Source organism: Aquarana catesbeiana, linkage group LG10, assembly GCF_042186555.1.
Source record: "Aquarana catesbeiana isolate 2022-GZ linkage group LG10, ASM4218655v1, whole genome shotgun sequence".
NCBI classification, from domain to species: domain Eukaryota; kingdom Metazoa; phylum Chordata; class Amphibia; order Anura; family Ranidae; genus Aquarana; species Aquarana catesbeiana.
The window spans coordinates 154592611-154736789 of NC_133333.1; the positions used below are offsets into that span (position 1 = coordinate 154592611).

Genomic DNA, 144179 nt, shown 5'->3' on the forward strand with positions numbered 1-144179 from the left:
TGCGCTTCTGGAAGAATGGTCAAACATTCCTATAGACACACTCCTAAACTTTGTGGACAGCCTTCCCAGAAGAGTTGAAGCTGTTATAGCTGCAGAAGGTGGGCCAACTCAATATTGAACCCTATGAAATAAGAGTGGGATGCCAATGTTCATGTGCGTGTAAAGGCAGGCGTCACAATACTTTTGGTAATATAGTGTATATACAAAAGTCCTGTCACCCGTGCTATATTGTAATGGAAGCGAAATATATATATACATGTATGAAAACTGAAAACATTGGCACTGAGCATCTCTCAGCTGCATTAAGCTTCCTGAACTTGAATTCCTGAAAAACTACATTTCCTATCATGCCTTGCTTCTGGAGCATGCCCATTTCCTTCCTTGTTGGTTTCAGATCAGATGACAGTAACGTGATTGCTAGACTGCTGAAACAACACTTCTGTGTGTGCAGTGTATGTCAGGACAGGCACCATGGCTGATAGAGGAGCAGACCCCAGCCTCAGGTACCACAACAAGGTGGTCATAGTGACTGGAGGGACAAAAGGCATCGGGGAAGCGATTGTCAGGGCATTCGGTAAGAACTTGTTCCTAAGTTTTCATTAGATGTGCAAACATATTCCCACTTGTCTTCATGGCAAACATCATGTGTATATTTGATATATGAAAATATTCATTATAAGTCATAACATCTCTTATCATTGCAGTTCTTTTCTATATCATTTTCACAAAACTGTATAAGTGGGAAGAAGATATGTCTTTTGCACTGCAGAAACAGGTGTCAGGGGGCAAACTGTACCTAACTTTAGAGACAACCTTTAATTGCTTGGCAACTTTCCTCTACGATGGGGCATTTACAGTTGTGCTCATAAGTTTACATACCCTGGCAGAATTGGATTTTTTGGCCATTTTTCAGAGAATATGAATGATAACACAAAAACATTTATTTCACTAATGGTTAGTGTGTTTACTCTTTTTTAAATCATCACAACAGAAACTACCCAAATGACCCTGTTTAAAAGTTTACATACCCTGGTGATTTTGGCCTGATAGCATGCACACAAGTTGACACAAAGGGGTTTGAGTGGCTATTAAAGGTAACCATGCTCACCTGTGATCTGTTTGCTTGTAATAGTGTGTGTGTGTATAAAAGGTCAAGGAGTTTCTGGACTCCTGACAGATCCTTGCATCTTTCATCCAGTGCTGCACTGACGTTTCTGGATTTTGAACCATGGGGAAAGCAAAAGAATTGTCAAAGGATCTGCGGGAAAGGGTAGATGAACTGCATAAAACAGGAAAGCGATATAAAAAGATAACCAAGGAATTGAGAATGCCAATCAGCAGTGTTCAAATTCTAATCAAGAAGTGGAAAATGAGGGGTTCTGTTGAAACCAAACCATGGTCAGGTAGACCAACTAAAATTTCAGCCACAACTGCCAGGAAAATTGTTCGGGATGCAAAGAAAAACCCACAAATAACTTCAGGTGAAATACAGGACTCTCTGAAAACATGTGGTGTGGCTGTTTCAAGAGGCACAATAAGGAGGCACTTGAAGAAAGATGGGCTGCATGGTCAAGTCACCAGAAGAAAGCCATTACTACGCAAATGCTACAAAGTAACCCGCTTACAATACGCCAAACAGCACAGAGACAAGCCTCAAACCTTCTGGCACAAAGTCATTTGGAGTGATGAGACCAAAATTTAGCTTTTTGGCCACAACCATAAACGCTACATTTGGAGAGGAGTCAACAAGGCCTATGATGAAATGTACACCATTCCTACTGTGAAACACCGAGGTGGATCTCTGATGTTTTGGGGATGTGTGAGCTACAAAGGCACAGGAAATTTGGTCAAAATTGATGGCAAGATGAATGCAGTATGTTATCAAAAAATACTGGAGGAACATTTGCATTCATCAGCCAGGAAGCTGCGCATGGGACGTACTTGGACAATCCAACATGACAATGATCCAAAACACAAGGCCAAGTCAATCTGTCATTGACTACAGCAGAATAAAGTGAAGGTTCTGGAGTGGCCATCTCAGTCTTCTGACCTTAAAATCATTGAGCTACTCTGGGGAGATCTCAAACCTGCAGTTCATGCAAGACAACCCAAGAATTTACAGGAACTGGAGGCTTTTTGCCAAGAGGAATGGGCAGCTTTACCATCTGAGAAGATAAAAAGCCTCGTCCACAAATACCACAAAAGACTTCAATCTGTCATTGATGTTAAAGGGAGCAATACATAGTATGAAGAACTGGGGTGTGTAAACTTTTGATCAGGGTCATTTGGCTAGTGTCTTGTCATTATGATTTAAAAAGAGTAAACACAGTTGATTGATAATAAATGGCTTCAGCCAAACACTAACCATGAGTGAAAGAAATGTTTTTTTGTGTTATCATTCATATTCTGTGAAAAATGGCCAAGAAATCATAAATTCTGCCAGGGTATGTAAACTTATGAGCACAACTGTAATACCAGCTTCTCATTCTGATCTATTCAGTTAATTCTCATTAGAGGAAACCCCCTTGTTAGTTTTCTATTAGTGACATTTCTAGAAAACGATATGGTGCTTTTTAGATTTTCAACAGTAAAAAGTAGGGATGTGCCGATACCAAGCATTTGAGCGAGTATCAGTACTCGCCCAAATGCTCCTGATATTGAAACTGATATTTTGCAGTGCGATTTTCGTCAATACAAAATGAATGGGCGCAAATCACACTGCACAGAATCGCATGCAATTTGAACAGGAATGCGGTGCGATTTCTTCCACTGCACCTGTGTGTGTGTGTGTATAGAAAGGGATTAAAGCACCATCTAGTGGACAGTTTAAAACTCACAGTACATATCTGGCCACATGCAAAATAATCTACATAGGTGTCCTGGTCCCGCCAATAGTAGCAAATCGTGACCACTGGAGGAGATGTAGAGGCGGTCCACCCCCAAGCTGACATCACTTCCGCCCTATACCCACGGGGTCCCGGAACTTCTCCTCTAGCCCTGTGAGCACCTGCAGCAGCCCTGATTTGCTACCATCAGCGTGACCAGGACACCTATGTAGATTATTTTGCATGTGGCCATATATGTACTGTGAGTTCTAAAAATTTTTTAACTGCCCACTAGATGGAGCTTTAATCTCTTTATACACACACAGAGGAGCAGTGGGGGAAATCGCATGCAATTAGAAGAGAAATTGCACCGCATTCCTGAACAAATTGGATGCAATTCTTCGCAGTGCAGTTTGCGCCAATTTTTTTTACTATTGATGCAATCCACACCGCAAAGTATCAGTACTTGGTACCAACGAGTACTTGACCAAAAGTATCGGGACTCATACTCGCAGATAAAAAACAGTATCAGTGCAACCCTAGTAAAAAGTGAAGAATACTTCTGAACTAAGAAATCTGTAATGTTAGTAATAAATAATATAGTATATAATGAGACATCCAGAAAACTTTTGGTGGCAGGTTGTGTAAAATGTACACTTCAGTATATGCCATAGCACCAATTTCACTGAAAGTGGTTTATTTACAGATATAACCCTGTTTGAAAATGTATTTCTTTACCCACATTCCTAAGTATTCGTATACTAACCCTAAGGCACACCTGTGCAATAATCATGCTGTCTAATCAGCAGCTTGATATGCCAGACCTGTGAGGTGGATGGATTACCTTGGCAAAGGAGAAGTGCTCACTAACACAGATTTAGACAGATTTGTGAACAATATTTGAGATAAATAGACTTTTTGTGTACATAGAAAAAGTCGTATATCTTTGAGTTCAGCTCATGATAAATAGGGGCAAACACAAAAGTGTCACGTTTATAATTTTGCTCAGTGTATAAGCCAGCACATTTTTTTTAAAGTGCTCCAATTCTCACTGTTATATATAAATAAAAGGATCCTGTCCATTTTTTTGTGGCAGCCAGTTTTGTAAAATATCAACTCAGAATTCAGAGCATAGTGTTTTGGTTAATGTTTGACAGTTTTAGGCTTTTCTGGAGTTGACTGCATTTTGTATCTTTGTTCAGAATCTGAAACTTGTTCTGCAGTTTGTGGCACCATCATCTGCCCTTGTTGTTTTAACTTTGGATAGTAAAACATTTTTTTTCTGCCAGTAAATACCTTATACAGCCCACTTCCTGTTTCTTGTCTGGTTAAAAGTCTAGGCTTATGACATCATGCACAGCTCTCTCTCTCTCACTTTCATGAGAGTTTGCCAAGAAGGGTGGGGGGGGGGGAGTCATAAGAGGGCCAATGAGAGCTGGAGGCGACCCTCTGTGTGTCTGTGTAAATCCAGGAAGTGAACAGGCAGCAGCTTCAGCTGCCCACAGTTAAAATGGTTGCAGCCAGACTCAGTGGAGAGAGATTCCTGTAGCATATTTGGCAAGTACAGAATCACAGTTTATATAAAATAAGGAAAGTGGTTGGAGGGAAGCTTCAGAATGGCAAAGATGTTTTTTTTTTTTATACAAATTATGTTGGCAGACAGCAGTTCCTCTTAAAAGTGTTACTAAACTCACAACAGTAAAATCAGTCTGTATATGCAGCATAGTATGCTTGTTATACTCACTGTGGAACTTAAGGGGTTAATCCTCTGCATTGTGTAAAAAGGCTGTTTTATCCGTATGCATAGATCCTTCCATCCCTGCACTGTCTATCTGGGGAAGGCCAGCTAACACAGGCAGAGTAGCCGACCTGTACATGCTCAGTTGTGTCTTTTATGCCGGAGAGAACAATTACTTGTTCTCAGAGATAGCCAGGTCACATGATATTGACATCACAATATGTGTATACAGGCTGCAGTGGAAATCTCCTCCTTCCTGAACTCTCAGCACTGGAGAAACTGTACAGTTTATCATGTAACCGTGGTATACAGATCATCCAAAAAGGGATATAGTGGCAGTATTTTAATGTAAAAAGAAGATTGATAAGCAGTGGGCACTGTGGGGGGCGAATTAACTATTTTCATATTACTGGATTTAGTAACACTTTAACAGTTTTTATAGAAAAAGTATAACACTTACTATTAATTAAAAATAATAAATAGTTCTAGGAACTTTCTTGGCTCCGTACAAACCCTTATTGGGATATACTTGTAGAAAAAATAGTGGAGTGAATGGTTTATATGTGGTGGATTTTCTATCTCTTTATCTGTTGCATTTATCTTAATTAGTAATGTTCCTGTATTCTTGAAAGTATCCTGTGTAGCACCCTGGAGTTTAGGCAGGGTTGCTCCTCACAAATTTACTTGCCAGGAGTAGTTATCCTGGTTGATTGTTAGAGATCCATTGATTTCTCCCCAAGTTTGGCCTTGTTTCACTTTTCTCTTCTACCACTAGGTGGCCATTGTGGTACTAGATATGAGAAGGGCAACCCAAGGTCAGGTTATGGGTGTATGGGGTATATCAGCCAATGGGCAGGGGTTTTCTTTAATCCATTGGCCTGCTGGGAGCACCTATACATTTCGATGGAGTCAAGTGATCTATGTTATGTGGCACCTGGAAGGCTGTCTGGGTGGACATGTGTCGTGTGCCCTGGGCTGCTAGGCTGGAGATTGGGCCTATCCTGGGGGCGTCTGGCTGCTAGGCTGCCTGAGGGCCTATCCAAAAGCAAGAGAGCAATGCAGGGTTGGGATTGCGGCTTGCAGTCCAAGCAGAAGTGACAGTTCTGCCAGCCGGAGAACCTGTCGTGGTTGGAGGTAGAGGGGGAGCTGTCATCACAAAGGGACTATCCACCTTATTACCAGGGACCACAGTGAGTAACTGAAGCAAGTACCAGAATAGTATTCTCACCAAACGGGCACGGTGGAGAACCGGGAAACTTCAGACAGTGATCAAGTCAGGCCAGGGACCAAGCAGGCCAGCAGGGGTGAAGCTTGAGAAGTATCGGGAGTGCCAAGCTAGGGACCCAGCAGAGAGTGATGCTTGAGGAAGATAAAACCAGGAAGATTGCAGGAGCTCAAGGGATTCGGTGGCAGTGAATCAGAGGGTCTAGTGAGAGACCGGGAGCTCAGTGTGCTGAAGAACTACAAGGAGAAGTTGTAGTGAAGGTGAAAGAACTGTTACGCTTTGTGTTAGAAACTGTTAAAGACTGTTGCAATAGGAGACAGCATTCCTACACGTGCAGATGTGGCTTCTTGCTGAAGGCCTTTCCCTGCTCCGCTGTCCTCCTATTAAAGTCTCGGAGTTTGCTAACTGAACTTGCAACTATTCAAGGGTGTCCTGGCCCTAGCCCTCTTTCCTCCATAAAAGTTTGTAAGAGAAATAAACATCTCTTTTGCATTCAAGAAGTGTCTGGCACCCAATATGCACCCACTATGCCTCACAACCCACCACATACAGAAGGATGTCAGCTATCTCTGGCCCTGGAGGTTCACATCAGACTGAAGGAGGCCAGAGACCTTGCTACACCTGTATGCATACTTCCTGAAGAAGCCATGTGGGGAAACATGTAGAAGAAAATGCATAGAGCAGTGGTTCTCAACCTCAGTCCTCAAGGACCCCGGGTCCTTGAGGACTGAGGTTGAGAACCACTGGCATAGAGGACACTGTCAATACTATCACAATAATTACAGAGGATGTTGACAAAAACATTTTTTGTGAAACTCACTATGGATTTTAATACGGATTTGTAATAAATGTCATTGAATTTTAACTGTTATGTCTGGCTAATTGATGTAGCACCTTTAAAATCCCACTTCTATCCAATATCTAATATTGTACTGCTTAAAGTGGTTGTAAAAGCATAAGGATTTTTAGCCTAATGCATTCTATGCATTAAGTTAAAAAGTCTTCTGTGTGCAGCAGCCCCCCCAGATACCAGAGCCCCATCTCGACCCACGATATCCACGAGTGCCTCGGCCATCCAGGACTCTTCCTCCTGATTGGCTGAGACACAGCAGTGGCGCCACTAGCTCCCGCTGCTGTTAATCAAAGCCAGTTAGCCAATAAGGGGAGAGAGAGGACGGGGCCAAACCATGGCTCCCTGTCTGAATGGATACACAGAGCTACGGCTCGGCTCAGGTGCCCCCTTAGCTAGCTGCTTGCTGTGGGGGCACTCAATAGAAGGGAGGGGCCAGGAGCTCCAAAGAGGGACCCGAGAAGAGGAGGATCCGGGCTGCTCTGTGGAAAACCAACTGCAACAGAGCAGGTAAGTATAACATGTTTCTTATTGTTATAGAAAAAAAAAAAAAACGAGCCTTTACAATCAATTTAAGGAATGTGGTGCTGTTAAACCTTTTTCCTTTCACCTGCACATATATTTTCAACATTGTAGAAAAAATAACATACACTCAACAAAATCATCCCCTGTGCACTTTAAGTGACACTAAACTCTGTTTAAAAAAAAATCTGAGTATTAGGTAGGAACGTGGGCACCCTCTCTTGCTCGCTCCTGATATGGACTAGGGACTATGGACTATGTCTGCAACTAACATGCAATGCTCATTTCAAAACAAACAGAGGGGAGAAAAGGAGAGGTTCAGGAGGTCACAGGGGACATTACAATGAGGCAGAAAAACACAATAGGTAATGATTGGGAGTATCTCACAAAAAATGAAATCTTTGTTGCAGGGGATGCCTGATATCTTGCTTGTATCTTGGTGTAGACTTCTGGGAAAATCAGTGAGCCAATCACACAAGCAGGAAATGATGTTTCTGAGGGGCGTTCTGTACACTTTCTGTGTACAGAACGCCTCCAGGTAGCCATGTTGCATTGCATTTTACAGAAGATTACAGCGCTGCAGATTGAAAAGGAAAGGTAATTTTTAATAACATTCAATTACACTGTGACTTGAGTCGCAATTGTATATGCTGTATTATTTTCCTTTCCCACTAAATTGGGGTTACCCTTCAAGAGTACATACTTGAATAGAATTTCTTTTTAATTCAGAGTTCAGTGTCACTTTAACAACTGTGGCCTGATCTGGCTGATATGACAGATATTAGTAAAAAGTATCCTTTATGTTTTGTTAACCTGTTATTTTTCTCTCTTTCTGGTTTCTCTGGGATGGTACCACAGTGAAGAATGGAGCTTCAGTGGTGTTTTGTTCAAAAGGTATGATTGTAAGCTACCTTACCTACAAGATTGCTTTCCTAAATTCACCAAAATCCATCAGCCATGGTTCACCCATTCCTTCCTCCTGGCTTCTATTAGTCCTTGCTAGAACCTTGAGTACAGTATATCTTCTTAAAGTATTCTACCTGTCCTCCCTAATACACCAACTGGAACCCTCTCCATATCCCCTACCTCCATGTCCCCTACCTTCACTCTCCCTCTCCTTTCCCTACCCACTACTGATATTCCCCTTTTTACACGTCTCTGTAATGCTCCCCATATCCACCCTTGATCACATGCACATTTGTTATACTGTTGAACACTAACATAATGTATTACGACTCTACGTCAGCTATGTTCAGGGTTGTATTGTACTCTTTTATTATTTTGTAATCTTTATTAACCCAATTCTTCACAAACCAAAAATGTTTTCTTTATTTGCTTGTATCTCTAAACCTTTCCACTGCATCAGTTTGATTAAAAAATATTGAAGAAGAAAAGTCATCATTGTTACCACATATATACTCCCCTTGACCGGCAAATAGAATGTTTCAATTATAAGTCCTCATGCACACGGACGTTTTTAGTCCTCATGCACATGGACGTTTTTACAGCTGCTTTTTTGAGCTTTTTTTCAGCTTAAAAAGGCCTGTCTATGTTAGTCTATGGCTTCATGCCCACCTAGGCGTTTTTGAGCTGCAAGTGGCATAGGCGTTTTTAAGCTGTAAAAAAAACCCAGGACCAGTGGGTTCTGAGAGACGTTTTTCAGCTGTAAAAACGCTCTAACGCTGAAAAACGCTCAAAAACGCTCAAAAACGTCATTCACCAACGTTTTTTAGCGTTTTTGATCCATTGAAAAAAAAAAAAAATTTGAAAAAAAAAAAAACGCTCAAAAACGCTAACGCGGAAAAACGCTCAAAAACGCTCAAAAACTCTATTGCAAAAACGCTGAAGAAAGCTGAAAAAAATTTAAAAAAATCACTGCAAAGATACTGGCGTTTTCATAAGGTTTTTTTAACAGCCTGTGTGCATGAGGGCTAATGATCCCTGTCCATAGTGTAAAATTCTGAGATACATAATGGCTGTTTTAAATTGTACCTCCAAGAGTAGGGGGAAGCAACAGATCCCTTTCAAGTCAAATCTGTCCTGGGTCTACTGAGGAGACCACACAGATCCTCCAAATCTTCTGGTCAGGTCCTGTCCATGTATGCTGTGATCTCCATTCAGTCCTTTGGTCAGTTAGTACTTTGTACTCTCCATAGGACTGAATGGAGATGTGTGAGGTGAATCCGCTCAATGGGTATGGGTACTGCTGAGATATAGAGCTGCTGCCTCTACAGATACAGTTCCAGCTGGGTGGAGTGTATTAGAGTGTATATAGAAAACAGGTGTAGATATGGCGCTGTTCTAGTGGAGTAAAATTTTTTGGTGGTGAACCACCGTTTTGTGCTTTGTGTGGTCTCCTTACTTCTGTGTAAAGGCTAAGTAATGTGTTTAAATAGCGAAAACATGTGAACAAAAATCCCAGTGTTGTGCTGAAGATAAATAGTAACTTATTGACAAAATATGTTTCAAAGCCAAATACATGATTAACACGAAAATTGGGATGTGTAGCACCTAACTTTTGTTTTTTGGCTGCTGAAATCCAAATTTGTTTGATTTGTGTTACAGTCTCTGGTAGTTATTTACCAATAAAACATTTTTTTGTATATATGATCCTGTCTGTGCTCCTAGTTGAAAATATAAAGTGCTAGTCCTGTAAATAAAATGCCGCATTCCTATATTACATATCATTGTATAAGTAAGTAACAAAGTGCAAATAGTGCTTAAAACCAGGAAAGTGCTAGTATACTACAAAGTGACTTGTGCCTAAATGTAATAAATTGACTTGTGTGCTAAAAACCAGTGCTTATTGGAAAAGAAAATTCTGTTTCTTTCAAAAGTCTTTTTATATGGTTCAAAGGGATGACTCCTGTTTGGAAGACAATATTGTGTGAGAAACTTCTTATCCAGGTGCTGGCTTGGTGATGGTGCCTCTTAAACGTGCTCTCATTATGCTTGCACTCACCAGATAATCTTACCCCTGCAGGGGTGCGAGCAGTCACAGTATTTGCCACTGTGTAGCAGCTCTGGATGTCTCCGGTCTGTGCTTTAAATGTTGTTTCTCGATTTACATATGTTCATCATAAAAGAGAGGAGGAATGCCCATACTGTAAAACCGTATGGAGAAGCAGATATTACTGGATTTATTGCATATCTCTGGGTATGTTGTTATAGCCTTTACACAGAAGTAAGGAGACCACACAAAGCACAAAACGGTGGTTCATCACCAAAATATTTTACTCCACTAGAGCAGCGCCATATCTACACCTGAAAGGAGATGGTGACCAACATGAGCAGGACTCAGTGAAGAAGCTGTTCTGTGTTGAGGAGGAGGCACATCCAAGATTTCAGTACAATGGGGACAGATGAATGTATGACTTGGAGGGAGGTCATACCACAAGAAGTGTATGTGCATTTTTAACAAATACCTGTCACAAATCTGGGCCAATTCAGACTGGGAATATGATGAACATATACATGAGCAGGGGGTTATTTCAGTGAAAACTGTGTTTCAAAACCATCAGTAGACCAAGAGCTATAAACAGCTGAAAATACATGCAAATATGGACATTTCCTGTGAAAATAGAGCTTGTCTTTTTATTAATTTAATTGGTTAAAAAAAAAGGAAGAGTAGGAAATGGTATTACACATCATTGTGCATATAAAGACATATGGCATGAATTAGGCATACATACAGCACTGGCGTTTAGGGTGGCCACGGTCACCAACATCCGGGACAGGTCCACACATTAAAACTTGACAGGACCAATTTGGTTTGGTTGCAGACTATCTGGTGAGTGTGCTAGGAAATTTTCTGTTGTTTGTAATGTGTAAAGCTCCTTCCATGTGCCCTTTAAGCCTAGTACACATTATTAGGTTTTTATCATTCAACCCAGCAGGGCTGGATGAAAAAAACAGACATCTCAGGAGGAGTCACTGTACTAACTATCTGACGTTAGTACAGCAATCTGCCCTGCTGTGCTATTGTGTTCTGGCAGGGGGACGACCCCCCGCCAGAACACTCTGGACAGCACTCCTCAGCCATTGGCTGAGAGTGCTGATTGGGAGCCAATCGGCAGACCTTTTTCAGTCATGACCCCTTTCGGCAGCTTCTGTCAACTGCAGTACACACAGGCCGAATGTCGGCTGGTTTCTATTTAAGCAGCTGATGTCGCCGACATTCACCAGTGTGTACTAGGCTTTACTATAAAGACTAGTTAAAGATTGTGATGGTTGCCACTTATCTGTACAGCTTGTCGGCTGAATAAAGGACACATTGGATACCTTCAGCTGCCATTGTGCTCTTGCTGGATGTCCAATGTGTCCCTGTGTCTTTAAGGAGGAATGGGCTACCTCCAGGCAAACCTACCCGTAGCCTCCCTGACGGTATTCCCGAGTGTGGCTCGGGGTTAAATTTCAGTCCCATTAGCGGTAACCCCGAGCCACACTCGGAATTACATTGCAGGATCCTGGTGCAGAGTTACTTACCTTGTCCCCGGGATCCTGCGATGTCCCCCGCTGTGTCCGAGGGCTCTGACTCCTCCGAAGCCTCTCTGTGCCGGGCTCCGTTCCCTGCGAGCGTCACGACGCACAGGGGCGGAGCCTGGCTGCAAATTCAAAAAAATGTACAAACCATAACACATACAGTACTGTAATCTTACAGATTACAGTACTGTATGAAATTATTTCACATCCCTTTTGTCCCTAGTGCTTTGGCCCATGCCCTGCATGCAGTTTTATATTATATATACTGTTCTTTCTGCCTGGAAACTGGAGATTGTCCATAGCAACCAAAAAGTGTCCCTTTACGTCAAAAGTGGCTTTAGACCAGCTAGAAAACAGCAATAGTAAATTAGAACATTTGCAGAATTGAGCGATAGTGAATCGTGGGGAAATTTATTTTATTATTAATATATAATTTTTTTTTTAATTATTTATATTTATTTATTATATTATAATTTATGTTTTTGTGTTTCAAACTTCATCATACCCGGGATATCTACTAGACTCTTGTTTGGACAGATTTAAGTGTGTTATTGTTAAGAATTACAGGCCTACAATATATAACGCCAAATTTCCATACAAAATAATTGTACCGCTTTCAGCACCTAAAATCTGAAATAATCATACCGCCAGGGAGGTTAATTTATCCAATGCTTTGTGTGCTCCAAATTGGAGACTCTTAAAATTATAGAGTTAGTAGTAGCAGTCGCAGCAGCTTTCAGCCTCCCGTAGAGCTTTATAGGCAGCTGTCGGTGCACCTGTGCCTTCCACTAAACACCCGGCGTGCATAAGGCCTTAACAATGGTATATACATAACGAAATTCAGTCGGTTCACTGACTGAACCTCAATATGTGACTTCCCTTTTTAGGTGGAGTTCCACTTTCAGTTCTTCATTAATTGTGTGGAGCAAGAGGAAGGGTTTGAGGGTTTGATGAGGTCCAGTCACATGCCATGAACTTTATCACAAAAAAACATTGAATGTACTGTTCTCCTGGTGTATATTCATCCCCCCCCCCCCACCCCCACCCAATATATCAGGTCATTGGTGTATGATGTATTGCTTGATAATATTTGAATTATTTTTAGGGAGACCAGGGTCTGGCAAATTCTTCCAAAACCTTCCATACCCCAACATGGCAACGGTCATTTGGTAGATGTCGACTGACCTGTTGCCAAATCGATTCAAAACCTTCCCTTCTCAAATGGCCATAGCAACACAGTCAGTTTTTAGAATTTTCACATTAATGAAAATGGGTACAAACTTGCAACAAGCAATTTCAGTCCAGCAATCACTGGAGCAGCACTGAGCCTGGCAGAGAACAGTTTTCAGTCAGGGGTCCGTGTACAGCTCCAGCAATAGATACTCAGGAGGAGAATGTGAAAGTGAGCCACCCCCCACACACAGCATATCCCACCAGCATATTGCATTCTTTCCTGCCAATCTACCTGATACATTGCAGCTCGACCTGACTTGGTGGCCGCAGGAAGCTTCTGTGTGTGTGGCAGCTCTATGATGACCCACTCCCCCTTCTCCCAGCTTCCAGAAATCTTGCCTGCAAGTGGGGCTTCACTAGGTGTAGCAGGCCCAGGCAGGCATCAGTAACACATCCATATACACTAAGATCATCCACGACACTAAGATCAATGCAGTCCTTCCCTCCTGCCAGCACCCAGTACTAGTGAAGAGCCACGGGGTTCCCTCTAAATAACTCTTTGTGGGGAAGCAGTGGTCTCCCCGCAGAGGTCCAACATGCCCTCTGCTAAGTAAGATCTATAGCTCAGCAGTCAGCAAAGTTCTTGCTCCCCATTCATTGGAGAGCTCTGGCTTTGACTCAGCATGGGGAGTGTTGGACAAGGAGATTACTGCTGGATTTTTTCCGACGGATGTTGGCTCAAACTTGTCTTGCATACTCACGGTCACACAAAGTTGTCGGAAAATCCGATCGTTCTGAACGCGGTGACGTGAAACACGTACGTCGGGACTATAAACAGGGCAGTAGCCAATATCTTTCATTTCTTAATTTGTTCTGAGCATGCGTGGCACTTCCTGTGTCGGATTTGTGTACACACGATCGGAATTTCCGACAACGGATTTTGTTGTTGGAAAATTTTATAGCAAGCTCCTAAACTTTGTGTCGAAAATTCCGATGGAAAATGTGTGATGGAGCCCACACACGGTCGGAATTTCCGACAACAAGGCCCTATCACATATTTTCCGACCGTGTGTACAGGGCATAACAGTCTGCAGCAAGGGAAGTGCTGGAGGAGTGAAGGAAAAGAGGCCGTAAGCAAGTGTTTGTGCTGGAGAGAAGACTAGAGTGTATATTAGACATGTGCACACTGAAATATTTTGTTTCGGAATTTCGGTTTCGTCCGAAAAATAAATTTATTTAGTTGCTCCCGAAATTCATTTTTATTTATTTTGTTTCATCAATAAATTCATTTGTACGAAAATCAGAACTAATTAAGGTCGAATTTGTCAATTAAAGGCTTATGGTGTCTGTCGGATGTTCTAAGAAGATTCGACGAAGCGGCTAAACTGTACGACGCCGCAATCGTACATTTCCGGTCGAATGCTCCGCCCACAAGCTATAGTAGAATTCTAATGTTGTTTGACTAGTAATAATTATAATTATTAATTATCAGCCAATAACATTCATCATTATCAACATTTTACTTCCCCCACCCATTCCAGCAGCGACCAATAACAGCTGTTTTACTATTGTCTCTATAATGTTGAATCCTTTCTCTCTATGTCAAATAATCTTGGACTAATAGAGTTAGGTTAGGCACATTCGATCGCAGGTTCGATAGACGCAGATCGCTATTGTCACCGTCAATTGTCGAATTTTCTATCTATATCGAACTGTTGTCGCAACGATACGAAAATATAATGGATAGGAAAATAAAGCATTTTTTTATTTTCGGATCTTTCAGAAATCAGAATTTGTGCGTTTGTTATCGTTTTGTTAAAACGAACACAAAAATCCCAGCAATTCGGAAGAAAATGCATTTGGACGATAAGGAATGCACATGTCTAGTGTATATACAGTCAGGTCCATAAATATTGGGACATCGACACAATTCTAACCTTTTTGGCTCTATACACCACCACATTGGATTTGAAATGAAACAAACAAGATGTGCTTTAACTGCAGACTTTCAGCTTTAATTTAAGGGTATTTACATCCAAATCAGGTGAACGGTGTAGGAATTACAACAGTTTGTATATGTGCCTCCCACTTTTTAAGGGACCAAAAGTAATGGGACAATTGGCTGCTCAGCTGTTCCATGGCCAGGTGTGTGTTATTCCCTCAGTATCCCATTTACAAGGAGCAGATAAAAGGTCCAGAGTTAATTTCAAGTGTGCTATTTGCATTTGGAATCTGTTGCTGTCAACTCTCAATATGAGATCCAAAGAGCTGTCACTATCAGTGAAGCAAGCCATCATTAGGCTGAGAAAACAAAACAAACCCATCAGAGAGATAGCAAAAACATTAGGTGTGGCCAAATCAACTGTTTGGAACATCCTTAAAAAGAAAGAACGCACCGGTGAGCTCAGCAACACCAAAAGACCCGGAAGACCACGGAAAACAACTGTGGTGGATGACCAAAGAATTCTTTCCCTGGTGAAGAAAATACCCTTCACAACAGTTGGCCAGATCAAGAACACTCTCCAGGAGGTAGGTGTATGTGTGTCAAAGTCAACAATCAAGAGAAGACTTCACCAGAGTGAATACAGAGGATTCACCACAAGATGTAAACCATTGGTGAGCCTCAAAAACAGGAAGGCCAGATTAGAGTTTGCCAAACAACATCTAAAAAAGCCTTCACAGTTCTGGAACAACATCCTATGGACAGATGACACCAAGATCAACTTGTACCAGAGTGATGGGAAGAGAAGAGTATGGAGAAGGAAAGGAACTGCTCATGATCCAAAGCATACCACCTCATCAGTGAAGTATGGTGGTGGTAGTGTCATAGTGTGGGAATGTATGGCTGCCAATGGAACTGGTTCTCTTGTATTTATTGATGATGTGACTGCTGACAAAAGCAGCAGGGTGAATTCTGAAGTGTTTCGGGCAATATTATCTGCTCATATTCAGCAAAATGCTTCAGAACTCATTGGACGGCGCTTCACAGTGCATATGGACAATGACCCGAAGCATACTGCGAAAGCAACCAAAGAGTTTTTTAAGGGAAAGAAGTGGAATGTTATGCAATGGCCAAGTCAATCACCTGACCTGAATCCGATTGAGCATGCATTTCACTTGCTTGCCAAGAACAACACTTGCCAAGAACAAGCAGGAACTGAAGACAGTTGCAGTAGAGGCCTGGCAGAGCATCACCAGGGATGAAACCCAGCGTCTGGTCATGTCTATGCGTTCCAGACTTCAGGATGTAATTGACTGCAGAGGATTTGCAACCAAATATTAAAAAGTGAAAGTTTGATGGATGATTGTTAATCTGTCCCATTACTTTTGGTCCCTTAAAAAGTGGGAGGAACATATACAAACTGTTGTAATTCCTACACCGTTCACCTGATTTGGATCTAAATACCCTCAAATTAAAGCTGAAAGTCTGCAGTTAAAGCACATCTTGTTCGTTTCATTTCAAATCCATTGTGGTGGTGTATAGAGCCAAAAAGATTAGAATTGTGTTGATGTCTCAATATTTATGGACCTGACTGTACAGGAGTGTATATAGCAGTCCCAAGCAAGTTACACTGAATTTTCTGTTTTCCCATAATTTCTCTTTCCCATCCAAGTTTAATCCCCTCAAATAAAAACAACAAAACAAACTTGTGGACTGTTCTGTGTCTCTGAGTGTCTGAGAGATGGATGCTGGTCTAGGCAGCGTGACAGGTGAGCCACAACATTCAGCAACCCCTATGGGGGCATGGCTACACTTATAAAGAAACACTTATCTCCTAACAACTAGTGGCGGTACATTCTTAATTAAAATTAATTAGAAACACATGGGGATGATAAAGCCAGAGTAAAGAGGAGAATAGACACTGTGGAAGCTTGTATATGTACTGCGTATAAATAAATATGGTGTGTGTATCACCCCCTCTGATAGGTCTTTTTAATCTGTTCGAAGCCGAAGTTCGAAGATTTAATAATCTTTACAACTTGATTATAATGCATAGACTAGGTGGACACAAAGTGGTCTCGTCCCCATCTGTAACGGGACTGTTTTTTTACTTTTGAATCAAAGGAGTTGCCGATCAAAGCATCACAATTTTTTCCTCAGTCAAACTCCTGCCTCTATTTATAAGATGTTTGTTATAGCCCCCCTCACGTAACCTATCCGAGACAATGTTGCATTTTTGTTTAAAATCTTCTTGTGAGGAACAATTCCTCCTTGCTCTCCCACTGACAAAGCCCGGACTGTGTCTGTAGGGTGACAGCTCGAAGCCAGTAGGGGTAAGTTGTCAGGACATTGTTTCCTATATATTTTTGTAGACTGTTCCCTTTTCCACACATCCTGTCAGAATGACATCTGAGTAGTCAATCCTAACAGGGTGAAAATAATACGTGAACTCCAAGTTCAAATGATTGACATTGAGATGATATACACAAAGATCGAATGGACTGGACCACTCCACACGAAGATCAAATCGCCTATAAAACGACAATACCAATCAATTTGCATCCTATATGGATTGTCGTGGGAAAAGAGAAAAATCTCCTCCCACCAACTCATATATAAATTCGCCAGTGAGGTAGAAAATCTAGAGCCCTTGAGGCACCACGGCACTGTAAATCTTAGAATCAGACATGAAGTAGTTATGTTTTAACAAAAATTCGATAGCAAGGTACAAGAACTCACACACTTCCTGACTAAAGCTACTATACCGTGTGAGATGATGTTTAACTGCTTCAAGGGCTAAGACCCCTTTTACACTGAGGCGCTGGAAAAATGCCTAAAAAACGGCCAACGCCATTGTCACGTTTTTGCCGTGCTAGTGCTAATAATAGCGCACCGCCAAGGCATTTATTAGGTGTTTTTGAAGTGCTTTTCAAGCATTGGCGTTATCTAACAACCCCCCCCCCCCCCCCACATCACATCCTATGCACTTCCTTGTAATTTGTGTAATGAGGCAGCACTCATACGTCTATTTCCCAAAGACAACCTCTGGATATGACGCTGAGCATGTGAAATCAACTTCTTTGGTCGACCATGGCGAGGCCTGTTCTGAGTGGAACCCGTCCTGTTAAACTGCTGTATGGTGTTGGCCACCGTGCTGCAGCTCAGTTTCAGGGTCTTGGCAATGTTCTTATAGCCTAGGCCATCTTTATGTAGAGCAACAATTCTTTTTTTTTAAATCCTCAGAGTTCTTTGCTATGAGGTGCCATGTTGGATACCAAAAAAGCAAGGGGAAAGGGCCTGAAATATTGTGTATATATACATACACTAATGATTCTTCAAAACATTGCTACCCAGTGCGGGCAGTGTCACTCTGGTCTGGAATATAGCATGTATAACAAACAACCTGATGTGTTCTTGTCAAGGCTCACAAGAACCAGATGACCAAATGAGTGTCACAACATACAATGTGAAGATTATTGAACTTCCAGTGACCAGTATGACAGTATGACCAGTATCCCCATTCACACCTGAGACCTTGTAACACTAACGAGTCACATGACATTGGGGAGGAAAAATGGCTAATTGGGCCCAATTTGGACATTTTCACTTAGGGGTATACTCACTTTTGTTGCCAGCGGTTTGGACCCTAATGGCTGTGTGTTGAGTTATTTTGAGGGGACAGCAAATTTACACTATTATAAAAGCTGTACACTCACTACTTTACATTGTAGCAAAGTGTAATGTCTTCAGTGTTGTCACATGAAAAGATATATAAAATATTTACAAAAATGTGAGGGGTGTACTCACTTTTGTAAGATACTGTATGTCTGTAGTCCCGTATAGTCCCACCAGAGTCTCATTTCCCTTCGCATCCGTGTCTTTAATCTCTCAAAAACAGATTTACATGAGGCCTCAGGTGTTAGAACATTCTCATCTCTTGTAAAAACTTGAGATGACTTCACACACCGATCCGGAATGGTAAGGATCATGTTTATGGTCTCTGGCCGATCATCCCCTTCGATGTTGGCATCATGCTCATGTTATGGAAGATAGTAGTATGAAGCTACACTCAAGCCCAAAACTTTATTTCCAAAATTTCTTTGTCGGGAGCGGGTGTGGGGACAAAGTCAATTGAAGTGCACAAAAACTCACCCAAGCTCTACCACAATATGAGAAGGTAATGGGCTGAGTGTCGGTGCTCAGGCTGCCACATCCAATACATATCCATAAGATCAAAAATTTGGGCAACACAAATGCTTCTTCTTTACAAAACATTATTCCAGCACTTTACAGCCATGAGAACATCTTGAAATGCTAACGCGTTTTAGCTGTAGCCTTCCTCATAGCATACAAAATTAAAATAGCTTATATAGAATCACTCATCTAACAACTAGGGGCAGTACATTCATAATTAAAATCAATTGAGAACATAGGGGGTTGATAAAGCCAGAGTAAAGAGGACTATACACACCATGGAAGGTCATGAACATTTAACCATATACTGTATGTACTGAGTATAAATAAATAATTTCAGTTACTCTCCTGATCCCAGAGTCATTAGTACTCATTCAAGGGGCTCAGACTTGCCTATTAGTCTTTAAACATCCATCTCATGACTCTCCTTTAGTCGTTAGAGACAGGATTGCTGCACCTGCTCCTACTGAATTCTGTACTTCTGCCTTGAGCAGGGCCTTGGCTGTGCGATACTTGCCTCCCATGTCCCATCTGCCTAAAGCCCTTCCCCACCTGGCTTATTTATGGGCTCTAACTCACCCACTACAACACTACATCATTAAAAGGGGAGCTATCAATTGCCTATTACTTTTCCTTTTACCATACTATTTTAGAACAGAGCCACCTAGTGGCAGACAAACCAACTGCACCTGCCTATATACTTACCCTAGAGAAGATAGACTCTGCTGTTCCCACCCTTCTAGGTCTGTTTCTGCTGAATGATGTTGGGGGCTTCAGATGTGGGTTGCTAGGCTCAGGACTTTATGCAGTAGTCTTTTGGCTTATGTCCCAGGTGCCAGGGTCTATTGATACCCATGCCTTTCAGAAAGATAACCTAGAAAACATCATGAGGAAGTTATATTATCCTGGCAAAGGAGATTGATGTCTTCTCATGTTCACATATAAATATGTGTTTGCAGTTCTTCCTTGGGTGTGAAAGTGTCAAGCTTGTTTTAACCCTCCTATCTCCCTATTTAGGTTGCCCTCACATATGAGCGTTGCGTTCTTGTGCATTTTCCTGTGCAGGTTGTCATGCAATTTTATGCACGCTTTTGCATGTGCTGTTACAGCGTTTGAGCCTCAGCTGTTTTTATTTTAGCCTATAGAGAACAGTATCTTCTGGGACTTCACCTGTTGCTCTGTGGACATATCGGCTTAAAAAGGTGCAATAAAATGCACTTATTGCACTTTTTTGTGTGCACCAATGCAATTCTATGGGACTCAAAACACACCAATCTGCCTGAATCGCGTCACAACAGTAGCTCACAAACTTTTTTGAGCTTTAGGAGTTTGGCCTCAGTCATTCTGGAGTGAAGATGTGAACCACCACCACAGAGATGCCTTGATTTTTTTTCTCCCTGATCGTTTTGGAGCTTTAAGCTCCGTGCTACAAAATGCTCAGGTGTGAATTGGGTCTTAGTGAAAATACCTATCACATCAAAGGGGCTTAGGTTGCAGTTTAGACAGGGCCAAGTTTGACTTTTATCTCTGGCTCTAATGACAGTTTTAGTATTGGTCTTTACTAAAAGTAACCTAAGTCATCATTTATTGCTCATCGTATTCTTAGTTTGAATTGCCCAGGTTTGTTGCCCTATCCTATAGATACAGTGTCAGGTGGTGTTCATCTATACTGTCAATACTGTCTATACCAATATATAATATGTCAATGACTGTCAATACTATACTGTCAATACTGTCTTACAAAATATCTTTGTTATAATTTGCAGAAGAAACAGCAAGTGACCTTGAGAATGAGCTTTCTGAATGTGGACCAGGGTCTGCACTCTATGTGTCTTGTGATGTAACAATAGAGGATGATATCAAGGTACCCACTTTCTGTTTCTCTTTTATTAAATAGAGTGTTGTCTTTGCAGAAAAACTTTGCAGTGCATCCTTGAAATGCCTTGTAAACTCTTCTCATGCCTCGGAAACTGTAGGGAAATAATAGTTTCCATTATCCAGTTTGTACTGTTGCTGTAACAGTCATAAAGCGTGGTGCTGGTAGTTTTCACCACAAGGGTCAGGGTGTGGAGAAGAACCAGTGTAAATAATGTACCTAAGCAAAATGTTCGAAAATAAAAAATGTATAAACTATATTTAAGCACTGCCCTAACACTTAAGGTTCGATTTATAATAGATACTGTATGCAAATCACATGGCGAATATTTGCAAGACATTCATCTGTTGGTGTTTTACAGCATTTGACTATCATTTCCAAAGAGGATTTGACGTATGTGTAATGTGGTGGCTGATGGTGAATCTTGGTAAATTTTAACTTTGAATCTGTGTATGCTGATGGGCAAATCCTCTTTGAAAATTATTTGTGCCTAGGGTAGGATAGGTAAATAAGGCAACAGAAAATGAGAGGTGAATAAAGTGAATCATATGAAAATAATACGTGAATAGGACGAATCCTATGGAAATTATAGGTGAATAGGGTGAATCCTCTTTGAAAATGATAGGTGAATAAGGTGAATCCTATTAAAGTGATAGGTGAATAGGGTGAATCCTCTTTGAAATCGATAGGTGAATAAGCTGAAACCTATAAAAATGGTAGGTGTATAGGGCAAATCCTATGAACATAATAGGTGAATAATGTGAGGAGAAGTGGGGAGCGGGTACCTGTCCAAACTAGGTACCCACTTTCCCTCCATTCCAAATACCAAATATGAATGGGGGGGGGGGGGAGCAGAATTTCCTCTTTTAGATGAAGTTCCACTTTAAGCTCCGACCAGGTAGGCTGTGCTACCTATATGCATCCCAAGGTCTAATTGTTTAATTTGGTAATGATGACTGGAGTGTTCCTTTAATACAGTTATATATTTATATTCTCTACTTTTTTGCATGGCATTTTTGAGTCTGGCAGTATTACTGAAAACAGGAATTATCTACATTAAACATAGCAGAACATTTTTTTTTTTAATTGGGCACCAAAAATGTGTTAATTTCAATAGTGAATAGCAAATTTCACAGATCATAACTGGTGCACATGATGGAAACACCTTGCAACCAGATACTTGCATACACAAGATGTTAGCCGCTTCTCGTAATCATGTTAACACTTTGCTAACTTTTTTTTAACTCATCTGCTTGAGTAAAGAAATATTGATGTAAAGGATAAAAAAAACAATAATAATAAATAAAATTAACCACCAGATTCCATTTAACACAGAGGCTGATTGAAGTAGCTGTAAAAACGTTTGGACAAATAGACTGTCTGGTCAACAACGCTGGATGGCGTAAGTACTAAATTAATGTATAACCCAACAGCCAGATGTGTTTGCTAAATTAAAGAACACCTTCTTCCAAAAAAGATTTTTAGTCTTCTTTAGCTAATTTCAAATTGAATCACATGCTAGTTTCTTATATTTCTCAGGCACTGCGACCCGTTCTGATCAGTACTTGCTTTTAAGGCCATATGTAAAGCTACCCACATGCATGAGCCCTAAAAAGGCTTTACCCCCCATTCATGATTCCCTCTGTTACTGCATATTTCATAACACTAATGCCGCGTACACACGATCGCACATTCCGACAACAAAATCCATGTTTTTTTTCCGACGGATGTTGGCTCAAACTTGTCTTGCATACACACGGTCACATAAATCTTGTCGGAAATGCCGAAGTTCAAGAACGCGATGACGTACAACACATAGGACGAGCCGAGGCATTTTGCCACGGAGCAAATCCCAGCAGGAATATGCTCATTTCTGCTGCTGGGTTTGACAGCTGCATGTGGATAGTAACGCTGCAAAACCTGTACACTGTAATGACAGGCAGCCATAGCTATTTATGTTTGCAGTGATCGTGGCTGGACACTCAAACTGTCAAATTCAGCAGCAGGAATCAGTAGATTCCTGTTGCTGGGATTCACACTATGGATAAACACCCATGTAAATGCAGCCTAATGCCCTATACAAATGGTCGGATTTTCCGACGGAAAATGTGTGATAGGACCTTGTTGTCGGAAATTCCGACTGTGTGTAGGCTCCATCACACATTTTCCATCGGAATTTCTGACACACAAAGTTTGAGAGCAGGATATAAAATTTTCCGACAACAAAATCCGTTGTCGGAAATTCCGATCGTGTGTACACAAATCCCACGCATGCTCAGAATAAATAAGGAGACGAAAGCTATTGGCTACTGCCCCGTTTATAGTCCCGACGTACGTGTTTTATGTCACCGCGTTCAGAACGATTGGATTTTCCGACAACTTTGTGTGACCGTGTGTATGCAAGACAAGTTTGAGCCAACATCCACCGGAAAAAATCCATGGATTTTGTTGTCGGAATTTCCGATCGATGTCCGACCGTGTGTACAGGGCATTAGTGCTTTCAGGTTTCTAACCAAAATGTAACATTAGATTAAAGTAGATGTAAATCTACTGTCACGTACACAGAAATGAAGAGAGAGCTCTCCTTGTGACTATGCGCTCCACACCCCTGAGGATGGTAACAGGGGATGCTGAGCCCAAAGAAGCAGGGATTGTTAGCTGTACTGAAGACAAGTAGTGCTGTAGAGGTGGGACCTCTGCAGATGGAAACTAGATATTGAGGGCAGCTGATCCTTCAGGTGAATACAGGATCATGCAGTCAGGACCAGTAAAGGGCGGATTACAGCAAGCAGGTCACAGCTGGCAGGGCAAGGCAGGAAACAAAGTCAAGTACAAGTGTCAAGGTCAGAACACCGTAGTCAGCAAAAGAGAGACCAGGAGCATAGTCAGGGGCTAGCACTGGTCATACACAAGAAGCATTCAGGGGCAGATCCATGAAGCCAGAAGAGAGCACGGGTAATCCAGGAGCTAACCGAGTCGGTAGCAGGAAGTCAGAAGTATAAGCACACAGCAAACAAGGGTAACCAGGAGCTAAAGACCAGTCAGCAAAGTCTATGGGCATCTGTCCTCCTTATAAAAGCCAGAGGGCACCAAGATCTATTGCATGTGGTGTGCATCAGTGCGCCGTGAACAAATGTTCGCTCGTCGGGCCCGACCATGCTGCATATTGGTAACTGTGCCAGATCTCTGAGCCGATCTTCTCTGGCTTATCCCCTGACACCTACTAAATCTTTAATAAGCTTTAACTTACTAAAGTAGATTCAAAAGTAATTTGCAGCTTTCCTTAAAATAATACATGGTGATCCCATCAAATAAGGTCTTGTGCACATCATTTATAAGGTGTTACACTGCCACATCCTCTTCCAATGGAGACAAGCAACCAGACTGACATACATTATACGGGCATGGGCCACTGTTGCCGCCATCAGGAAACCCACCCTGAGAAGAGATGTGCAGCAGTTGCTAGAATGTATTAGACAGGAAGGTGCTACAGGAGCTCAGCAGTTCTGATATGCAACAAAGAACACAATATTTTAAAGAAAAAAGCAGATTGTTTTAGCAGACGTAATGGAACTTTTTTTTGTTGACATTTTTATATTTTACAATACTAAAGTAAAAAGAAGGGAAATAGAAAATGACTTTCACTGGATAGCATGCAAGCTTTCCAATACAAAACTGAGAGAGAAGTCAAATAGTCAAATCAACACACACAAGGCTGAGGTGTGGCCCAAACGATGGTCACAAAGTACTGTGTTAGAGAGAAAACAGGAACCACAGTCAATAACATACTAATAATGAACTGATATCTTGTATTAGTGAACCAGTGAATTTGAACAAAAAAAAGGGGGGAAAAAGTTAGTATAGCGAGAAACAAAAACAAAAGAAAAAATTGAAGATTGGTCAATGAGGCTCATCACTCCTGGGTCAGAGGGCTTCACCCTTCGGGCAGAAAAAAGCCTAAGCCTGGTTTCACACATGTGCGGTGCGAATTGAAGCTCAGGTTTCACTGGGGAGATAACAATCTCCTGTTCAACGGATTCATTGCGTTTTTGCTCAGGATTAGAGAGCAGGGAGAGGGGGAGGGAGGGGGGGGGAGAGGGGGAGGTGTAGTGAGGAGAAAGAGAAAATCCTTGTTCAGAACGCAATGCATCTGCGAATCAGATGCGTTCCCATAGGAGATAATAGGCTTGTAGTTCGCACCGCAATGCCCAAAAAAACGCACACGTTTTTTGTGCAATGCGCAGTGCGAATGCAACGCACATATGTGAACCAGATGCATTCATATGAATGTATTTTAAAATGTCCTGCGAATTAGATGTGGTGTAAGCCGCATCTAATTCGCATAGGTGTGAACCCGGGCTTAAGTAAGGGCATAGTGCCTAATTTGAAGGTAGCCATAAAAGGCACTACGAGGTAAGTCATGTTTTTACCTGAGATATGCGAAAGGTAGTAATACACTCATTTCCGGGTTCACTATGTGGAAGAGGTTCCTCTGACCAAGAAGAAATCATCTGACGAATAAGGCTATCCGGAAGTTTAGGATTATAAAGGAAAGCTGTCAGTAGAGAGGCTTCAGATTGAAGAGATTGAGTACGTTTTAGCTGTCGCCAGATATTGCAGGCCAGTTTCATGGTGTGTAACAAAGAGGTAGAGGGGACGTCTGCATCAGTGTTCCATAATAAATTGTTCGGGTGGAGCGGAGCTATCTATAATTTATCAATTTGGGTCCAGCGAATTATATGCCGGAAGGATAACCCATGACGCTATGGCCCGCAATTGGGTAGCATAGTAGTAGCCGAATAAATGCAGAAAAGCCAGACCCCCTCATTACGAAAAGCATAAATTGTTGAACGGGCTATTCTATGTTGCTTATAGTTCCATGTGAAGGTTAAGAGGTCCGCTTGAAGATTTCCTAATCTGTATAGAGGGCATGGGCACTGGCAAGGTCAGAAAACAGTACAGGATCTTGGGAAAAATCGTCATTTTGACTGATGATATACGTCCCAACCATGAAATTGGATAGTGTCTCCATTTAGCCAGGAGGGATCTGATAGACGCAAAGAGAGGTTTAAAGTTTGTGTCATATAAGGACTCATATCGGGGGGTGAGGAGGTATACCTCTAAATATTTAATGGCATAAGTTTTCCATGCATAAGGGAAATTTTCCAAGACGTATTGGATCTCTGGGTAAGGTATATTGAGTAGGAGGGCTCCTTTTTTTTTTCATATGACTTAGTATCAGCCTTTATTGTGGAGAAACTTTAGTGCACTCTGCAGAACTGATCACATCCAGAAACATTAGTAGGGTTTAAGTCATGGACGGACATGTTTAAAGTGTTTGTTAACCTAAAAAAAAAAAATATTGATCCTGTTCCTTTAACCTCCTATGATTATTTCAGATTTTTGCGTCTCAAAGCGGTACAATTATTTTGCATAGAAATTTGGCGTTTTATATTGTAGGCCTGTAATTCTTAGCAATAACACACTTAGATCTGTCCACCAAGAGTCTAGTAGATATCCCGGTATGATGAAGTTTGAAACACAAAATCATAAATTATAATATAATAAATAAATATAAATAATTAAAAAAATAATAATATAATAATAATAAAATAAATTTCCCCACGATTCACTATTGCTCAATTCTGCAAGTGTTCTAATTTACAATCGCTGTTTTCTAGCTGGTCTAAAGCCACTTTTGACGTAAAGGGACACTTTTTGGTTGCTATGGACAATCTCAAGTTTCCAGGCAGAACGAACAGTATATATGATATAAAACTGCATGCAGGGCATGGGACAAAGCATTGGGGACAAAAGGGATGCAAAATGATTTCATACAGTACTGTAATATGTAATATTACAGTACTGTATGTGTTATGATTTTTACAATTTTTTGAATTTGCCGCCAGGCTCCGCCCCTGTGCGTCACGACGCTCGCAGGGAACGGAGCCTGGCACAGAGAGGCTTCGGGCAGAGGACGGAGCCCGCAGACACCGCGGGGGGACATCGCAGGATCCTGGGGACAAGGAAAGTAACCTGCACCAGGATCCTGAGATGTAATCCCGAGGCTCGGGGTTACCGTTAATGGTGCTGAAATTTAACCCCGAGTCACACTCGGGAATACCATCAGGGAGGCTACAGCATGTTTATACAGCACAGTGCTTGTGCTGTGTAATTTGGCCCCCTGTAACACCTGAAACACCTGGCTGATCCTGCCTGGTTCTGCCCTCCCCTCTGTAAACTGACCATGATATATCATGGCTGCTGAGCCCTGACATTGTGGTCAGTTTACGGTCCTCTGTCATCCGCAGCCTTCTCCTGTCTCTCCTGTGCTCTCCTTTATCCTCTCCCCCCTCCCCTCCCTGCCTGTCTGCTCCTATGTCAGTGCTGCTCCCCTCTCCTCCTGTTGCTGAAGTTTCATTACATTTTTTATACCATCCTGTCTGTTTAATACTCCTATGTGCCTGTGTGTTTTATAATAATAAGCTGTTCTTTACCAGTTCTCAGAGCGCAGATCGCCACTTACGTGACCAGACAGCTCTCTCTTCATCTCTTCCTCCCCTCCGGATTGACGTCAGCGGGAAATCCTCGGCCCCTCCCGCTGTAGCTGTCAGATGGAGAGAGCCGGCGAGTCACGTGAACGGCGATCGGTGCACTGAGAACTGGTAAAGAACAGCTTATTTTTATAAAACAGACACAGGGGCACATAGGAGTATTAAACAGACAGGATGCTATAAAGTGGATAAAGTGGCTTAACAACCACTTTAATGTCCCTTTAAATAGTTAGTTTGGGCCAAGCTGGCCCAATAAAACGATTTACTGCACTAACAGGTGCCCTTGTATGCACAGTATCAACGGTATGTAGCTTCAGCTACATACACTATAGACCTCTGTGTTTCGGCATTAGGACGAAGACTTCCCGCCTCACTCCCGGAACAAAATATAGTCGAGCTAAGCGCCAATCACCCTTTCACAGGCAGCTTTGTATTTTATGAATGAATACTTGTACTTACTGGCTGAGGCGAATTGCGATGTCACCCGTCTTCTTTGCCTCAGCCAGTCGGAGGAAGTTTAGTATAAAATGTTTTAAAATCAAAATATTGTTAACAAGTTAAAACATACTAATGCCTCATGCACACAGGACATTTAAAAAAATGAGCTGCAAAGCCAGTACCGAAGTCAGGAAAAAGCGTCTGTAAAAATGCACTTTTAGAAGCATTTGCATTGGCGTTAATGCTCGTTTAGCCGCATTAGCATTTAGCAGCGTTTCTCTGCCCTCTTCTATTTTCCACCCTCAAATCCAATTATTACAGCTTTAAAATGCATGACGCGGCATATTTCTGTATACAGCATTTTTACAGCTGTAACGCTGCTGCTCCAGACCGGCCTGGCCCTGGGGGGTTTTTTTGCAGCTTGAAAATGCTAACGCCACGGGGCGCATGCGTGCGAGCGACGGAGATGGCTGCCTGATCCCTCCGCTCCACGCCGACGGAACCAAAGAACTGGCCTGATACTGCACAGAGCGAGCAGGGACACAGCTCTCATACCTCCCAGGCTCCGGACCACCTCTGGAAGCTATCGGTAATGTACCGCTCCGTTAAAACTAAGCCCAAGGACCGGCAGCCCCATAAACCCCTCTCAGGCCCTGGCAGAGGGAAAAGTAAGATAGCGCCTGAGCCTCCGGAGTCGGACGATGCCACTCAGCTCTCTGCTGAGGATCCAGCATCTCCTGAAGATGGCCTGAATCAATTTCCCACAGACCTGCTGAGTCCTCTCCTTGCGGACCCTGATAATTTGCTGGAGAAGTTCCACAGCATAGTGAGGAACGAGATTACCACAGCCTCCCGCAAGCTCTCCTCAGACCTGGTGCAAGGCCTTAAAGAGATAAGCCACTGCACCAATCAGCTGGAACAACGCATGGATCTGGCTACCACGGTGTTGGAGGGCCACGAGGAGGAGGTGGATAAAATGTCAGCCGAGATTGAGGCCCTAAAAGATAAATTGGAGGACGCTGAAAATAGGGCCCACAGGGACAACCTGCACATACGCGGAATCCCAGAGGTTATTACTGACCTACAAGGTACAGCCACTGCTTTCTTCCAGGAACTGGCCCCCGAGATCCCAGTGGAGAGGCTCGAGTTCGACCGTATTCACAGGTCTCTGGCACCCAAACCCTCAGATGGTCCCCCGAGGGATGTTATTATTAAATTTCATTATTACCATACCAAAGAGAAACTTTTGCAAGAGGCAAGAGATCAACAAAGCCTCTCTTTTCAAGGAAACTCCCTCCAGTTGTTTGCTGACCTATCTCCGGTCACCATAGCCAGGCGGTGAGGCCTCAAACCTTACCTTGAAGTTCTACAAACCCTAGGGATCAAATATAGATGGGGATTCCCCTTTAAACTGTCTTTTTCCCCCACTTGGGCTGCCAGTTTCAGGCTACCTCCCCATCTGATTTGAAACATCATTTCCAGGATCTGCAGTTGGACCTCCCTAGAAATTTTTTAGACTCTGTGCACAATATATTGTATCTGACATTACTGATATGCAATAGGCCAGTGGTTCCGATGGACCACTGCTCCCCCTCATGTGTTGGCACTTGGCTAAGACGATTCTCTTGGCCAACGTCTCACCCTACTGTGGGCCCTACAACCCAGAAAAAGTTGCATTCAAATTCTTAAGGTTAGCTCTACTTCGAGTTCTTCTCAACACATATCTTTTTTGTCTTGCTCTCCTTCTCCCTCCCTCTTCTTGTCTCTATTTCTCCATGTCCTTTATCCCTCCCTCCCAGTCCACGGAGTGTCTGGCTGGAATACTGTATAGGAGTTTCCCTCCGCTTCAATGACTCTTAACTGGTTGTCCTTGAATGTCCAGGGCATGAATTCCCCTCAGAAACGGGTCAAGGTTTTTAAATACCTCAAACAACAAAAAATAGACATTGCATGTCTCCAGGAAACCCATTTCTCTTCCTCCTTCTATCCTAAATATTTTGCGGCAGATTACCCCCATGTTTATTTGGCTAATGGTCCCACTAAACAGAGGGGTGTTCTGATAGCCTTACTCAAGTCGGTCCATTTATTTGCAGTAAACAAATAGCAGATCCAAATTGCAGGTACCTAATTTTGCAGGGTACTATTCAAGATACCGAGGTTACGATTATGACTTACTATGCCCCGAATAAAAATCTGGGGCCTTTCCTGACCCATGTCTGCACCCTGTTGAGGTCCCACCAGAGAGGTACTCTCCTTTTGGCAGGTGACTCTAACGTGACATTGAATCCCTCCCTAGACAACTACCCTTCGGATCACAAACTCCCTTCCCCGGCAGCTAAAACATTTTCACATTCACTGCAAAGTCACGATTTAATAGACATTTGGCGGGAATTTCATCCCCTGGGTAGGGATTACACCTACTATTCTCACCCTCACCATTCTCACTCCAGGATAGATCATATGTTCGTTCTTCGCAAACATCTCCCCTTAACAGAATCAATTTCTATCCTGGCGACCCCATGGTCGGACCATGACCCCATCCTGGCGGTTTGTAATTCCCTGCTTAGTAAACCACAATTCTCCCCCTGGGTGATGAATGACTCTCTTTTTTCCTACAAAGCGATTCTTAAGGACATCCATAAAGCTTCTCTGGAATACTTTAGCTTTAACTCAGGATCAGTTTCGTCTCCTGTCACATTGTGGGAGGCATACAAAGTAGTTCTACGAGGCCACGTTATCCGCCTAGCGTCTAAGTGCAAGAGGGGGAGGGCACAGGCACGCCACAATATGGAGTCAAAATTGGAGGCATTAGCAATGACCTTCAAGCAATCCCCCACCCCCGCTAACCGCAAACTCCTAGATAAGGCCCGCACAGAGCTAGATTTATGTTTGACGGATGAGGCAGAACACACCCTACGCTGGGCTCGGCAAAAATGGTACATCAAAGCCAACAAACCTAACGCAATGCTAGCCAACAGACTGCAAACCTTTGCCCCAAAATTTGCTCCCATTACACTGCGTACTCTCCACAATACTCTTACCGGCAATCCCCAGCCAGTTCTGGAAGAATTCCGGTATCGTCTTACTAAACCGTACTCTGTACCTGATCACTTCCACCCATAGCTTTGACGCCTTTTTGGCAAATCTATCTCTGCCTTCCCTATCCGAATCCCACGCATCCCTGATGGACCGAGACATACAAGTCTTGGAAGTCCTCCAGTGTATTAAAGAGTTGAAGGTGGGCAAACGACCCGGCCCAGATGGCTTTACGGCGCTTTACTATCGGAAATTAGTGGATGTTATTGCTCCTCACCTAACAAATATGTACAATTCAGTTAAGGAAGGTTGCCCCTTTACACCCAACCTGCTGACTGCCAACGTCGTTATGATCCCTAAACCTGACAGGGATCATTCCTCGTGGGCTAACTTCAGGCCAATCTCATTAATTAATATTGATATGAAAATCCTAACCAAAATCCTGGCCAACCGCATCAATTCCTTTCTACCACGCTTGATAAAAAAGGACCAGGTAGGCTTTGTCCCAAGAAGACAGGCTGGTGACGCTATCAGACGTCTCCTTCAAATACAGCACATAGTCCATAACAGGTCCCTAGAAACAATGTTTTTGTTACTAGACATCAACAAGGCTTTTGACACGTTGTCATGGCCCTATCTGACACAGGTACTTAAATGCTACGGATTTGGCACCTCCTTTACGCGTTGGGTTTCTGCTATCTACGATTCCCCCCAGGCCAAATTGAAATACTGCGGGTTCGAGTCACCTATCTTCCCTATTAAAAGGGGTATCCGCATTTCCCTTCCAATGGCTAGAATCATTACCCTATCTTGGGTTTCGGCTCACCCCAAAATACTCAGGCCTTTATCAAGCCAACTTTCCTTTATTGTTTTGAAAACTGAAGGCTATGCTCTCCTCCTGGTCCACCCTTCCATTGTCCTGGTTCAGAAGGATTGCAACCATCCGTATAACCTATCTCCCAAAGTTGTTATATTACTTTCGGGTCTTACCGGTCCAGGTCCCTTCTTATTTTCTACACATACACCAAGGCAAACTTATGCAATTTATATGGGGCTCTAAAAAACCTAGGATCAAACGGCAGGTGTACGCCCGAAGGATCAATGGTGAAATAGGCAGGGGTTGGTGCTAGGTTGGTCTAAGGGGTAGGTGAACCCACATCCCAAGTTAAACTAGCTTCATGGAAAATGATCCTCTAATGGGACTTTAAAAGGAAACACCTACTCACAGGTCATAAAGAGTATGGAGGATGTAAGAATTGTATGATAAAGTGTTTATTGGTAGTATAGATCTTTAAGTGGATCTGTGGTACATGGGGTAAATATGCAGCATGCGTGATACATACAAAATATAGCAATACAAACATGAAAAAAAAAAATTCACAATCCTAGAACTCCAATACACATGGAACACATATGCGGGGAGTACCCGACGCGTTTCGAGTTATACTCTTCCTCAGGGGTATCAGATTGGAATCAGCAAACAAAAGATGTGTCTATAAGTCAAAAAATAATAATAACAGTCATAAACCAATTGTACGGAAGTTGTAATCAATATACATAACCATAAATATATATAGAAAGATGATGGTTTAAGATGGGAGTATACAATATATATAAAAAGACACGGTAATTACTGACCATGTGGTATTGCTTGGAGGGCATGTGTCTAATGCTGCATCCATATAAAAAAGGAAAGGGGTTCAGGAGGGAAAGTAACACCACTGGACGTATGTCCCGCTCCCGGTCCACAACCCGCAAGGTCCGGGTGGTGTCATGAAGATCCTGCCAGTAATCGGCATTCCAGGCTCACTAGACCACGGCCGCGGGTGCTACCGCGCATGCGCGCGCGCACACAGGCGCTACCGCGCACGGGCGCGCTCGCGCGCACTCCCGTTGGTGCCAGGCGGGCTATTTAAACCTGCCTGTCACACTCAGTCCCCGCTGTCTGCTCTACAGCATTCCGTGTGCCAAAACCTGATCTGAACTGAAACCTTCTGTTATCTGACCTGGCTTCCTGTTTTGACTATCCAGCTATCCGCCTGCATCTGACCCTTTGGCTTGCTTTGATCATTCTCCTGTCTGATCCCTGGTACCTCTTCTATCCGCCTGATATCGACCACCGGCCTGTTTGACCATCCCTCTGCCTGATACCAAGTTACCAGTCTGTTACCTGCTGTTGTTCCTGGTTCCAGTTCAGCACTCCAGTATCCAGCCTGCTACCTGCTGTTGTTCCTGGTTCCAGTTCAGCACTCCAGTATCCAGCCTGCTACCTGCTGTTGTTCCTGGTTCCGGTCCAGCGTTTCAGTATCCAGTCTGCTACCTGCTGTTGTTCCTGGTTCCAGTTAAGCACTCCAGTATCCAGTCTGCTATCTACTGTTGTTCCTGGTTCTGATCCAGCGTTCCAGTATCCAGTCTACTACCTGCTGTTGTTCCTGGTTCCAGTTCAGCACTCCAATATCCTGTCTGCTATCTACTGTTGTTCCTGGTTCCGGTTCAGCATTCCAGTATCCAGTCTGCTACCTGCTGTTGTTCCTGGTTCCAGTCTAACGCTCCAGTTTCCTGCCTACTTACCTGCTGTGGTTCCTTGTTCAGTGTGTGTTCCAGTCTCCAGTCTTCTCTTCAGTTCCTGGTTCCGGAGGTTCCCACCACTCCAGGACTTCAGGGTGACTGTTGATCCTGCCAGGCACCCATACCACTCCTTTCTCCTGTGTCCTCTGTCTCCATTCCAGAGGGCTGAGAGTGGGAGCCGTAGGGGAGGTCTCTCTCTGCACTTCGGGTTCAAAACCTACCAGATACGTGACAGGTGGCCTCTCGGTTCCCAACCTACACGCTTACTTTACAGCAGCGGCTATTGCCCCACTATCTCACCTTCATGAGAAACAACAAATGCCGCTATGGGCCACTATTGATCTGATGGACTCGCACCCGATACCATTAGCCTCCCTTCCTTGGCTCCCTCGAGCCCATCGTCCAACCACTATTGGCCCATGCTTGGCCCACTCTCTCCGGTTATGGGACACGGTCAAATATTCGGCGGGCTTAATCTCTCCCCACCTCCCCTTACTTCACCTTCTCCAGTGTCCACTATTTCCACCTGGATGCAATAACCCACTACAATTTACGTGGTGGACCGAGAATGGCTTTATGGATGTCCACTCAATGTTTACCCCTACCAAGATCATCCCATTTGCAGTCTTACGTTCCTCCCATAACATCCCCCTTAGAAAGCACTACAGCTATATACAACTCCGACATTTCCTCCAAACCCTTATAAAATCTCAACCAACCCCCTTTACGTTAACCCCCTTCGAAAACCTTTGTCGATCACGACCCCAATCCTCGGGTTTGATCTCTTTAATATATACAGCTATAATAAGCTCCAAAAGACCACCCTTGAGATCATACCATCTCCAATGGGAGGCGGAACTAGGGAAGCGATTGGACCCAGAGGATTGGCAGGTCATGACTATTGCATTGTCCCGATGCTCCAAGAATGTTCTTTTCCTGGAAAATGCCTGTAAACGGCTTTATAGATGGTATTACACCCCGGCCAGATTAGCTAGTTTTATCCCAACATATTCCCCCCTGTGTTTTCGTGGGTGTTTTTGGGAGGGTACGATGGCACACATTTGGTGGCAGTGCCCCAGGGTATGCAGACTATGGGTTAGAGTCTATGCATTGCTTCATAGCCTCTTCAACACCAATATATGTTGATTCATATGTCCAATAAAAACCCTTTGTACAAGAAAATGCTAACGCCACATACAGCTCCTAAAAGCCTATGTGTGCATGGACACATAGAATAACATGGAGAGGCATTTTTAAGCTGTAAAAAAACGCCTGATGCCCCTAGGAGCAGCTGTAAAAATGCCCTGTGTGCATGAGGCCTAAAAGTTCATATAGTGTATATTATGTAGAATTCACATTTAGCCTTAATCTGTTTCAGTGTCCCCACCCAACATCTTATTCGCTATCTGCTCATTTAAAATACACTAAACAAGGCAGTGGGATCTCTCTCTCTCTCTCTCTCTCTCTCTCTCTCTCTCTCTCTCTCCTCTCTCCTCTCTCCTCTCTCCTCTCTCCTCTCTCCTCTCTCCTCTCTCCTCTCTCCTCTCTCTCTCTCATGTTTTTTTTTCAGTGGAGGCTTAAAACCCAAAGAGTTGTCTCCCTGTGATAGTAGTCATTAGAAATTGCACTATACAAGGTCCACTTACAGTTTACTGCCAAGCATATTTGTTGTTCCATGATTCACCCAGACATGGCAAGTTACAATAATCCAAGGTTGAGTAGCCCTAGGGACTTTCCACCTGCCTTAGTTTGACAGATATATTGTCATCTAGGGAAGCAATCCTGCCTGCACTACAACAGGAGCTGACTCTTTTGCTTTGCAGAGTCAGAACACCCAACTCACCAACCAACCCGCTCATACAGTTGCCTCCTGTCACTTCCAGAAACCATGCTAGCTAAAGGCCAGTCTTTGCCCCCAAGAACCTTCCACAAAAATCACTTTGAAAGCTGGATTATTACACATCTATAGAAGCCCTCTTTGTGTTGTATTGTCCCCTGTTGCAGTTTTTCTCTCACTCCCTGTCTGGTGAAACCGTTGTCAGTAGAACAGTAATGCCCTGTACACACGATAGGATTTTACGAAAACAAAACCGTGGATTTTTTTCCGAAGGATGTTGGCTCAAACTTGTCTTGCATACACACGGTCACACAAATCTTGTCAGAAATTCCGATCGTCAAGAACGTGGTGACGTACAACACATACGGCGAGCCGAGAAAAAAAGTTCAATAGCCAGTGCAGCTCTTCTGCTTGATTCCGTGCATGCGTGGACTTTTGTGCGTCGGACTTATGTACACACGCTCGTTTCCGACAACAAGTTTTGACTAAAGATTTTAGGGGTGGAGGTGTGGAGGCAGTTGCTGCCACTTGCCTAACCACAAGTGCACTCCTATAAGTTGGGAGTTGGGACTATCTCGGCACCCGTTAGTAACAAGCAATTCAGGGAAATTATATAAAAAACGTATAAACTTTAATAATTACAAAACATATTTGCAAAAAAGTACATACATGGAATGCTAGAACAAATTAATACACCACACTTAACACAAGCATAAACGGGTATAACCGTAAGATTTCTTGTGGAGAGGGGAATCTAAGATGGTTCCTCAACCGGTTTTCGCGGTTAATACCGCTTCTTCAGGAGGGATAGGTCTAAAACAATGAACTTTAATCTAGACAATTGAACAAAAACAGCAAGTAAAGATAATAAACACCATACAGAGTAGTAACAAAATAGAAGACTGGCTCACCAACTCAAACGGGTTGAAAGGGATAGTGGAACCCCACACAAATCCCCCCACGGCGGACACGGGGGATTATGGACAATTTCTGGTTGGGTAGAGAATATATGTAAGGGAGTTACAACTTATAAAGTAAAAAAGGGTTGGGGAAGTGCTCACCCAGGAAGAAAGAATGGATGTCAAGGCAGGGAAGGTGATGTGAAGGAGGGAAAAAGGGGGGGGGGAGAGGGGAAAGGGAGGAAGAGGGACGGAAGAAGGGGGATAATTGTGGGAGGGGAAGGCAGGAGGGAAAACAAGGGAGGGGAGGGAACGAGAGGGGAGGGAGGGGAAGAAAAGGGGGGGGTAGGACAGTGAGGTGGAAAAGGGGGGAGGACGGGGAAGAGGGATGGGAAGGGGATGGGAAGGAGGGAAAAAGGAGGGGGGGGGGAAGGCAGCCAATGCAGTATCATTAATTAGCCAACGTGTTGGTGAGTGCTCACTGGCTTATACAATTATTTTAATGTTGTACGTCCTCACTACCCGATGTCCAGGTTGGTTGGGATATTCCTTCCTCCCCCCCTCCCCCCCCTTTCACCCTCCCCTTCCTTCCCGCCTCCCTCGCCTTCCCCTTCCCCCCCCCCTTTCCCCCCTCTCTCCTCCCCTTCCCCCCCCCCCTCCTTTTTCCCTCCTTCCCATCCCTCTTCCCCTCCCCCCCCTTTCCCCTTTTCTACTCCCTGTCCTACCCCCCTTTCCCCCCCCCCCTTTTCTTCCCCTCCCATCCCCTCCCTCCCCTCTCATTCCCTCCCTCCCTCTCATTCCCTCCCCTCTCGTTCCCTCCCCTCCCTTGTTTTCCCTCCTGCCTTTTCCTCCAACAATTATACCTTCCCTCTTCATTCCTTCCCCCCCCCCCTTTTTCCCTCCTTCACATCACCTTCCCTGCCTTGACATCCATTCTTTCTTCCTGGGTGAGCACTTCCCCAACCCTTTTTTACTTTATAAGTTGTAACTCCCTTACATATATTCTCTACCCAACCAGAAATTGTCCATAATCCCCCATGTCCACCGTGGGGGGGATTTGTGTGGGGTTCCACTATCCCTTTCAACCCGTTTGAGTTGGTGAGCCAGTCTTCTATTTTGTTACTACTCTGTATGGTGTTTATTATCTTTACTTGCTGTTTTTGTTCAATTGTCTAAATTAAAGTTTATTGTTTTAGACCTATCCCTCCTGAAGAAGCGGTCTTAACCGCGAAACCGGTTGAGGAACCATCTTAGACACCCCTCTCCACAAGAAGTCTTACGGTTATACCCGTTTATGCTTGTGTTAAGTGTGGTGTATTAATTTGTTCTAGCATTCCATGTATGTACTTTTTTGCAAATGTGTTTTGTAATTATTAAAGTTTATACATTTTTATATAATTTCCCTGAATTGCTTGTTACTAACGAGTGCCGAGATAGTCCCAACTCCCAACTTATAGGAGTGCACTTGTGGTTAGGCAAGTGGCAGCAACTGCCTCCACACCTCCACCCCTAAAATCTTTAGTCGTTCCAACCGGGATGATGGCACTGATTACTAAATTTTATCATTATTGATTTAATTGAGGCTATACTCACTTTATATGGGACAACTAGTTTTGTTGTCGGAAAAATTGAGAACCTGCTCTCAAACATTTGTTAGTGGAAATTCCGACAACAAATGTTCTATGGAGCCTACACACGGTCTGACTTTCCGACAACAAGCTCACATCCAACATTTGTTGTCGGAAAATCCTATCGCGTGTACAGGGCATAAGGAGGCATCTCTAGCTTAATAGATAGCAGTAGAGACCTAAGAAGGTTTCTAATTCTGCCCTGCTTTATTAAAGCAGGAGACATTTATTAACAAAAGGCAAAAGAAACAAGATTTTGGATGGACACATTTTTTAATTAATTCCATATGTTGACATTTCTGTTTTACATTGAATATTAGCTACTGGTTAGACAATAATAGAAAATAGTACCAAAGGTAATCAAGAAGAGTAACATCCCTTTTTTCCATAACTTAGTAAGAAGCTGCTGGTTAATTTAGTTCATTAGTGCCAGACTAAAAGCTGTAATGTTAGTTTTGCATTGTGTTGACCTTTAAGTGATCCAAAATGCAATGCTTGACTACAGTAATAAAATTGTTGCTTGACTACAATAATACAATTGTTGCTTGACTATATTAATACACATGTGGAGTCACATTGCAGGATTCTATTAAGCTTGTGAATGTCTTTTTTACTAACATTTACCAACAATTAACAGTTTAACACCCATATATTGATTTTGCAGTGTTTTGTTCTTCCTTTCTTCCTCTTTGCTGATTACAATTTCTTCCCTTATACATCAGATGTGGTGACTTGCAAATATACCTGATTCACAATGGTACATGGCTGCATGTGACAAAGTTCTTTGTTCATCATTTCATTTTAGATCCTCCAGAGCAGATAATTGATGACACAAGTGCACAGGAGTTTCAAAACCTTTTAAGCTTGAATCTTATTGGCTACTTCCTGACTGCAAAGGTAAATATCACATGGACTAGTTGCAGTATATTAATGGCTATTTGAACACAATGATCAAGCTCTTGTTAAGCAATTGGTTGTTAGAAAATACCAGTACTTTCAACTTTTAGCCATAGGTTAATTACGCCTTGAGAACTCAAATATCAAGTTCTTGGGGACTGAAAATTCTTGACTATGCCATTTGAAAAAAAAAAAAAAAACTGTAAACTGTACATGGCGAAGACAAACACTTTGGTGCAGATTTATGGGCTCCTCCCACTATATGGGTCTCATATGTATGATTGGTAGTGTAGAGTTTAGGAAGATATGTAACACCATAATAGCATGGGGATTGTTAGCCACTTGACCCAGTCCCAGTCCAGTAAATGTAAAAAACATTTACTCCTGATCATCTCTCACTGCCTTTCCAGTTACAAAACCTCAAGCTTAGTCTGTGAAATGTTATGAAGTGTTCTAATAAAATGTCAAGTTAGTTTAATGAATGAATCTGGATTTAGGAAAACTCAGCCTCTTGTTCATTCTACTGAAGGCATCATTCAGGTATTATTATATTTTGATGCAGTACACAATTCTGAGCATCTTACCCATGCAACACTAACATATACCTTTTATTTAATTTATTAAAATTATGTTCCATATATACAGTATTTGAGCACACTTATATTAGTGTCTCCTTCAGAAATGTACAAATATATACACTCATCTATACTTTCGCCTATACCCAAAAACCTGTCTTTGACTCTAAACAAACTATTCGCCTTTATGGAACGTTATATTTTTCTACTTCTAATCCCTGAAGTTTTTGTTATTGCTCTCATTTTTTTCAGATCATTCTATTGGGCTTTCTCTTTTTTTTTTTTATAGCACTTTCTATCTTTATCTCTTTCTCCCTATTTTCGAAGACCTTGTGAATGCTCTGCTATCTCCCATCTCTTGTCTTTACTCAAACTCTTTTTTCTATCTCTCTACTCTTGTGCAAGGTGGTGCATCAGAATACCTTCTATTTAATAATAAAATGTAACTATAATTTGTAAAGGAAAAAGTTTATTTAACAAATCAAAGACAGATCTCTGAATGTAGATACAAATATACTGTAGATATGTGTATATACTTGTCAGTTTCTGAAGGAGACACTATGGGGTTGGTTTACTAAAAGTAGAGAGTGCAAAATGTGGTTCAGCTCTGCATAGAAACCAGTCGGCTTCTGTTTTTTTTTTTTTTTTTATTAAGGCTTAACTGAACAACCTGAAGTTAGATGGCTACCATGCACAGCTGCACCAGATTTTGCACTCTATAGTTTTAGTAAATCAACTCCTATTTTGGGTGTGTGTAAAAATACGTTGAATTATCTTAATAAATTAAATAAGATTTATATTTTAGCCAGAGATTGTATTTTGGTCATCATTCGAGCATCTCTTATTGGACACATTCTGTGTAAATTTAGTTTGATCTATAGAGTAGTATTAGTTGGATTCCACCAAAGTATAAAAGTTCATTTTTTTTTTTTAAATTGTCTTTAAATATTCAATCGTAATAAAACATTTTACTATAGTTTTTGTTTTCGTACATCTCTTTTTTAGTATGCTTTGCCCCACCTAAGAAAAACACAGGGAAACATCATCAATGTCTCAAGCTTAGTTGGAATCATTGGTCAGAAACATGCCATACCCTACGTTGCCACAAAGGTAATGTGTTATATATGCTCTGTATTTCCAAGTTACATAACAATTACTTTGGATATTAATGGGGAAATAATGCCAACCTGCCTGCAGTCTGTGAAAGCTGAGCACTTATCTAATATAAATGTATTATTTATCTGACCCACTCCCTTTGTCCTTTTTTGAGAAACTCATTCTTTTTGTGGTGGATGCCATCTTTTTAAAAAAACATTTATCTCAGCAGGGACCGGCTGAATTTCAATCCATGTATGGACACTGTGGTTATACAGAAGTCGGTCTGCCGATCAACCTTTGTACAACGGCCCATTGTAGTCTCCTTGCTGTCAGAATACAATAGCTCAGTGCAAAGGATTCCCCCCTCCAACTCGAATGTGTGGATACAGGGACATTTCATTTTTTTTGTTCAACCCACTGGTTGAACAAAAAAAAAACTTACTAATGTATGGGCTGCTTTAGTGACTGTAATGAAATGCACATTGTGCAAGAAAATTCTAAAACCTTTTTTATGGAATTCATTAATGCAAATCTGCTTCAGCAAACATATAAATATGTCAATTATACTTACAATAATAATTTGAGTTATATATTACAATAGGAACTCTCATATTTGTGTGTTCTGTATCAGTTTGGGAGTTATCCCTCTAGAACAAAAGCTGAGCAATTGAAGGATAAGCCATGCAGACATGATTTTCAATCAGCCTAAGCATACTAATAAATATGCATTCGGAGTATAGAAATAAAAAATAATCAATTTACAAATTACAAGAAGTAGAGCCCCCATATGTGGTACTTGTATGGGCTGTAATGTGTTTACAAATTATACATAAAAGCAAGTTTAAAAAGTAAAACTGTTTACATTTTCTTTTATTTTAAATGCGTATGTATGGCTAGTATTTTTATTTTTGAAATGTTTTTAATTTTGGGGGGTCAGTTATGCTATATATAGCACCAAGTGCATGAGGATTACTTGTAAATGCTATGGAAATAAGGCAGGCCAACTTCACCATCTAGGCATTTCTGTAATACTTTGGTATCAACCCTCTAAAATATGCAGTGGTCATCCCATATTTAAAAAGCCCACCAAGTTTAACAACCTAAGACTCATACTCTTGCTCCCTTTTACCTCCAAACTCCTTGAATCCCTAATCCACAGCCACCTTAGCTGCCGCAATTTTCAAGTCTTGCCACAGATTCTCAATTGGATTTAGGTCTGGACTTTGACTGAGCTATTCTAACACATAAATATGCTTTGACCTAAACCATTCCATTGTAGCTCTGGTAGCTCTGGCTGTATGTTTAAGGTCGTTGTCCTGCTGGAAGGTGAACCTCCGCCCTGGTCTGAAGTCTTTTGCTGACTCTAATGGGGCGTACACACGGTCGGACCTTTTGGCTACAAAAGTCCGACAGCCTGTCTGACAGACTTTCGACGGACTTTTGGCGGACTTTAAATGGACTTTCTAACGACCGGACTTGCCTACACACGATCACACCAAAGTCCGATGGATTCGTACGTGATGACGTACACCGGACTAAAATAAGGAAGTTGATAGCCAGTAACCAATAGCTGTCCTAGCGTCGGTTTTTGTCCGTCGGACTAGCATACAGACGAGCGAATTTCTGGTCCGGCGGAGTTACGACGTAAAGATTTGAAGCAAGTTCCAAATCTAAAGTCCATCAGATCTGCGACTGGAAAAGTCAGCTGAATGTCCGGGGAAGCCCACATACGATCGGATTGTCCGTCGGCATCCGTCGGACTTTTGTAGCCGAAAAGTCCGACCGTGTGTACGCCCCATACAGGTTTTCTTCTAAGATTACTCTGTATTTGGCTCCATCCATCTTCCCATCAACTCTGACCAGCTTCCCTGTCCCTGCTGAAGAAAAGCATCTCCACAAGATGATGCTGCCACCACCATGTTTCACGGTGGGGATGGAGTGTCCATGGTGATGTGTAGTTTTAGTTTTCCACCACACATAGCGTTTTGCTTTCAGGCCAAAAGGTTCCATTTTGGTCTCATCTGACCAGAGCACCTTCTTCCACATGTTTGCTGTGTCCCCCACATGGCTTCTTGCAAACTGCAAACGGAACTTCTTATGGCTTTCTTTTAAAAATGGCTTTCTTCTTGCCACTCTTCCATAAAGGCCAGATTTGTGAAGTGCACGGACAGATTCTCCCACCTGAGTTGTGGATTTCTGCAGCTCCTCCAGAGTTACCATGGGCCTTTTGGCTGCTTCTCTGATCAATGCTCTTCTTGCTGGGCCTGTCAGTTTAGGTGGACGGCAATGTCTTGGTAGATTTGCAGTTGAGCCATACTCTTTCCATTTTTGGATGATGGATTGAACAGTGCTCTGTGAGTTGTTCAAAGCTTGGGATATTTTTTTTTATAACCTAACCCTGCTTTAAACTTCTCCACAACTTTATCCCTGACCTGTCTGGTGTGTTCCTTGGCCTTCATGATGCTGTTTGTTCACTAAGGTTCTCTAACAAACCATTGAGGGCTTCACAGAACAGCTGTAATTATACTGGGATTAAATTACACACAGGTGGACTCTATTTACGAATTAGGTGACTTCCGAAGGCATTTGGTTCCACTAGATCTTAGTTAGGGGTATCAGAGTAAAGGAGGCTGAATACAAATGCACGCCACACTTTTCACATATTTATTTGTAAAAAAATGTTGAAAACCATTTATCATTTTCCTTCCACTTCACAATTATGTACCACTTTGTGTTGATCTATCACATTAAATCCCAATAAAATACATTTCCATTTTTGGTTCTAACATGACAAAATGTGGAAAATCTCAAGGAGTACACATACTTTTTCAAGGCACTCTATATACAGGTGTGAGGGGGGCTGACATATATACATGTGTGAGGAGGTGCTGACATATATACAGGTGTGAGGGGGGCTGATGTTTATACAGGTGTGAGAGGGGGCTGACATATATACAGGTGTGAGGGGGACTAACATATACAGATGTGAGGGGGGGCTAACATATGTACAGGTGTGAGGGGGGCTGACATATACAGGTGTGAGAGGGGCTGACATATACAGGTGTGAGAGGGGCTGAGTGCACACAGGTGGGGTGGCCGGAGTGCGAATTCAGTGGGATGGCCCGTGGGCAGGCCTCCGGAGGACTGATTGTGGTCAGGCTGGGGGGGCCCATGCCTAAAGCTGTGTAAAGGACCCAAAAAATTATGATGGCTGCCCTGATTGTCCTCTCTGCTGCCTTTTATACAGTTGGCCACTTCTTCATCCTCAAAAAAACTATTTTCCCTTGGTCTCCGTGACTGTGCTGTTCATTGGTTCTCATCTTTCCTATCTCACCACACCTTCAGTGTCACTTCCAACTCTACATCCTACTCTTCCCTTCCTTTTTCTGTTGGGGTCCCCTAAGGTTCTGTCCTTGGACCTTTCTTATTCTCGATCTACACCTCCTTCCTAGGTCAGCTGATAGCTTTCTATGGCTTCTATGCTGACAACACCCAAATCTATTTTGCTACCTCTCAGTTCACCCCATCAGTCTCCTCAGGCATCACTGATTTACTAACAGTTATATCAATATGGATGTCACACCACTTCCTCAAACTCAGTCTATCCAAAACTGAGTTCATAATATTTCCTCCCCATGTGCTTCTTACTTCTCCATCAAGATTGATGGCACAACTATCCGTTCATCCCCGCATGCCTGGGTGCTCGGGGTAATCCTGGACTCCGAACTCTCCTTTCAGCCCCACATCCAATCACTGTCTAAATTTTGCCACCTCAACCTGCACAACATCTCCAAAATACACCCCTTTGTTAACTGACACCACAAAGCTTCTGATTCACTCCCTGGTTATCTCACTCCTCAACTAATGCAACTCCCTCCTCATTGGCTTACCTTTACCTATGCTAACCCCCTTCAATCCATCATGCATGCCACTGCCAGATTCATCCATCTTATTAACCAGTCAATGTCTGCTATCTCTCTCTGCCGATCCCTCCATTGGCTTCCGTTCATCCAACAAATAAAATTCAAAATACAAACTACTTACAAAGCCATCCAAAACTCTGCCCTCCACCTACATCACTAACCTAGTCTCAAAATGCCAACCGAACCGTTCTCTTCAGTCCTCACAAGTTCTCCTACTCTATAGTTCCTTCATCTCCTCCTACTTTGCTCGCCTCCAGGACTTCTCCCGAGCCTCCCCCATCCTCTGGAAAACCTTACTCCAATCTGTCCGACTATCCCCATACTTTATCCACCTTCTAATACACTGTCTTTTTTTACCTTATCCATCAGCTCATCTCTCAGTTGTATTAACTTTTATATCACTTGACCCTCCCTCTTGGATTGTAAGCTCTAAGGAGCAGGGCCCTCTGATCCCTCTTGTATTGAATTGTATTGTAACAGTCATGTCTGCCTTCATTATGTAAGGTTTCTTTTTTGATCATATAAATTAAGAGATGGCATTCTGTATGAAATATATTTTGATAGGTTTTAAGAATGTCCTGGAATACTCTAGGGATGAAATGAATATACAGAAATAGAGTTCATGAACAGGAAACAGCACTGGGAGGCTTTATTTAAGGCAACACAATACAGCAGCAAAATCCTAATGCCGCGTACACACGACCGTACTTTCTGGCAGAAAAGGTCCGACGGAATCATTCCGTCAGACATTCCGATCATGTGGGCTTTTTCTTTCTAAAATTCTGACAGACCTAGAAATAGAACATGTTTCAAACCTTTCCGACGGACTCAATTCCTATCGGGAAAACCGTTTGTCTGTATGCTAGTCCGACGGACCAAGAACGACGCAAGGGCAGCTATTGGCTGCTGGCTATTGAACTTCCTTTTTCTAGTCCCGTCATACGTCATCACGTTCTAAACTAACAGACTTTGGTGTGATCGTGTGTAAGCAAGTCCGTTTCAGCGGAACTCTGTCGGTAAGACCGTCAGAGTCTACTCTGATGGAAAGTCCGGTCGTGTGTACGCGGCATAAGGCTTTTTGCAGCTACAGTGTGCTGATTGAATAAAGCCAACTGGTGCTTTAACCTGTTTGTGAACTCTATTTCAGTATTTGCATGGATACACAGTCTGACAAGCGGGAGGGCCGTGAGCAGGCGCCATTGTGATTGATGGCTAATTCCCTAGTAGCTGTGGCATCTGTTTGTGTTTTAGGATAATTATTTTTTAGTAAATCCTGCTCACCTTGAAGATGGCTGGCATATTCCACTCACATAGTAAAGGAGCATTGTTCTATAGGTACATCCATTGAGTTTGTGAGCATTATACCATGGTTATGTAAATGAATGTAGTTGAAAGCCAAAGCCCCAGGATGATACGGTTTGCCAAGGAGTAGGTGTACTGCAGTACAGGGCCTCATATTTGACTACATTTACGGTATGGTCTACATTTACATACATAAGCATAGCAGAGTTGTCTATTTTTATGTCCAGACTTGAAATTTGGGTAAAGGAGACCAATAGGTAAGGATGATTTGGCAAGGATATCTGAGAGGTTCACTGAGGTGATCATTATATAAGTAAATTGCTTTTATTTTGTATTTCCATTACTCAACTTTGATTTAGACATATCCATATGTTGCCTAATAAATATTGCTTAATGTGCGACTGCAAATGCAAGTGTCTCATTTATGGAAGGATAATTACAGCTTGGACAGGTGTCCAAAGACTTTTTAAAAATAATAAGCAGGTTTTCAGACGTTAGAGTTATCTGAGAGCATCTAAAAAGAGCTATCAGTTCCAAATTTATGTAAGGTGAGTGTAAGCTGGTTCAAATCATGCTAGTTAGATGCTGTCCCAGATGGGAGGGTAAGGGTTAATGCCTTTCCCGGTTCTTTGGTTTTGTTGGGTTATCTTTAGGTCCAACCCACTGGTCCTGTGTTATAAAAGAGGGACAGTGGTCTGGAACAGAGAGCCCCAAGCAGAGAGGTCCAGAGCCCATGAGAGAGCGCCGTAAGGGAGAAGATTGGGAAGTCGCACCTGGGAGAGGTAATAGAATGTCGCATGCTACTGCCGTAACGTAGAGGGTCCTCTGTACCCGGGGCTCGTCCCTGAAGATTCCAACAATGGGAAGTGTCACTAATGGATCCCCTCTTCATACATGGACTCTACCTTTGCAGGTATGCCGGGGCAGTAAATTAGAATTAGTGATGGAGGAGAAATACTGTCCTTGCATGTTGGACTTTGTGATGTTCTTGCACTTTTTCAAGTAAAGCTTTGAAACTTTGTTCCCACCTGGTCTGAAGTAACTCAAGGGGTGTAATGCAAGTAACTGGCACAAATAGTCTACGGCTTGGGTCATTAAGCACATTGGGGTATGAAGACAACTCCGTAAGAATTAACACAGTGTGGAGTACAAGCATGTGGTTACCTAGGGTAATGGAAGTTCACCAAGCAGCCTGTTAAGCGTGTACATGTGGCAGGTGAGATAGAGTCTGGCAGCGAGATGTTGTTGGCACTACTGTGACCGCGATTTCCCAAAGCAATAGGAGCATATCTGCACCTCCAGGACCCTCCTCTTGTACACCATTACGGAAGAGAAAGAGTGCATACATGGAGTCCGCACTAGGTGCACTGCTGGACCCCATACTGTTATTGGGAGTGAGGTAGGGGTGATACACTGGACAGGTGGAGAAGGCATTGGCTCTGCATGTCCGTCCTAAATGCACAAGTGACTGTGGCGATGCTTTCAATTTTAGGATAGTTTACTAGAGTTTGTTCATGTTTGTCATCTACCGAGTCGTGAGCGTGGCTAAAGTAAAGTTGCCCCATGTGTATGGCAGTGATCCTGTACAAAGTGCCTAGCGTAGCCCAGAAGAACCCACTCCAGGGTAGGCCTCTACATGGAAAGTGTGACGACCCCCCCATCACCCTGCCCTTGCACTAGAAATATATATATATAATGGCCTCGCTTTATGGAGGGTTGCGAGTTTAAAGTGTTATTGATTGCAAAATTATGTTTTAATTAAAGTAACAAACTTGTCATAATCACCTGCTCTGTGCAAAAAGTGCTCTGGTCAGGAAGGGGGTAAATTCTTCCGGGGCTGAAGTGGTTAAAAACCTTAAGCCACTTTTTTGTTAAATTCTTTTTATTTAGAAAATCGTATAAATTGAATCGGCTAAAATGTAAACGATAAGTTTACTTAAATAAATAAATGTACGTGTTTTTGTGGGTAGAAAAAATTTGCATTTATTATTTCTTTTCTTTGGAACCTCAGAGCATTGCACCGTGATCAGCAGATTGCAGGTGCTTTGTCAGGCTCTTGCAAACTCTCAGTACAGCTCTCTGCCCGTTACCAGTTACTGAAGAGCAGGAAGAATCAATGAATGAGGCTGCTCACCAGTGCCCTTGCAGTTTATTGAGAATTACAAGCCATCTACCACAGTTGGGAGTTGTAGTTCATTCATTCACAGAACTCTGGAGATGAATGACGCAGCTGTGTGGGTGAAGCCCTGCACAGCCGCACTGTTTTTAAATTGTGACAGCAGGTTCGGGGCTGTCACAATGGGTAATCAAAGGGGATCGGGGGTGCGGGGCTGCCGCATTAGGTCGGTTATAGACAGGGATCAGCTGAGATTGGAACCATGTATGGGCGGGCTGATTGTACCCAAGGTAATCAACTTGATCAACTTGGGTACCCAGCCTCTCAGATTTTTCATGCAATTATTGTCAGCAGCTATAGCCTCTAGCATTAATCACTGTGTGTTTTGCTGGCCTGGATGGTTCTCCCTGCCCCAAAAGCCAGGTGAACACAATAGCTCTGCGGGGGGGATTCCCCCATCAACACAACCAATTAAGCGATTTTCTTTCCTGCAACCCATGGTTGCAGAAAAAAAAATTGCTCTGTCTATGACCAGCTTAAGTACCATGTTGCATGTTACACTTTAAATACGGGTGTACAGTGCCTTAAAAAAGTATTCATACCCCTTGAAATTTTCCACATTTTGTCATGTTACAACCAAAAATGTAAATTTATATTATTGGGACACAAAGTGGCACATACTTATGAAGTGGGAGGAAAATGATAAATGGTTTTTAAATTTGTTTACAAATAAATATCTGAAAAGTGTGGTGTGCATTTGTTTTCAGCCCCCTTGAGTCAATACTTTGTGGAACCACCTTTCTCCTCTTTTTGGGGATGTCTCTACCAGCTTTGCACATCTAGAGAGTGACATTTTTGCCCATTCTTCTTTGCAAAATAGCTCAAGCTTTGTCAGGTTGGATGGAGAGCGTCTGTGAACAGCAATTTTCAAGTCTTGCCACAGATTCTCAATTGGATTTAGGTCTGAACTTTGACTGAGCCATTCTAACACATGAATATGCTTTGATCACCATTCCATTGTTGCTCTGGCTGTATGTTTAGGGTCGTTGTCCTGCTGGAAGGTGAACCTCCGCCTCAGTCTCAAGTTTTTTGCAGACTAACAGATTTTCTTCTAAGATTGTCCTGTATTTGGCTCCATCCATCTTCCCATCATCTCTGACCAGCTTTCCTGTCCCTGCTGAAGAAAAGTATCCCCATAACATGATGCTGCCACCACCATGGTGTATTTAGGGTGATGTGCAGTGTTAGTTTTCTGCCACACAGAGTTTTGCTTTTAGGCCAAAAAGTAAATTTTGGTCTCATCTGAACAGAGCACCTTCTTCCACATGTTTGCTATGTCCCCCACATGGCTTCTCGCAAACTGCAAACGATACTTCTTTTGGCTTTCTTTCAACAATGGCTTTCTTCTTGCCTCTCTTCCATAAAGACCAGATTTGTGGAGTGCACCACTAATAGTTGTCCTGTGGACAGATTCTCCACCTGATTTTCCACCTGAGCTGTGGATCTCTGCAGCTCCTTCAGAGTTACCATGGGCCTCTTGGCTGCTTCTCTGATTAATGCTCTCCTTGTCCGGCCTGTCAGTTTAGGTGGACGGCCATGTCTTGGTAGGTTTGCCGTTGTGCCATACGCTTTCCATTTTCAAATGATAGGTTGAACAGTTCTCCGTGAGATGTTCAAAGCTTGGAATATATTTTATAACCTAACCCTGCTTTAAACTTCTCCACAACTTTGTCCCTGACCTGTCTGGTGTGTTCCTTGGCCTTCATGATGTTGTTTGTTCTCTAACAAACCTCTGAGTGCTTCACAGAACAGCTGTATTTATACTGAGATTAAATTACACGCAGGTGGACTCTATTTACTAATTTGGTGACTTCTGAAGGCAGTTGGTTTCACTAGATTTTAGTTAGGGGTATCAGAGTAAAAGGGGCTGAATACAAATGCACGCCACACTTTTCAGATATTTATTTGTAAAACATTTTGAAAACCATTTATCATTTTCCTTCCACTTAACAATTATGTGCCACTTTTTGTTGGTCTATAACATAAAATCCCAATAAAATACATTTACGTTTTTGGTTGTAACATGACAAAATGTGGAGAATGGATGAGTGAGTTTGGGGTGGAGGATCTTGACTGGCCTGCACAGAGTCCTGACCTTAACCCAATAGAACACCTTTGGGATGAATTAGAGTGGAGACTGCGAGCCAGGCCTTCTCGTCTACATCAGTGCCTGACCTCACAAATGCCCTTCTGGAAGAATGGTCAAACATTCCCATAGACACACTCCTAAACCTTGTGGACAGCTTTCCCAGAAGAGTTGAAGCTGTTATAGCTGCAAAGGGTGTGCCAACTCAATATTGAACCCTACGAACTAAGACTGGGATGCCATTAAATTTTATGTGCGTGTAAAGGCAGGTGACCCAATACTTCTGGCAATATAGTGTATATTATGGTCTGCACAGAACTCTGCTGACCACGTGTTCAGCATGGTTCTGCATAACAACTTTACCTTGTTTCGTTACCATGGGAAGGCAGTTTGTGTAGTACAGTACCTGAAACATTCAAACATTTGAACAGAGGGGGCTTCTAATGCCTTGTGGGAACGTAACTTTTTCCCTGGAACAGATTTGCTCATCAATAAGATGAAGGTGGGATTGACAACACACACAAAAATAAAAATGTATGTGTATGAAAATTAAAGTTAAGGAGCATTGTAAAAGTAAGGTTGGAGAACAAATAGTTAAGCCTTTTCCCACTCCCATTCTAACTCCTAATTACCCTGTGAAAGAAAGATGTGTATACTAACCTATCCTTAGTGCTCTGCGGTCCGGTCACATGATCTCCCCAGTGGCTTACTTCAGGGGAGAGGAGAGATCACCAACAACAGCAAAAATGCCTTGGCGGTGACATCACACATAGACTAATATAGACTAACATAGACTAACTTTCTCTAGTGTCTCCTGGAATATGGTGAAAGATACTGCAAAAATAAATTACAGGAACACATATCGGAAACAGTTTGGTCGATTAAAATAACACCTTAACAATCTGCTTAAGAAAAAATATTAAAAAATCATTGACGTTTTATTTGGCAAACACAGCATGGACCTGCATACTACTGTACATCTTTGGAAACAAACCAACCAGCAGCCCTAAGCTTGTGGTCTCATAAAATAAAAAAATTGTTATAAGAGAAGACCTTATCCAGTCCCTCACTACCAATGTGACAAATTTCACCACATATGGTCCTACTGAATTGAATTCCAAAACTCCCAAAATACCGTTTTCTATTGACAAATCGAATAACCTGATTGTTATCTGTATCCCCATTAAGCACAACGATCTCAATACCTCTTGGGTATGTTCTAACTATAATTTACTGTATTTACCTTGTGCCTGATGGGTTGTTTATTTCTATTCCAGGGAGCAGTAACTGCAATGACCAAGGCAATGGCGATAGATGAAAGCCAGTACAGTGTGAGAGTGAACAGGTATGCTATTGAATTTAAGCTATTAAGTGGCTCAGCAATTATATTTGTATAATTTTAAAGATCTGGAAATCCATTAGGCCCCATTCACACTGGGTGATTTGGAATCAGTTGCAGAATCACTGTGCATAATGAGGATTTGCTCACAGCAAGAGATAATTAGCTAAAGTTTGCTTTTACAAACTTGTAAACTGAGATGTGACCAGGTAACTAGGCCAGATACAAATGTACTTATCACTATCTCAGAGCCCAGATCTAGGAAATGTATTAAACAGAGGTGGGGGACTCGAGTCACATGACTTGACTCGAGTCAGACTCGAGTCACCTGTTTGAGGACTTGCGACTTGCTTGACAAAATTAAATAAATGCCTCGACTTGACTTTGACTTGTCACTAATGATTTGCGACTTGACTTTGACTTGGGCTATTTTACTTGCAATGACTTGGCACCACCAGTGCTGTGTCTTGGCCTAGGCAAAAGCCGCCCCCCCCCCAAAAGAAAGCTCCCCCCGAGTCCCGGCTTTGGGGTAGATCAGTATTTTGACTTAATTTGTGACTTGACCAAAATAAATGACTTGACTTGACTTGCTTGACTTCTAGCAGGGACTCGACTTGACTTGCTTGCTTTTCGCCACAGTAACTTGGGACTTGCTTGTGACTTGAAGGTTAAGACTTGAGACTTGCTTGTGACTTGCAGATGTGTGACTTACTCCCATCACTGGTATTAAACTGAAACTTAGACTTCAACACTTTTTACGGCTTCAGAGTTAATTGGTCAAAGTCCCATATATTCCCTATGGACCCTTACTCTCCTCTGCAAATCACTGATCAATTTAAATATTTTGGTATTAACATACAACTCCCCAGTTGCTAAATATATTGTACAGAATTTCCGTCCCTGTATTGGGGCTCTCAAAACTAAAGTTATGCAATGGGCCTTATTTAAATGATTTTCCTACCTAAGCTGTTATATATTCTAACTTCCCAATATACACTGAGCAAAATTATAAACGCAACACTTTTGTGTTTGCCCCTATTTATCATGAGCTGAACACAAAGATCTACAACTTTTTCTATGTACACAAAAGGCCTATTTCTCTCAAATATTGTTCACAAATCTGTCTAAATCTGTGTTAGTGAGCACTTCTCCTTTGCCGAGATAATCCATCCACCTCACAGGTGTGGCATATCAAGATGCTGATTAGACAGCATGATTATTGCACAGGTGTGCCTTAGGCTGGCCACAATAAAAGGCCACTTTAAAATGTGCAGTTTTATCACACAGCACAATGCCACAGATGTCGCAAGTTTTGAGGGAGCGTGCAATTGGCATGCTGACTGCAGGAATGTCCACCAGAGCTGTTGCCCTTGAATTGAATGTTCATTTCTCTACCATGAGCCGTCTCCAAAGGCATTTCAGAGAATTTGGCAATCGATTTGCATAACCAAAGAATTTCTGCACAAACTGTCAGAAACCATCTCAAGTAAGCTCATCTGCATGCTCGCCGCCCTCATCGAGGTCTCGACCTGACTGCAGTTCATCGTCATAAACGACTTGAGCGGGCAAATGCTCACATTCTTTGGCATCTGGCACTTTGGAGAGGTGTTCTCTTCACAGATTAATCCCGGTTTTCACTGTACAGGGCAGATGGCAGACAGTGTGTATGGCGTCGTGTGGGTGAGTGGTTTGCTGATGTCAACGTTGTGGATCGAGCGGCACATGGTGACGGTGGGGTTATGGTATGGGCAGGCATATGCTATGTACAACGAACACAGGTGCATTTTATTGATGGTATTTTGAATACCATGACGAGATCCTGAGGTCCATTGTTGTGCCATTCATCCACGACCATCGCCTTATGTTCCAGCATGATCATGCCCCATGTTGCAAGAATCTGTACATATTCCTAGAAGCTGAAAACATCCCAGTTCTTGCATGGCCAGCATAATCACCGGACATGTCACCCATTGAGCATGTTTGGGATGTTCTGGATCGATGTATACGACAGCGTGTTCCAGTTCCTGACAATATCCAGCAACTTTGCACAGCCATTGAAGAGGAATGGACCAACATTCCACAGGCCACAATCAACAACCTGATAGACTCTATGCAAAGGAGATGTGCTGCACTGCGTGAGGCAAATGGTGTTCACACCGGATACTGACTGGTTTTTGGACCCCGACCCCCCCCCCCCCAATACAGTAAAACTGCACATTTTAGAGTGGCTTTTTATTGTGGCCAGCCTAAGGCACACCTGTGCAATAATCATACTGTCTAATCAGCATCTTGATATGCCACAGCTGTGAGGTGGATGGATTATCTCGGCAAAGGAGAAGTGCTCACTAACACAGATTTAGACAGATTTGTGAACAATATTTGAGAGAAATAGGCCTTTTGTGTACATAGAAAAAGTCATAGATCTTTGCGTTCTGCTCATGATAAATAGGGGCAAACACAAAAGTGTTGCATTTATAATTTCGCTCAGTGTATATATACAGTTGTAGCATTGCTCCCACAGGAACTGCTGGAATAATTGCACCCGGGCTTCCCACTGATTATGCTGCAGTCAGTTACACGTATTATCACATAGACAGGTGCACACACTCTTCCGCTCATTGTCTTCGATGACCAGGAGATTTTTCTTTTTATGTTTTATTTGGTGAACTGGGATAAGAGAAGGGAATTAGTAGGATACTCCAAATTAACTATTCACAGGTGAGGAAAACTCTTTATTATTATTATTATACAGGATTTATATAGCGCCGACAGTTTACGCAGCGCTTTACAACATTAGGGCAGACAGTACAAGTACAATACAATTCAATACAGGAATCAGAGGGCCCTGTTTGTTGGAGCTTACAATCTAGGAGGGAGGGTCAAGTTATACAAAAGGGTAATAGCTGTGGGTTTATAGGAGTTCAGATCAATAATTCTAAGTTAGAAGATCTTTTGCTTTGACCAATTCACTACCATATCATCTCTAGCTATTATAACACACTCTTAGAGACTGAATCCCTCATCATTACCAAGATTCAGGAGAAGTAGCACAGGGACCTCTGATATTTTGGAAAAGGAGTGGCAGAAACTCTTCAAAATTATATTTTGATACTTCCATCTCTGTCAGATAAATTACACTCAACTCTGATATTTTCATTGAATTTAATATACATAACTCCATCTGTTCCAAATGTATAAAAAGTTTACACCCCTTTACAATAAATGTCAAAAGTATCAGGGTGACCCTCTCCCTATGATCCAGACCTGTGACATCGTTACATAGTTAGGTTGAAGAAAGACACAAAGTCCATCTAGTTCAGCCAAAAAAAAAACATACAATTCCATATTCACAATCCTATACCCACAGTTGATCCAGAGGAAGGTGAAAAACCCCAGTAAAGCATGATCTAATTTGCTACAGCAGGGGAAATAATTCCTTCCTGATCCCCCGAGAGGCAATTTGATATTCCCTGGATCAACTTTACCTATAGATGTGAGTACCCGTTATATTATGTACACCTAGGAAAAAATCCAGGCCTTCCAGATGAGGTCTTAATGATATATCTCTCTCTATGGAGTCCATACCTTAATACAAGAAAGGACTTTGCTCGCTTTGGAAACCACAGCTTGGCATTGCATGCTATTATTAAGCTCATGATTTACCAAAATCCCCAGATCCTTCTCCACTGTGGATTAGACCATTCTTGTCCCAGATTCCTGCTTTTATTTCCTTTCATTTTGACATTCCCAGTATATCCAAAATTGTGTCTCTTGGGCATATTTGGAGATTGAGATATTCCTGCCCCTAAAAGAAACATTTTTATGCCTACTTTTGTTCTATGAAAAGAAAACTGTGGCCCTCCAATGGATTTATATCTACCTCTCCGACTCAATTTGTGTTACCAAATCCTCCCTTTATATAAGCTAACATACGAAGCAAGAGGATGTCCTCTTATAATTCAACATCATTTGGGGGAAATGGTTGAATTTTATTGAAACTTGTGACACTTTTACTTCATAGCCATAACTCCTATGTTCAGACACTTATTTAGACCTTTATTTAGTAAGAAAATAATTTTGTAATAAAACACATGACACCTGGTTTCCTTTTTTTAGACTTTATTTTTTATTTTATTTATAACTTTGGAAAGAGACTACACAGTGAATATTTTGGATCTGTTCATAAATGTACTAATTTGGTTTTCACTTATCATTGATAAGATACAAAAGTTTAAATTCCTTTATTAGAGGGATTTCTTGTCATCAATACCTTGTACTGTATTGACTTGAACTATTTGTTATCCATGTAAAGTATGCTTTATATGGTTGTTTCCTCCAAAAATCATTAAAAAATAAATAAAAAAACTGTAACATTGACGTACATGGTTATAAATAATTACCTCAAAAGCTTGGTTGTATGGAGGGATTCCAAAGAATGCAAAAAGGTTGTGTAAATCTTGGATTATGGGAGAGGTGTTAATGATTGGAGTCCCTTGGCTCTGATAGGGATTTTCATAGGCATGCTTAGAGTCTAGGAATTCATAACTGTGTGCTGATTTGTAACTCATAACCCTACACTGTTATGAGGGTTTAACGCTTTGGTTGAATCACAACTAGCCTGTAAAATTAGTTGAGGGTGCAATGTCTGACCTCTCTGGGTTATTTTGGGGTCCAGTTGTTGATATGGGTTTCATCCAGTCAAATCCTCCAGCCCGTTACAAAAAAAAATAATTTGGTAATTACTTTCTATTCCTGTAATTTTTTTAAATCGTGCCTTTGTTTCTATAGGCTGTTGTTTGAAATTCCCAGGATTGCAATTTACCCACTTACTGATATACACACGGCACAGCAGGGGACCCGATGCGCGTGGCTGGCGGGCGCGATCGTGGGCACGAGAGCCAGCTCGGGGATTTGTGTGTGTAAACAAATCCCTGTTCTGTCTGGAGAGTGGAGACATATCGGGTTTTCCTAAGTAGGAACAACAATATGTCTCCTCCTCCAGTCAGTCGTATCCCCAAACAGTTTGAAACACTAACTAGGAAACACATTTAACCCCTTGATCGCCCCCTAGTGTTAACCCCTTCCCTACCAGTGACATTTACACAGTAATCAGTGCATTTTTTTTTAGCACTGATCGCTGTATAAATGTCATTGGTCCCAAAAATTTGTCAAAAGTGTCCAAGCTGTCCGTCGCAATGTCGCAGTACCGCTAAAAATCGTAAGGTTGCTGCGATTACTAGTAAAAAAAAAAAAAATGCCATAAATCTTTCCCATAGTTTGCAGACGCTATAACTTTTGCGCAAAACCAATCAATATACGCTTATTGTGATTTTTTTTTTACCAAAAATATGTAGAAGAATATATATTGGCCTAAATTGATGAATAAATTTGTTTTTTAAAAACATTTTTGGGGATATTTATTATAGCAAAAAGTAAAATAAATTTTGCTCTTTTTTTGTTTTTAGAGCAAAAAATAAAAACCGCAGAGGTGATCAAATACCACCAAAAGAAAGCTCTATTTTGTTTGGTTACAACGTCGCACGACTACGCAATTGTCAGTTAAAGCGACGCAGTGCCAAATTGTAAAAAGTTCTTTGGTCAAGAAGGGGGTAAAATCTTCTGGGGCTACAGCGGTTAAAGTGGAACCCTAGTTTAAAGAAAAAAATACATAGCAAAAAAAAAGAAAAAGCAGCCTTGACTGCAGTGTGCACTTTCAATCCAGAGTTGTCACCCTTAGCAATTCCTTTTCATCATGTCACCAGTAACCTTGTTAAATCACCACCACCATCATTCAACACATGTCCTCTGACACCTCCCCCCGGGGGTCTGGCCTGGGCTCCTAGTACTAAATGGCACTCATATTTCTGAATGAAAAACAACTGGCCAGAAGAACCTTGAAAAAAAGTATCTGTAGTTTTTTTGTTCTTTCCGAGGGGCTGGAGGTTTATAAGAAACTGGAGTCCCATTTTAATATATGGGAGGCTAAGCATCACTTATTCCATATGCATTACAGCCAAATATGAGAGTAATGCCTACTATTTATGCAAAAAAGTGATATATGGTGCTATATAAGTGGCTGGGGTGCCAAATATGGACTCTAAAAATAAGCAACGGAAAAAATCGATACAATAAAGTCTATAAAAATTCTTAGAAGCATGGTCAGTTAAAATCCATAATGGTCACTAAGTTCACATGGAAACCTCACTTTGTGGTGGCTGCGACATCCTTGGAGAGTTATGGATATCACTCTATGATCTGCAATATAGAAAAAAACACAAGGACTGCCGCCAACTAAGTTTATAAAGGAAAGAATAGGATAAATAAAAAATGCACTCACATTTGTTGAACAAATGAAAGCATAGAAATCCACTATAGCAAAAAGCATAGCTTGGCAGGGTTGCGGCTGGGTCAACAGAGCTGAGCCTGGAAGCAGCTGGGTAGGGTGTGCAGAGCAGAATGTTGAAATTCTGCTGGGGCCTGGCAATTCATTTGTGGCACCCCCACCTTCAAGTGCTATCCATGTCCGAGATGGACCACGACATCGGTTCAAGCCAGGACCAGAGCGGAGATGCAGGAACAACAGGAGGATGACATGGAAGTAGTGGGGGTGTGGTTACGCGTTTCGAGGCAACAAAGATCGCCTCTTTGTAAACCATCGCCTACTATTTATATCTTTCTTGGTGTGTGTATGTGTATACCTGGATCATATTAGTTGCTGCAATATTGCAGCAACTGAAGATATTTAAAGCCAAACCTTTCAGATTAAATCGGCTATTTACATTGCACGTCCATAAAAATTGTGCAAAATCTTATAATTCTTTTCCATTAGAAATCAGCCAAAGCTTCAGTGGAAAAGCCTGTCCAATGTCAGCAGTTGCACGGAAGGACCCCTTCTCTCTGTATGGAGACACTCGTCACTCTGCAGAGGTCCAGCACACTCCCTTGATGAGCTAGACCTATAGTTCTGAAAAGCTGTGATCATAACTAAAAAAATATTTTATATATAAGTAAAGGGCTTTTTTTCAGTGGGAATGCAGTTCCACACCTCCAGCACTGAATGTATGTAATGGCAAGGAGTGCTAGGGTGTTGGAGGGTCTATCCATGCTGGCTGCTGGGGGATCTATTGTTGCTGGAGGGGATCTATTTTTGCGTGGTGGTCTATTGTTGCTGGTGGGGGATCTATTGTTTTTTGGGGGGGTCAATTGTTGCTGGAAGAGATCTACTGTTGAGGGAGGGGGTCTATTGTTGCTGGAAGAGATCTACTGTTGAGGGAGGGAGGGATTGTTGCTAGCTGCTGGAGAGTCTATTGATGCTGGCTGCTGGGAGATCTGTTGTTGCTGCTGGGGTGGTATTTAGTTGTCGGAGTCCATTGTTGCTGGGGGGGTTCTATTGATTTTAGATCAGTCTGTTGTTGCTGTTGAGGATCGGTTTTACTACTTTTCTCGTTATTAACAAATCCCATTCAAATTACTTAGCACCACAAAATGATACTTGGCTCTGTATTCTCTAAAAGAGGCGCTACTAGGAGGTGGGTAGGGGGTGGAAGCAAGTAACTGTGGGTAGGGGGCAGAGACAAGGGGTGGCTCAGAAGTGGGGAGTTCCTGCACTTATTCTCTGAGAAAAAAAAAGCCCTGTATATTTATATAAAGAAAATGTGTACAAAACTAGTATACATTTTGTAAAATGCCAAATCATCCTCTAGCTGTGCATGCTTACTACCAACATTGGGATCCTTTTTGTGTCAAGATCACACAGAACCTGTGCAGAGATCACACAGCACCAAGATCCCAATACCAAAACAAAGAGCCATGGAAAACTCTACAGTACAGAGAACTGATAGAAGAATTCTGAAGGTTTGGACAAGGGTGCGGCTGTGTACAATGGCAAAGAACAAATGGGTGTAACTGGGATGATGGGAATAACATTTACTGTTGTCCAGTGCCTAAGAATAGCGAACAATATTTAACAGTAAAATAGATGGTATATCTGCAATAACAACTAGTTATCCTCATTGTAAGAGAACTAATAGTTTAATTAAAAAAATACATGCACAAAAGTTACTGCATTTGTTTTTTTATTGTTATGTTCTTTTACAAAGTGCAGTAAATATCATAGTTTTACAAAGGTTTCCGCATACAGGATGTGTAGGTTGGATTTTTGGCATTGGATTTGTACTTATTTGCAAGTACAGCTTGTTGTTTCATGTTCTTGGCCATATTAGGCACTAAAGCTGGCCAAACACCAATTTCATTCGTACATGTGTATGGAAATACTTCAGCGATTACATCAGAGGATTTGATCTAGCATTCATTAGGTCAACTGATTTAATTCAAAAGCCCTTATTTGACCTGCTACTTGAATAGAATCCCAGACATATTAAAGCGGTATTAAAATAGAAGTTCACCCTGAAACTAAAATCTGTAAATCTATCCACAATCTAAGACCTAACCTATCTACCACTGTAAAGAAGAAATCGCTATACATACCTTTTTCTGAAGCCGGTCCGATCCCCGCACTGAGCTGTCAGCCGCGGCTTCGCTGTGTGCCCGGGTGCAGAGGACACATCCGACAACGGAAGCCCCATAGTAACTCTATGGGTGACGTCACTTCCCAGGCTTTTCACAGCCGGTGTCGGCTGCCTCCTGCACAAAGCTTCTGTTGATGGAGACCGGACTAAAGCTGATAATTTTACGCACCCCTGTCAGTTTTAAATGGTTTGTCTCAACTCCCTAACTGCTGCATCTGCAGGACAGCTTGTTCTTTTAACAAGACAACAGACTTAAGCCTTGTACACACGATCAGATTGGTGGCAGGGGATTGTCTGTTGACAGACTGTTGTCCTAAAATCTGACCGTTAGTATGCTCCTTCTGACAATTGTTGTCCAACTTTTGGGCAACAAATGTTGGATGACAGGCTAGTAAATATTCGGCGGACAACGGTCTGTTGTCTGATTTTCGTGTTGTCAGTACACAAATCCATCACACAAAAGTCGAAAGTACAAACACGCATGCTCGGAATCAGTGCTCATCAAACACGAAATTAGCAGAAGAGGCCCAAAGGGTGGCGCTCGAGAGCTAAAATTCCTCGTAGTACGTCACTATGTTCGTATTTGTTGACTGACAATTGTGTAAGGTTAGTATGCAAGACAAAATCCTGGCACACGCCCTTTGGACAAAAATCAGACGCTCGGTTGGCCAACAATCGTACCGTGTGTACGAGGCTTTACCGGCTAAATTACCAGGTGAAAATAAAGGAAAGAAAGCCTAAAAGAGAAAATGAATACAGCCTTCACATCTAAGAATTGGTGAGCTGCAATATAATAAATATTTGCCTTTGGGTTTCATACCACTTTACACAAGTTTCTTTTGTGCCTACAACATGCGAATAACATTATGCATAGTTTTATCTGAACGAAAACCACATTCACAGTTCAAATTTCGTTCGTTCAAGAAAAATCTTCCTTCCCGTTCCTTTGAATTTTTATCACTTTGGTTAAAAATGACTATCTTTCTGAGCCCACTAACCAGTACCAGGACAAAATCATCCAGCGCCCAGGGCAAAGATTCCATAATTACGCCCCTCCCCCCTTCATTATGTGCAAGCTTAGGGATCCTACCCCCAAGCAGTCATTCCCTTGTCAAAATCACTGCACAGCTCCAGATCTGTCAATCAGGTTTTGCATGGACCTGGAAGTGCGCAGTGAGGGGGTGGGAAATAAAGGTAAGCAGCTGCACCCTGACAGTGGAGACGCATATGCATAAAGATCCATGTTGAATGTAAATGATTATACAAACTTGTGAACTAACCTAATCCATACAATTGTTTGTGTGTTTTTTGATAGAAGGCACTGTACTCTGCATGTGACCAGCATCCACTGAGGAAGCCCGACACATGGGCGAAACATGTTGGGAAGTCCATCCTTTATTGCTGTGTTACTGTTACTGTAATCAATTAGTACTTGCCATTTTTGTATTTATCCCCCCTCCTGTTCTTTTAATGTGTGAATTCTTATTTTGTTCTTCAAAATAAAATAATTTTTTATATATTATATTTGATATTTCTCCAATTGATTTGCACCTAAAAAGTCCCAATCTTTCTGTTTGTCACTATCTAATTCTGGGATGTGGTGGCAGAAATGAACTGGGGTGTTCGTACTCATAAAAACTTTCCTAGTGAGGTGGTGGGACCTTCCTGCTGTGTTCTCCGAGTCTGCTGGTCGCCTTGTGCCAGAACCAAAAACAAAAAGCAGAGCTGGCTGGTTCACACCACAACATTGTGATGGTGTGTGCTGAAAAAAAGTACTACTTTTTTCAGTGCAGGGCAGTGTGAGGCAATCCACTGCCGTTTATTGCACTGCAGCCATGTCACTCCGTGACATTTCAATAGTTTATTAAAAAAAATAAAAATAAATGAACAGTGTGATGTGCTGTAATTGGCGCATTGGCACTGCTGTCATCCCACCACACGCCAGCCGGTGCGTTCTAATGCAGTCACTGGTGTGAATGTACCCTAAAGATTGTAAAAGTTATTTTTATATTTTTATGTTTTTATCATGCCTTTTTTTTTTACATTTATATATGGATTTGTGTTTGTTAGCAAATCTATTCATAATCAAGACCTCAGAAGAGAGTACAGTGGTCAGTCACCATTGTCCTCACTGCCAGATAATACAGCCAGGCAGATGACTCCACTTTCTTATTTACAGTCAGGGAACACAGTGGTGTCATCTATCCATCCCCGGCTTGCTGACTGCACAATGAAAGAGCAGCAGCAGACTGGTGAGGTCATCTCTGCTATCTCCTCCTCTCAGCATTTTCCTTGTCACTGTATTTGCATGCAGCAATATTTTGGCTGCTGCTTCCTCTCCCTCTTTGAGTGCTGTGCTAGAGGGGATTGCAAGAGGATCTTATTAATTAAGGTACTCATACTAGCAGCAGTTACATTTATAATTGCACATAAACCTTCATTAATATGGGACTTTTATATCTGCCTGATGTTTTGCTTTAAACCTTGGGATGTATACAGGGTGGACAGCTTACCTGGTCAGTTCCTACGTTCTCCATCAAGGTACTGCATGCCAGTCTACAAAACCCCCTGTGTCGGTAATCCAGTGATAGGATATCTCTTTCTTGTGATGTACGTGGGGGAGTGCACGTCAAACGGCTCTGTGAGCTGCTTCCTGGACTGTGGCTCCATTATATTACAAATAATTCACATTAAGGCAAACTGAATGAACATTTTGATTTTCACACAGCTGTAGTGTTTGCTGGATAGTACAGTATTAGTACTCGCTGATTACTTTCCCTTGTTGCCTGCAATTGCTCTTTACAGCTAATGAAGTTCCTGTATAGCTATATTTTTGTAGATATGGATTATAGAGATTGTAACAACATCAACAGCTGGCCAGAGAAAAGTGCCCCTTTTTAAATAGAGCGTTCATTTTCTGATTACTTATGTGACTATTACAATCCAGTAATAGAATTAGCTTTTATCAGGGAATTTATCAGATAATATGGTGCACACAATTAACTTTATGATATAAAATGTGCATATTTTTCAGCATATCTCCAGGAAACATATGGACACCACTGTGGAAGGAACTCTCCAGTCATGCTGCTAATCCTGATGTTATGATTCTAGGAGGAAAAGATGCCCAGGTGAGGGGGTAACCAATAAAAAATGTGCAGCCCCGCCAAATAGCATTGCTGATCAGAAGCTATGAAGACCAAAGTTTAAAAATAGTTATGTCCTCTACACTGGGAGGCATCTCACAATTATGGCCCCTATATTGGGGGCTTCTCATAGTTATGACCCCTGCATTGGGGGCTTCTGACAGTTATGTCTACTTCATTGGGGGGGCTTCTTACAGTTATGGCTCCTGCATTGGGGGGCTTCCAACAGTTATGGCCCCTGCATGGGGGGTCTTCTGACAGTTATTTCACCTTTTATTGTTAGGATTCTTACTGGTTTGGCCCCTGCATTGAGGGGATTTTACCAGTTATGGCTCCTTCTTTGGAGGGTATCTGACAATTATGGCCCTTACATTTGTGGCTTCTGTCAGTTATGGTTCCTTCACTGGCAGGTTCTGACAGTTATGGTCATTCCATTGGGGGCTTTTGAGGAGGAAAGCCACACACACTTAGCTGGTTAAAGTGGAAATAAAGTCCCCTAGTATACTCAACTCTACCTTCCAGTGATGCAGTGGTTACATCCCTCACTGTCATCTTCTTCCGAGTGCCGTTTTTTTGGCCTCTTGATTGACCAGAGAAGAAAGACATCATCCAGCACACATGCTGGAATCAGTCATTCTGGCATAGCCAAAGTGTGCCAGGAATGCAGACTTAGCTGCACGAATAGCTCATTGTACATTCAGTAGAAAACTGCGAGCAGGCAGGTAAGTTTGTATTATTACAAACAAATGGCAACCACCCCATCCTATAACTGGCCTTTGCAGCAAGGAGCACGTGGAAGGGTGATGAATGTCAAAAAATAACAAAGAGAAATTTCCAGCTCACTTACCAGCCAGCCTTCAACAAACCAAATTGTCCTGTCTAACCGTTGAGGTTAACACCAAGGGATTTTGTTTGCACATATTTGCATATGCATAAGCTGCAGGGCCACTTCTCGGCACCCCAGTGTACTGCAGTCCTAACTATAATTTTGAGAGTCTCCAAAGATGGAGCACATATATAATAAAGGATAGATTGACAGCAGGTATGCCTAGAGGGAACCCACCCCTCCTTAAAAGTGTAGGGATGCACTGGACACCCAGCAATAGCACAATGGCAGCAAAGGTATCCAGTGCATCCCCTCACCAATTCACCAAAAGTACAAACATATGGAAACCACCCCAACCTATAAGTGGCCTTTGCAGCAAGGAGAACATGGAAGGCCAACGCTTGTCAAAAAACAACAAAGTTTGTATTATTGCAGAAGAGACATAACATGTCTTTTCTGCAATAAAAAAATATCTTGCTTGCGGTTTTACAAAAGTTAGGTGTATCTCTGCCTTAAAATATATACTGAGGGTGAAAAAAAATAAAAAAGCTTTTTTTAGTACATTTGTGCAATACAGAGACGTTTCCCACATATTATCTATTTAAAAATGCTGCAAGGAACAGAAAAATACCCATTGATCTTACAAAAATGTTGTGTGCTCCTAATTTCCTGGGTGAGCTGACAACACCGTGCCTCTGCTGCACTGAAATCCTAAGCAGTGTTGTCAGCCCTATCCAGTTCTCTGCTGTGTACTACAGAAAACCTCTTCTCCTCATCTCCAAATTGGAGGAAGGAGGTGTTCTGTACCCCACAAAAAAGAACAGAGCAGGGCTGACAACTGTGCACAGGATATTAGGTACCCACTGGATGCAAAAAAAAAATCAAAGGAAGCAGAAGAACTCATGGATGAGATGTCAGTACTGGTGTCAGGAAAAGATAAACGCCAGTGAGTAATTCATACAGATGTTATCTACCCAAATGGTATTTCCCTTGATCTTCAGTGTCTGATAGGATTGATAAACTGTAGTGTATTTTTTTATTTCTGTATTGCATCATTATAGGTTCAAGATCATATAGTCCATGTAAACTCCATTGGTGTGCCGCTTTATACAAACATGGCTGTGGAATGCATTGTGTGATGACATCATGCTTTGAAAGCTAACCATTAACCATTGTCAGCTGAATTCCACAATTCACAGCTTTGATCATATTTTTATTAGAGTGCATACAAGCATGAATACAAGAATGATTGCTTTCAAGGCATAGAGGCATTGCTGCATTTTTGGAGTAAAGCCTAGATTTTATTGCATATTTGATTTAGCCTGTTGAGGATACCATTGGGGCAACCACTGCCACCCACTTAAAAAGACAACCTTGGTCTATTTCAATGTGTGTGTTTTTTCACATAACCCTCAATAGGATGATATGGCCAGAGCTGTCTTCTCTGTTTTATCTTGTGACTGTTGGGCAGCTGTGCTATACAACTGTGTGTACCTATTATAATAATGGTTTTATATATTTATATTATCTATATTAATCCCCTTTGCTCGTATCATTGCTTCATACAAAGCCATTGCAAATGAGAGTGTCTTAGAAGTAATTTACAATAGTAAGTAGTGCATGGGCCAAAACTACTAAATCAAGAACAGATACTCTTTCCCATCTCATGTGTTCACTATTGGTCTACAAATGCAGTAGGCAGCTTCAATGGTCAACATCAAGGCACAGGGGACAGAAGACTGAGGCCAAGTGCTGACTTCAAGGGATTGATATTTACGTTATAAGGCACAGGGTACTGAAATCTCCCCATGATCACTAATGAAACAGCAATATTACTAGCAGAGATATTAGGACAATTAAATATAACTTTCCAACCAACTGATCAGATTATCTGATGTCAATAGTCTCTACAGTTTCTGAGATCATTTGTGTATAATTATTGAACCAGTAATCATCCAAACCTTTGGCATTAATTAATTCTTGCCTAATGTATATACAACTTTGCACTTCTATCATCCCAACCCCAGCCCATTCCCCCAGGCTTAGTCACCGGTCACTGAGATATTATGCATTCGATTGCCCAGCCACTTGTCCAAAATCTTGGATGCACTCTACAATTCCATTGATCCTGGGCCTGGCTAGATAGATTTTGACAAGCAGCCGGGTGATCTAGCCATTGATATCTCTCTCTGGATTGGGAGAAGGTGATTACAGGAGTAGGAAGGGGGCTGGAGGTGCCCCTAGGGGCAAAGTATTTTTTATTAGAAAAATAATAATGTCTATTATGTAGCACACTATAAAAATATAAATAAAACTGTAAAAATTTTCCCTTACCCAAACTGGTGCCTTTTTTTGGTATTTTGGTGATATAGATTTTAGTTTTGCCAAAATAGCTTTCATACAATTGTTGCTTTTTTAATGGAAGGAAAACTATAGTCCTAAATTGCACATACAATGAAGTGCTAGATATCAGTGCCTGGAAAGGTTTAGTGAATAAAGTGCTTCCTTTTTTTTGAATAACCTATGAGGGTAGGGGATGTCCTGCTAAATTTAACACAATCTGGTGTGACTGGGGTTCTTGTCCCAATACTTGTGAACACCAGATCTCTATATGATGCTCTCCGCTACGTTGATCAGATCTCGATCTCTATGGCTGCAGTCATTCCATATGTGACATTACCACCCTGTCCCAAAAATGACTCTCACTCTGTATTGATATAAAACAAAAATCCTTTATTTGTAGTCAGTCTTCACTTGGGAATGTGATACCCTATCTACCAAGACCTGAGGTGTACCTTGGCCTAGCTTGTCAGTATGCCTAAAAGAGGGCATACCCTGAAGTATGAATATGAAAAATGTACGATGTGTATAAGTATATATGAAGGTTTGGGGGATATGGGTGGGAAACCTGAAGACGTGCCGACGCAGGATCAGACAGAAGAGGAGGGATATATACCCCCCCCAGACTCCTCCTACAAATACAGGCTAGCCTCCGGCCAGCCTTCTTACTTGTAATCATAGTCTTCTCTTGGAAATACGATACCCTAAATACCAAGACCTGAGGTGTGCCTTGGCCTAGCTGGTCAGTACGCCTAAAAGAGGGCAAAAGACACGAAAGTAGGTGTGATAAGAAAGCTTAATGAAGGGTAGGTAACATCTAGTAGAGTAGCAAACACCCGGATGGCTTCAGTATACGGATCCGGTATGTATCAACTATAATAGGAGGAATTCCAGCATCCCATGAATTGATGATAAGAAGGGACCCGCTGTTTGGAACATGCGAAACTGCCCAGCTCCCAAATAAATGTCCCATAAATGATTTGGATTAAGCCTAATTTTCGAGAAAACAGACATGAGAACGAACTGCTTGTGGTGGGAGGATACGTGGGAGAAAGGGAGCAAGGGCTTACCTGAGGAGCCCCTGCAAAATAATTGCAGAGAAGATCGAACACTTCAAAATGAACACCAGTTAAGTCCCTCTGTAAAATTCCCACAAACCCCTGGCCTGTCTCTTTTCTTGGTATAGGGAAGTTTTGAGAGGTTGAGCTGCAAAAATAGACGAACTGACAGGAGTTTGCAGGGGTCTGAAGTGCTGGACACCTGATAGATATGCTTGATAGTGTTGGTGGATACGGCCAATATGCTGTGGTAATATGCATCGAAAGTCAGAGTCAAGAACCTTAGAAATCTTCCAACCCCCTGATCCACCTTATTAAAATTAGGCTATGGCCAAACCATACGTAACACTGAACTCCTTGACCAACCTGTCCCCATGTGACTGTAACTGCCAGTATTGGGCAAATAATGAAACGAAATATGCGCACACTAGGGCAGATGAAAAACTTCCTGGGGGACAAAACCGCGTCAGAGGGTACTGAAACACTCTGAGAACCTGCTATAACAGGAGGCTGCGACAGAAACGCTATGACAAATCGCATGTATCGCAAGAAATGACTGTGACAGTGGAGCTGAGTCACCAACCATCCCAGTCCACCCCCCCCCCCCCCCCTTATTAGTTATCCTTCCAGCCTGAAAACATCTGGCAATCAGACCTCACAACTTGCAGAGATTACAAGGGACAGATGTAAATATATGCGCATACAGTATACCGAGCAGGATATAGCGTGTGTAGCTCAGTATAGGTGGGGAAATCGGTACATACGCGTATGTTGCACACAGTATACAGTGCAGTAACCTGTGGCCCCAAACAACCCCCCCCCCCCCGTGATCCATGCCGAAAGGAAAGCCCAAAACTGAACTGCAAAGATGAAAGCATAAATTCACCCACAACAAGGGCGCTAGAGAATCCCCATGCATATAAGCTCCCCTCTGAAATCTCAACCCCCCCCCCCCCCCCACACACACACACACATTAAAAAATTGAGAAATGGCATTATCGCATTACTGCAGTATTGTTTTAAAGCCAAATCAGAGAGCAGAGAAATTACAAGTGTAGTTGTGGTGGACACTGGGATCTTAGTGGTGGATCTCTCCACTTAGTGCCTAAAGGTTATAAAAAGCCCATGTTAGTCTAAAACAAAACCATAATTTTGGCTGTTCTTACACCTGAAACTATATTTTTTTTATCTGCTTTGTATCTGTAATTTCTCTGATTACAGAAGGACAATATATATATTTGACAGCATGCGTCTGCCCTCCCCCAGACCTCCAGCGACAGATTAGCTGGATACTCTGTCCCCCTCCCCTTTCTCCAATGCCCCAGGAATGGATGGTCTACTGTGACCCGCGCATGACTACGAGAGGCATCCTACATGGCCCTCCCCCCGCGCTGATGCCCTCCGCCCGCACCAACCGGAACCGTGAACACCAGAGAGGTGAACCGCCACAAGTCTCCTGTAGCCGACCATGCTGCCGCTCTGCAAACCGAAAACCGGAAGTGACGCGGACACCCTGTGAAACTGGAAATGACATCAGCTGTAACCCTGAAGACGAGCCAACGCAGGATCAGACAGAGGAGAAGGGATATATACCCCCCAGACACCTCCTACAAATACAGGCTAGTCTCTGGCCAGCCTTCCTACTTGTGAGCAGTCCCTAATATATGAACAAACCTTGTTGTTGCACAGAACTGTAGTTCACTGTTTACTGTCTGTGTTTCAGTTTTTCATATGTACCTTTCCACTAAAAAGAATAATCACCAGTATACTTTATGTAGAGATAATGCTGTTTGTGCCTATCAATCCTGGTCTTTTACAATATCAGATGATTTGTACAATAACTGCTTACCTTGATTTACCTTACACTCAGTGGCGTCACTAGGGTTGGTGTCACCCGGTGCCGAAAAAATTGGTGTCACCCCCTCCACCAACTACCTCAGTACAGACCCCCCTCCACTAACTACAGACTCCAGGCCATCAATATAGCCCCCCTCCCTCAGTACAGACCCCCTTCCATCAATATAGACCCCCCACTAAGTACAGACTCCCCTCCCTCAGTACAGACTCCCCTCCCTCAGTACAGACCCCCTCCATCAGTACAGACCCCCGCTCAGTGCAGACCCCCTTTCCTCAGTATAGACCCCCCCACTAAGTACTGACCCCCCCATCAGTACAGAAACCCTCCCTCAGTGCAGAGTCTGCAGACCCCCCTCCATCAGTATCAACCTCCCACCTCAGTGCAGACCGCCCCATCAGTACATACACCCCCCTCAGTGCTGACCCCCATCAGTATAGAATCCCCACTCAGTGCAGAGCCCCCATTAGTATAGAATCCCCTCAGTGCAGAGCCCCCATTAGTATAGAATCCCCCCAGTGCAGAGGCCCCATTAGTATAGAATCCCCCCAGTGCAGAGGCCCCATTAGTATAGAATCCCCCTCAGTGCAGAGCCTCCCATTAGTATAGAATCCCCCCAGTGCAGAGCCCCCCATTAGTATAGAATCCCCCTCAGTGCAGAGCCTCCCATTAGTATAGAATCCCCCCCAGTGCAGAGGCCCCATTAGTATAGAATCCCCCTCAGTGCAGAGCCTCCCATTAGTATAGAATCCCCCTCAGTGCAGAGGCCCCATTAGTATAGAATCCCCCTCAGTGCAGAGCCCCCATTAGTATAGAATCCCCCAGTGCAGAGCCCCCATTAGTATAGAATCCCCCTCAGTGCAAAGCCTCCCATTAGTATAGAATCCCCCCAGTGCAGAGCCCCCATTAGTATAGAATCCCCCAGTGCAGAGCCCCCATTAGTATAGAATCCCCCAGTGCAGAGCCCCCATTAGTATAGAATCCCCCCAGTGCAGAGCCCCCATTAGTATAGAATACCCCCAGTGCAGAGCCCCCACTAGTATAGAATCCCCCCAGTGCAGAGCCCCCATTAGTATAGAATCCCCCAGTGCAGAGCCCCCATTAGTATAGAATCCCCCCAGTGCAGAGGCCCCATTAGTATAGAATCCCCCCAGTGCAGAGCCCCCCATTAGTATAGACACCCCCCAGTGCAGAGCCCCCCATTAGTATAGAATCCCCCCAGTGCAGAGCCCCCCATTAGTATAGACACCCCCCAGTGCAGAGCCCCCATTAGTATAGAATCCCCCCAGTGCAGAGCCCCCATTAGTATAGAATCCCCCAGTGCAGAGCCCCCATTAGTATAGAATCCCCCCAGTGCAGAGGCCCCATTAGTATAGAATCCCCCCAGTGCAGAGCCCACCATTAGTATAGACACCCCCCAGTGCAGAGCCCCCATTAGTATAGAATCCCCCCAGTGCAGAGCCCCCCATTAGTATAGACACCCCCCCAGTGCAGAGCCCCCCATTAGTATAGAATCCCCCCAGTGCAGAGCCCCCATTAGTATAGAATCCCCCTCAGTGCAGAGCCCCCCATTAGTATAGAATCCCCCCTCAGTGCAGAGCCCCCCATTAGTATAGACACCCCCCAGTGCAGAGCCCCCATTAGTATAGAATCCCCCCTCAGTGCAGAGCCCCCCATTAGTATAGACACCCCCCAGTACAGAGCCCCCCATTAGTATAGAATCCCCAAAGTGCAGAGCCCCCCATTAGTATAGACACCCCCCAGTGCAGAGCCCCCATTAGTATAGAATCCCCCCAGTGCAGAGCCCCCCATTAGTATAGAATCCCCCCTCAGTGCAGAGCCCCCCATTAGTATAGACACCCCCAAGTGCAGAGCCCCCCATTAGTATAGAATCCCCCCAGTGCAGAGCCCCCCATTAGTATAGACACCCCCCAGTGCAGAGCCCCCATTAGTATAGAATCCCCCCAGTGCAGAGCCCCCCATTAGTATAGAATCCCCCTCAGTGCAGAGCCCCCCCATTAGTATAGACACCCCCCAGTGCAGAGCCCCCCATTAGTATAGAATCCCCCCAGTGCAGAGCCCCCCATTAGTATAGACACCCCCCAGTGCAGAGCCCCCATTAGTATAGAATCCCCCCAGTGCAGAGCCCCCCATTAGTATAGAATCCCCCCTCAGTGCAGAGCCCCCCATTAGTATAGACACCCCCTCAGTGCAGAGCCCCCATTAGTATAGAATCCCCCCAGTGCAGAGCCCCCATTAGTATAGAATCCCCCCCTCAGTGCAGAGCCCCCCATTAGTATAGACACCCCCTCAGTGCAGAGCCCCCATTAGTATAGAATCCCCCCTCAGTGCAGAGCCCCCCATTAGTATAGACACCCCCTCAGTGCAGAGCCCCCATTAGTATAGAATCCCCCCAGTGCAGAGCCCCCCATTAGTATAGAATCCCCCCAGTGCAGAGCCCCCCATTAGTATAGACACCCCCCAGTGCAGAGCCCCCATTAGTATAGAATCCCCCCAGTGCAGAGCCCCCCATTAGTATAGAATCCCCCCTCAGTGCAGAGCCCCCCATTAGTATAGACACCCCCTCAGCGCAGAGCCCCCATTAGTATAGAATCCCCCCAGTGCAGAGCCCCCCATTAGTATAGAATCCCCCCAGTGCAGAGGCCCCCATTAGTATAGAATCCCCCCAGTGCAGAGCCCCCCATTAGTATAGAATCCCCCTCAGTATAGAATCCCCCCTGCACATGTCCACCCACATACTATATTGTATACATGAAGTTTACAGACCTCAGAACAGCGCGGATGATACACACAGCAGTCACAGCCTTGTGTGTCCCTCGGGCTCCTCCTCCTCCGGTGTGAATGTAAACAGAGAGGAGGGGGAGGCGGCTTCAGTCCGCTGTGCTGAGGGACACAGCGCAAGTCCCGTGGAGCAGATCAGGGCAGCGGGCAGTGTTAGCGGTGCGTGCCGCTACCTACAGGTGTCACCCCTCTGGCGGGTGTCACCCGGGTGCGGACCGCACCCCCCGCACCCACCTAACAACGCCACTGCTTACACTAATCTGTGTTTGTAACCTAATATTTGTTTTCCTCTCCCAATTCTTGCGTTCCTTTGATCTTTTTTTTTTCTTTCAGTTACTTGGTCGTATGGGCACAGCGGAAGAGTGTGCCAAAGCTGTACTTTACCTGGCGGCAGAAGCCACATTCTGCACCGGCATTGATCTTCTCCTTACCGGTGGAGCTGAACTGAATTACGGCAATAAGAATCAACAGAAGACCCAAAACAGCATTTACAACTGACTGTCCATGGGACAACTGATGTATGAAAACTGAAGGCCAGGAAAATAGGGTGTGACCTCTAGCATCCAATCATATTCTCACTGTACATTTTTTTGAAAGTTTACAAAATGAAAGCAAACATGTAGGTGGTTGCACTGCAACTGTTATGCCCTGTACACACGATCGGACATTGATCGGACATTCCGACAACAAAATCCATCGGATTTTTTCTGACGGATGTTGGCTTAAACTTGTCTTGCATACACACGGTCACACAAAGTTGTTGGAAAATCAGATCGTTCTGAATGCGGTGACGTAAAATACGTACGTCGGGACTATAAACGGGGCAGTAGCCAATAGCTTTCGTCTCTTAATTTATTCTGAGCATGCGTGGCACTTTGTGCGTCGGATTTGTGTACACAAGATCGGAATTTAAACGATCGGATTTTGTTGTCGGAAAATGTTATATCCTGCTCTCAAACTTTGTGTGTCGGAAATTCCGACGGAAAAAGTCCGATGGAGCTCACACACGATCGGAATTTCCAACAACACAATCCGATTGCACTTTTTCTGTCGGAAAATCCGACTGTGTGTACAGGGCATTACAGTATTTCCAGTTTTGGGAGCGTTTTTTATGAATATATCACAAATTGCCATCCACTGGCATCTGTGTATGCCTCCTATCTAATGCTAGTTTGCATCAGAATGTAGACCATAGCAAGTATACATGGTATAATCAAATTTAATGGAAGTCTCTGTCAATATGATCACATCAAGATAAGACATTAGTGGCTCTATAGTGGTTCCAGGCTTTGACTGATTGAGTAGTGAAGGCAAAGGACAATCTTTGTGTTACGTTACTAATGAGGAAGCACAACCTCCATATATTGTGAGCCAATATAGCTAACCAATTTGCAGAATTATCCCCTTCCCGCTGAGGGTACGCAGATGTGCGTACTCGGCTTTCCGGGGTTATACCGGGATGATGCCCACAGCTGCAGGCATCATCCCAGTACCATTGTTTAGAGCCAGTGATCGGCTATCCGAGTATAACAAGCGATGCGGCTAAAAGCTAAAAGTAGTTCGGCTGTTATACCGAAGGAGCGGGAGGGGACGTCCCCCCCTCCCGCCGCCTCCCGCGGCTCTTACCGGGCCTCCCGTTCGATCGGGATGCCCGGTGACCAATCAGCTGCCTTCAGCGGCTGGGGGCGGGCTGGAACCAGCCTCCAGCCTCCTTATCGTAAACACGGAAGCGACGTCATGACGTCTCTTCCTGTTTACTCGGCTGCCAATGGCGCCGGTTTTAAAAAGATACACAGTATTCAGAATCGCCGTTTTCAGCGATCTGAATACTTTGAAGTGCAAAGGAGGGATCGGGGGTCTTTTAGACCCCCGATCCCTCCATAAAGAGTACCTGTCACCACCTATTACTGTCACAAGGGATGTTTACATTCCTTGTGACAGCAATAAAAGTAATCAAAAAATTTTTTTTTTAAACACAATTTTTTAAAACAAAAATAAATAAAATAAATAAGAAAAAAAATAATACATTTTTTAAAGCGCCCCCGTCCCCGCGAGCTCGCGCAGCAAAGAAAGCGCATACGGAAGTCACGCCCGCATATGTAAACGGTGTTCAAATCACACATGTGAGGTATAGCCGCGATCGTCAGAGCAAGAGCAATAATTCTAGCACTAGACCTCCTCTGTAACTCTAACCTGGTAACCGTAAAAAAAATGAAAGTGTCGCCTATGGAAATTCATAGGTACCGTAGTTTGTCGCCATTCCACGAGTGCGTGCAATTATAAAGTGTGACATGTTTGGTATCTATTTACTCGGCATAACATCATCTTTAACATTATACAAAAAAATTGGGGTAACTTTACTGTTTGGATTTTTTTAAATTCGTGAAAGTGTCCCTTTTCCCAAAAATTTGCGTTTAAAACACCGCTGCACAAATACCGTGTGATATAAAATATTGCAACAATCTCCATTTTATTCTCTAGATTCTCTGCTAAAAAATATATATAATGTTTGGGGGTTCTAAGTAATTTTCTAGCAAAAAATACGGATTTTACCTTGTAAACACCAAATTTCAAAAATAGGCTTAGTCATGAAAGGCTTAAACATGAAAACAAGTTTTATTAAACACTGGCACCACTTGATAATTGCTTGAAGCTTGTGGTATTAACACATTAAAAAAGGATACTGTTACTTTTTTTATTTTTGTTTAATAATTACAATTTCAACATGAAAAAAGCAATAAATATTTTATAAAATTTTAAATTGTTTTTTTTTTTCTTTTTACTTTAATAAAATACCATTGTATCCTTTGTGTATTCTCTGGTTCAGGTATATTCTTTCATGCCAGAACACAAGATCTCATTTAATCTGAATAAATTGCTTACTTCTTTTTAAGGGTGCATACTCCAAAACGCTGATACTGCAGCTTGACTTGCTGTACGTGCATTTTCAGGCTGGGTAGCTCAGCAATAGCTTCTCTCTAATGTGCTGAACCTTCCGCTCCGAAGCTTTTTCCAATTCATGGGGCACCCTCTTCTGTTGTGAGGCTTCAGATACTTACTGTTTTATACATTGCCTGAACTATCAACCTGGGCCTATACATACATATGGGTTCATCCATATATTTCTGTAAAGCAGGGGTCCCCAAACTTTTCAAACAACGGGCCAGTTTATTGTCCTTCAGACTTTAGGAGGGCCAGATTGTGGCCAGCGTGGGCAGAAAATGTCCCGGGCCCAGCATCAGTGAGAATAAATATGGCCTCAGGGTTCATGGTCAGTAGAAGGAGGAGTATTGCCCCTATTAGTGTTATGGAAATGATTAAGAGCTCCAATCGAGCTCAAGGTTATCTGCTTCTGTCTCTAATATGAAAAGTGTTGATATGCATGCATATAAAAGTAAACACACTGAGACACGCTCAGTTTCGTTACTGTTACACTTCTAATTTATTCAAGGCGGTGTTAATGTTTTATACACACAAATACGTCATTGCTATGTCAGTCTAATAGGTACATCTCATTGGTTAAGATAGAAAAGAAGATGGATAATTTTCATAACGAGGTTTGGCTCTCTCTGGTCTTATCTCCAGTTCCGCATTCTTTTGATGTGTGGGAGGTAGGGGGTAATCGCTATCTTGAGAAAATATAGGAACAGAGCAAATCTGTATACTTATATAATGAGTAAGGAGAAAAATATGTATGCACATAAGAAAATAGACATTTTCAGATTACTATTATTATTATCTACATCACATTCCTTCACAATCCCCCCTAAAATGACTATTTTCTCTTTTCTGTCCCTAATACTAAAGGTCCTACTTTTTTGCCTGGCCCTTCTCCTCAGCAACTCTTTTAGACTGTATATAGAATTGGGCAGTAACTGTTCACTTCCCTCCTCGATACAGCTGGAGAGGTGCAGTCAGGCGCTATCTATCCCTATAATCCTATAGGATTGTGAGATTATGGACAGGGAGTGACTGTAGGGGAGTGAAGGGTTTGTCATCTTCCATCATAAGGAGGTCCTCTTCTTCTTGGTGGAGAAATGTAGGTGTGCTATTGTCTACAGCCTTGCTCATTAACTTTTTTACAAAAGGTAGAATACAGCATATAATCAGGGCTAAAAGATCCAGGATTATTAATACCGTTACCCGTATCTGGGCGAGCACCTTCTGCCACCCACTCATCCAGCTAAAATATTGATCCCATGGGTCTGTGATACCTGAGTTCTTCTTCAACTCTAGTGACAGATCTTCTAATTTCTTTATAGCTAAAGTAACCTTACCATTTGGGCCAATATTATCAGGAATGTATGTACAACAGGTTCCCGTTTTTTCCTATGATTTTACAAAACACCTCCTTTCCCAGATAACACCATGTCTAAGGCCATCCGGTCCTGGAATGTCATGTAGGAAGTGGGGGCTAACTGATCAGAAATTCCCTGGAGGGCATCTTTAGAGTAATTTACAAATCTCTGTTGGTTATAATATGTATAGTGTCAGGTCACCTAGAGGCTGGGTGACAGATGCACACCGTTGGGATCAGGAGTGCACTGCAAGGTAGTGGACCCTACGGGTGACTGCTGCGGATTGTACCTTGGGAGGTTCAGGAAGCAGGTCTACTGGATCACTGACACAGATCCCACTGGGAGCTAGAGCATAGATTCCCCAGGGCGCGGAGTCTAAGAGCCAGCAGGTATTCACCAGAGCCTCTAGTGGTGAGGATGGACTGCGCTGCAGTCTGGCTCCAGGTCGCGGCCCCCAGGGTCTCACAGCTCACGCTCACGGTAGACTACAGGAGCAGAGGAAGGAGGGAGCTGGCTGGAACATCAGGGTCGCAGGCAGACAGGGATGGCCGGGAACAGGCCAAAGTCGGTAACAGAAATCAGATGTAGGAAACATAGCAAGTACACACATAGGCTAACACACAGTGGTTGATCAGCACTGCTGGCTTGCAGTGCACAGGTTAATATAGGGTTCCCTGATAGGGCCTGGGGTGGGGCTATGCTTAGAGGGGAGGTTACAAAAGCAGTCAGGTGAGGGTCAGTTGGTCTCTAGAGATGAACACATGGAGACAGGTATGCTGATCGACAAACTCTATTGCATAACCATGACATGTAGTTAATCCAATCTACATTCTTGCTGACAGTTGTTATGGGGATCAAAGACTCAAAACCAGCTTTTACCTGATCCCTGCCTTTAAACTCATCAGGGACCCCCCTTGTAACCCCTATGACATGTATGTATACATGAGAATCAAAGCTTCCGGAGAGAGCTGCTCGCTTCCTCCTCTGACTATGTGCTGGGTCAGTGTATGTATCAGGGGTATCTTTGGTTAGGATATGGGGGCTTTCTATTTTCATCTTTTTTGTCTAATGCACTCTGTGGTCGACCAGTCTGGCCCTGTGTTCCAACCCACTGGCCCCCACAGAAGCCACAACTCTGTCCCCAGTAACTGTCTGTGTGGCATACATATATGTCCTTACCGTCAGGGATATCACTGTACCAATGGCATCACCATGAAGGGTCAAACGGACAAGGTACTATGTCACAGTAATCTAAGGTAAAGGTGGTCACATGTGTACCTGAAGAGTTACACCAAAACGTAATTATGTTATCATTTTTGTGATGGCCACCTCCTGGGCCCCTCCCCCCTAGATCAAACAGAAAAAGGATATGCAGCACCCGAAAACACGCTCTCCTGCAGTGATAAGCGTGCATTCAGGTGTTCTTCCTGGCCAACTTGACTGAGGTGGCTGTGGTCAGCAAAACTTGGAATGGACCATCATAACTTGGCTCAAGGATCTCCAGACAGTAGTTGGTGTGTTCCTGTATCTAATTCAGGATCTGGAATGGAAGAAAACACCTGGACATGCATTCAGGTTAATTCTCGTGATAATGTGGTTACATAATTAGTCAACACATCAGACTGTAACTGTTGTGGAAAGTAACAACCAAGTCTGGGAGCTGAACCAAACAAAATTTCATAAGGGGATAGGGCATGTTTCCCCTGGGGGTGTGTCTGACACTGAACAGGGCAATGGGCTAACTGTCTGGCCAACTCATGTTAGTCTCTTGGGCCATCTTTAACATCCTGTTTTTAGTGTCCCATTCATCCTTTCTACCTTCCCGCTACTTTGAGGGTGGTATGGGATGTGTAGTGCCAACTGAACCCCCCAGTGCTGCCCAAATCTCTTTAGTAAGGGTTGTTGTTAGGGCTGGTCCCTGATCTCTCAATATCACCTCTGGGACCCCAAATCTACATACTATCTCACTCAGTAATTTCTTAGCTGTGGTCCTGGCAGTCATGACCACTTCCACTAGGGCGTATTCGAATCTGCCACTTCTTGGCACTTGAGAATGATCAATTTGCATCCTCTGGAATGGGGTATAGGGCTTTTGCCAGGTGCTTCTTCTGTGCATTCTGGGTTACATTTGGTGCAGATAATGCATGATCTGCAGAAGCTGTCGGTCAGTGGAGTAACTCTTGGTGCAACACTTGTTGATAAGAGAGTTCATAAAAGTCTTTGTCAAGTGGGCAGCTCCATGTGCCCATTGCACCACGGCTGGGTACATACTCCTGGGTAGACAAGGCTTCTTGTCCCTGGGTGGCTACGTCACTTTTCCATTGTATCTATGGAGGGAGCCAAGGTTGTCACCCTAGGCTGCTCTTCTGATATGGGCTACAAAAATGTCTGGATCTGCTCATCTGCATTACATGGTGGCAGGGCAATTGGTAGATTACAGAAGATACAAGGAAGGAAATTTTTATTTGGTGCAGAATACAGGAAGCGACAAGGACACGGTACTTTTGGCAAGATCAGCCGCTATTTTCTGAATTTGCTGAAAATGTTCTCAGCGTTCTTATCAGCAAATTCCTTCGGTGGGAGCTCATAAGACTAATGTACGGTTAATCTCAGAACAAGAACAAACACATTAGGGGTAGTGAGGAGCAACGGCCCGCGACCCAACAGATCTCCCGGGCAGCCCCCCTCCGACTTTAACCAGTCCCCACCCCCTCTCGTGTATATAGCAAACAATAAACCACAAATACAATCACGACAGGACATTACACCTGCCACTCTTCGAACCGTAAAGCCTCAGCAGGCTAAGATAATCGCAAGGGCAGACCACCCTGCAAAAAAAATAAACCCGTTTATAGACGTTTTTCTACAGCTCTACACCAAGAGGCCGACAACTCTTCTTGGGGTGAGTCCTCTGTAACGCTTTCAGACTGCAAAGCCCGCAGCTGAGATAACCCTCAAAGGTTCCTTGAACCTAGAGTACACCCGTCTATAAACGACTGCTACAAGGAAACTATCTCATCCCAGAGGCCGACAGCTCGTCTGGAGATGAGAACATACATTCACGCATGTAGCACTTTTAGACTGCTGAGTTTCGTAGCCCAAAGAATGGCAGACAGTGAACAAATACAGTCAGCAGAAACCCATCAGCAGGTTCGTTAAACAACCTCAGGCGAGGAAATACCTGCCTCTAAGACAGTCTCAGCATACCGACAGAATCCAGCCGTCAACCGAAAGATAAGAGAGTCGTACAGTGGTAAGAATATCAATCAACTCACCGGTACTGTTAGGGCTGCGCAAGACCCCCTCTGTTATCTTTCAATTAACGCCCGAATGCTTGTCGCGGTATAACTTCGACCGTAGCCTGAGGTCCCGGGTTTCGGCACCATCTGTTATGGAAATGATTAAGAGCTCCAATCGAGCTCAAGGTTATCTGCTGCTGTCTCTAATTTGAAAAGTGTTGATATGCATGCATATAAAAGTAAACACACTGAGACACGCTCAGTTTCGTTACTGTTACACTTCTAATTTATTCAAGGCGGTGTTAATGTTTTATACACACAAATACGTCATTGCTATGTCAGTCTAATAGGTACATCTCATTGGTTAAGATAGAAAAGAAGATGGATAATTTTCATAACGAGGTTTGGCTCTCTCTGGTCTTATCTCCAGTTCCGCATTCTTTTGATGTGTGGGAGGTAGGGGGTAATCGCCATCTTGAGAAAATATAGGAACAGAGCAAATCTGTATACTTATATAATGAGTAAGGAGAAAAATATGTATGCACATAAGAAAATAGACATTTTCAGATTACTATTATTATTATCTACATCACATTCCTTCACATTAGTATGATGAATAGTATCCCATTATTGGTATCAGTGGAAGAAATAGTGCCTCCTTGTTGGTGTCAGTGAGAGGAATAGTGCATCATATCAGTGGGAAGAATAGTACCCCAAGGGCCGGATAAAGGCTAGCAAAGGACCACATCTGGCCCCCGAGCGCAGTTTGGAGACCACTGCTGTAAAGGATACTGATTGTTCCTCTTTTACTTGCAATTTACTATCGGATGGTTTGTTTCGTTTACTGAAGCACATCAGTTACTTATCTTTTTCCCCATTTCAGATGTTTTACTGTTTTTTTTCAGTGCTGTTGCACTGAACTGCTGTATACTTTTATAAAAATTCAATAAAAATTTACCTTGTGAAAGGTGCAAGGTCCAGGGCTGTCATTCTAAATCTGTATACTCTACCTAATTAATTACTGGTGTGGAATAAGTATGTTTACTGGCAGATAAGACCTTTAGTGGCTGTAGACTTATTCCAGGTCACTGGCTTAGCTTTGACAGATTAAGTAGTGAAGGAAGGATCAAAATGACAGCCATGAAACCTGAATAGGTTAAAAAAAAGTCAGCATTGCAGCTTCAGTGTTTTAGCTCTAACAGGTTCTATTTAAGAAAGCAATGCAAAGCAGGCAGCATATGTTTTGTTTTACAGCAGCCCTAGACTGAAACTGTTCCAGGGGAACAAATCGGTAAAACTTAGAGTGCAATACTATGTGCTAAAACAGGTTTACCTATTTAATAGCTTAAAGTGATACTAAAGGATCGTTTTTTTTTTTTAAATAACAAACATATCATACTTACCTCCACTGTGCAGCTCATTTTGCACAGAGTGGCCCTGAACATCCATAATGACAACGTGAAAGGAGTTTGTTTGAAATGCTTGCAAAGATTTTTTTTTTTTAAATGAAAAAAGTACATAAGTATTCTCAGCCTTTGCCATGACACTCAAAATTGAGCTCAGGTGCATCCTGTTTCTACTGATCATCCTTGAGATATTTCTGCAACTTGATTGGAGTCCACCTGTGGTAAATTCATTTGATTGGACATGATTTGGAAAGGCACACACCTATCTATATAAGGTCCCACAGTTAACAGTGCATGTCAGAGCACAAACCAAGCCATGCAGTCCAAGGAATTGTCTGTAGACCTTAGAGACAGGATTGTATCGAGGCACAGATCTGGGGAAGGGTACAAAAAAATGTCTGCAGTATTAAACATCCCAATGAGCACATTGGCTTCCATCAAAAATAAATGGAAGAAGTTTGGAATTACCCAGACTCTTCCTAGAGAGGGCCACCCGGCCAAACTCAGTGATGGGGGGGAGAAGGGCCTTAGTCAGGGAGGTGACCAAGAACCTCATGGTTATTCTGACAGAGCTCCAGCGTTTCTTTGTGGAGAGAGGAGAACCTTCCAGAAGAACAACCATCTCTGCAGCACTCCACCAATTAGGCATGTATGGTAGATTGGCCAGATGGAAGCCACTCCTCAGTAAAAAACATATGACAGCCCACCTGGAGTTTTCCAAAAGGCACCTGAAAAACTCTGACCATGAGAAACAAAATTCTATAGTCTGAATGAAACAAAGATTGAACTCTTTGGCCTGAATGGCAAGCATGATGTCTGGAGGAAACCAGCTCATCACCTGGCCAATACCATCCCTACAGTGAAGCATGGTGTGGGGGTGGTTTTCAGCGGCAGGAACTGGTAGACTAGTCAGGCTCGAGGGAAAGATGAATGCAGCAATGTACAGAGACATCCTTGATGAAGACCTGCTCCAGAACGCTCTGGACCACAGACTGGGGTGAAAGTTCTTCAACAGGACAACGACCCTAAGCACACAGTCAAGATAACAAAGGAGTTACTACAGGACAACTCTGTAAATGTTGAGTGGCCCAGCCAGAGCCCAGACTTGAACCTGATAGAACATCTCTGGAGAGATTTGAAAATGGCTGTGCACGGATGCTTCCCATCCAACCTGATGGAGCTTGAGAGGCCCTGCAAAGAAAAATGGGAGAAACAGCCCAAAAATAGGTGTGCCAAGCTTGTAGTATCATACTCAAAAAGACTTGAGGCTGTAATTGGTGCCAAAGGTGCTTCAACAAAGTACTGAGCAAAGGCTGTGAATACTTATGTACACATTTTTTTTTTATAAATTTGAAAACATTTAAAACAAACTTCTTTTGCATTGTCATTATGGGGTATTGTTTGTAGAATTTTGAGGAAAATAATGAATTTAATTCATTTTGGAAGATGGCTGTAACATAACAAAATGTGGAAAAAGTGAAACACTGTGAATACTTTCCGGATGCACTGTATATACTGTATATTTTTTAGTTTTAGATAGAGTGGAGAGGGATTAGAACGCCTCTCAGTTTGAATTGTTGTCTGTGCCTCAGTTGGGAGATATACCATCTCTATTTGTCTTGTTTACCATTATCATTGAAAGTAAAAGAAAATCCCAAATTTCGGGCTGTCCTCGAAAAAGTAATCGAGGGGAAATCTTCGAATGGGGATACTAGTTCTGGTAACCTGGTGGTCCCCAAGAAATTCCCATAATTTTCAGGGATTTCCTCTCACTTCCTGTTTGGCTATGGGACAGGAAGTGAAGGAAAATCTCCCCAATGGGACACATATGGCAAAAATAATCCTTACAAGAGTTATAACTCTCCCTTACTCTAGCCAAAATGAAAAAAAAAGGTTGCCTATAGTTCTATTTTGAGGATTTAAAAAATGACAAACATCTGGTTTAGATAGATTAACTCCCATGAAACATTAGTGGACATATCAGAAGAGGACAGTGTAATTACTTAACCCCCCTGGCGGTATTCCCGAGTCTGGCTCGGGGTGGATTTTCAGTACCAAAAGCGGTAACCCCGAGATGCGGGATCGCATCGCAGGATCCATGTAGAGGTTACTTACCTTGTCCCCTGGATCCTGCGATGTCTCCCCACTGTCATCTGCAAGCCGCCGTGTCTCGCTCGATTCACAGTGCCGAGCTCCATTCCCTGCGAGCGTTGCGGAGTTCGGTGCCAAATTGAAAAAGTAAAACACACAGTATAGATACAGTACACTGTAATCTTACAGATTACAGTACTGTATGAAATAATTACACATCCCTTTGTCCCTAGTGGTTTGTCCAGTGTCCTGCATGCAGTTTTATATTATAAAAACTTATATATAAAAAATTGATGCGCTCTAATGGATGATCAATCAATGTGTACAAACACTGTGTTAACAAATGTGAAAATAAACCATTATAAAGATGACTCAAAATGAATAAATAAGTAAATGAATAAATATCATGAAGTAAAAATCCTTAGTTATTATTATAAAAACTGTTCTTTCTGCCTGGAAACTTGAGATTGTCCATAGCAACCAAAACCGTTCCTTTACATCAAAAGTGGTTTTAGACCAGCTAGAAAACAGTGATAATAAATTAGAATCACTTGCAGAATTGAGTGATAGTGATTTGTGGGGAGATCCGTCATCAAACACTGAAAATTAATGACAGTGACAATTCTGCAACTGAGCAAATTTCAGTGTTTTTGATTTGATTACATTATTGAATAATATTTTTTATTATTATATTATTATTTGGTATAATTATTTATAGTTATCTATTATATTATAATTTATGATTTTGTTTTTCAAACTTTATCATACCCAGGATGTCTACTAGACTCTGGTTTGGACAGATTTAAGTGAATTATTTCTAAGAATTACAGGCCTACAATATAGAACGCCAAATTTCCATGCAAAATAATTGTACCACTTTTAGCACCTAGAATCTGAAATAATCATACCGCCAGGGAAGTTAAAGTGTTACTAAACACAGGATCCTGCATTTACTATATCTGGTCTCCCACCTTACACATAACATGGAAATGCAATTATTTTAGTAAATATAAATTGCTAAATACCTTTTCTCCTCAGCAGTTAGAGCAGTCTTGTGACTGTTATATCAGTGTCTGGTTAAAGCTTGTAGGAGGAGTTTTTATTCTCCCCTGATTGTCCTATGAAGCTGTAGGACCCCTGACCCTCTGTCTGGAGAGTGCTGATTGGCTCTGTGCCGATCACATGCACTCTTCCAAGAAAAAAAAAAACTCTCTAGCAATACACACCAAACTGAGCATATGTAGCTTGTCCCTAAAGCTCTGTTCTATCAGCAGATAGATTAGGGACTGTGGAAGAAGGGGAGGATCAGAGAAGACAGGATTATACACCCTTTTTACACAATGCGGAGGATTAACCCCTTAGGTTCCACAGAGAGTGTAACAAGCATGCTTTACTGCATATACAGACTGATTTTACTGTTGTGGGTTTAGTAACACTTTAAAATCAAAGATCCAGTGAATCTTTTGATGGTCACAGTGATGAAAAGTTTGACAATTTAGGCGGGCATATTGATAACACATAAATGAGAATTGGGAGCGGGGGACATTGAATATTGATGAAGCTTAGATGCAAAGCACTCCAAGATGTTACTTTTAGGGGGGGGTAGGGATTATTTTAGTTTGTTAAATTTACTTGTAATGGTAAAAAAACATTGCTATATGATTATAAGAAGGCAATGAGTATACTATGGAATAATTGTCAACGTAAACCCATTGTTTTATGGATGCTTGTTAACATAATTTTTTTGTACTAGCTTAAACCTTATTAGGGTACTTATGTGCCTTTGTATTATACACTATTATATTGACAGTTACTTTTGTATAAATATGTACAGCGAAAAAAAAAAAAAAATTTTAAAGTTCATACATTTATTTAAACTTTTCGAAAATTGTCTCTGAAAATATGGTTGATTCCTTTTAAAAGATGCACATTGTCCCGCAGTTTTTTTATTGCTGTGACTGCAGACCAATGGGTAATAATGTATAACATCTTGTTTCCTATAATCTTTATTTAAAACGTAACTCCACTTTTGTTGAGAAAAAAACATTCCCCTCTGTGTGATCTATATAAATTGCAAGTATTATAACAAACGTTGTTGCAGATTTCTACCTTTTTGTTATTCTGAAGACATCCGTGTGCATTTGTCTGTCTAAGTGGGTCTAATGGGAGTGGTTTCATAATTAACTGTCAGGTGTGCAGCTGCAGGGCACTAATGAGGAAATCTGCTGGGCCTGCATCCCTTTAGACGGGTTCCTATTGAAAGTATCTCTCCAAAAATTAACATTTTTGTTGCAGGGGATGCCAGAAATCTGACTTGTATCTTAGGCAGACTTCTGGGAAAATTGGTGAGCCAATCACAATAGCAGGAAATTATGTTTCTGGGGAGTGGTCAGTACACACTCTGTGTACAGAACAACTCCAGGTAGCCATATTACATTGCATTCTCAGAAAATTACAGTGGCTGCAGGTGGAAAAGGAAAGGACATTTTTAATAACATTCAATTACAATATGATTAGTGTCGCAATTATATGTGCTATATTATTTTTCCTTTATTTGCTATTTTTTTGTTCCCCGCGACAGTGGAGTTACCCTTTAAGTAAAGAGCTCAGGTTTTAACAATAAAATACATATAAGACTGTAATGTACACAGTATCAGTAAATGGAATACATATCCAAATAATGAACAATATAGTTCAAATGTCACAAAAAAATAAAAAATAAATAAATAACAATAAATAGCATATAAAATTAGTAGCAAGTTTGAGGACATAGAAAATAAAAACCAAATTCATTGTACACTTAAATAATGTAACTTAACTGCTGCAGACACCGGTTACTAAATCTGTGACTAAAAAGGTGCAATGAATAAAAGAGTGATGATGTTGCGCTGTCAAGTATCAATATATCAAGATAGGTGAATAAAGTAAATTTGTATAAAAAAAATCCAATAGCATATAATATAATTATGCATAGAATTGAATAGGTGCAAAGATAAATAGCAACAATGTGCAAAGTGACCACACTCGTGCCAACCAAATAAATGTGAAGTAGTTAATATATAACACTATATAGTCCAAGTGCAGACACAGCAGTGTCAAATGAGGTGAAGGGATAGGTAAACCATCTCTTCCAACCAATACAGTAAATAAGGTGACTGGTGTCTATTCCTTATAGTTGTTGTAACACCTCAGTGCTCTCTAGCAGCTCACGTTACTGCTGTAAGGTAACAGCATTAGGCTCCTTTCACACTGGGGCGGTGGGTCCATCAGCGGTAAAGCGCCGCTATTTTTAGCGGCGCTTTACCGTCAATTTCACGGCACTATTCGGCCGCTAGCGGGGCGCTTTTACCCCCGCTAGCGGCTGAGAAAGGGTTAAAACCACCGCAAAGCGCTGCTGCAGCAGCGCTATGCCGGCAGTATAGCCGTGCTGCCCCATTGATTTCAATGAGCAGGAGCGGTGAAGGAGCGGTGTATACACCGCTCCTTCACTGCTCCGAAGATGCTGCTTGCAGGAGTTTTTTTAGACCCCTTTCATACTGAGGCTCTTTACAGGCGCTACAGCACTAAAAATAGCACCTGTGTAGCGCCTGTAAAGCGCCACTCCTGTCTCTCCAGTGTGAAAGCCTGACTGCTTTCACACTGGAGCAGTGCGCTTACAGGATGTTAAAAAGAACTCCTGCAAGCAGCATCTTTGGAACGGTGTATACACCGATCCTTCACCGCTCCTGCCCATTGAAATGAATGGGCAGCGCAGCTATATCGCTGGCATAGCGCTGCTTTCAACCCTTTCTTGCCACTAGCGGGGGGTAAAAGCGCCCCGCTAGCGGCCGAAAAGCACAGTGAAATTGACGATAAAGTGCCGCTAAAAATAGCGGCGCTTTACCGCCGATGCACCCACTGCCCCAGTGTGAAAGGGGCCTAAAATAAATGGGTCTTTCTCTTATGCCTGTCGCCCAATACCTGGGATTGGGAACTGGGGATTGGGACAGGAAGTTACGCAGGAGGACGAGCTCGGTGCTCGTGGAGTTTATGTTTGTTTTCACTGATCAAATGTGAGTAATAAATTAGCCGTTTCTTATTAAATCTTTTTAAAAAAAACGTACTACACTATTGGAGATTTCTTCCTTATATATTAATACCGAGGAGATATCAAGGAGATTATCAGCTAGGACTCCCAGGATTTCTATAGAGGAAGTTTTCCTGATCCCAGAGATCCAGAGGCTGTGTGTACGACACCTCTAGAGGCGGGCGGAGATACCAGGACCCTTAGAGAAAGACCCATTTATCTAATGCTGTTACCTTACAGCAGTAAGGCGAGCTGCTAGAGAGCACTGAGGTGTCAAAACAACTATAAGGAATAGACACCAGTCACCTTATTTATTGGTTGGAAGAGATGGTTTACCTATCTCTTCACCTCATTTGACACTGCTGTGTCTGCACTTGGACTATATTGTGTTATATATTAACTACTTCACATTTTTTTAGTTGGCACAACTGTGGTCACTTTGCACTTTGTTGCTATTTATCTTTGCACCTATTCAATTCTATGTGTATTTATATTATATGCCATTGGATGTTTATTTATACATATTTACTTTATTCACTTTTCTTTATATATTGATACTTGACAGCGCAACATCTGCACTCTGTTATTCAAAAACCAAATTCACTTCCTTCATATTTATTCTTAAAATGTGTAAATAAAGAAAAGAAATAGGGGATGTGGGGTAGGGAATAAGGGGTAAGGGGCCAGAAATTAGTGAGCAACCAGAATGTCATAAATGAACTGCTAACTGAAGTCTCCCTGCTGTCAAAATACAAAGACACAGCAGGGAGGATTCCCCCATCCATCTTGAATCTGTATGTGTGTGGGGGAGGGGGGGGGGGGACATTGGGTCCATATTTATTTCAACCCGCTAGTTGAATGAAAAAAAAAATGACTCATTTATGGCCAGCTAAAGCTACAGATTGTAGCAAAACAAGTTTGGTAAGGGAGATAGGAATAAATAAAGAGTGGAAATATTTCTGTAGATCTATATTAATAACGATTTTATTAATTGAATGTTATAGAACATTCAACCAGTGGTGTTTTAAAGCCATGCCAGCATGGTCAGCTCCATTATATCTGGGTTCTCAGATTCCCTTTAAAGATTTACAGATGCTCACCTACCATGATCCCAGACTTCATGTGGCTTCTAAAATGGAGGTACTAATGGACGGTCACATGCCTACAGAGTTATCAACAGGTTCACAGCAGTCATGTGACCTCCGTGCTAATCTCACTTCCACTTTTGCAACTACAACTGGATCGGCCTGAAACAGTGGTAGTTAGATATGTATCAATAGCATGGTACATACAGTATTATCCACTTGAGTATCAGCCTTTACATACCCCTTCATCTTTAAGCCACTGTTCAGTTTTTTGTGCTTTGGTAATTTGATTGACAATTACTCGGCCGTGCAACACCCCCCAAATTAATTCTAGATCTTTGTTTTGAGAAGTGGAGTTTTCTTTTGGTGGTATTTAGCCGATATAGCCAATAGACAGCCACAGCGCAGGTCTCCAGTTCTGTGCCCATCATTGCAGTGTGACCTGTGCCCATCATTGCAGCATGATAAGTGCCCATCATTGCAGTGTGACCAGTGTCCATCATTGCAGCCTCACCTGTGGCCATCATTGCAGCGTGACCTGTGCAGAGGAAGAGAGAAGGCGGCCAGGATCTTCACAGGGAAAGAGAGCGTGGAGGAAGAGGAGAGCTGGCCGGATCACAGAGCAGGGATTGCCCGCTGTAACAACTTACATTTAAATTGCCTCTGCTCGCGGTCACATACAGTCCTGCCTCCTGACCCGGCACCTGTGACAGACAAAACACGTCCACATCTGCATTGGACCGGCGTTCTGTCTGTCACAGGTGCCAGGTCAGGAGGCGGGACTGTGTGTGACCGCGAGCGGAGGCAATTCAATTGTAAGCTGTTACAGCAGGCAATTCCTGCTCTGTGATCCGGCCAGCTCTCCTCTTCCTCCACGCTCTCTTCCCCTGTGATGATCTGGCCACCCTCTCTCTTCCTCCATGCTCTCTTCCCCTGGGTGAACGGCTCCCATTCAACCTCGCCTGGTGATGGTGCTCCCCCCCACCCCCAGGTAACCTATGCTTGCCAACCATCATTTACCACTGAGGGCTGATCTATTTTTTGTTTTTACTAGTAATGGCGGTGATCAGCAACCTATAGTGGGACTGTGATAGTATGGCGGGCAATCTGGCTCTAACTGGGAGGTACACTAACTGACATTAACATAAATAACACTAACTAATACAGTGATTAGTGATAATACTATACACGGTCACTGTACTAATGACACTGGCTGGGAAGTGGTTAACATATAGGGACAAGCAAGGGGTTATATATGTGCCTAACAATGTGTAATGTGTGTGTTATGTGTGCTTTTACTACTAGATCTTGCTGTTTTTTTCCCCTGCTTAGCAGGGAATAAAAAAAACCCAGCAAGATCCCCTGTAATTATTCGGAGCTCTGTGTTGTTTACATCATAGAGCCCCCTTCTCTGAAAGACAGAGCTAATCAGCGGGTGCCGGCGGTCAGTCATTGGCCAGCACCCACTGATCAGCTCGTGCTGTGACTAATCACGGGCACACGCCCTCTACCCGGAAGTACTGGATCACATATCGGATCCATGATCCAGCGCAGCAATGCCGCTTTGCCGCTGTACTTCTAAGTGAGAAGGTCGGCAAGCAGGTAAAGTGACTTGTTCTGGGCTGTCATCCTGATCTTGGCTCCACTATCTGTAAACATGGAGGGTCCAAGTTTACAGAGTATGGTAATGTGGTGATTATACTTTTGTGGCATATGCATTTTCCAATGAGTTATGCCAGTCCAAATGGCATTTTAGGGCATGGCAGCCCACTGAACGGCATTTTCCTACATTTTCATAGTGGCAGGGCCTTTGAAGGGTCTTAGTTATAAGCAAAGACCCTGGCTTCAGATAAGTCTTAAGCTGGCCATACACTTGTATAATTTTGTTCAATATTTTTAATTTTAGGACATTGATTTGATTTTCTAATCATTAGTGGGGTCTAATAAATGTTTGCAGTGATGAGAAAATTCGAAAGAGTGGGATGAAAATGTTTTCTCAAAAAAATTTCTGTGTATGTGGTTTTCGTTTGGGAAAGTACATTTATGCCAAAATTGAATAGTAAAACCAAACAAAATGTTGAAGTACTTTCAAATGACATTTGTCAAGTCATTCATTGTACTGAAAATTTTTGTACAAATGTTCACATGAATGTTCGTACAAACGATTGTTCGAAAATGTACTAGTGTATGGCCAGCTTTAGATACTGCAACTAGAGAACTCCCTGCCGTTATTCCCAACTTGGTTCCTGTCCACCTGGATGTTTGGAGTGTTACAGCCCTGTTACATCTTATTGAGTTCCAGCTACTCCCGTTGCATTCTCCAAAACAAATAGAAAATCAAACAGAAAGAGTGGGAGACTCTGATAATGACCATGGCAGTTGTGCAGACACAGAAACCCAGAGCAGATATCTCACCAATAGAACGTCTATGAGGTATAAGGAATTGTCAGCATCCACCAAAAACTGAAATATGACTTTTGGATGATCTTTTTAAAAGGCACATGCTAGTTCCAGGTCAGTGACTCAATACATACTGAGTCAAGGATGAAGCTGACACGCCCAGAGCTATCATATTAAAAAACTAAAATATATATCTCCTCCGGCAACCTTTTTTTAGAATTTTGCACCTTAGAGCAGGTTATGGGTGTAAAAAAAAGTGAAGTGTACTGAGATCCTAGGTCAGTTTTAAAGCAGCACCACACTTGCAAATGAGGATGTTTACCTGTGGGACTAAGCACTGATCCATGCGTAGCGCTACCCCCCATAGGAGCCCCTGGATTTTTGGGTTTCCCTTTACATGCACAGCCAGGCAACAGAACTTTTCAGCATGCACTCAGTAGACAGAAACCAGTTCAAGGGCTTTGTTTTGTTTTACGTTTATTGGTGGAATAATCTTGGATGGGGATGGGATGACATGGGATGCCCAGAACTGTATTTGAACTTGACTTGAGGACTTGAAAACAAACTGTCTCTGGCTTCTACTATAAAGATCACAAGGCTGTGTTCCTGTGGGACAAAATGAACAGCCCAACTGGTAAAAGGCAATTCCAACTTCTGAATGCAGGCAATCTATCTCCGTAGAATAATGCATGCGCCTGGCTTCTCTTTAGGATTCCCAAGCAAGAGGTCCAAGGAGGCTGTATGGGCTTTCATAGCTCTAAGCTGTCCCTTGTAGATGGCTAGCTGGGTATTGCACCTGGCCGCTTCTCCTCTTATAGGCTGTGGGAAGTACTGTAGAATTAAAGCTACTCAGTCCCTTGTAAAGATGTATCTCATGATGACTGCTGAACAAGCCTCTTGCTGGACAGTTCCCAATGGCTCCCATGGTGACTCAGCAAAGCCTAGCTGAGGCTGAAAGAGTGTGAGGCTTCCTCTCTGGCTCCTTCTGCCTGGAGGAAGAGCCCCCCCCAGCACAGGGGTCCCCTCCAAGGCCACTGGACCCCGTCAGAGACTCTTTACCTAGACTGGAGTTGCAGTATGTCAGACTGACACACCGTAACAACGATCGCCGCGATGCGCGCCTCCGGGGGTGTTCAGCGGCTTAATAGTTTGAGATGTCATATGACGTCTGGTCAGGATATTGAAACCACTTTGCCGCTGTCATTTTGCTATATGGCGGGAGGCAAGTGGTTAATTTAGTCATTTTTGCAGTGTCTGGTGTGGCTCCAGGTGACTTTTCCTTCCAGTTTTGCACAAATGTACATGAAATAGAAGCTGTGTTGAGTCTCCAAACATTTCTTTATATATAAATGTCTCTTAACAATCCACAAGTCACCTGATTTTAGTTTTAGATCCTTCAAACTCTTAGGATCTGGAATTGGGGAGAAAACACATAAATTAGTTTGTCAAAAACCTTAAAAGGTTAAAACAGAATACTTTATATGTTGTCAGAGAGGGAAGATGTCTGATCATAGAAGCTAGAGTATGTGAAGTATGGGATTACAATACATGGGATGAAATGTCTGGGTCTTCAGGGAGTGTGTCCTGCACTGGGCTCACAGCAGCTGATTCCTACATCATCAATTTAACACATGTGGTTTATAGTTGTCTCCTGCCTCCTCCAATAGAGACAATAAGGTGGCTGGATTCAAATGTACACATTTTTCATTGTTAGATTTGTACATAAACAAATAAAACAAATGCATATTTTGAACCTTTCATTAGACAAACATTTACTTAGCTGTATATTTGCTGCACAGAATGTGGGACCATTAAACATTTTAAATTTGATCAAAATAATGTCTGTAACTTTGTCTAATAGCACCTTTGCATAAAGCTACAGCTCTGATATATTGGGGTGAACCCTTCATTACTGGGTCCAGCTTGCATAAATATATTACAATGGCTTGTTTTCTATCATGCTGTTTGTGTAAGAACTCCAGTTTCATGTTTCACAAAGATAACTTTTTTCCTGGCAATATAATAAATTTCTCATTGCTTGCTCTGTTGTTGGTTTTATCTAGATAACACAAGTCCTTAGTTTCCATTTGACATTATTTTCCTGATGTTATAACATAAATGATAACAATACCCTGCAGTCATGCAAAGATGTCCAATAAATCCAAAGTATTCTTCTGCTTATACCACTACACTTACAGGGAAAAGGGGTGCATCATTTCACAAGCCACACATACTGCTTTGGATTTCAAAAATAAATAAAAACAAAAGGACCAACAATCTGTATATGACAGAACAGAAAGCTCTCAGCCACATCAAAAACTATACAATTGGCTGCAGGTGGCAGTGTGTGTGGACTTGATGTGATGACTCTGTTATATTTAAATTTTATTTATTACTCTCACATCATGGACCGCACATCAAGTTATTATCAGACCTTTAGATTTCATTTTGTAGAAAAACTTCCTATGTATCCCACCCATCTTGGCTTTTTTAACCAGTTGCCGGCTGCCGCACGACAATGTACGTCGGCAGAATGGCACGGGCAGGCAAAAGGACTTACAGGTACGTCCTTGCCTGCCCGCGGGTGGGGGGTCCAATCGGACACGCCCCCCGGTGCCTGCGGCGGTCGGCAAATCCTCCTCGGCGATCGGTGGTGAGGGGGAGGCCATCCATTCGTGGCCCCCCTCGCGATCGCTCCTGGCCAATGGGATCATTTCCCTGCCTCTGTATTGTACACAGAGGCAGAGGAAATGATGTCATCTCTCCTCGGCTCGGCATTTTCCGTTCCGGCGCCGAGGAGAGAAGACTGTAATGTGAGTGCACAACACCCACACACAGTAGAACATGCCAGGCATACATTACACCCCCAACCCCCCCCCCCGATTACCCCCCGATCACCCCTCCCCCCCGTCACACTGACACCAAGCAGTTTTTTTTTTTCTGATTACTGCATGGCGTCAGTTTGTGACAGTTAGTGTGGTAGGGCAGTTAGGGTTAGCCCCCTTTAGGTCTAGGATACCCCCTAACCCCCCCAATAAAGTTTTAACCCCTTGATCACCCCCCGTCGCCAGTGTCGCTAAGCGATCATTTTTCTGATCGCTGTATTAGTGTCGCTGGTGATGCTAGTTAGGGAGGTAAATATTTAGGTTCGCCGTCAGCGTTTTATAGCGTCAGGGACTCCCATATACTATCTAATAAATGTTTTAACCCCTTGATTGCCCCCTAGTTAACCCTTTCACCACTGATCACCGTATAACTGTTACGGGTGATGCTGGTTAGTTTATTTTTTATAGTGTCAGGGCACCCGCCGTTTATTACCTAATAAAGGTTTAGCCCCCTGATCGCCCGCGCAGTGATATGCGTCGCCCCAGGCAGCGTCAGATTAGTGTCAGTATCGCTAACACCCACGCACGCAGCATACGCCTCTCTTAGTGGTATAGTATCTGAACGGATCAATGTCTGATCCGATCAGATCTGTACTAGCGTCCCCAGCAGTTTAGGGTTCCCAAAAACGCAGTGTTAGCGGGATCAGTCCAGATACCTGCTAGCACCTGCGTTTTGCCCCTCCGCCCAGCCCAGCCCACTCAAGTGCAGTATCGATCGATCACTGTCACTTACAAAATGCTAAACGCATAACTGCAGCGTTCGCAGAGTCAGGCCTGATCCCTGCGATCGCTAACAGTTTTTTTGGTAGCGTTTTGGTGAACTGGCAAGCACCAGCCCCAGGCAGCGTCAGGTTAGTGCCAGTACCGCTAACACCCACGCACGCACCGTACACCTCCCTTAGTGGTGTAGTATCTGAATGGATCAATATCTGATCCGATCAGATCTATACTAGCGTCCCCAGCAGTTTAGGGTTCCCAAAAACGCAGTGTTAGCGGGATCAGCCCAGATACCTGCTAGCACCTGCGTTTTGCCCCTCCGCCCGGCCCGGCCCAGCCCACCCAAGTGCAGTATCGATCGATCACTGTCACTTACAAAACACTAAACACATAACTGCAGAGTCAGGCCTGATCCCTGCGATCGCTAACAGTTTTTTTGGTAGCGTTTTGGTAAACTGGCAAGCACCAGCGGCCTAGTACACCCCGGTCGTAGTCAAACCAGCACTGCAGTAACACTTGGTGATGTGGCGAGTCCCATAAGTGCAGTTCAAGCTGGTGAGGTGGCAAGCACAAGTAGTGTCCCGCTGCCACCAAAAAGACAAACACAGGCCCGTCGTGCCCATAGTGCCCTTCCTGCTGCATTCGCCAATCCTAATTAGGAACCCACCACTTCTGCAGCGCCCGTACTTCCCCCATTCACATCCCCAACCAAATGCAGTCGGCTGCATGAGAGGCATTTTCTTTATGTCCTCCCGAGTACCCCTACCCAACTAACCCCCCCCAAAAAAAAAAAAGTTGTGTCTGCAGCAAGCGTGGATATAGGCGTGACACCCACTATTATTGTCCCTCCTGTCCTGACAATCCTGGTCTTTGCATTGGTGAATGTTTTGAACGCTACCATGCACTAGTTGAGTATTAGCGTAGGGTACAGCATTGCACAGACTAGGCACACTTTCACAGGGTCTCCCAAGATGCCATCGCATTTTGAGAGACCCGAACCTGGAACCGGTTACAGTTATAAAAGTTACAGTTACAAAAAAAAGTGTAAAAAAAATATATATGTATAAAATTAAAAAAAAAATAGTTGTTGTTTTATTGTTCTCTCTCTCTCTATTGTTCTGCTCTTTTTTACTGTATTCTATTCTGCAATGTTTTATTGTTATTATGTTTTATCATGTTTGCTTTTCAGGTATGCAATTTTTTATACTTTACCGTTTACTGTGTTTTCATTGTTAACCATTTTTATGTCTTCAGGTACGACATTCACGACTTTGAGTGGTTATACCAGAAGGATGCCTGCAGGTTTAGGTATCATCTTGGTATCATTCTTTTCAGCCAGCGGTCGGCTTTCATGTAAAAGCAATCCTAGCGGCTAATTAGCCTCTAGACTGCTTTTACAAGCAGTGGGAGGGAATGCCCACCGTCTTCCGTGTTTTTCTCTGGCTCTCCTGTCTCAACAGGGAACCTGAGAATGCAGCCGGTGATTCAGCCAGCTGACCATAGAGCTGATCAGAGACCAGAGTGGCTCCAAACATCTCTATGGCCTAAGAAACCGGAAGCTACGAGCATTTCATGACTTAGATTTCGCCGGATGTAAACAGCGCCATTGGGAAATTGGGAAAGCATTTTATCACACCGATCTTGGTGTGGTCAGATGCTTTGAGGGCAGAGGAGAGATCTAAGGTCTAATAGACCCCAATTTTTTCAAAAAAAGAGTACCTGTCACTACCTATTGCTATCATAGGGGACATTTACATTCCCTGAGATAACAATAAAAATGATAAAAAAAAATGTAAGGAACAGTTTAAAAATAAGATAAAAAAGCAAAACAAAAAAAAAAGCACCCCTGTCCCCCCCTGCTCTCGCGCTAAGGCGAACGCAAGCGTTGGTTTGGCGTCAAATGTAAACAGCAATTGCACCATGCATGTGAGGTATCACCACGAAGGTCAGATCGAGGGCAGTAATTTTAGCAGTAGACCTCCTCTGTAAATCTAAAGTGGTAACCTGTAAAGGCTTTTAAAAATGTATTTATTTTGTTGCCAATTTGTGCGCAATTTTAAAGCATGTCATGTTTGGTATCCATGTACCCGGCCTAAGATCATCTTTTTTATTTCATCAAACATTTGGGCAATATAGTGTGTTTTAGTGCATTAAAATTTAAAAAAGTGTGTTTTTTCCCCAAAAAATGCGTTTGAAAAATCGCTGCGCAAATACTGTGTGAAAAAAAAAAATGAAACACCCACCATTTTAATCTGTAGGGCATTTGCTTTAAAAAAATATATAATGTTTGGGGGTTCAAAGTCATTTTCTTGCAAAAAAAAATAATTTTTTCATGTAAACAAAAAGTGTCAGAAAGGGCTTTGTCTTCAAGTGGTTAGAAGAGTGGGTGATGTGTGACATAAGCTTCTAAATGTTGTGCATAAAATGCCAGGACAGTTCAAAACCCCCCCAAATGACCCCATTTTGGAAAGTAGATACCCCAAGCTATTTGCTGAGAGGCATGTCGAGTCCATGGAATATTTTATATTGTGACACAAGTTGTGGGAAAGAGACACTTTTTTTTTCCACAAAGTTGTCACTAAATGATATATTGCTCAAACATGCCATCGGAATATGTGAAATTACACCCCAAAATACATTCTGTTGCTTCTCCTGAGTATGGGGATACCACATGTGTGAGACTTTTTGGGAGCCTAGCCGCGTACGGGACTCTGGAAACCAAGCACCGCCTTCAGGCTTTCTAAGGGCGTAAATTTTTTATTTCACTCTTCACTGCCTATCACAGTTTCGGAGGCAATGGAATGCCCAGGTGGCACAAACCCCCTCAAATGACCCTATTTTGGAAAGTAGACACCCCAGCATCACTTTTTGTCACAAAGTTTTGAAAATTGAAAAAGAAAAAAAAAAAGTTTTTTCTTGTCTTTCTTCATTTTCAAAAACAAATGAGAGCTGCAAAATACTCACCTTGCCTCTCAGCAAATAGCTTGGGGTGTCTACTTTCCAAAATGGGGTCATTTGGGGGGGTTTGTGCCACCTGGGCATTCCATGGCCTCCGAAACTGTGATAGGCAGTGAAGAGTGAAATCAAAAATTTACACCCTTAGAAATCCTGAAGGCAGAGATTGGTTTTCGGGGCCCGTACGTGGCTAGGCTCCCAAAAAGTCCCACACATGTGATATCCCCATACTCAGGAGAAGCAGCTAAATGTATTTTGGGGTGCAATTCCACATATGCCCATGGCCTGTGTGAGCAATATATCATTTAGTGACAACTTTGTGCAAAAAAAAAAAAAAAAAAAATTTGTCACATTCCCACAACTTGTGTCAAAATATAAAATATTCCATGGACTCAACATGCCTCTCAGCAAATAGCTTGGGGTGTCTACTTTCCAAAATGGGTTCATTTGGGGGGGGGGGGGTTGTGCTATCTGGGCATTTTATGGCCTTCAAAACTGTGATAGGTAGTGAGGAGTGAAATCTAAAATTTACGCCCTTAGAAATCCTGAAGGCGGTGATTGGTTTTCGGGGCCCCGTACGCGGCTAGGCTCCCAAAAAGTCCCACACATGTGGTATCCCCGTACTCAGGAGAAGCAGCTGAATGTATTTTGGTGTGCAATTCCACATATGCCCATGGCCTGTGTGAGCAATATATCATTTAGTGACAACTTTTTGTAATTTTTTTTTTGTCATTATTCAATCACTGGGGACAAAAAAATTAATATTCAATGAGCTCAACATGCCTCTCAGCAATTTCCTTGGGGTATCTACTTTCCAAAATGGGGTAATTTGGGGGGGGTTTGTACTGCCCTGCCATTTTGGCACCTCAAGAAATGACATAGGCAGTCATAAACTAAAAGCTGTGTAAATTCCAGAAAATGTACCCTAGCTTGTAGACGCTATAACTTTTGCGCAAACCAATAAATATACACTTATTGACATTTTTTTTTACCAAAGACATGTGGCCGAATACATTTTGGCCTAAATGTATGACTAAAATTGAGTTTATTGGATTTTTTTTATAACAAAAAGTAGAAAATATCATTTTTTTTCAAAATTTTCGGGCTTTTTCCGTTTATAGCGCAAAAAATAAAAACGGCAGAGGTGATCAAATACCATCAAAAGAAAGCTCTATTTGTGGGAAGAAAAGGACGCAAATTTCGTTTGGGTACAGCATTGCATGACAGCACAATTAGCAGTTAAAGCGATGCAGTGCCAAATTGTAAAAAGTGCTCTGGTCAGGAAGGGGGTAAATCCTTCCTGGGCTGAAGTGGTTAAATATTATGGCAGCTGTGTTCCAATTAACAACCTCATCTTAAATTTTTTTTTCTCTCAATAAAGGTAAAATTACAAAATTGTTATCTTAATCTAAACTAATCACATTTTACAAATTTCCCCATTAACCTGAATTTAATTTCCAACCAAAGGTTGTCTAAACCAGTTACAATATATCTATATTATTAATAAAATTGTTAAACTCATATCAGAAATGAATACTCAAGTGATAATCTCAATATCACACCATAATTCTAATATATATCCAGAGATATATTTCCTTAAATTAGGACATTTTACTTAATTTCCCTTTTTTTAATTGCACTGTTTCCACTATCAAAGGATATTCAATTTGTGTCAAACACAGTTAAATTTAACCCTCATTTTACCATGTTTGGAAAACGGATTCAAAAATAATTGTGATCACGTTGTTTATCATTACATTTTGTTATAAAGGTTTTGTCTAAAAAACAGAAATTGGCATGGTGTCCTTCCAGCTTATCGCTGATCTCTCATCCCAGCTACATTCTTTCATGAGAGCGCAAAGGAGGCGCAAAGGAGGGGGTCACATCTGCATACATGACACACACAAGAGATAGAACTAAAGGTTGCAGCATTCACACACATACACATATATCTCTCTAAAATCGCTTACATTTTTCCCATTTGTACACAACACATGAATATCATTCTCTCACTTTCTTTTAACTCTTTAATATTTCCCTGCTTAACTTCTGCTTTCCTTATTTTGTTCTGATAGCCTTTGTATCCCATGTATTGTAATCCCATACTTCACATGCTCTAGCTTCTATGATCAGACGGGCAACTATAGTGCTCATCCCATCTTCCCTCTCTGACAACATATAAAGTATTCTGTTTTAATTCTCATTTCTCTGTTTTAACTTTACTAGTTGTAGTGCCTGACCCCAAATTCAACCCACAACTTAACATCAAAATGTCCCTTTCTATCTAGTGTTAATTGTCACCCTTGATTCATCCTGCTCACATGGATAGCTGTTTCTCTAGCTGTTTACGCTGCATGATTCTTAGTCCATATGGACTTTGGTAACCCAGTTACCCATTGTGGATTTATGTCCACTTTAACCATTAATCTAGGGGCTCAGTATAGGCGGAACCGCACCTTCGGTTCATATATTTTATAGCACCCCTCTTGCACTGGGCATTTTTGAGGGTCTCTTACCCTTCATTCCCTTACTTAATTTAACGCCCATAATGACTGGCCAGTCTTCTCTACGTGTGCCTATACCCTCTTGCCTCAAAACTATTTTATCTAGCAGATGTACTACATATACCATGTTAACAAAGCTATTCTTCCCTTTCTTATCTATAACACTCCGATGGACAGTAGACAGTGACAACATAACATATAACCACCAATCAATACAGTTAAATTAAGGGGAGTGAAATAGGTACCCTTTGTCCCGAAAATGCCTTACCGATCAAGGAAGTCTGATAACTCAAATGTAAGCAAAAGGCTTACCTCAGCCGGCTGATTATCAGAAATTCCCGGATCGTCTCAAGCTCCTTGTTTCGAATTCTCAGGGTCACCTGCAAATCCCCTCCTGGCTGGCTCGCCATTTGACTTGGACATTTTATAGATAGGCAACTCCTATCCTCATATTGATTAGTGGTTCCAAATTAATAACTACTGCAGTAGGGAACAGACACAAAAGATACACTCAGCATCATTCCAAATAACTGTTCTGCTTTATTATGACGCAATTGAAGGTTTTTATACACATGATTACGTAGGTATCACATTAATATTACAATTGTAAGTTTATGGTAACAAGGGGCGTAACATAGGCAGACTAATTCTAATCAGGACTCGATAGAATGCAAACATGTAATGAAAACATTATTAGTGCTGTGTGCACAGTGAGGGCAGTGTTCAATACATACAAAATAGAATACAATTATATATAGAACTTACAAATTTCCTTTACATCCTCAGCCAGAGATTAGAAGAGACCCCATAGATATTCAGGCATAACCACTGCCCCTCCACCCTCTAAGTTCTAGAACTCTCCAGGAGTTTCTTGAAGCCAGGGGGGGACGATAAAGCCCTCTAGGACAGTATTTCCTTCAATACCATCAAGCAAGTACCAATGGATTTAAAGTGAATGGCATTTATGCCCTCAAACTAAGTAACAGACATGGGGACTTTGATAGGATCCTTTTAGAGAAGGAAAAGTTCTGGATTTACAAATTAAATACTCTTATACCTGTAGGCTTAAACAAAGAATTGAACCTACAGGTTTTCCCTGATTAAGTGGGTCCCTGTCAGAAACTATGAACCAGACCGAAACAGAAGTACAGTAAAATCACACTTGTTAATAAAAATTAAAAGGTAAATAGAGTAAGCATAGTCAAAGCATAACCAGAGTCCAGTAACCGGATCGGGTAGTTAGCCAAGCCAGAGTTCAGTAACCAAATCGGGTAATCAGCCAAGCCAGAGTTCAGTAACCAGATTGGGTAATCAGCCAGGCCAGAAGTCAGGGATCCAAAACAGCAAGCAGTATAAGGAGCCAGAAGGGATGTCAGCAAAGCCAGTCTTTAAACAGGAACGCAGGAGATGGTTTCTTGTGATGTGACCAAGGGGAAGGCAGGAATGAAGTGAGCTGGAGATCTTTAAGTAAGCGGGACTGACGAGCAGATCCACAACAGCTGGTTAACTGTGGAGAGAGATGAGAGCTGGCAACTAGCCGACAGCTGAGCGGCCAGCTCAGAGAAGGAAGGGCTGAGCCAGCGCTGACAGTCTCCTTTTTGGCTTAAATTATGATCTATCTTCTGATATGCCTCTGTTTCTTCTTCTCTCTGTACCGACCCTTTTGCATTTACCAGGTTAATGCAGTTGGGCCTTTGGATAAAGCAGAACTCCGGGATTTTCAAAAAATCCCCCATTAGTACACCCCCCCCCTCCCCCAACACTAAATAGTTATCACATTTGTGAAATTTCTTACCGTTTAAGTGATATGTCTGATTGAATTTTCAGATAGTCAGTTTTGTGATTCAAAAAATGCATCATCGTTTCTGGCAGGTAGGGTGTGTTAGAACAGTGATTGCATCATATCCTCTTCTCTCTCTCTCTAACTTTAATCAGCCTACATTTCCCATGAATCCTTGGGATGGGAGTGAATGTGGGTGGTACACTAGGCTTGTACATGTAAATGTGAACTCACCCACTTCAACATAAATCACTTTATTTTTTTATAGATGTTATATTTAATATGGCCGTTAGTGGCCTCTTACACAATAGGGGGTAACACATGAAGGTATTTTAGGATTAATTGGATCACTTTAAATAAATTACTTAATAGAAGTGAGGAACTAGGCCATGATTGGCCAATAAACATAATTATGGGATAATTAACAATAACCACAGGGTATGTACAGGTGTGGTGGGTTTCTTTTTTCTTAGAAGTGAGGAACAATTACGGAATAACAATAATAAACACGGGGAATGTATGGACGGGGCTGGGGTTTTCCTTTTTTTTTTTTTTTTTTTGTTGGTATGTTTTAGGCTTGTTTTAATATGTTGGTTGTAGGGGGTGGGGGTGTCAATGTGGAATTGGATACACAGACCGATACGCACAAATATTGGGAATCTCATCAATCACAGGATATATTTGGTTGTCGAACATATGTTGGGGGAGGGAGGGGGTTGAGACAGGCAGCGGTTTTCTCATTCCCCTTTTTTTTTTTTTTTTTTGGGAGGGGATAGGGTCAGTTGTAAGAGAACGATGTTACCAATTGGTCTCTTATTAATGTTTAATATGTTAATCCTGCGTAATTATTGTAAAATATGAAATTAAGGATGTTTAATTGTGAATTGTGAAAAGTATAACAGAAAATAAAAAAATTTTGATTATAAAAAAAAAAAAACATAAATCACACCCTCTCCTTCTGCAGCCAGAAAGCCATACATAACACACGATATGTATGATAGTGTCATGAACAGGTGTGACCAGACTGTGTGGACTGCAAAGAGGAAACCAAAACGCATGTAAGGTGAATAATATACATTAGTAAACAAGTAAACCCCCCAAATACAAATAGTGCTCAACTAACCAACAGTAACCCACAGACAACAGATAATATATACAGCCAAAGGGAAGTATCAAAATCAAACACGTTAGCCAGGCCAGGGTCATACACAGCAGATCAGCAGATGAACAAGGGCAGGACAGGAGAGGGCTTGCTGGGTATTTATATGCACACCTGCAATTAGCCTAAGGTGACACCTGATCGCAGGAGCTGCTGTCTGCTCCACACTGCCAGGATCCATCCGCTGGTGGATGCCAGTACTGCGGCCCAAAGATGACATAACACCAGCAGGGGAAAGCTCTCCTGACAGTTCCAAACTGCCAGGAGACACCTGCTGGTGGACCTCAGTACTGCACGCCAAACAATAGATATTACCAGTGGATGGAACCTTTCCTGACAGATTATAGCCTTATAACTGCAAACCGATGCAACGTGTTAGTGTCCACCAGTGCTGAATGTCAGGGACCACCACCAGTGCCGAATGTCAGGGACCAGCATCAGTGCCGAATGTCAGGGACCAACACCAGTGCTGAATGTCAGGGACCACCAGTGCCAAATGTCAGGGACCACCAGAGCCAAAACGTCAGGGACCAGCACCAGTGCCGAATGTCAGGGACCAACACCAGTGCCGAATGTCAGGGACCACCAGTGCCGAATGTCAGGGACCACCAGAGCCGAATGTCAAGGGACCACCACCAGTGCCGAATGTCAGGGACCGCCAGAGCCGAATGTCAAGGGACCACCACCAGTGCCGAATGTCAGGGACCACCACCAGTGCCGAATGTCAAGGGACCACCACCAGAACCGAATGTCAGGGACCACCACCAGTGCCGAATGTCAGGGACCACCAGAGCCAAATGTCAGGGACCACCAGAGCCAAATGTCAGGGACCACAAGTGCAGCATGTCTGTCCCACCAGTGCAGCTTGTCAGGGACCATCACCAGTGCAGAGCGGAGATTAATTATTAGCAATCAGTTGTTTGACACAGCGGGATCTCCCGCGATGTCAGGTATTGTACACAAGAACACCGAGCGCTGATGTCCCGGTATTGTGATTGACAGCACACCGTGCCAATACCAGAGGGAGGCGGTACATCAGCGACATGACATCCCTGCTGTGTCATACAACTGATTGCTAATAATAATCCTTGCTTTGCACAGAGATGGCGGGCAGCAGGAGGGGGGATTGCGGTGCGGTGTGAGGGCAGATTCTTGGCAGGGAGGAGGAGGAGGGAGGAGAAAGAGGATACCTTCTCCATGGGCGGCACAGAACGGGGGGCTGTGAGACCCCCTCCACCCACAACATCTCTGCTTCCTCCCTGCTCGGCTTTCAGAAGACTACAAGGGGGCTTGTCAGACCGCTGGCTGAGCTGAGGAGAGGGATAAAAGCCAGCGGTCTTACAAACAGGATGTCAGCAGGCACTAATGATTTTTCAGCAAGTTCAGCAGCCTATTACAGAGGAACTACAGAGCTCAGAGGAACATTGATGGCAAACTTGGTGAAGGTAGGAGATCAGCAACAAGGACATGGAAAAAAACATTTGCCCGGAGTTCTGCTTTAATTATAATTTTAATGGTGGTGCCTCAAGGTTTTCTGTATGCACACATACATCTGTCAAATATGATTGATTGGATGCTGATAGCTATTGCATATTTAAATTTATTGATCTGTTCAAAATTGTTAGTTTTTTTCCCCCCTAAGTACGTTTAGTGGCTGGGCAAAAGGGTGTATTTTAGCACGTCTCAGCTAGGGGGCGCTATGTTCTGAAGAAGCTGGGTCTCCAGTGAAACGCGTTGATGCCACATGGGTCTGCAATAGACATCTCCAGGCACGCCTCCCACCTCTTCCATCTGTCCGGGAAGCCGCGGTGGGACTCCTGACACTGTGGCCGGTACACAGACACATGGAGCACGGCTATCCTAAACAGTAGTGTGCAGTTACCTTCTGCTGACATTTCACACGGAGTGGCACTGAGCAGCACGTCCTGATACTATGTGATCGTCTCATCGTCAGGTTTGACTTACAGATCTACAGGCAGCACACTGATGACAAGGACTATGTTTGGTCCCTGTTTTTGAGTGATCTGCTCACAGAGTGTAGAGGCTGGATGTAGTCTGTGTTATTACAGGTTACTCTACTGGCCATTCACTTTGCCTATATCCTCTGCTCCTTTCTCTAATAGATGCTGCTTTCTATGCTGCATACCTACATGCCATCTGCTGCTTACACTATGCATGCTACTTGAATCATCTGCTGCATAGCCCAATTTGCATACTGTTCCATGGTTTATTCCTATCACATAGGATTTCTCCTCCATGTGAATATCATGGCCCTCCAGAATGGGTCATCAGCCCAGTCCACTTAATGTGTGTCATCAGTAATGTCCAATGGGGATCCATCCACTCAGGAATATAGCCATCATTGTTCAGCATGTTTAGGATATCCTCCCCTGAATTGTTTTAGTGTACCCCACCTCTGTGGTGCATTCCCCATTTAGGCTTTTTATGCACCCGGAGACTCTTGATATTGGCACTGCGGTATCTATGGACAATTTATTAGCCCCATGCTGACTTGTTGAATGTGTCCTTGGGCCTTACTCCCTATGGTCCTGTCTTTGCCGTACTGCCATATCTCTGAGTCATGTCAGATGGTCTCGTGTATACACTGTTCCTCCCAGTCTATTGCTATTGTTAGCTTTATTGGATATGTCTCAGCTGTGTACATGTAAGTGTGGCGTCCGGCGCAATTTTTGTGAATATTAGACAACATTGTCTTTTTTACTGGTGATGATGGTGGGTGGTTTTCCTTTTCCATTATATTGTTATGATTATTTTTACCAATAAAATTTTATATTTTTTCTAGACAATCTTGCAGTTTCTTGCATTAGTAACCATACCCCGGTGGCTCATATTCATGGTCCTTAAGCAGCTCTGCTAGTCTGCCTCTCAACAAATAAACCCTGGCTTCTCTGCCTACAACAGCAGCCCAACTAAATTTGCCTACTGTACGCACATGCAATTAGGTGCTAATGCTATTTGCGGCCGCTCGCATGTAATTGCTAATGAAGCAAATAACTGCTGCTGATTGGCCATGGAGTGTCTGCATCAGAAGTAAAAGAATTATTTTAGGGTCATTCTGTTTGTTTACATCTAAACTGATGAACTGTAAAAGCTTTAAATGTGTCACCTATTTTCAGTGTTAGGTAGTTTTCTGCTGTTGTATTTATTAACTCTTGTGATGTATTAACAAGGCTGAACTCAGAGCTCATTTTGTGTTTGTGCACCAAAATTGCTTTTTTACATAAAATATAGATATAAATATGTAGCACGACCCCCTTAAAGACTGCTTGGATCTGCATTGCCATGACCCTGTGAACATTCCAACCCACCTGACACTCTGGGTTCAGACATCTTTTGCAAGCACGTTTAAATAACAAGTCACACATGATAGGTCATCACAAATATGTTTATATTACCTCAGCTTTTACTGGAGCAAGAAGTGGGGTATTTATATACAAAGGAGGGTAATTGATCAACCAGAGGCGTAACTAGAACCTTCAGGGCCCCGGTGCAAGAAACAATGATGGCCCTCCCCCTTCCATCCGAGCTCCAGGCTTCCAATTTTGGGAGGGTATCCATGGACATCCTCCCAAAACCGTGCTTCCCGCATCCCCCCTGGGACGTGCATCCAGCGCAATCACAGTGGCCCTTTACCATGTGATGTCTGCTGATCTCATGTAAACAGACTTGCCGGTTATCCGCAGCCCTTTCCTCCCGTGCTATGTCTGTGTGAGGAAAGGACTGCCGTTAACTGTCAAGAATGTCAGTAAATTGTTTACACTGATAATCAGTACCCCAATCATCAGTGCCATCTATCAGTGCCCATCAATGCCGCCTATCAGTGCCCATCAATGCCGCCTACAAGTGTTACCTATCAGTGCTCATTAATGCTGCCTATTAGTGCCCATCAAATCTGCATATCAGCACCACCTATCAGTGCTCATTATTGCAGCGTCCATCCATGCCACCTATCGGTACTCTTCAATACTGCCCATCAGTGCCCATCAATACTGCCTTAGTTCTGCCTATCAGTGTTCCTCAGTGCCCATCTGTGCAGCCTATGAGTTCTGCCTATCAGTGCTCATCAATGCCCATCAATGCCTCCTATCAGTGCAGCCTATCAGTGCCCCCTTTCAGTGCTCATCAGTGCCTCCTTAGTTCCCCCTATCAGTGCCTCCCTTCAGTGCTCATCAGTAAATCCCATTGGTGCCTCCCATCGGTGCCCCCTATCAATGCTCATCAGTAAATCCTATCAGTGCCTTCCATCGGTGCCCCCTATCAGTGCGCCCCATCAGTGCCTCCTATCATTGCCCACCAGTGCCTCCCATCAGTGCCCCCTATCAGTGCCCCCTATCAGTGCCTCCCTTCAGTGCCCATCAGTAAATCCTATCAGTGCCTCCCATCGGTGTCCCCTATCAGTGCCTCCCCTTCAGTGCTCATCAGTAAATCTTATCAGTGCCCCCTATCAGTGCCCATCAGAGTCCTCTGTCTTCTCAGGACAGCACGGCTCTGAGCGGAGAGCGTGTCTCTCCAGTGGCATCACTAGGGTTGGTGTCACCCGGTGAGGAAAAGATTTGTGTCACCCCCCTCCACCAACTATAGCCCCCCTCAGTACAGAACCCCCTCTCAGTATAGACCCCCCACTAAGTATAGACCCCCCTCTCACAGTATAGATCCTCCTCACTAAGTACAGACCCCATCCATCAGTATAGCCCCCTCATTGCAGACCCCCCATCTATCAGTATAGCCTATCAGCATAGACTCCCATCTATCAGTGTAGACCCCCTTAGTGCAGACCCCCATCTATCAGTATAGACCCCCCTCAGTGCAGACCCTCATCTATCAGTATAGACCCCCCTCTATCACTATAGACCCCAGTGTAGACCCCCCTCCATCAATGCAGACCTCCCCTCCATCATTGCAGATCCCCCTCCATCAGTGCAGACCTCCCCTCCCTCATTGCAGACCCCCCCTCCATCAATTCACCCCCCCTCAGTACAGACCCTCCTCCATCAGTGCAGGCCCCCCACAATGCAGACCACCCCCCCTCCATCAGTGCAGACCCCCCTCATTTCAGACCATCCCCCTCGATCAGCACACAGCCCCCCCTCAGTGCAGACCCCCCATCAATGCAGACCCCACTCAGTGCAGACCCCCCTCCCTCCATCAATGCAGACCCCCCTCAGTGCAGACCCCCACCCCATCAATGCAGACCCCCCCTCAGTGCAGACCACTGTCCCTCCATCAGTGCAGACCCCCCCCCCTCCCATAGTGTTCCCCCCAGCACATGTCTATTTGAATACAAACTTTACAGACCTCAGAACAGCGCAGGATGGGCACACCGGCATGTGTCCCTCGGACTCCTCCTCCTCCCCCTCCGTAACCAGAGAGGAGGGGGAGGCGGCTTCGGTCTGTTCCGCTGTACGCCTGTGTGTCTCTCATCTAACAGCAGCAGAGACACCGGCATCGTTTGTTTTATTTCCCTGCTCTCCGTGTGTCCTTTCTCTCGCACAGCATGACAGAGGACACACAGCTGATCTCCCCCCTCCCCTCTCTGTGCTCCGCGGGCAGTCAAGTGTGAAGCTAAAGAGCTCACATTTCCCGCGGAGCACAGAGGAGAGGGGAGGGGGGAGAAGATCAGCTGCGTGTCCTCTGTCATGCCCTGCGAGAGAGACGACACACAGAGAGGGAAATAAAACAAACGATGCCGGTGTCTCTGCTGCTGTTAGATGAGAGACACGCTCAGCCTCAGAGCGCTGTGAAGAGCAACCCCGCTGGGGCCCCCCCCCCACAGTGGCGGAATGCCGGGCCCCGTCGTAAGTGCGACTGTTGCGACCCCGGTAATTCCGCCACTGTGATCAACCGCGTTCAGCTGTTTCAAAACTACAAGTCCCATCATGCTTCTGCCCTTTGCTGTCATGCTTGTGGCTGTCAGAATCTTGCTATGCCTCATGGGACTTGTAGTTCTGCAAAAGCTGGAGGTCCGCTAATTGCATGTGTACAACATGCGCCGGCGTATAACACGCAACCCAATTTAAGATTGAAGTTTCAGGAAAAAAACTTTACACAGCCCCCTGCATGGTACACGGACCCCCTGTATAGTATACGGACCCCCTGCATAGAACATGGACCCCTGCATAGTACACAGCCCCCTGTACAACACACAGCCCCCTTTCATTAAAAAGACCCTCTTCTGCACTCCCAGCGCTGGGACAGGGACAGTGCTGCAAGCACACTCCAAAGTTGAAAAAACTTCACAGCCTGTCAGCCCCTTCCCATACACCGCTCCTCTTGTGTCACTCATTGCAAATCAAAAAATACTTCTAAATACCTCCATTAACGCCGCTCTCTCTCGTGGACCCGGTCATGTGACTGCTCTCCTCTCTTTCTTTGATAGTCACGTGGCCGCTCTCCTCCTCCAATCAAAAGCTACACACGAGGAGGAGGGAGGAAGAGAGCAGCCACAATGAGCGGCGTTAAGGGATTCAGAGGCTTAGATTTACATCGAGTTACACAGGAGGAGAGGTACACCACAAAGGGCTGGCACTGCAGTAATGTCCTCTGACCCCCAGAGTTTACTGGCAGTGCTGTTCCATGGCCAGGAGAGGTGGGGCGGCCGGCCTGACACCCTCCCAATAGGTGGCACCCGGGGCGGACCGCCCGATCCCTGCCCCCCGTTGTTAAAAAAACAAAACAGATATCGGCGTATGACACGCAGGCACGATTTACCCTCTATTTTCAGGGTAAAAAAGTGTGTGTTATACGCCGATAAATATGGTACTTATATGTACAATGAAATACCATCTGAAGCATATCCTATAGGGACAGTAAAGGGTTAGCTATTCAATGCAAGTAGTCACCACTAAAGAGGAACCCCAGGCCAACCTACTCAACCTTTATATCCTAATGAGAGATCAGACAGAATAGGGATAGGATAGGGTACTTTAAATAGTAACAACAGCAATGTCCAAGATGCAGGCCTGATAGTCTTCACCGGCAGTTGGAGCTCATTAGAATAAACTCAATAAAGCACAGTGATGTGGTAGCAAACCAAATGGCTTAAACAGGCTAGTGGTACTCCTTCAAGTGATTTTAGGTAGAGATGTCTATGTACAGTGTTCAAATAGAATTGCAGTAAAGTGTTCCAGAGGTAAACGTGTCTGTACACAGTGTTCACATAAAGTAACCAGGAAAGAATTGGAAAAGATGGGCAATGGCCCTCTCACCATCAACCGTGATCGGATAGATGCCTTTCGGACAGCAACCCTGGAAGAAACTTCCTTCGGTAAAGCGACCAGCGATGACCCACGGCTGCTGAGTGCGGACGATGGTAGTGTCGATCTGATGGGTTGGTGCCTTGTAGATGTCTGACGAAAAGCAAGCAGAGTTAGGACCTTCGGAGCCAGGTTGGACTCACTCGATCACCGCGGGGTAGGCCGCGGCCTCCTCTTTTAGCTACAGAGAGGTGTGCACTCGGCAAGGCCCCGTAAGAAAAGAGCGCGGGGCGGATCTTGTGGCTCTTTTATAGTTCCTCCCAGAAACCTCCTCGGGTTGTGTCAAGGATCCCTGGGATGTGTAGTCCAGATGTAATGTCACGCAACAGGATCGCCAGTCTGAAAGACTCCTAGTCCCACAATCCTTTTGGTTGGGCTCACAGATAAGATGACAGTTACTGGCGCCCAGCACAAGAAAGGTATAACTATAGATGAAGAATGATGGGGGAAATGGCATAATATTATAACGGTAGTTCACCATCGTTACAAATAATTTACACAAATATTGTGTGACATACAAATCAGGAACCATTCTCTTTTTATTCTACAGGTCCCTTGCTTTGAGAAAACATGCTTTCAGAAAACCGTTTTTTCGGCACCTTTAGCAAACCTTAAAGTGGATGTAAACCCTCACATATAACCAGTGATGTGAACAGCCTCAGATGATACACAGGGATGAAACAAATCTCCCTACATAAGTTTACATGTATATTAAGGTGACCAGATTTTTAAAATGAAATCCGGGGACATATTTTTTTTTTTCTTTTATTGGCAAATAGTAAACTATTTTATAAGCATATTTTCCTCAAATGATATATGCAGTATATGTGGTATGTGTTTATGGAATGATTATATGATATATACGTTATTTCTGGAAATCATTTCATACCAGCCCCATAGCATTATTATACCAGCCCAACCGCATAACGTCATTATTTTCTTGTTCATAAAAGGGAAAACCATGCATTTTAAAGCACATTTGAAGAGTGTATTATACTCACCAATGCTCATCAGTGCAGGCTCATCAGTGCCCATTAGCGCAGCCTCGTCAGTGCCCATCAGTGCAGCTTCACCAGTGCCAATCAATGCAGCCTGATCAGTTCAGTGCCCATCAATGCACCATGATCAGTGCCCATCAATGCAGACTCATCAGTGCCCATCAATGCAGCCTGATCAGTTCAGTGCCCATCAATGCAGACTCACCAGTGCCCATCAATGCAGCCTGATCAGTTCAGTGCCCATCAATGCAGACTCATCAGTGCCCATCAATGCAGCCTGATCAGTTCAGTGCCCATCAATGCAGACTCATCAGTGCCCATTAATGCAGCCTCATCACTGCCCATCAGCTCAGCCTCATCAGAGCCTATCAGTACCGCCTATCAGTCCCACTGCATGAGTGCCCATGAGTGCCGCCTAACAGTGCCAATGCCTCTCAGTGCCGCCTGTCAGTGCCTATCAGTGCCGTCTATCAGTACCGCCTATCAGTGTCTGTCAGTGTCCATCCATGCCACTGCATGAGTGCCATCAGTGCCCACCAGTGAAGGAAAAAAATTATTTATTATGTTATAATACACACAAACTCACCTGCTTCTTGTGCTTGTGGCCATTACTGCTCCCTCCTCCAATCACTCTCCCGACAGCACAGGGGAGAAAACAGAGCACAGCGTTCCTCCCCCGTCCCTCCTGTACTGCAAGGAACTATGAATGTTGTAGTCCAAGGGGGCGGGATTGCCTGGAGTTACAGAGTGTAATCATTACACTCTGTAGCTCCAGACAACCCCGCCCCTCTGGACTACAATACCCATAGTTCCTTGCAGTACAGGAGGGAGGGGGGAGGAATGCTGTGCTCTGTTCTCTCCCCTATGCTGTCGGGAGAGTGATTGGAGGAGGGAGTAGAGGAAGGAGGAGAGGGGCGGGATGCTGGGAGAGGGGGTGGTCATGTGTCCCCGGATCGCGGCAGATCTCCAACTGACAAATGGGTAGGAGGAGTGGCGGCTACAGTAGCACTCCAGCTCCTCCTCTCCAGCTCTGTGAATACTATCGCAACCACGAATCTGACTCCTCTCACAGCCAATGAGGCCCATATCCACCGGGGGGCTGCCTGCCCAAGTGCCCGCGGCAAAAGAGGGGACAAAACCGGGGACGGACGGGGTCCGGGGACCGTACCCTCAGTCCGGGGACTGTCCCCGGAAATCGGGGACGTCTGGTCACCGTAATATATATCTGCTGTCTTCATCTTTATATACTGTTTACAAAGTGCATATCATGTTAGGAGATTTTCTCTTCCTGGTTAGCACTGCAGTGAAGTCTGGGCATACAGCCAAGACAGCTGATTGGAGGAAAGACACACACCCCCATTTATCATAGACTTTCAGCTCAGTTTGTTGAATCATTCAGGGCTCTGCTAATCTATTTATAGCATCCTCCCCAATACAAAACTCTGACAGATTTTATCATATGTGACAGAGAATTTGTCACGAGTTATCAGGCTGATAACAGAAGAACGAGCAGGAGACAGCTACGGAACATAGGGCTTTGAAGAGAGATAACAAAACACTGCAGATATATGTGTCCAGATCAAATTTCATGAATCAGTTAGCATCCACTGTAACCTCCACAATGCAGATATTAATGCTTGTAAAAAATAGAATATATGGAGTACACAGAAGATGGAAATAAGAGTGGATACGAGTATAAGATTAATCCAGAAGGTGAAACAGTCATATAGAAGATTCCTTTTGTGAACAAAGTAAAGGAGGGTGACATGGGAGGAGTGGGGGCCCAAAGCTTAGTGTCATGGTTATGCAATAGAGTTTTCTGTCAGCTTACCTGTCTCCATGTGTTCATCTCTAAAGACCAGCTGCCTTTCACCTGACTGGTTTTATAACCTCTCCTCTAAGCATGGCACCACCCCAGGCCCTATCAGGGAACCCTATATTAACCTGTGCACTGCAAGCCAGCAGTGCTGATCAACCATTGTGTGTTAGCTTTTGTGTGTACTTGCTGTGTTTCCTACGTCTGATTCCAGTTACCGACTTTGGCCTGTTCTTAACTATTCCTGTCTGCTCGTGACCCTGACCTTTGGCGTGTCCCCGACCATCCCTGTTTGCCTGTGACCCTGAACCTTGGTGTGAACTCTGTTGTCCTTGTCTGCTTGTGGCCTGACCTTGGCTTGTCCCTTACTTTCCTTGTTGTTCCAGCCTGCTGTCTCCTTCCTCTTTTCCTGTAGTCTACCGTGAGCATGAGCTGTGAGACCCTGGGGGCCGTGACCTGGAGCCAGACTGCAGCGCAGTCCATCCTCACCACTAGAGGCTCTGGTGAACACCTGCTGGCTCTTAGACTCCGTGCCCTGGGGAATCTATGCTCTAGCTCCCAGTGGGCGGCCCGGGCGCATGAGCAGTGTCCGTGGTCGGATGCCTAAAACGCCCAGAATGCCGTGCGCGACCCTTGTCACATGGTGGGGAACCCAGTGACGATGATCGTATAGGGCGCGGTCACGGCATGGGCCTACCAATGAGTGAGGGGAGGAAGCCAAAACACTCCGCCCATCCAGGGAGGAAGGAAAAAGAGGCCGATGTGCATTAGAACGGATAGGCTGCACAAGCACGGGCTGAAGTGGCGGGCTGACTGAAATTGTCAATCAGCCCTTGGGTGTCCATGCAGCCAAAGGCCGTGGAGGGACAGGACCCCCAGATTGCATGGAAGCACAGCTCTGCAAGAACCAGGGAAGACAGGGCAATCCGGAAGCAGGAGCAGGGAGAATAAAACAGCGAGAGGGAATAGAAAGACAGGCAATCAGGTGGTCAGATGATACTACATACACCCGATGGTGAATCCCTGAGTGCAATGCTCAAAGGAGAAAAACATAAAAATAGACGTATAAAAAAAATGGAAATAATACAATACATAACTGATGCTTTGGGTCCAAATTAATCTGAATATACAAATTAAAAATACACATTTCATAAATACATACCATTTAACAAGGAAATATGTAAATTACATGTGACAGAGTTAAAGAGAATAAGAAACATCAATCCCATAATATGGCTCAAACTGAATTAGTCCCTAAGATTATAAGAGGGACAGAGAAGCAGCAGGCAATCGGGTAAGGCGGAAAGTGGGGAGGAGATGAAAACAAAGGAGTGAGAACCTAATGACAGTAGACGGTCAGATAATATGGAGACCCAAGATAGATACACATATGGGACGCAAAAATAGCCTAATAAAGTTCCATTTATATCTAAATCAGAGAAAGGATTTGAAGCTAATATATTCATTTAACCCAGGAAATTTAATAGCGTCCAACATGTGTATCCATCTAGTCTCTAATTGGAGCAAGGTGATGTCGATATTACCACCTCGAACGTGTAAAGGTACATGCTAAAGTGCAGCAAAGCGAACGACACCAGCGTCATAATTGTGTTCTCTAGCAATGTGTCTAGTCAAGGCAGTTGTAGTTAGATGTTTATATAAAGGTGTGATTTGGTCTTTCATACATTTAAGGAACGGACGCTTCGTCTTCCCAATGTAAAAACAGTCACATAGGCACAGAGCCAGATATACCACTCCAACTGTTTTGCATGTGACTCTGTGTTTAATATGATGAATCTTGCCATTCAGAAGTGCAGCGTCTCTCGAATTTGAGATAAAGGGACAAGTGTCACACCCACCGCATGGATAGGTGCCAACAGTGGAAAGGTCCACCGGGCTTCGAACCATGTGGTGGCTGTGAACTAAACGGTCCCTCATAGAGGGAGCACGTCTGTATGTAATTTCTCGGTAGGTTTTTCGAAATTCCTTAATAGTATTGTCCGCCGTCAGAAGCGGCCAATATTTTTGGAAGATGCCTCTCATTTGGCTATGCTGTTTGGAAAATTGGGTAATAATCCTAACCGATTGATTCGATTTAACAGGTTTAGTTGAATGCATAAGATCATGTCTATTGCGTATATGTACCGCAATAGTCCACTTGCCATTTTTCTCTTGGTGAGTCTGGGGTGGGGCCCATACTCCCAAATTATTCCCTTCAATTAATTTGGACAATGGTACATTTCATTGAGATATACCCTGCTTATTTTGTATTGTGAGGCTATATACTTTCTACACTCATCCCTATACCATAAATCTTCTGCAGGTAACACTATCTTACACGCCACCAGTGCACACCCTCAGTCCCTACTGGACAGTATCCCTTATAGTCAATTTTTAAGACTCAGGAGGAATTGTACAATGGATTCTGACTTTCATCTGGTGGCTAGTGATCTATATGGAAGACTTCTCCAGTAGGGATACAGTCGTTCCCTGCTGAAGAGGGCCTTTAACAGAGTCACCAAACGCAATAGACATGATCTTATATATTCAACTAAACCTGTTAAATCGAATCAATCGGTCAGGATTATTACCCAATTTTCCAAACAGCATAGCCAAATGAGAGGCATCTTCCAAAAATATTGGCCACTTCTGACGGCGGACAATACTATTCTAAATCTTACCCAGAAATTACATACAGACATGCTCCCTCTATGAGGGACCATTTAGTTCACAGCCAACACATGGTTCGAAGCCCGGTGGACCTTTCCGCTGTTGGCATCTTTCCATGCTGTGGGTGTGACACTTGTCCCTTTATCTCAAATTCAAGAGACGTTGCACTTCCGAACGGCCAGATTCATCATATTAAACACAGAGTCACATGCAAAACAGTTGCAGTGGTATATCTGGCTCTGTGGCTATGTGGCTGTCTTTACGTTGGGAAGACGAAGCGTCCGTTCCTTAAAGGTATGAAAGACCACATCACACCTTTATATAAACATCTAACTACAACTGCCTTGAATAGACACATTGCTAGAGAACACAATTATGACCCTGGTGTCGTTCGCTTTGGTGCACTTGAGCATGTACCTTTACACGCTCGAGGTGGTAATATCGACATCACCTTGCTCTAATTAGAGACTAGATGGATACACATGTCTGACGCTATTACATTTCCTGGGTTAAATGAATATATTAGCTTCAAATCCTTTCTCTGATTTAGATATAAATGGAACTTTATTAGGCTATTTTTGCATCCCATATGTGTATCTATCTTGGGTCTCCATATTATCTGACCGTCTATTGTCATTAGGTTCTCACTCCTTTGTTTCCATGTCCTCCCCACTTTCCGCCTTACCTGATTGCCTGCTGCTTCTCTGTCCCTCTTATAATCTTAGGGACTAATTCAGTTTGAGCCATATTATGGGATTGATGTTTCTTATTCACTTTAACTCTGTCACATGTAATTTACATATTTCCTTGTTAAATGGTATGTATTTATGAAATGTGTATTTTTAATTTGTATATTCAGATTAATTTGGACCCAAAGCATCAGTTATGTATTGTATTATTTCCATTTTTTTATATGTCTATTTTTATGTTTTTCTCCTTTGAGCATTGCACTCAGGGATTCACCATCGAGTGTATGTAGTATCATCTGATTGCCTGTCTTTCTATTCCCTCTTGCTGTTTTATTCTCCCTGTTCCTGCTTCCGGATTGCCCCGTCTGCCCTGGTTCTTGCAGAGCTGCGCTTCCATGCAATCTGGGGGCCCTGTCCCTCTACAGCCTTTGGCTGCATGGACACCCAAGGGCTGATTGACAATTTCAGTCAGCCCGCCCCTTCGGCCCATGCTTGCGCAGCCTATCTGCTCGAATGCACATCGGCCTCTTTTTCCTTCTTCCCTGGATGGGCGGAGTGTTTTGGCTTCCTCCCCTCACTCATTGGTAGGCCCATTTGAGGCTTTTTAGCCCGTGTTAATAATAATGAAAGGAATTAGTCATTCTTACTTTATTTATTTTGGTTTTCATCAACCTGTTATTTTTCAGTTTTTACAGGCACCCCTTTTTGGGCCCCCTGTAGCCAATTACAGGGCTGAGTTCGACTATCGTCCCCAGTTGCCGGACGGTGCCCATTCTGTGACCTGGGAGCTTGACGTGATATGTCTGTGATGTGGTTTCTTGGGAACCATGATGTTTTAGTCAGACAGGATTGTGATCTCCCTGTTTTTCAATCGCTCATTGATCTGTGTCATGATATTCTTGTTTTGTGACTGACTTCTTTTTTCTTTTTTAGTGTCTTTATTCTTTTTCTACTACATTTTATATCCTTGATGAAGCCAATGTTTTGGCGAAACTAGTAGGGATGAATTGACCTGCTACTACCTTTCAACATCACTGGTGTTGGTCAATACAAAAATTGTAAAGTGCTCCTTGTGTATTTTGTTTACATAAAAAATATGTGTATGAATTTACTTTTTTAAAATTGTATACTATTAAAGATTTGATATTTTTATAATATTGATTGTGTTCCAATTGTCCTTGGCACCGCTATAATCCCCTCCTCTCTGCTCTACTATTTACAATTCATTTAGGGGTGAGGTGTCGTATTTACTAGGACATTCCACCCACCACTCTTTTCCTTTTCTAGGCCTTCTGTTTAACAGCAGATTGGGATATGTATAGACTTCATTGGGGTTCATCCAACTCAGCTCATCCCTGCTGCCAGACGCCTTGGCACACTCACCCAAGTGATCACATGTTGTGCTGGTAGCATAAAAGGGGTGGAGCTATGGACAGTGACATCATCCCGCACACAGGCTATGCTCACACCTAGCTGGTGGAGCTGGCAGCGGCATAGGACTAACTAAGCGCTCATACATAGGTGATGGGGGTACAGCACATAGATATGTGATACCATAAAAGAAAAAAAATCATGCAATGCCACCATATAAGGACATATAAAAAATATTTGTGCTCTTGACAATTGTTACCACTTGTGCCACAGTGCAATAATAGCAATTATGCCATGAGTATTATATAGTATAACTTGCACCAAACAAAATAAAGTCCACTCTTAATATAGAAAAACGTGTTATTGGTCTTCCACCAGACTGAAAATTATTACACCACATGTTTCACACCTCGCCCCCACCTCTATACTGTACACTCACTGACTTCTAAGCTGCAAGGAAAAAAGAAAGCAGCGCACGTATTATAGATGGTTAATTCACCTCCACCACCTCTCTGTTGTTAGCGAGCCATGACACTTCTCACCACCAGAGGACAATGGACATCCAGGCCTTAGCAAGCCATAACATTTCTCACCACCAGAGGACAATAGTCATCCAGACCTCAGCACTAAGTAAAAGAAGCACTTGCTATATGGAAAGGTGTATATAGTGTAGTATTTTGGTAAAACAGCCCAGAAAGCTCTTCCGCATTCAAATTGCACATACATCCATGCGTAATTGATTCCGGGCAATAATAAAACATTAAAAGCAAACAATACTAGTAAGTGCACTCACTAAGATGGCCACCAATACCAAAAAGGTTGGCTTGACGTCAGCACGTAGCTCCGCCCCTATGCATTTTGTGCAACAGTATGTCTTTGGGGGATTAAGAATTTTAACAATAAAAAGGATTAAATCCTGTAGCGCCCCTTTTGTTTTTTCCCTTTGGTTTACATACTAGGAGGAACAGTGGAGGTGTGGTGGAAACCCCCTTGGGTGAATAGAGTACAAATTGAGCCACATTCTACCAAGGGATAAAATATCTGGCGAGCTTTTTGTAAGGTGAGCAGTAATGACTGGGCCTCACTGAGCAACGTCCTGGGAGTTTTCAGGTCAGGCTTTGAAATTTAGGTATATGGTCTTCACCTATAGCAAGTGCATTATTCAACTTTAGGCAGAGCTGCACAGTTTGTTTTTTTTATCTACAGAAATCCCTTATCTACATAGGCAGTTTTCTTTTTTTGTAAAAGGTGACTTAAAGTGATACTAAACCCACAACAGTAAAATCCGTCTGTATATACAGTAAAGCATGCTTGTTATACTCACTGTGGAACCTAAGGGGTTAATCCTCTGCATTGTGTAAAAAGGCTGTTTGGTTCTGTCTTTTCTGATCTTCCCCTTCTTGCATTGTCAACATAACATGTTCGGATAAGACAGTGTTAGTGGAGTCAGGCTGCACATGCTCAGTTTGGTGTGTATTGCTAGAGTTGATTTTTCTTTCTTGCGAGAGTGCATGTGATCAGCACAGGGCCAATCAGCATAGTCCAGACAGGGAGTCAGGGGTCCTGCATCCTGATAGGACAGTGCAGTATGAAAATTTCTCCTACAAGCTTTAACCAGGCACTGAGAGAAGTCACAAGACTGCTATATACTGCTGATGAGAAAAGGTATTTAGCAGTTTATATTTACTAAAACAATTGAATTTCCATTCCACAATATGTGTACTGTGGGAGACCAGATATAGTGAATGCAGGGCCCTGGGTTTAGTAACACTTAAATCTTTTAGTATAATTATCACCATGTGGAGCACCAGATACTTTGTTATTTTATGTGGAAGACTTGGGATTTTTTATTGCACTGGGGCATGGGGCACTTTATGTTTAGATCATGATTGTATTTATTTATAGAATAAAAAGGTTTAACCACTTGAGCTCCGGGGAGATTTTATCCCCTTCATGACCAGGTAATTTTTTGCTACTTAGCACTGCGCTATTTTAACTGGTAATTGTGCAGTCATGCAACACTGTACCCAAACAAAATGTATATATTTTTTTCACACAAATAGAGCTGACTTTTGGTGGTATTTGATCACCACTGTTTTTTATTCAATTGTGTTTTAGATATAAACAAAAAAAACAATATGTTTTACTTTCTGTTACAAAACATGTCCTATAACATTAAAAAAAAAAATCTAATTTCTTCATAAATTTAGGCCAAAATGTATTCTACAACAAGTTTTTGATTAAAATAAAATCCCAATAAGTGTATATTGATTGGTTTGTGTGAAAGTTAAAGTGCCAAACTATGGGATATATACTGGATTTTTTTTTTTTTTTTTTAATATGGTACTAACGGCATATGCAAATGCTACTTGATAAAAAAAATGAATAAAGTACCTTTGTCCTAAAACTAAATAGAGAAATCGAAAAAAGTGGAGGCAAATGGACTCTCATGGTACAGTATGGACTTACACAATGAATTCAGAAAGATATAAAATTTATTTTACAGGAAATATTTTTTGTTAAAAACATAGACAGATGTATACTAAAAACCAGGTGCTACTCGCAAGAAGCACCCAATTCTCTGACGCAATCTGGGAACAGAAAGATCAAACAAATTCTGCAATATTTTCAACGGAAACAATTCTCCAGTTGCAAACTCGACATGTTTCGCGGTGACCCGCTTCCTCAGGAGTATACTTGTCAGAGAATGATCTACAAGAAAAACATATAAAATAAATCAAAATCAACATGTAAAAAATGGAAATCAGATAACGGAAATAGAATGGGCCACCAACCAGCATAGTGAGACGTCATATCCGTGACCTCAAATGTATATAGCAATCATGGTAAACCCCCTAGGGAAACCCCCCAGTAGTAGTATAGATAGGACCCAATAGGAATGTAATTACAGGAGCAGGAGAAAACTGACCCAAATGGCTAGCACCAAAATGCTCAGGCGTCACAAAGTCTGTAAAGGCAATCTCACAGGCGAGTGCGGGAACCAGGAACAATAAAGATGTGTAAAACTATTTAAAAAAAGAGAGAAAGTATCTCTCTCTCTCTCTATATATATATATATATATATATATATATATATATATATATATATATAGAGAGAGAGAGAGAGAAAAAGTATTTGATACACTGCCGATTTTGCAGGTTTTCCTACTTACAAAGCATGTAGAGGTCTGTAATTTGTATCATAGGTACTCTTCAACTGTGAGAGACGGAATCTAAAACAAAAATCCAGAAAATCACATTGTATGATTTTTTTAAAAAATTAATTTGCATTTTATTGCATGACATAAGTATTTGATCACCTACCAACCAAGAATTTTGGCTCCCACAGACTTGTTATTTTCTCTTTAAGAAGTCCTCCTGTTCTCCACTCATCACCTGTATTAACTGCACCTGTTTGAACTTTATGCACCTGTTTGAACTTGTTACCTGTATAAAAGACACCTGTCCACACACTCAATCAAACAGACTCCAACCTCTCCACAATGGCCAAGACCAGAGAGCTGTGTAAGGACATCAGGGATAAAAATGTAGGCCTACACATGGCTGGGATGGGCTACAGGACAATAGGCAAGCGGCTTGGTGAGAAGGCAACAACTGTTGGCGCAATTATTAGAAAATGGAAGATGGTCAATCTCCCTAGGTCTGGGGCTCCATGCAAGATCTCACCTAGTGGGGCATCAATGATCATGAGGAAGGTGAGGGATCAGCCCAGAACTACACGGCAAGACCTGGTCAATGACTTGAAGAGAGCTGGGACCAAAGTCTCAAAGAAAACCATTAGTAACACACTACACCGTCATGGATTAAAATCCTGCAGCGCATGCAATGTCCCCCTGCTCAAGCCAACGCATGTCCATGCCCGTCTGAAGTTTGCCAATGACCATCTGGATGATCCAGAGGAGGAATGGGAGAGGGTCATGTGGTCTGAGACAAAAATAGAGCTTTTTGGTCTAAACTCCACTCGCCGTGTTTGGAGGAAGAAGAAGGATGAGTACAACCCCAAGAACACCATCCCAACCGTGAAGCATGGAGGTGGAAACATCATTCACCTCCTTCCCTCAGTAAGAGCATTGAAGATGGGTCGTGGCTGGGTCTTCCAGCATGACAACGACCCGCAACACACAGCCAGGGCATCTAAGGAGTAGCTCTGTAAGAAGCATCTCAAGGTCCTGGAGTGGCCTAGCCAGTCTCCAGACCTGAACCCAATAGAAAATCTTTGGAGGGAGCTGAAAGTCCGTATTTCCCAGCGACAGCCCCGAAACCTGAAGGATCTGGAGAAGGTCTGTATGGAGGAGTAAGCCAAAATCCCTGCTGCAGTGTGTGCAAACCTGGTCAAGAACTACAGGAAATGTATGATCTCTGTAATTGCAAACAAAGGTTTCTGTACCAAATATTAAGTTCTGCTTTTCTGATGTATCAAATACTTATGTCATGCAGTAAAATGCAAATTAATTACTTAAAAATCACACAATGTGATTTTCTGGATTTTTGTTTTAGATTTCATCTCTCACAGCTGAGGAGTACCTATAATAAAAATTACAGACCTCTACATGCTTTGTAAGTAGGAAAGCCTGCAAAATTGTCAGTGTATCAAATACTTGTTCTCCCCACTGTATAATTATATATATATATATATATATATATATATATATATATATATATATATATATATATATATATATATATATATATATATATATATGGTTGAAGCCCTATGGCCAATACGGACATGAATAACATTTATAGTTAACAGAAGACTTACCATATGAAATAGACCTGGAAGTGTGGACTTACCACATGAAATTGACCTGAAAGTGTGCCTTGGTCTGATGGATGGTATAACAAAATAAGGGGGCATACCCTAGTTTTAGAAATGATTATTCTGTGAAGAGAAATGAATAGTTGAGAAATGCCCTGAAAAGGGGGATGGGAGGGTGGGTATCGTGCACAGGAAACCGACAACTACCACAGGCGAGCGTGCTGGTTAAATACCCCCCGGGCTCCTCCCATAAATTCAGGCCACCAATCTGGCTTTCCTACTTATGGTTGAAGCCCTATGGCCGATATGGATATGAATAACATTTATAGTTAACATAAGACTTACCATATGAAATAGACCTGGAAGTGTGGACTTACCACATGAAATGGACCTGAAAGTGTGCCTTGGTCTGATGGATGGTATACCAAAATAAGGGGGCAAAAACATTCCGGTAGGGGTATAGTATTTTTATTGGTTTCTCAGTTCTTCATTGAGCCGATTTTGAAAATGCCTGTGCCATTTCCACTTGAGGATTAGGGATATATCGGGCAAAGCAGGCTGACTTCCACCTGCCTAGTCTTTTAATGACGTGGTCTGGGACCCCGTGGCGGGATGCTGCCGAGGCCGCTCCAATACGAAAGGAGTGGCCGGAGTACTGACTAGGGTTAAGGTGAAGGTTGCGGCGAAGTATCCTTATGTGTTTCAGAAACTGACAGGCACTTAAGGGTTTGACTGGAAATGGTAGAAGGAGACTGGAGTCCAGTTGTTAAGGCAGGAGTGACAGAAGATGATTGAGTACGGTGACTGGACACCAGCTATTATTGGTTTTGTAAAGGTGAATGACCACTCCAGAGCCTGCCTGCTGGGTTTTAGAAACCTCCAGGTGGAGAACGAAGTGGTCTTGGTAGCGAACCAAGTGCCGTCTGCGTAGCACTTGGCCTGTGGGGTTGTTACAGGTGAACTCGCCAGGTCGCAAGAACCCGTAGTAGGCCAAATATATGGCTGCTTGTAGGACCGTACTGGGGAGAAGACCAAATGGAGAAGTATTCAGGATGGTCGACATACCCCTAAAGATGGCCCCCGTTATGGGTAAACGTTCGGTACTGACCACCGGTTGGTGTTTCTGAGTGCCAGAAAGCTCAGATAGCGCGGGATGAAAACAGTGAAGACTTTGAGGGGTCTTGTAGAATCAAGAAATGTTGTATGCCGGCTAGGTATAGCCGAATAGTATTGTGAGATAAGGCCAGCTGAGTGTGGCAATATGAAATAAAGGCCAGTACGTGCTTGACATCTGTTGCTCCCTCGGAGCAGGGTGCCAGGAATTTATTGAACGCCCTCCAAGCTGTCTGTTAGGCTTTGAGTGTGTTATGGGACAGTAAGTGATTGATGAGCTGGGTTGCTCCTTGTAAATATTGTACTAGTCCAGGGTCAGCTGAGACCAAACGGGGATAGGGGCCGACACTGGATCGGCTCCGGGAACCTGTTTGAAAAGGAAGTGTAATTAAAACGTGACAGTGCGTCTGCAGCTAGGTTGTATTTGCCTGGAATAAATGAACAGTGGATATTAAATTGATGTTGTAAAGACAGTTGTACCAATCTGCGCAGGAAGGACATGACTGATAGGGACTTGGACCTGCCTTTGTTGATAATGTCTGCCGTGGCCTGATTGTCGGTGGTGAAGACCACAGTTTGCCCTGTCCACTGATGACCCCAGAGCTGTGCGGCTGCCACTATATGATAGAGCTCGAAGAGGGAGGATATTCGGGTGAAGCCAGGTATCAACAGTATCTGTGGAGGCCAGGGTCCTGAAAACCATTGGTGGCCAAAAATTGCAGCGAAGCCTGTGGACGCTGCAGCATCTGTCACCACCTGGGGTGAAAGAGACAAGACCGTAGGTATAAATAGGGATTTACCATTCCAGGCGGAAAGGAATTCCTCCCACATGGATAGGTCCGATACTGCTGCGGTATCTAGATTTAGGATCTGATCGGGGTCTTGTGTTTGTGACAGAAATATCAGCAGACGTGACACGAAGGTGCGACCCTGTGGAATGATTCGCATAGCGAAATTAAGCATTCCCAGGAGAGATTGCAGCTGCTTTTTGGTACACCCCTAGTGTGGGTGAATTCTCGGAGGACCGCCCTAATGCGGGTTAGTTTGTCGAGGGGGAGACTGGCCTACATGGTGCAGGTATCTAAGTTGACCCCGAGAAAGGTGATGTTGTGTGCTGGACAGTCGACTTTATGCTCTGCGATGGGAACATTGAGATTTCCGAATATGACTGAGTTTGTCGAGGTCTCCTGGGAGCATGCTGGGTGGTTCTATTAGTAAGAAGTCGTCCAGGTAATGGATGACCTCTTGACACTGAGCTTTGTGCAAGAGTATCCAGGCGAGGGACTGAGCGAATGTGTCGAAGAGCCAAGGGCTACTCTTCAAACCAAAAGTCAATTTCGTGGCAAAATAGTATGCCTCCTTCCACTTAATACCATGCCAGCACCAAAGGGACGGGTGGATAGGCAGGAGCTTGAAGGCATCCGAGATGTCGGCTTTGGAGAGCCAGGCCCTGTACCTGCTTTGATGATCGCTTGGATTGCCATATCCACAGGGGAATATTTTAGGGAGAATTCTTCGTAGGGGATTAGGGAATTGAGACTGGGAATGTGGGAAGAATGAGGCGCAGACAGGTCGTACACCAAACGTAATTTATTTGAGAACTTGCCCTTGACAAGCCCAATAGGGCTGACTCTGCAAGTACTGAAAGGGGGCTGAGTGAAGGGGCCTATAATGAACTCTCGGTCTATTTCTGCCTGTAAGAGCTGGTCTATGGCCTGCTCGTCAGTAGCCGCTGAGCAAAGATTACTACATTCGTAGGTGGTATGGGGCAGTGAAATGAGGCCAGTGTGAAACCCTACTGTGAATCCCTGGATAAGGTAGGTGGCAAGAGAGGGGGTGGGGTGTGAAGTGAGGTAGAGCCCTAGCCACAGGACGTTGACTTGGCTGAGTCATGCCCTCTTCTGTTGCTTAACTTCGCACAGGTTTCTTGGATGCGCCCTCTGGCATAAGGTGCAGATGTGGAGCAGGCTGCACTGACTGAAGTTGCAGGACCCGTAATTATAATTGTTACAGATGGCTGCCCCTCCCACGGTTCGGACTGGGCGTCCGAATTTGTCCACCTGAGGCGTTTGTGCAGGGGCCGACTGACCCTGAAGTGCACCGGAGGTAGAGGGAAATTCGAAGGGGCGTCTGATTGTCGCATTGGCGCACCAGGTGGCTGTGTGAGTGGGGGACTGGTAAATTGCACACAGTGGTGAGCGCAACCTGGCAAAGTGGCGACAGAACAGCTCTGTGTCTATGAGGCTCCAATTTGTGGTTGTTTGAAACTGTGTGAGTCTGGCTGCTGCCTTTGCGGAAAAGGAACAGTGATAATCATAAAAAGAAAATCCTCCATACTTGTAGCCCAGGTCTACTACAGTATGGAGGTATAAGTCCAGCTCTTCCCTCCTGCTGGGAGCGGCTGAACATTGGCCTTTGGCATGCTGAGGGATGTCCTATGTAAATTCCGGGACGGATAATTTCCGATTGAGTCTGGGGTCTTTGGCCCTAAGGACCACCGACACGTCGCCCCAGGTATAGGCCTTATTTTCCGCCAGATCATGGACAGAAATGAGGAGAGAGGCAAGGTTGACGTCCTTTCTGATACTGGCTGGAACCAAATGGGAGGGGTAGAGAATGGGGCTCCACCCTGTGGTACCTGCAGGAAGGGGTGTCAAAACTTGGGTTGCGGTCGGGTCAGGAATAGCCACGGCCGGCCAAGCCTCCAGGAGTGCCACTCTGGTTTGTACGTCAGTGACTGAGGAAGACAGGGACGATACCATAGTATGGAGTTGTGAGATGGCAGAGGATATTGACTGGAGAGATGCCTGCTGGGTGCTGGGTCCTGCTGCGGCTGGTGGGGGGAAGAGGAGCATGAAGAGCTTGCCTTTCCTAGCTGTAGCAGAGAAGGGCACGCCTCTGCGTCTTAGCTCTGCCGTCAATTTGGGGATGGTCCATCCCCTGAGGGACTGCACACTGCCGCTCTCTGAGACGGGAGAAGGTGACAGAGGGGCCGTAAGGTCTTCACTGCCAGCCTGGGACATGGTTGATCTAGATAAGATATCCTGTCCTTGAGATCATGTTTTGATTGACTGGAACCTGTTGGGGGTGACATGAATTTTCAAGTTTGCTTCTTTTTACTAAAAGCCATACATACACAGCTTGTGCTCCTTTTTTTTTTTTAACCTGGGGGGATATCATCCAACCTGGTGCAGGGTGGACCTACTGAACTTTTTTTTTATAAAGGCAAGGGGACTGCTGGTAGTACTGTTATACTCCTGTTCCGTGTCATCATAGGTCAGCTGGATTGCATAGATTTGCCATGCATCAAATGGTGTGACACAGAAAAATAAAAATTATATATAAAAGTTTGAAAAAGAAAAGGAGGGAGGAAAAAAATGGAAGCTTGAGCCAGTAGCATTGAAGAAACCTCAGAGTCTCAGTACCTGAAGACACAAAGCTGCATATTAGCCACGACCGTCTAGCCATGAAAGTGCTGCCTCAGGATCCAGGAAAAAATGTGCTCGTTCCCCGTCTGTCACACGGAGCTTGCTAGGGTATAGTAGACTGAATTTCAATCCCTTTTCTCTTAGGCGACGTCTTGCCTCTGTAAACGATCTTCTTCTTTGCTGTATCTCCGGGGAGTAGTCGGGAAAAAGCATTATTTTGGCATTATTGAAGCGTAAATTTTGTTTTTCTCTGGCAGCTGCAAGTAACTTGTCACGGTCCCTGTAGTTCAGAAGTCTGAGGAGAAAGGGTCGCGGAGGGGCTCCAGGAACCGGGGGAGTGGGGGGGGACCCTGTGTGCCCTCTCCACTACATATGTGGGAGGCATAGCAGGAATATTCAGCAGGGACAGAAGGAAGGATTCTGCAAATTCTGCTGGCTTGGAGCCCTCTGCACGCTCAGGGAGGCCTATGACACGGATATTATTCCTCCTCAGTCTGTTTTCTGTGTCAATGGATTTCTCTTGCAGGGCTTTTACCTGTAATTGCAAGGCCCGAAGGTCCCGGGAGTCAGCTCTGGTATCATCTTCAAGCTGAGAGATGCGGCCTTCCGCCTCTGCAAACCGGGACCTAAAATTTATCCATGTCATGTCTTATTAGGCTGACATCCGTCACTAGATGATCTATCTTAACCATGACAGAATCATTTCCTGCTTTTATGGCCGCCAGTAGTTCCGCATGAGATGCCGCCTGGGCTGCTGATAACTCAGACAGGGTTTGAGTCTGAGTCTGTGTGCCGGCCGACATGGTAGGGATAGGAGGCCTCGTGGGCAAGATGGCGGCTGAAGAGGAGCGTGTACAGGCCGCAGATGATGAACGGGTCTTACCCGGTGACGGCGGAGCGGTCCGCTTGGTGCCGTAAGACCTCTTGGACCCCAGGATGCCGGAATGGAGAGAAAAAAGATGGGTTTTTTGAGCTAGGATTAGCTGACCGGATCGATGTGAGAGCGGAGCTCAGCCTCAGCACGTCTTCTCCTCTTCACATCCGGCCACGCCCTTTCGGACCTACTGAACTTTGACTGACCTGGAGGAAAATGAAAAGGTGACAACTCGTGAAGGGTTTGCTAACTAATTTGCAGTAGTAACTTGTATGGTGATTTAAACGACAAGTGTATGGAACGAAATAAATAAGTGAAATGTAAATGCCTTGATGGTGGCACAAATTGGTATGCTGCGACTAGCTATGAGTCGGACTGTGGGGCCTGGCATGAAACGAGGCCAGGACTGTTGTGGCCTACCGGGTTGAATCGATACCTCACGAATGCCCAAGACTCGAATTTTAAGTGCGGTGTATCAATAATGAAATGAATGAAATGTTTGCCTTGATCATGAAATGAATAAAAACATCTCGCCATGACAGAGGCCTGGCTCGGTCATGCCGCGACTGGGACTGACAGCGAACCGGACTCTGAAGCATGTATTGAAATGAGGGAACAGAAAACATTGGTGCACACCGGAACGAATCGGTGCATCTTTAGATGTAACTGGATCCGAATCGGAGCGCAGTACGTAACAATGAAATGAATGAAATGTACCCTGACCGAGGCGTGAATCGATTGTGCCGCCACTGCCACTGACAATGAACCGAGCTCTGGTACAGATATAGGATAATGCCGAGACAACTGGGGCACACCGTAACGAATCGGTGCATCTCGGATGCGACTGGATTCGAAACGGGGGCGCGATATGTGGAAGTGAAATGAATGGTAATTAATTCCCATGACAGAGATGCGGATCGGTCGTCCGGCATCTGCGACTAACCACGATCCGGACTCTGGAGCATGTACTGAAATGAGGCCGAGCAACTGGGGCACACCGTAACGAATAGGTACATCATAGATGCGACTAGATTCGAACCAGAGCACGGTAAGTGACAGTGGAATGGTTTTGATTTGCCATGACAGGCATGAATCGATCATGCCGCAATTGCGACTGACTACAAATCGGACTCTGGAGCATGTACCGAAATGTGGCAAATACCTGGGGCACGCCGAGACGAATCGGTGCGTTTTTCAATGCGACTGGATTCGTATCGGAGCGTGATACGTGACAGTGAAATGATGGCCATGACAGAGATACGAATTGGTGAGCCGTAACGAGCGACTGACAATGAATCTGACTCTGGAACATGTACTGAAATGAGGCCGTAAGCAACTGGGGCACACCGGAGCGAATCGGTGCATCTTTAGATGCGACTGGATTTGAATCGGAGCGCGGTACGTGACTGAAATGAATGAAATGATTCGAAATGGTTTGAAATGCTTGAAATGCTTAGAAATGTTTCTGAAATGTGAAATGAATTAGTATCGAACTGACACAAGTCGATAGAGAATTTTGCGAATCACAACGGCTTGTCTAATGAAGCATGGTAACAGTTTGTTAGACATGCCTAAATGAAGCGACGTCTACGTTGCGGTGGGGTACAAATAACGAAATGGCTATAATGACGATGGTACGAGTGGTATACATTACGATTATGTTTGCAAGTGATTTGTAAGTTTGATATCACTGTTTAGTGACATGATATCTAAACAATGCGTGAAAACAAAAAGTCAGCCGGAACCCTACCTGCGACAGCCGAGCCAGACGCGTTGTACGAAAATACGAATCGGTAACGAGGACCTCGAAACTCTCAAGCACGGAAATTTTGCGAATGCGGGAACTCACGGACACTGAATTCCGAATAGTCGGCCTAGTGACGTGGTATCGCGCACAGGAAACCGACAACTACCACAGGCGAGCGGGCTGGTTAAATACCCCCCGGGCTCCTCCCATAAATTCAGGCCACCATACTGGCCTTCCTAAATAAATATATATATATATTTTATAAGGAAACAGTATACCATGTTTAAACGGATTCCCAAAAATTGAGTGTTTTTAGGGCAGAGGTAAGATTAACTCTCAACCACTCCCATCAAAGTAATCAATAACAAAACATTTCCATACATAAAGAATATTATAAAAGTGAAAAACAAATAGAGAAAGGAAAACGTGTGTGTACACACCTATAACATCTTTATTAAAAAATATAGAGCAAGGAGGGGAGTGAAATTTGTCCAGGAAGGCACTGTATTCCAGGGTAGATAATGGTTGCCTAGGATCAGCGCATAAAAATCTGTATAGGGTAATTGACACACATCAAAGACCACGGGGTTGTTACAGTGTTAATGCTAAATGTTATATAGATCAGAACCACCCAATGTATGACCGCAAAAACACTTACCTATTCAAACATAGGAACGAGGATGGAGTCACAATTTCTTTTATATTAGTGTTGCAGATAGAGTAACCTCAGGTCACCGACTCTGGCAAGAGCCCAGCAATCAATAAACATACACTCAGGTCCATAAATATTGGGACATCGACACAATTCTAATCTTTTTGGCTCTATACAACACCACAATGGATTTGAAATTAAACAAACAGGATGTGCTTTAACTGCAGACTTTCAGCTTTGAATTAAGGGTATTTACATCCAAATCAGGTGAACGGTGTAGGAATTACAACAGTTTGTACATGTGCCTCCCACTTTTTAAGGGACCAAAAGTAATGGGACAGACTAACAATCCTCCATCAAACTTTCACTGTTTAATACTTGGTTGCAAATCCTCTGCAGTCAATTACAGCCTGCAGTCTGGAATGCATAGACATCACCAGACGCTGGGTTTCATCCCTGGTGATGCTCTGCCAGGCCTCTGCTGCAACTGTCTTCAGTTCCTGCTTGTTCTTGGGGCATTTTCCCTTCAGTTTTGTCTTCAGCAAGTGAAATGCATGCTCAATCGGATTCAGGTCAGGTGATTGACTTGGCCATTGCATAACATTCCACTTCTTTCCCTTAAAAAACTCTTTGGTTGCTTTCGCAGTATGCTTTGGGTCATTGTCCATCTGCACTGTTAAGCGCCGTCCAATGAGTTCTGAAGCATTTTGCTGAATATGAGCAGAGAATATTGCCCAAAACACTTCAGAATTCACCCTGCTGCTTTTGTCAGCAGTCACATCATCAATAAATACAAGAGAACCAGTTCCATTGGCAGCCATACATGCCCAGGCCATGACACTACCACCACCATGCTTCACTGATGAGGTGGTGTGCTTTGGATCATGAGCAGTTCCTTTCCTTCTCCATACTCTTCTCTTCCCATCACTCTGGTACAAGTTGATCTTGGTCTCATCTGTCCATAGGATGTTGTTCCAGAACTGTGAAGGCTTTTTTAGATGTTGTTTGGCAAACTCTAATCTGGCCTTACTGTTTTTAAGGCTCACCAATGGTTTACATCTTGTGGTGAACCCTCTGTATTCACTCTGGTGAAGTCTTCTCTTGATTGATGACTTTGACACACATACACCTACCTCCTGGAGAGTGTTCTTGATCCGGCCAACTGTTGTGAAGGGTGTTTTCTTCACCAGGGAAAGAATTCTTCGGTCATCCACCACAGTTTTTCCGTGGTTTTCCGGGTCTTTTGGTGTTGCTGAGCTCACCGGTGCGTTCTTTCTTTTTAAGGATGTTGCAAACAGTTGATTTGGCCCACACCTAATGTTTTTGCTATCTCTCTGATGGGTTTGTTTTGTTTTTTCACCCTAATGATGGCTTGCTTCACTTTGGATCTCATATTGAGAGTTGACAGCAACAGATTCAAAATGCAAATAGCACACTTGAAATGAACTCTGGACCTTTTATCTGCTCCTTGTAAATGGGATAATGAGGGAATAACACACACCTGGCCATGGAACAGCTGAGTAGCCAATTGTACCATTACTTTTGGTCCCCTAAAAAGTGGGAGACACATATACAAACTGTTGTAATTCTTACACCATTTACCTGATTTTGATGTAAATACCCTCAAATTAAAGCTGAAAGTCTGCAGTTAAAGCACATCTTGTTCGTTTCATTTCAAATCCATTGTGGGGGTGTATAGAGCCAAAAAGATTAGAATTGTGTCGATGTCCCAATATTTATGGACCTGACTGTAAGCGTAAAGACCATCAGACAACACCTCCAAACCGGGGCAGGTCCAACAAGATACCTAGATTGGACCAACATACCCATCAAACATACCGGTGTATAGTTGTACATAAACATAATATCAACAGCTGAAAAGAGAGTAAATACTATCAGTCAGGCTACTCCAAAGGACGTCTCCACTGCCATGCAGACTGCCACAAGGCAGGCTTAGGGAGACAGCTCCCACTATATACACACACCTGATTCCTATCCGGATGACAATCACAGCAGGCGCCAGGGCACCGGACACGATCCCAGACCGCGCATGGGTGTGCACACCTGCGGCGCATGCGCAATACAGCAGAACGGCCTCTTAGTCTGAAAAACACATACAAAGAGCCGTCTGCCCATCCTAAAACAGAATGGCATCCAGGGGCGCCATCTAGTGGACATACCCAGGATGTGAATAGGAAGGGAGATCACACACTAACCCGAGAAGATTAGACACCCAGCACAGAGGGGCCGACAATGGGAGAAAACCACTCCTATTCCAAGGGTCTAATCCAGCACCGGGAGGAGCCAAAACATACAAAAAAAAACAACAAAGACAAAACAAAAATAAAATTAAGGGGGACAAAATAAACCTCATGTTAATACATAATATTGTAACATTATATTAACAAATCAAAAAATGCTTTTAAGAATAGTTAGATCACAAAGTGCCAAAATAAATTTCATCTATTTTAAATTTTATGTCTCAATTTCTAAAGTTGTATTGTCCAGATGAGGACACCACAACACTGAGTCCATTGGAGGAAGGAGGGGAAAAGAGAGAAAAAGTAAGAAGGGAAGGGGGTAAGGATGGGGGATGAGAAAAAAGAGGGGAAAGGGGAAAGAGGAAAAGGAATATTTGAGGAAAGAGAAGGGGAAGGAAACAGGGGAAGGGGAAAATGTAGATCCCCACATTACATAGGGTTATTAAGAAAGATGGAACATGAATAAGGTTATGTCAAGTCACAATTAGAAAACAACAGAAGAACAAATCAGATACATTCTTACAAAAAAGGTTTGTAAGAATTGATCTTGTTGATTCCTGGAGGATTGAGAACAGAAAGCTTCTCTATCCAATAGGTCTCTTAGAATAGAGTTGTCCCAATCACCCACTCTAGGATTTGGTGGGACAACCTCAAGCACAAAGAAAGAGACCAGAGTGTTATTAAACCTATGGCAGAGGCCTATGTGTCTAGTGACAGATGTGAGGATTTTTTCCACTGCCAGAATAGTATAGGTGGTCTCATCCTGTGCCCCAGTTCGCGAATAGTTTTGCCTATATAAAAAGGCATGGCATTGGCACGTCATCAAATAGATGACAGTGACACCACAAGTGGTACAATCTGCATATTGGCGCGACTGGTGCCATTGACAACTAGGCAAATAGATGCTTTTGCCCTCAATGATCCAGGGGCAGCGGCTACATCTGCTAAAATGGTAAGACCCCTTTCACACTGAGGCACTTTTCAGTCTCTTTCATGCTAAAAAAGCGCCTGAAAACCTATTTCCATTAAAATCAGTAAATGCTTTTACATTGGGGCATGGTGGTGAAAAAAATGCCCCTCTCCACTGAAATGAGTGGAAAGCTCTTCAAAAGTGCTCAGTGTTTTACTGGCAGTTTAGAAGCGCCTCGGTGTGAAATGGGCCTTAGCGCTAGAAATAGCGCCTGAAAACCGCCTCCCATTCAATTCAGTGTGACTTTTCACACTGGGGTGGTGTGCTTGAGGGAGGTTAGGAAAAGTCCTGCAAGCAGCATCTTTGGGGGGTGGTTTGGGAGAGCTGTATACAGCGCTCCCAAAACTCCCTGCCCATTGAAATGAATGGTCAGCGTTTCCAAAGTGCCGCAACATAGGCGCTTTTAACCCCTTCTTCGGTCGCTAGCTGGGGTTAAAGCGCCCCCCGCTATCGGCTGTAAAGCGCAGCTGAAACAGCAGTAAAGTGGCGCTTTACCGCTAACGTTCGGATGGCCCCAGTGTGAAAGGGGTCTTAACCACTTCAGCCCGGGAGATTTGGCTGTTGAATGACCAGGCCATTTTTTACGATTCGGCACTGCGTCGCTTTAACTGACAATTGCGCGGTCGTGCAGTGCTGCACCCAAACAAAATTGACATCCTTTTTTCCCACAAATAGAGCTTTCTTTTGGTGTTATTTTTATCATCTCTGCGTTTTTTATTTTTTGCGCTATAAACAAAAAAAGAGCGGCAATTTTGAAAAAAAACACAATATTTTGTACTTTTTGCTATAATAAGAATCCCCTTTTTTTTTTTTATTTTTTTTTTTTTTTTGAAAGCAAATATTTTTCTCAGTTTAGGCCGATATGTATTCTACATATTTTTGGTAAAAAAAAAAAAAAAATCACAAAGAGTGTAAATTGATTGGTTTCTGCAAAAGTTATAGTGTCTACAAAATAGGGGATAATGTTATAGCATTTTTATCATTATAATTTTTTTTTTTTTTTTACTACTAATGGCAGCGTTCTGCGATTTTTATCAAGACTGCAACATTATGGAGGACACATTTTTGGGACCATTGTCATTTATACAGTGATCAGTGCTATAAAAATGCACTGACTGATTACTGTATAAATGTCATGGGCAGGGAAGGGGTTAACACTAGGGGGCGATGGTGGGACAGAAACGTGACTGCTGGTGCTGTTAGGGGGGGGGCACAGGAGGGAGGAGCCGGATGTGGGTGGCTAACTGGATCGGCTGCTGATCCCGGGACGCCAGACGTCTCCTCCTCCAGCTCCGGCGTGCGGCTGAGAGCAACCCTGTCCCCTTCGTAGATTCGCCCGCCCCCCCCCCCCCCGTGCTGGAACCGGGAGCCCCGGAGCCCGAGGACCCACGCCGCGCCGCAAAAGCTTCGTTAATCCTCCGCAGGATATCAGGCACGAACCCCCCAGCCACGCTAAAAGCACCTCGGGCATGCTCAGGCACGCCGGGAGGTAAAGGAAGAGGACGGCAGCCAAGCAAGGAGAGAACCGCATTGAAGCGCTGTATCGCTGGAAGGAGCAGCTGACGCAGGAAAAAAAAAAAAAAGAAAAAGGGCTGGGTAAGACTGTTTAAATGCGACTGAGGGGGTAAGTGCCTTTCTTTTTTCTTCAAACAATTTGTGAGATCCCCCTTCTCTGCAGGGGACTGGGAACTACAGGCTAAAACCGTGGAAAGTAAACTTATAATCCTGTCAATCTGCTAATGCAAATTATCCTCAACGTTGAAGGCTATTGTTTTGCTACGACTTACATGGACTTAAATCAGCGATAAACATGTGCATTTAGCTTCACAGTTATACATAAGAAGTATTGAAAGATATGTTAGATAGAACGTGTTTTCATAAACTGTAACCAAAGCTAATCCGTCCTAGGCAGCCAAAGGTGGACACGTTGTACAATCCTTATGTTATGTCAGTACTATCAGCTCACATACAAAACGCACCCCTGAAGATAACTGGGAATGGGACTTCTTAGTATTGTAGTAGCTGAAAATAGCTAACTGGCAGGATTTGTAGAATCTCCCACTTGAGGGTCACCAAGTTGGAGGGTCTCCCCCCCCCCCCCGCCTGATCGCTCCCGTCTCCCTCATCTTTCTCTTCCTGGGTGTGCCGCTTTCTCCTTTCGAGGACCTAAAATTAAAGTAACTGTACAGCCTTGATACAGGGAGTAAGAGCAACCCCAGAAAGATCAGGGGCTTACGAAAAACACCCGACCCAAAGGGGCAGGGACCCCAGAAGAAAGCAACCCTTCGGCTGACTGCAAAGAGCACCGGAGAAGGGCAGAATACGCACTACACAAACACACAAAGGATCACACCGGAAAGACAACCATACTTACCCCGCAGGACCCCCAGGGTGAACAGTACAATGAAGGGAAGGGGAGGGAAAGCGGCCGCAGCTAACGCGGCTAGTAGTAATAGAACAAGCGTGAGCCTGGGCGCTATAAGGAAGTATATGATCCAAGATGGGAATAAAAGGGAGCCCAGGGAAGGCTGGCGGTTTTAAATGCAAAACCCCTGAACCCTTACCCAAAGTTAGTACATGAAGACAACTAGCGGAGATGGACACCAACACTATAAGTATGGAGACAAGGGCAGAGGCCGCAGAGGCTCCCCAGGAGGACAAGCAAATAGCAACAAAAAGGGAGATGGCAGAAATGTTCGCAAGACTAGAAACAATAATTAAAAGCGAGATCGGAGCAATCCGACAGGACATGGACCATACATTAAAAAAGAGTGGAAGAGTTGGAAACAACAACGGACACTCAGGGAATGGAGATAAAAGCCCTTAAACAGCAAATAGAAGAAATTCAAAGAGAACAAAGAAATCTCCGGTACAGACTGGAAGACCAGGAGAACCGTAATAGGAGGAAGAACCTGCGGATAAGAGGTCTGCCTGAGATGGAAGGGGGGAAAGAAAACCTCCAAGAAATAATAGATCAAATTTTTGGAGATCGACTAGATCCAACTGATAATAGGCCTAAGATCAAGTTGGAGCGGGTCCACAGGATAAGAAAGCCAGTGGAGATCAGGGGAGATGCCCCACGAGATGTAATTGTCCGATTCCACAATTTCCAAGATAAAGAAAAGATTAAATTAAGTATAAGAACAAATCAACAAGTGAAATATGGAGAGGAAAGCCTACAGATCTTCCCAGACCTATCTGCAGAGACCCTAGCCAGAAGAAGAATTCTCAAGCCACTTCTAGCCCATCTCAGAGCAAATGACGTCCAATACTCATGGGGCTTCCCGGCATGTCTGATTGGACACAAGGAGGGTCGCTCTGCGACACTTAGGTTCCCAGAAGAGACAGAAAAATTCTGCCAACGCTTAGAAGTGCCACTGGTGGAAATACCGGGGTGGTGGGAAAAAAACAAAACCCAAGAAAATAGGGAGTGGATCCCTGCCTGGAAGCCAGTTACCTATATGAGGCGACAGTAAACAAGAGATATAAGATTGGAATATGACCACAAATAAAAGAAAAAAGAAAAAAGGAGAAAAAGAAGGAAAAAAAAAAAAAAAGGGGGGACGAAAATGGCGGGGGGAGGGCTGCGGGGCGCGGGCCCTGGGGGGGGGGGGGGCGTCGGGTACTCAGGGGAAAGCGGGCAGATCCAAGGATGGTACCCCCGAGCTCAACCTCTAGGGGGAAAACCGGGGGGGCCAGGAGGAGTTAGTAGGGCCACGGTTAAAAGGGCCAGGAGAAGTTCGGTTACCCCAAAGGGGGGGGGGGAGGGAGGTGGGAGGGGGAGGTGGGTGAGGACAAGACCGGCATGTGTGGCACTGCTCCCCGCTCTCTAGACTTAAAAGAGAGATTCAGCTTACGAGGAAGTACACCAATAGGATGGCTGGGATAAACTTAATCTCATACAATGTGAGGGGTATCAACTCTCCCGTGAAGTGTGCGAACATAGTGGGGGAGTTGAGGCTCCTCAAGGCAGAGGTAGTCTTCCTGCAGGAGACGCATTTCCTCGTGGGTAGGAATCAAAGAATACGCTCGAGGGACTTCCCAAACTGGGAATACGGGGACTCCCCAGTTAAGAGTTCAAAAGGTACAGCGATAGGCTTCGCCAAAAATATTAGGTTTGGGATAGATGAAAGAATGATTGACCCTGAGGGACGGTTTCTATTCCTCAGGGGTAATCTCAACGGGGTGGAATGTACGCTGGCAAACATCTACTGCCCAAACACCAACCCCGGGGGGTACCTATTGGGCATCCTTTCAAAACTCGAAAGCTTTAAAAGGGGGAGGACCATCATTGCAGGAGATTTCAATATATGCCTTGACCCAGGGAAAGATAGTACGTCGTGTGTCCGTGGGACCGGAGGGATATGGATGAATAAACTTAAAAGGAAACTGCATCAATGCCAACTGTTAGACATTTGGAGGCTTTTTTGCAACACCCGAACAATAGAGACCATTCCTACTACTCCCACGTACACTCGACGTACTCTAGACTAGACTTTTTTCTGGTGGAACACAGGTATGTGGACGAGGTAGAAGCCACAAGAATAGGGTCAATTACATTTTCCGACCATGCTCCAGTAAGCCTTCGGTGGAAATCAGTTAAAGGAAGCCTGCCTTCCAGTAGTTGGAGATTAAATGAGGATTTATTGCACGATAGAGATATTGATCAGCGCATCAAGGAAGGAATAGAATTTTACTTTAAAACTAATTCGGTTGAGGAAACCTCTGAAGCTGTAGTATGGGAGGCTCATAAAGCTTATATTAGAGGCATCTTAATAAAAGCGGGCTCAGAAAGGAAGAAAAAGGAGGCCAAGGAAAGATTAGCCATACAGAAAAGCATTCAGGAGCTGGAACAACGACATAAGCAAACGGGAGAAGAGGAGATAATGGTGGAATTACACAAAAAAAGAGAGGCCATGCGGGAGCTCATAGAAATAGATAACCGTAAGGTATATAACCGGGTTAAGAAAGAAAGATATATAGGAGGCAACAGACCCGGGAGGCTCCTGGCAAGGGTCCTAAGTAAAAAGAAAAATAATAATTATATCGATAAAATAAGAACCAAATCAGGCGAGATTGCCTATAAAGATAAAGACATTGCCAGGACCTTCCATGAGTTCTACGGGGGACTGTATGCTATAAATAAAAAAAATAAGTATTGAAGAGAGGGAAGAAAAGCAAGGGAAAATTAAAAAATACTTATGGGGCGTACACACGGTCGGACTTTTCAGCTACAAAAGTCCGACAGCCTGTCCGACAGACTTTCAACGGACTTTTGACGGACTTGCGGCGGACTTTCTAACGAACAGACTTGCCTACACACGATCACACAAAAGTCCGTCGAATTCTTACGTGATGACGTACACCGGACTAAAATAAGGAAGTTGATAGCCAGTAGCCAATAGCTGCCCTAGCGTGGGTTTTTGTCCGTCAGACTAGCATACAGACGAGCGGATTTTTCGACCGGACTCGAGTCCGTCGGAAAGATTTGAAGCATGTTTCAAATCTAAAGTCCGTCGGATTTGAGGCTGAAAAAGTCCGTTGAAAGTCCGGAGAAGCCCACACACGATCAGATTACCAGCCAGCTTTAGTCCGTCAGCGTCCGTTGGACTTTTGTAGACGAAAAGTCTGACCGTGTGTACGCGGCATTAGAGGATAGTGGCCTGGCTAATATTTCAGAAAGTGAACAAGCCACTTTGGAAGCCCCATACACCGAACTTGAAGTGAGGAAAGCGCTCAAAGGGCTGCAAATGGGAAAAAGCCCAGGTCCGGATGGACTGACGGTGCTTTACTACAAAAAATACCAGGATTACCCAATACCAAAAATGTGCTCCTATATGAATGATACTGGGGAAAAAGAAGAAATGAGAAAGGAAGCTTTAGAAGCCACAATAGCGGTCATCCCAAAGGAAGGCAAAGACAACACAGTATGCTCAAGCTACAGGCCGATCTCTCTCCTAAACGTCGACACGAAAATTTATGCTAAAGTAATTGCGGATAGACTAAAACCCATAATAGAAAGGATTGTGCACCCAGATCAGGTCGGGTTCGTGTCAGGCCGACAAGGCAGGGATAATAGCATCAAGACCCTCCTGGCGGTGCAGCAGCTGAAGAAAAGTGGAGTCCCAAGTCTACTCTTGTCAATAGATGCTGAAAAAGCGTTTAATAGAGTAGACTGGGACTTCATGATGGGCACACTAGAGGAGATGGGTTTCGGGACTAAGATACGTAGAAGAATAGGGGCATTGTACTCGGGACCTACTGCTAGAGTAAGAATAAATGGAGTCCTTTCGGAGCCGTTCGATATGTATAACGGGACAAGACAGGGGTGTCCGCTCTCCCCCGTCTTGTTTGTATTAGCCTTAGAACCCCTACTAGAAAAGATCAGGCGGTGCCCGGATATTAGCGGGGTAACGATAGGTAAAGATCAATATAAACTAGCCGCATTCGCGGACGATATCCTCTTATACATAACGCGCCCAAGGATATCCCTCCCGAATATAATGTCAACCGTGTTAGAGTACGGCAAGCTTTCCAACTTTAAAATAAACCCAAACAAATCTGAAACATTAAGCTTCAACACCAGCAAAACCAGAGATCATTCATATCAGAAGCACTTCCCCTTTTTATGGGGGCAAAAAGAATTAAACAGACTGACAGACAGTAAGGCGGAGTCACGCTCACACGTCATACCCGGAAGTGGACGCTGGAACGCAAGTTGGGACGCACGCTCGTAATTCGATGCTGGTCCGTTCCTTGCATACAGCGCAGCCTGATTTGATTTCAATATTTTATGGCTTGTTTCTTTTTGGACTTTCGTTTTGGACTTTTCTTTGCTTAATTGGAATAAACAACCTTTACATACTTCACGAAGGCAGCCCCTTGTGTTTCTCTTTTCTTCGGTCATCTGGAGAGTCTAACAGTTTAAAGGTGGTACACTGCTGGAGTAGTATGGTGATATTAGAACACTCACTTTCCCTGGAACAACCGTGAGGACCGCACTAAGCAGAGGATTGGAAGCAGTTTTTGGAGTGAACAACACCCGCCCTAAGGCACCCACTTTGTCGCTCGGTACCCCTGTAGGGGTGATTATTTCTGGTGAGTGGGGCAGCACTGGGGGGCGAGCACTTCAAGTCACCTTATGAAAAATTGCACAGAAGTCACTGCGGTGTACCCTCTAGGGTGAAATAAACAGCATTTATAGCCGAACTCTGCTCTCCCCACCTGGTTTACAATATTCTTCTCTGCATGGATTATATATAAACTTTTCATGAAATTAACCATATTGCTTGGCATCATAGATAGGAAATTGGAATTAATTGAATATTTATTTATTTACCTTTTTAATTTTATTTATGCACAGGCAGGGTTTCTACTGAATTTTTAGTCCGTCACACATCAGGACACTTCACGTCTCACAAGTGCCACACTGTCCCAATATTTTTGAACATTTGAGTCAAACACTACTGTATTTATTATTTTTTGCACATATATATATATATATATGAAAGGCTAACACAGATATTACACTGGTAATAAATTTCACATTTTCTCCCTTACTATCTAATAAAAAAATTTTTTTTGGGCGCCATCTTGTCCCAATATTTTTGAACATTGGGGCTAAATTCCATATTTTGCACTGCTTCTTTGCACAGCTCACTATAATAACTTTCTTCACTTATTTATTAAAATCCAAATTGGTCAACACCTCCACCCCGCTGAAGGGATGCACTTTATTTAGTAGTTTTTAAAGCAATGGTGTTTTTTGAAACTTTGGCCATCTTTAAATATATGATCCACCCTGTTTTAGACTGTATTATTTTTTAATATTGGTGGAGCTTTTATGTATCATGGTCAGCTGGATTTAGGTGTGAATCCTGTGACAATTTTACCTGGTACGCAATAATACTATAAAGGGCAGCGCCGTTTCCATTCTCATCTGTTTTATTCAAAAAGAATTAAACTACCTAGGGATTAAGATCACAACCTCATATGAGACGCTGTTCCACGCCAACTTCATACCACTTCTTAACGAGATTAAGCAAGAACTCAGGAGAATTCACCTAGGACAACTATCTTGGGGAGGGAGAATAAATATATATAAAATGGTTGTATTGCCAAAAATTACCTACAAAATGCAAATGTTGCCAGTGGCACTTCCACAGGCATATTTAAGAAAACTGCACTCAATTTTTTTAAGGTTCATTTGGAGAGGAAAAGCACCACGTTTAAAATTTACACAATTGATAAAAATGAAAGGTAAAGGGGGATGGGGAGCACCAGATGTGTGTAAATACTACGAAGCTATAGCTCACTAGCTAGAGTAATTGATTGGGCAAAAAATAAAGTAGATAAACACTGGGTGAAAATGGAGAGGGAAATTAGCAATGCTAGGTTGAATAGAATAATTTGGATACCTCCACATTTAAGGGAATTCAGTTCTGAAACGCACGAGATCACCAAACATGCACTAAAGATATGGGATAAGGTTCACAAGAGGGAGCACTGGGGATACAATTCCCCTTCAGGCTGGGTTCACACTGGTGCGACACGACAGCCGTCCTACTTTGGATCCGACTTTGCCCTGCGACATGAAGCCGGCATGTGTCCGACTTTCAATGAACGGGGATCCGACTTGGATCCCCGCCAATGCCGGCACTGTGTTTGGTATGAATCTTTAGGGGGGAACTCCGCGCCAAATTTTAAATAAAAAACCGGCATGGGTTCCCCCTCCAGAGGCATACCAGGCCCTTGGGTCTGGTATGGACCTTGAGGGGAACCCCCTACGCCGAAAAAAACGGCGTGGGGGGTCGCCCCCAATCCATACCAGACCCTTATCCGAGCACGCAGCCCGGCCGGACAGGAATGGGGGTGGGGACGAGCGAGCGCCCCCCCCCTCCTGAACCGTACCAGGCCGCATGCCCTCAACATGGGGGGTGGTGCCTTGGGGGAGGGGGGCGCGCTGCGGCCCCCCCACCCCAAAGCACCTTGTCCCCATGTTGATGAGGACAAGGGCCTCTTCCCGACAACCCTGGCCGTTGGTTGTCGGGGTCTGCGGGCGGGGGGCTTATCGGAATCCGGGAGCCCCCTTTAATAAGGGAGCCCCCAGATCCCGGCCCCCCACCCTATGTGAATGAGTATGGGGTACAGCGTACCCCTACCCATTCACCTAGGAAAAAAGTGTCAATTTAAAAAAAAAACACTACACAGATTTTTAAAGCATTTTATTAGACAGCTCCGGGGGTCTTCTTCCGACTTCGGGGGTCTCTCCGGTTCTTCTCCACGCTCTCCGGATCTTCTGCCGGGCTCCTCCGCTCTCTTCTGCTCTTTTGCCGCTCTTTTGCTAAAGCGGAGGAGCCCGGTCTTCAATCTTCTGCCTTCTGCCTTCTTCCTTCTTCCTTCTTCCTTCTTCTCCTGATGTTGACACGACGCTCTCTGGGGCTAGAATGCTCTCTGTGCGCTCTGCTCTGACTTATATAGGCGGTGACCCCGCCCCCTTATGCCGTCACAGTCCCTGGGCATGCTGGGACTATGACGGCATAAGGGGGCGTGGTCATCGGGTGATGACCACGCCCCCTAAAACGTCACAGTCCCAGCATGCCCAGGGACTGTGACGGCATAAGGGGGCGGGGTCACCGCCTATATAAGTCAGAGCAGAGCGCACAGAGAGCATTCTAGCCCCAGAGAGCGTCGTGTCAACATCAGGAGAAGAGGGCAGAAGGCAGAAGGCAGAAGATTGAAGACCGAAGACCGGGCTCCTCCGCTTTAGCAAAAGAGCGGCAAAAGAGCAGAAGAGAGCGGAGGAGCCCGGCAGAAGATCCGGAGAGCGTGGAGAAGAACCGGAGAGACCCCCGAAGTCGGAAGAAGACCCCCGGAGCTGTCTAATAAAATGCTTTAAAAATCTGTGTAGTGTTTTTTTTTTAAATTGACACTTTTTTCCTAGGTGAATGGGTAGGGGTACGCTGTACCCCATACTCATTCACATAGGGTGGGGGGCCGGGATCTGGGGGCTCCCTTATTAAAGGGGGCTCCCGGATTCCGATAAGCCCCCCGCCCGCAGACCCCGACAACCAACGGCCAGGGTTGTCGGGAAGAGGCCCTTGTCCTCATCGACATGGGGACAAGGTGCTTTGGGGTGGGGAGGCCGCAGCGCGCCCCCCTCCCCCAAGGCACCACCCCCCCATGTTGAGGGCATGCGGCCTGGTACGGTTCAGGAGGGGGGGGGCGCTCGCTCGTCCCCACCCCCATTCCTGTCCGGCCGGGCTGCGTGCTCGGATAAGGGTCTGGTATGGATTGGGGGGACCCCCACGCCGCTTTTTCGGCGTAGGGGGTTCCCCTCAAGTTCCATACCAGACCCAAGGGCCTGGTATGCTCTTGGAGGGGGAACCCATGCCGGATTTTTATCTAAAATTTGGCGCGGAGTTCCCCCTCAAGATCATCTGAGCACAAGTCGCGTGCCGAAGTCGGATCATGCGAGACGGCAATCCGACTTTGATCCGACTTCAATGATAGTCAATAGGCTGAAGTAGGATCAAAGTCGGACCAAAGTAGTACAGGGAGCATTTCTAAAGTCGGAACGACTTGTGTCGGACCAGTTAGGACGGCTTCCCATAGGGAAACATTAAATTTCACACGTCATGCGACATGAGCTCCCAATGTCGGAGCGTTTGTCGGACCAATGTGAACCCAGCCTCAATGTCACTCAAGGATTCAGCATACTTTGCACCAGGGAGAGGGGAGTGGTTCGGGAGATGGCTATTAGACGATAACATACAGTTAAAAGATGTCATGCAACAGAACAAAATATGCACATATCAGGAGCTAAAGGAAAAAAAAAAGGTTGCTGGTAATAAATACATGGCGGTACAACCAATTGAGTCAGTTCATTAGATCAGTCCCACAACCAATTAGATCAAAGGAAAACCTACGCCCACTAGAGAAAATGTGCTTGGATAAAGACAGGAAGGGGGGGTTCTCTCAGACATACAGATCACTGATAGGCTTAGGGAACATAGAAACCCCCTCTTTTATACAGAAGTGGGAGAAGGAGTTAGGGAGGGAGCTTACTCCCCCAGAGGGGTCATTGATCCTAAGCAGAGCAGCAGCTACGTCAGTCAACAGTAAAATCCTGGAGTTAAATTATAGATGCCTAACCAGGATGTATCTGACCCCAGACCGACTGAACAAATTCCAGAACGGACCCCCACAACATT

The 144179-nt window shown here is 43.6% G+C and overlaps 1 protein-coding gene and 1 long non-coding RNA gene across 3 annotated transcripts in view; one reads left to right on the forward strand and one right to left on the reverse strand.

Moving 5' to 3' along the window:
- Positions 1-377: 377 nt before the first annotated feature.
- HSD17B14 (hydroxysteroid 17-beta dehydrogenase 14) lies at positions 378-74499 on the forward strand. Of its 2 annotated transcripts, XM_073602777.1 has the most exons (9): positions 378-574; positions 8019-8054; positions 20718-20815; positions 22163-22229; positions 38593-38684; positions 40265-40369; positions 51122-51189; positions 62746-62842; positions 72072-74499. In XM_073602777.1, the coding sequence occupies exons 1-9, from the start codon at positions 472-474 to the stop codon at positions 72234-72236; spliced, it is 831 nt and encodes a 276-aa protein (XP_073458878.1). In that variant the 5' UTR covers positions 378-471; the 3' UTR covers positions 72237-74499. The 2 variants fall into 2 exon arrangements, with proteins under 2 accessions (XP_073458878.1, XP_073458879.1); XM_073602778.1 differs by lacking the exons at positions 20718-20815; positions 22163-22229.
- Positions 74500-119004: 44505 nt separating this feature from the next.
- Positions 119005-144179, reverse strand: part of LOC141110958 (uncharacterized) — a 72709-nt gene continuing 47534 nt past the window's right edge. The window contains exon 3 of the long non-coding RNA XR_012236355.1: positions 119005-119853. This is a non-coding gene — a long non-coding RNA (uncharacterized lncRNA). The remainder of the gene's footprint in view (positions 119854-144179) is intronic.

Bases quoted from the DNA above. Each gene is read 5' to 3' on its own strand.
- HSD17B14 (XM_073602777.1), top strand. From the start codon at position 472: ATGGCTGATAGAGGAGCAGACCCCAGCCTCAGGTACCACAACAAGGTG. The intron at 22,230-38,592 runs GTAAGTACTAAA...ATTTCATTTTAG, and splicing joins GGTCAACAACGCTGGATGGC to ATCCTCCAGAGCAGATAATT. The intron at 40,370-51,121 runs GTAATGTGTTAT...TTTCTATTCCAG, and splicing joins TACCCTACGTTGCCACAAAG to GGAGCAGTAACTGCAATGAC.